The following is a 144,179-nucleotide window of genomic DNA, read 5'->3' as shown; positions in this document are numbered from 1 at the left end:
CGTATCCCCGGTAGAGTCCGTGGATCGTGTCTCCGGCCGGCGCACGATGCAGGAAAAGGTATGTTGTTGCGTGGAGGTAGTGTCCAGGGGTCGACGATGACACCGAACTGGAGAGGCGTCTTGTTCCCGCAGAGTTGGTCCGTGCTTTGCAGGCGTTGAGTTTTTCCGGACAACACACGAGGCAGGTCCAGGTACATCAGGACGCTGAGCGAGGGGTCGACGATGGCACCGCACCGGAGAGGCGTCTGGTCCCTGTGGGAGCTGGTTCGTGCTTTCGAAGGTGTGGAGCCTCACATCAAGATGCCTGGGCAACGGAAGGGAAGGCGAACCCAGAAACTTCACAAACAGCGGCCAAGCGAAGGCAGGCCCGCCCCCTGGTATGAGAGTGCTTTAAATCGAGCAATGCTACGTACAAGAACCTATGGCGACCAGAAAGGGAACCCCTATCGGCACTGGCATAAATGTATTGTTTAAAAAAAAAATATTTGCCCATGCCATTCCTCGCCTAGGCAGAGAAAGCCCTGCTCAAGCTGTCTGCATTAGTGTGCAGGGATCCTTTTTTGTGCTTAACAGTGAACACGTACGGTTGCAGACTTAGACTCCAACGGAGCAATCTACCATTCTTGTTCGACATCTGTTGGAGCCACATTAGCGGTCGGTGGTCTGCGATGAAAACAAATGGCGACCCCGACAAGTGACATGAAAGTTTTTCTACCGCCCACACAAGGCAAGCGCACTCTTTCAATTGTGCTGTACGCCTGCTCTCGAGCGCTTAATTTCCTGCTCACGAACAGGATCGGGTGCTCTCCCCCGTCTGCGCTTTCTTGGCGCAGGACTACCCCCAGCCCCTTTTCGCTGGCGCCACACTGCACGAGGAAAGGTTTCGAGTGGTCCGTGCTTGCCGAGACGGGCTTACTCATCAAGATGCTTTTAAGGGCGTCAAAAGATGCCTGCTTCTCTTCGTCCCTGTTTACGCGAAAAAGGCGCATTCTTTTTCAACGGATCAGTAAGTGGACTAGCCAGCTTGGAGAACCCCTTGATGTAGTGTTGGTAATACCCGATTAAGCCCTAAAACGTACGAATCTGCTTTTTTTTTTTTTTCTGGACGTGTAAACTCCTTGATCGCCAGTACCTTTGCTTCCAACGGGCTTCGGTGTCCTTGGCCTACGGTTTGTCCGAGGTAATCTACCTGTGAGCGACCAAACTTGCACTTCTGTGCTTTCAGAGTTAGTCCCGCCTGGCGATGTCTCGAAAATACTTCTCGTAGATGGTCCAAGTGTTCGGACCATGTGTCAAAAAAGATTGCAATGTTGTCTAAATATGGTAGAGCAAAACTTTCCAACCCTGCAAGGGCTTCGTTCATCAACCTAGAGAATTCGAAAGGAGAATTTTTAAGGCCAAAGCTAAGGACCGAAGGCCGAAAAGCGCCAAAAGGGGTCACGAAAGCGGCAAGACTACTTGCACGCTCGGTGAGCGATACTTGCCAATATCCACGAACAAGATCTAGAGTGGATATGGCCTTTGCCTGGCACACTTTTTCGAGGCACACTTTTCAACGTGCGGAATGGGAAAAACCCTCGTGGCGGTCACTCCGTTCAACTTACGGTAGTCAACGCAAGGCCGTGGTTCCTTGCCGTTAGCTTCCACGATTATCATCGGAGATGCAAAGTCACCCTCGCCTGGCTCAATTAGCTTAAGAGCGAGCACCTGTTCAACAGCTTCCTTCATCAGTTTTTCTTGTCGAGGCGGGTACCGGTAAGCTTTGCACGTCTTGGTGTCACTCGAAGTCAACCCTATGTCATGGGTCATTAAACTAGTTCGACCTGGGACTTTCGAAAACAATTCCTGATACTCGGTTATTAAGGCTAGCAAGTCTTTACTCTGATTTTCGCTTAAGGTGGGTGGCTGAACCACGGTTGCCAGGCTCTCCTCTTTAGGGAAGGAGGTTAAATCTCGTGGGATCTCTGGAAGGCTGAGTGCTACTCCCTCAGGTTCGCTAATAATTGGGACCGCTGTCAGATGCGTTTTTCCGTAAGTCGACCCGTCCGCTGACAGATGTCACAGCTCCGAACGAAATGTTCGTCATCTTTAAAACAACTTGGCCAGTAGTACTCGCTTAGGAGCCTTGCCTTGGTCTTGTTGTTACCTAGGTGGCCCTACCAACCCACCCGGTGAGACAATCCCAAAAGGTTTTCTCGGTACTGAGGAACGACTATTTGGTCGACGTTCATCCCTTCCTTTCCACAAAACTCGCGGTACAGTATTCCGTTCTTTTCAAAGAACCTTGAGCTGCTCGAAGTAGGGTTTTGAATGCTCTCCCAACATTTTATCAATATGTTATCACTCTTCTGCTCTACAATCAAGGTAGCCCTATCTATTGCAGCGAGCGCCTTAAAATCACTGCTCGTCGGAGGGATGAACGTCAATTCATCGTCAACTTTTTCCTCGTCACGGTCTGGCTCATCTAGAGCGCGACGCTCGTCATTTTCGACGGGACGGTGCGAGTCACCTGCTGCACTGGCTTCCGCAGCTACAGCCTGCTCTACACCTTTTTCGCAGCTTTTCTTTTTCATCGATCTCGTGAAAACCATGACCGGGTTCATGTCATGCGTTATCCCTGACTTAAGCAGTTCCTTTACGGTTCTGTTAGACAAAAGGTACGGGCATCTCGGCAAGACGTTGTCCGAGACTGCGGCCTCGGTTTCCACCTCCCCAAAGGTGCCTCTCAGGATTACTTTTGCAACAGGTAGGCTGACAGTACCTCCTTCCAGAGCCTACCTCAGGCGCACGAAGTCGCCTGTGAAGTCGTTCTCGTTCACGAAAGAAGAGTGTGCACGACGCCGTACGTCGCACCGGTGTCCCGTAAGACCTTGCAAGTCTTACCGTTAACGTCCATGTCGTAAAGGTATGGACCTAACACGTCTTCGTCCTTTTCGAGAACGAGCTGGACTGGGGAGACCTTTGGGACACGACATCCAGCAGCCACGTGTCCTGGCTTTTGGCACCGGAAGCATCCAATTTGTTTCCGTGCTTCGAACGACTTCTTCATGCGTGTTTCGGGGGACTCGTCTTTAGGAACTGGCTTGTTCGCGTTCTTTTCCAACGTGCGGAATCTTTTACTTCCCCCAGACGAAGCCCCCGGAGGCCGGTCAGTCTTCCCTAGGTCGCAACTTGATCCCCTCTTTGCACAGTACTCATCTGTATATTCTGCTGCTTTGCGCACTGTTCCTACGTCTGGTCGATCCTGAAACCATTCTCTGAGCTTTTCAGGCAACGTACGATAGAACTGCTCTAAGCAAAACTGCTCAAACATCTTCGCTTTGTCCTCATACGCCCGAGCTCCTTTGAGCCAGTTTTCCAGAAAACTACCTAGCTTATATCCGAACTCCGAGTAGCTCTCTTGTGGGCCTTTCGTGGCTTCTCGAAATTTCAAACGGAAAGCTTCGGGTGACAACTTATATTTTCTCAACAAAGCACCCTTCACTACCGTGTAATTTTCGGCCTCTTCTGGCAGTAACCTGGCCAGTACATCAACTGCTTCGGCCGGCAACACGCTCAGAAGCCTCTGACGCCAACACGACTCTTCGAAACCCATCCTGACACATGTGCGCTCGAAGTTGGTTAAGAAGAATCAACTCGCTCCAAACAGAAAAGGGCTGAAGAAAACTTCTCATGTCATAGTTAACTGCTTTCGCGACTCCAACAGCGGTCATTTCCAAAGTCAGCTTTAGCTGTTCAAGTTGCTGTTGTTTTAGTTGCTCGTCTCTTTCTTCCTCTAGGCGTCGTTTCTTTGCCTCATCGACAGCTTCGGCAATTTCGTCATCCCCGGCTCCGCAGTCCAAAATTGTTTTCACTATGTCTGGCTTTCGCATTGCCTTGCTTTAATCTAAACCGAGCTCTTGAGCTACGGCTAACAGCTCTACTTTAAGCAGGCTATCCAAATCCATTTCTGCCAGGTACAATGTCAAAGTCCCGTTTCTGTCGCCTTTCCTATTTTCGCTTCAACACGAAAATTACAACATTCGGCGTACTAGAAAAAGCAAGAGCCAAAGCCTCTCCGACCGCTGCCGTAGCGCTCCCGTAGATCCGCCATCCCACCGCTGCCACCAGCTGTTATGTTTGGCCGAGCAGGACTCCAGGCCACGGCGAGAAGACGACAGGGCAGACGGACTTTTTAATCCAGGCAAGCTTGCCGACAGACGAAAACCGAAGAACAAAACCGGCGGCGGCGCGACCGACTTTTATCGGCTGCTGCCAAGAACATATGAAAGAAAAAGTGCGATGCCGAAGATATCGCTGTTGGCGCGGCGGCTATCAACAATCGCGCGTTCCTGCTGCGCTCATGCATGACAACCCAACAACGTGCAACGTGTTCGACACGATCTAAACAGTGCCTATAAGTTCATGTTCCTGCGTAAAAAAAAAAAAAAAACTGGATCACGCCGAAGACGAGGGCGACGTGATATGTGCTGCACGCACTTTAAACAAACCTTGTCAGTTTCATTTCCGGCATAGCACAGAAACAGCCAATCAAGGCGAAAAATAGAAGGAGGTGATTTGTCCTGCACCGTAGTCTCCTCTATACTGGCAAAACCTGGCAGATCGCCACAAGACGGAGCCGCTGAAAGTGAAAAAGTAGAGCGTCAGACAAAGGACAAGAGGAGAGGCATGTAGCGGGCTCCCCGCTGCGGCGAGACGCCGGAACACACTTGCCCAAGAGATGGAATTTCCGCTCGTGCTCTTCGCGTTCCTCGGGCTAACGCTTCCTTTCTCGTCGGGTTTGACAACCATGTGTCGGGTCCTCGCCACTGCAAAGCTACCGCTTTTTTTCTCGTCCGGTTTCGAAACCATGTTTCGGGTCCTGGCTGCTGCAAAAGCTGTGCGCTGACAACAAATTCACCGAGAAATACTTTGTGCTACCATATCCTTGAGCTCCAAATCTGCGGTTGAGCGTTCTATGGCTCCCTCGTCGAACTGCCGTGCTTTGTGAGTATAGAGGACGCAATGGCTGCACACACTCTATACATAAAGGCTTTGAGCTTTCTTTTTTGCTTAACAAAGAAACAGCCGATAATGGTGAACAATAAAAAGACGTGCAATGTGCTGCATACACTCTAAACAAAGTTCTTGAGTTTACTTTTCTGCACAACACAGAACAGTCAATCATGGCGAACAATAGAACGACGTGCAATGTGGCGCACACTCTAAACAAAAACTTAAAACACGAACAGCCGACCAGGGCCAGAAAAAAAACGATGTGCAGTGTGCTGCACATAATCTATACAAAGGCTGTGGGTTCCCTTTCCTGCATATAACAAAAAACAGCCGATCATGGCGAATAATAGAACGACATGAAATGTGCTGCACACACTCTAAACACAGCCTGTAAGTTACCTTACCTCCATAAAGCATAAGCTGCAGATCACGACGTACAAAAAAACGACGTGCAACTAGGTGCACGCACACTAAACAAAGTCTTTGAGTGTGCCTTTCTGCATAACACAAAACAGTCAATAACGACGTACAATAGAACGACGTGCAATATGCCGCATAGACTCTGCGCAAAGCCTGTGGGAGCTTTTTCTGCGTAGTACAGAAGCAGCCGACCACTGAGAACAATAAAACGACATGGAACGCGCTGCACACATTCTAAGCAAACCCCGTGAATACCCTTTCTTCCATAGCACAAAAACAGGCAATGATGCGAACAACAGAACCACGTCCAGTGTGCTGCTCACACATTAAACAAGGGCTAAGAGTAACCTTCCCTGCATAACAGAAGAACCGCCGACAACGGCGAACAATAAAACGACGTGCAATGTGCTCCTCACACTCTAAACAAAGTATATGGGTTCACTTTTCTTCATGATACAAAGACAGCCAATCACGGTGAACAATAAGACAACAGTGAATGGCGAAGCTGAGGCTACAACTGAAATTGAAACAGTGCGATGTCCGCGGGGACGCTCGGCCAGTGAAACGCCATCGCCTTTGCCCTTGAGCACTTCACATATATTGGAGCGCAATATTTTAATGTTTGCTGCGATTGTTTGCATGACGTTTCCAATTTAGTTAAACAGTGTAAAGATGCGTATAAAGAGTATTAGAGAGTGCCCCGAGTCAGCACGTTTGAACCAACTTGTAGTTTCTATTACAAAATTTAAATTGTAGAAGAAAAAAAAATCAAAATCGTCGATTGCTTCGCCGTCCCGATGGTGTCTCGCTCTCTTGAGTAATACCAGGTGTAAAATCGGGCCGCTCCCCATGTCAAGGCTGAACCACGTGTGCGACAAATAATTGGAATATAGGGAAATAATCTGAAAGTATGAAAACTGTATATGCTATTTTAGAGGCACGAGTGTATCCATTGCATGGAAACCGGAAATAAGGACTTACAGAAGCACATTCAAAATTTTTATGCAAAATAATAATGTATTTTTAATTCAGTCTTTCTCTTTCTTCTTATGTGTGAAATAATGCTTTTATGTATCAGTTTTGGTGCGTTTATATGTTGGTTTCTCGCGTATTGGCCATTCCAGCTAAATCGACGGCACCTAGCTGCTAGAACGGAGAGCTCTGGCGGCAGGTTCGCCCGCCAGCCTCCTCGAGAAAATGAAACATCCACAGCGCCTGGCGGTCTACACACGGGGGTTAAATTTCGCAACCTGCTCAAGTGTTAATGTACAGCTCGATCTGTGACGTTATCTTCCAGTTCAATAACTTAAATCGGGGTATATCACAATACAGCTCAATTCCGGCTTCAAATAGGATGTGATTAAGAGCATTAATCTGCTCATTTTACCTGAGAACCCATGAGGGGTGCAAAGTAGAGCAGTTGTCATAGGTCTTCGTAAAGGCGTCCTTTCTCGAGAGCTCTCCGCAGAGAGAACTCCAAGTGACATCTCGCAGAGCGAACCACCCAGAGGGCAATCGCGGACAACCACTTCGCTGGAAGCGAACTGGTGGCTTGCTCCTCTTCGATGATTGTGTTGTCCATTCGCGCTCCGGGCGCAATTCTGCGGAGGAATGATGAGATCAATGATTGTGAGCGTATGTCGCTGACAATTTGAAGGCCGCAGGGCGTGCGGCGAGTTCCCTTAAAAATATTATTAATGTGTTTCAATTGAGTTTTATTTTGCATTTACAGACTACATAAGAAACTTAATTAAAACTCATTGATTATTTTTATAAAGGTTCCGACCATCTAACCGCTCCTCAACTAATAAAATGGCGCCATTACTCGATAAAAAAGAGGTGTACAAGTCCCGATGCAAAGAGCTTGAAGATAAAAACGCGCGTATTGCGTTCCTTAAGTTTGCATTCACGATAATAAAATAATATACAATTCATCAGATTAACGGCGTTGACCACCAGAAGAAAGACAACAGGGTGATTAAGCCAGATGATGATGACCGAGCAAAAAAAAAGTTTAAAAAATTTGAATGTCATTCTGAACAAAGGAACTGAACAATGTAAATCAAGCCACCTTTTCAGGACTCATTTTTCGAAACTATGAGCGCTTCAGCTTATTCTTTAAACGCAATTAAGTATTCTAATCGGTCCCACAACACTGCGAGATGTTGTGTAGTTCTAAAGCATAAACTCCAAGACTTCAGGGCGAAAAATATCCAAGGCCGTGCAGCGAATACACGTCTTCGGTAGCGCCGATATGCATTTTCACACACTCATTTTAGAAGATAGCTTTGAAATGGACGAACGAAAGCAGCAGATATTATGAATGCAAGAAACTTCACAGGACATCGATTTACCACATGGTGCTTCTGGCGTTGTGTCCTTGGAATCATGGAGTTTTACAAACGTCTTTACTTCTATTGATCTCAACGTGGACTGAGGGGAAAGCTGCTGCTCAGATCTCATAACTGTTGGATGTGTATACTTTCTGCGCTATTGCTAGCCTAGGTCTTGGAACTATTATATTCAGCGGCAGGAGGAATATGTCTCGGAGGTTTTTCGGCGGGTTGTCCTGCCTCCAGTGCTAGCTTCCTGTTGCCTTCGACAACACATCGTTGTCTCGTGAGCTCCGAGCGCGCACGCGCAACCAAAGCACGAAGTAAGGCCACCTGGTAGTGGCGGCGGCCCGGTCTCCAAAATAGACTCCCTGCCGTTCTTTCAGGAAAAGGAGGGCAGAAAAATCTTTCAGTATTCCGCCTGCAGCAAGAGTAACCTTCATGCGATAACATGCTGGTGTCTCGTGAACTTCTACCATGCACGCGCGGTCAAACGTAGCGGAATGCAATGAATCCGTGCCTCAGGATTGTATTTAGATGGGACGCCCTGTCGTTCTTGCCCTGTCAGAGACTATAGAGCTACGAGCTGGTGTATCCGGCAGTTTTGCTGCAGTTCACGTTAAGATTAGATTAGAAAACATGTAGGAGAATCTAAAGTTTCACTATGGCACGCTCCGTAACGAGCTCTGTAGCATTCCTGGAGCTGTCGGCTATTCGTACGACGGGTTGGTTGGTAGCTAAAGAACCCAAAACATGAGTTAAACAAATGAAATATTCTTGATTAAAGCATGCATAAATTCAAGTCTAGAAGCCTCGATTACGAACATGCATAAATTTAAGCCGATAAGTCTAGAAAGACTAAACCTCAAACGAAATATTAAAAAAAAACTTATCTAGAGACTAAATGTGGGGCAGCGGTTCGCTTCGTCGTGAAAACAGCTGAAACACCTTGACCGGGAAATAAGCTTTTTGGTGGTAGCGTTCATAACAATCTTGTAAACAGTAACTAGCGTTGCAGAGTTCTGAACATGACTCGTTAGAATATACCTTCTAATGAAGTCTCTAAAATCAGCGACTGTGGCATTTGGATTGTTGCGAAAGAAAGAGTCTGAAGCACGTCGTGGACCCGGAGGAATCCGTGCCGGACAGCTTGCTCCCTCAGTCAAGTCACTGAAAGAGAGCCAAATGATGTGTCCTGGAGCAATTATCCAATACTGCTGTTTGTAGAAGTATAAAATTGGGAAAAATTACCCTATCTATTCCAAAATATGTCAACCTCTTCATGAAGAATGCCTGCGCGTGTATTTTTCTGCAGCACTCAAGTAGAGCCATGCGAATTATGGAAGAGCTCAGGGCGAATGTCGAGGCACCGATATCGTTGAAGCGCAGAAATAAAATTTGCATTGGTCACTTATTTAAAAAGTTTTAGACGTTATTTTTGCTTTGCGATTCGCCGAATTATTTCGTAAATATTTTATTGGACTCTGCATGTTCCACGGGTAAGTAGACACACACACAGCTTCGTTCATAAAAAGGTAGGCCGTTTTTTTAATAAATAATGGTTGCTTCGCATTATTCTCATTCCTGTACTCAAAGAAGCTCCTCTTGGGCCATTACCCAAGAGGGAACAACCTCACTTGTTGCCCCCACGACCGCCCTGCTCATCAAGTATGCCGACATACTAGCCCACTACCGTCACGACCGAAGAAAATACCCGGCACCGCACCCAAGACTATCAAGAGATGAAGCCAGCACCCTCCGAAGACTGTAGACCAACACAAATCCCCGCAGCACCCTTCTTCACGCCATCTATCCCGCTCAATACCCCGCCACCTGTAATTTTTGTCCTTCTCCCGCAACCTTTATCATCAGGTATGGGAATGCCAACGAACCCCGGACCAAACTCCCAAACCCACCCCATCCTTCGAGCAGTGGATGGCCTGCCTGACCAGCCCGTACCCTGGGATCCAGCAAGACCTGGTGACAAGGGCCCGGATAGCCAGCCGCAGCCAGGGTAACCCGGACTAAGGATGCCCTCCACCGGGAGGGTGCCCTAACATCTGCACCTCATGCTCGATAAATAAAGGTTTATTCATCATCATCATCATCATCATTCTGTGTGTTAACTTTCTTACAGAGCACAGAGATAACCGATCCCGGTAAAACCAATGACGACGTTTAGAATGCGATCGGAGACCTAAAAAAGGCGATGTGCACAGAGTTAAACGGTATGTTCTTTGCACATGCGTACATTAATTTTCGTCTAATTATTATCTTTGGTACATCACTCGCCCACATCTTTCTGTTGCAAGCTTGGGTTGGGTTCATTCGTGTTGTGCAGAAAAGTGAACTTACAGACTTCTTGAGAGTTTATGTAGGACATGCATCGACGCCACACCAGAGGCCCTTGCGGAAGCCTCGGTTTTGAGCGCGTACTTTATGCATCACACATTTGGCAGCACTAAATACAATTTTCTTGGCAGGAACCAACACAGATTAGCACAAATATTGTGCAATGACCTCGCGTGCAAGTCACGTAAAACGTCAAACAATTTATATTATGAACTTCAGAGAAACTCGGCGAACACTTACCCAGACGAAAGAACGCGCTTCATTCAATCTACACTCCCTAATATATTGACCCTGAGTTTGCAGAAAACCAGGGCCGGCTTTCTAGAAACAGCGTCTGAGCTGAGACTGGAAGAAAACACTGCCAGAGTCAGCGCATGAGCTGAGCGGGATTCAAACCGCGTCTCAAGACGCCCGAGCGCCCTCTTTACAATGCTTCCTTTCATTCAAACTCAGCTGAGACGCTGTTCTGAAAAAAACCGGCCCTTGGCTACGGGAAAAAAAAAAGTTACCTTCTCTTTTAGCGTTGCATTATAGCCTCCTCTATACTGACAAAGCCTGGCAGATCGCAACGAGGCGTGGCCACCGAAAGTGAAAAGGTAGAGCGGCAGACAACGGATCAGAGGAGAGTCATGTAACGTGTGCCCCGCTGCGGCGAAACGCTGAAACACAGCTCTCCCGAGCGATGGAATGTCCGCTTTTGCTACCACTTTGTTTCTCGTCGGGTTTGAAAACCATGTTTCGGGTCACCACCGCTCAAAATCTGTGCGCTCACGACCAGGTTCCCTGAAATTGCTCTGTGCTACCAGATCCTCGCTCTCCAAATCTGCGACCGGGCGCTCTATGGCTCCGTCGTCGAACTGCCAGGTTTTGTGATTATAGAGGAGGCTATGGTTGCATAAATAATGCGCGCCAAGGCAGAGAGCTGAATATCGTTACTGCGTTACAGCCGGTTGAAGCTAACTGATTACTGTTCGTTTTCTGTTTTCTTCTCGAGAAGAGTTTGGGTGTTGGTTCTGAAATAAAATTATTATTAGTGTAAAGGGAGCGTCATGTTCTACTTGTAGTCGTAACTGTGAATTAAGACAGTTTTGTTTTCGTTATAGTTCGCGACACTCTTTGTTCATATTATATTCTAGCATAAATCACGTATGCGGCACATTGCCAGGCTTCCGTGTTTTCGGCAACTAGTTGACATCCTTGGCAGATCGGCAAAATAAAAAAGGCCTTAAACTGAAGCTATCCTTGAATATCGAGAACCCAAGCTACACAGGAAAAAAAAACATTTTATCCACAGTTTTATTTTTTGTGAACCTGAATCTGCCCAGATGGAACTTTCCGCGTTGCTGCTCCTTACTTCGCCACCCCTCACATCGCTTCCGTTGTTTTGTCGGTGCCTTGGGACATTTTTTTTTAAGCATGAGGGTTACACGCACTTTTCCGGGAGGTCGGGGAATCCCATTCCTGTGTCCCATTTTCTTCAACATAATTACCGGAAAACATATAAGTTTCTTATTACACCGAACGTGGTAACCTGGAACCCCAAGTCGGCAGGAACAAATATAAATCTCAAGGAAACACTTCGAACTTGAATAAAAACACAAAATCTTAAGCATAAAAATTAAGATATGTGATTGTGAAATTCGTACATCACAGCGGACGGTTCGAAATGTACGGCTGTGCCGTTGATGCAGTGGTTAAAGAGCGAGATGTGGGCCAATGGTTCGCCGTCCCTGGACCCAGCGAGGTGCGGGGCCATGGCGCGCATCGGCCTGGAGACGCCGTCCTGGTACAGAGATCTTTGACGGTCGCTGCAGACGTAGCCGTAAAAGTCGTCGCACGGGGAAGGCGCCCTCGCGTTAGCACGGAAATAGGTCGCTAACCAGCGACACCCCGTGGTTCTGCATGGTCGGCTGCTTCGGTTCTGCTCTGGGGTGAGGTCCTCGTATTCGTCCTGCATAAATGTCGTGGGGCATTTTATATACCCTTTTTTTAAGCGCTGGAAGGACTTGCCCTTGCCAAATTACGTACCCGCGAACTTTTGGTCAAACGAGAGGAAAAACAATCGCAACAATAGCATAGCTTCTTGTCATTTTCACGACATATTTTATGACCAGTTCCTCAGGTGATTAGCTAAAGGACCGGTTAGCGCCAAATCTGGTTGGATAAAACTTTTTTTTGTTCCGGTAAGACGAACGAACCCTTTTTATATCTTAAATTATGCAACAAAAGGTCCTTCCAAAATCCTCAACCTCAAGATTTTCGTAGAACTTTACCGTCCCAGAAATTTTGGCGTCAGCATCAACAGGCTGAGAAGTACTGTTGAAACGGGGTGACCGGTAGTCCGTCGACAACCAAGAGACGGCTTGTGTTTGCAAGCAGTTATAGGGTCTATTGGCGACGTGCGCGATCGAAAGCGTCGCTGTGGTCGGCATTCCAGGATTGGCCGAATGCTGACTATGACGTCAGCAAAGGTTTTCCCGTTGACAGAAATAAAAGGCATGTGAGAACTTTAATTTTGACGGTGTTGGCAGTGTTGCTTTGAGAGCGCAATGATTTCAAGCCTCCGCCATGCTTATTGCAAACACCATCAAATTTGCTGTCCGCAAGGTAATGACGTCACGAAAGGAAACCATAGAGGGCGCCACTAGAACATCTCCCCGCTAATAGCTTCTGGATGTCTGAGAAATGCAGGGCGTGTCTCCAGAGTATCTCATTATCGCTCCACAGCGAAACAGATTACCAGGTGAGCCGATACGAACACCGAACAGCCAATCACGAGGCAGTAAATGTGAGTGTTATGTTATTAGCCCTGCGTTTCGTACACTCTAAAAAATGTCTGTGCGTCTACTTTCACGCACACGACACGGAGAGCAAATCGCCGCAACTTACGGAGGCAGCTCAGCGAATGACGATGCGGAAACATCTGTTTGGACAAAACACGCAGACTGAGTTGTGATATTACGCAATGCAAAACGTCACGCTTGCATTGCTTAATGTCACAACTCAGACTGCGTTTTTTGGTCTAAACATATGTTTTGCCATCGTCATTCGCTGAGCTTCCTCCGTAAGTTGCGGCGATTGGCTCTCCGAGTTGTGTGCGTGAAAGTAGACGCACAGACATTTTTTAGAGTGTAGGCAATTGGTGAACGTAGTGACCATCAGCCTAAAAAAAAAGAAAAAGGCAGGGCTTGGCTCACCATGTCAAGGCTTCGTGACTGCTTTGTCGCCGCTTTTATCCGCTCATATTACAATATCATTGGCTGGTTTGCAGCGAGAATAATATAATCGCGGTGGAGCTGACAGTGACTACACTCTCTAACAAGATTAAGGAGACCCTAAAATAAGAAAAAAAGTTTTTTTAGGCAGTTTGGTCGGGACACGCGTGCCAAAGAATTAATTTTACGCGATTTTTTTTTTATTGGAGCGAAATTGACGGCGCGAGACGGGACTTAAACTGGTTCAGACAGTAGCGTTTGACTGCGTTCGACTGCGTTTGGACTGCGAGAAACCAGGACATCCCTGCTGCTTATATCGCGTGCCAAGATGATTCCTTGATTTGGATTCCACGCTTCATACGAAGCACAGATGTGCCGGTGACTCGCTTTCGCTTCTCGACGCACCGCAGTCAAACGCACTCAAACGCAAGTGTCTGAACCGGCCTTTAGTCGGCAGTCACCTCCTTTCCTTTTGTTCTTTCTATCGTCATTCCGGGCTCGTGGAAGAGAGGTGAATCGACATGGCCATCACGTTGAGGTCGAGAGAGCGAAGGACCATTTCGTGATGTCAAGGACTTCGCGCACAAAATTTAAAATAAATCACGCACCGTCGATATTGCTCTAAACAAATTTTTTAAGAAATTCGAGGTGTCGCTTACTCTTTTTACGCTTCCGACTTCGGGACTCGTTCTTCGATGTTCGTATCGATAGAGACCCGTATTTAATTGGCCGCGCAGCCATAATGAGAAGCTCACGAGCACTCACAGGGATTCTGAGATCGTCTATTTATTGTGATAACTGAACCTATGAACTCTAAACGTCATAAAAAATCAAAAAGAAATCTCGAAAATACTTTTAAGGGTGGCCGATTTGTCTATAAATATATATTTGAAGATGGTGACGCGCCACTCTTTTTGCGCCTAGGAGCAGGCACCAGGGGGCCGCCGTCAGGCGTCATTTTGAAACCGTAATTGCTGCATTGCGTTCCTATGCACTCAAAGGTGTGATGTTCTTGCCGAAGTATACGGTACAACGCGCCTAAAAAGAGCAATCATGGTAATGTTCGCAATCCCCATGCGATCAACTATTTTCATCGGTAAAAAATTAACAAATTTTCAAGAACCCGGGGATGTCCCCCACCCCCCTCGCCCCCCCCCCCCCCACACACACACACACAGAAATAGAAAATAGTGTCCGACTATTTCTATTGTGAATTTACTCCAAGATCTTGCCATTTAGGAGTGGTCATTTTTATCGAAGAATACCCAGCAAGCAATATTCCATCAAAAACATGTTCCACAAAAGCACGTGCGGGCCTTTTTTGTTTCCCTTGCTGTCTACAGTAATGTTTGGTTATACTCTTATAAAAATATCAATGAGTTTCAATTGAGTTTGTAATGTACTCTTGTGAAATGCATTAGAAATTTAACTGACTCATTCATAGTTTTTGAAAAGATAACATATTCACGTTACTTCAGGTATTCATAAATTCACATAAATTTTAAATAAAATCGCGGTATAGATCTTTAACGTTTTTATCATGTCTGAAACGCTATACTTCATTTCAGCTTACGTCCAAGCGCGGCCGATATTAAGAGCCGAAGTGTCAATCAAACAGCCAAAGAGGGACAACGTCATGGCGTACTCTCTCCAGTTGATAGGGCCAGCCGGTATGCGCCGTCTCTCTGTGCGTGCTCCTCTGCCGGCTAGTCCTATCAAGCGCAGAGAGCACGCCATGACGTTTCGCTTTTTGCGCTGTTTGATTGGCCCTTCGGCTCATAACATCGTCCGCGCTCGGATATAAGGTGAAACGAAGTATAGTGCAACATTTAGGCGGAAACTCAACGTTGAACGATTGAACGATGCGTGGTGTTTTTGTTTTTTACTTTCATGGTTAAAAAAGAAGGATTGAAGTTTTTGTTTGTAGTTTGTAGTGTGCATAAAATCTTTCGTTTGTACTTCTGTTGTTACAACTTAACGTTCCTGTTCCTCATTACGTCTCTGCTGTAGATATTACACAGAGAAAAACTGCAATAAGCTCCCCAAAGTCAATCAGTAATGAAAGCCATTTCCATGCATGTATTTAAAGGCTCTCGTGTGGCGGCAAACAAATGAGATTCGGGGCAAATGTTCCTCCGTGAAAAAGACAAAACAAAAAAAAAATCACTCTCTTGGAATGTTTCAGAGGCATAACTCGATCAAGTGCCACTTTTTTTTTTTTTTTACAAAACATCGTGACGTTATTTTGTTTCTAAATGATCTGAACCTTTGCAATATTCGAGTTGTTTCAGTTGGCCTAGTCAACATCACCTAATATAATCAAGGCCTGCGAACGACCTCCTCTTTCTGCGTGAAACGTCATGACGGTCGGATGGCGCCAACTCGGCACTTGAACCCGAGTTCTATGCCGAGCGTCGTTCGACTTGTTGATTTGACACGAGGCTCGGCCGAACGCTCTCACAGCACTCGCTTCCTACCAGCCTATTCCTCCTTCGATCTTATTCTGAGGAGGTGAAAGGTCTAGTGAACAGGCTTTTATTATTAAGGGTGGTGATGGTATAACTCAATAGGTACAAGTTTTCTTTAATTGTGACATTAGAACCACTACGATATTTATAAATGTTTTGTCCCTCGTAGCTCTATTCACGCCATGCATTGGCATCACATCAGTGACAATTGTAGTGTCCTGGCTGCTGAGTCTCTACCTTGTGTAATATACATATTGCAAGGACAAGTGACATACAAAACAGCGCATAAAAAATCGAGGAAAGAGTAAAGGAACAAGCACGTCACACAAGCGCTGTCTCGCATCTGAATTTATATGTATAAATTCAGCGGCGAGTCAGCGCTTGTGTGTCGTGCATGTTCTTTTTCTCTGTCTTAGTCATTTTGAGCGCTGTTCTCTTCACTACATTTCGTCATACCAAATGGCCCCGCTTACCGCGCTTCCGCAAGGAGAAGAACATGCACCAGAATAGTTCAATGGCGTCACGTCTAGGTCATGGTACGGAAGCCTAGAGCTCCAGACAGGAGACGGGTCGATCTTACGAGAGAGGCACACTCGCGTCACTGGAGAATTAAGTTGGTCCCTAAGATTGTGTTTTTATGGACGCTGACTAAATCTGTACGGCCTAAGGAACCTAAAAAAACTAGAGATTACAACCATGCGTCGCCTTTTTGGTATTGAAACTAAAGTGCAGCTAAGGTAGCGCAATTTCCTTCCCGGTATTCAAGGAAGACACTAACATACGCTAACATACATATAACCAAAACAAGCCAAGGCAATTGGCTGGTCGGTCTTTTTTGCCATGGAAATTACCATTTTGATGTTTTTAGGATAAAAGCTTCAAAAGGAAAACGTTCCTAGAAAGTAACGCGTTCGTCACCAATAAAGCGCTCCTCGCCAAGAATGCGTTCCTCGGCAATAAGGCGTGCTTGGCACTGTGTATGAAATCAGCATATCGGTCGCGCTTATCTTCACATAGCACATAAAACGCTATAATAACCTTGCGCATTTCAAGACAGGAAATTTCTTCTTTATTGCTGCCTGGCACCGACGCCGGATGTAGTGGCGGCGCGATGTGCGCTTGTGTCGCCGATTTGTAGATTAAAAATCACAGCATAAAAGATTTTCTTTTTTTTCTTAAAAACAAGTTTTTATTGAGAAATGTGATCGACTTAGAAGGCATGGAAAGAGAAGCGAGAAACTCTTCATTTCATGAAACAAAATGACAGCCATACGGCAGCTCGGCGTTATCTTTTTAAGAATCCAGTGACATTAATTAAAACGAAATCCAAAACATCACGACCAGCCCTTTGTCTGAGACACGTTAAAGTAAATACACGTATCGCGATGTTAAATCGTGCTTTTTAAGAACAAAAGAAAAAGGGTCATCAATGTTAATAGCTTTAAAGTTTTGAACATTTTAGGGCTTATTGAATAGGTTATCACCATAACATGTCGAACACATAGTCCACCTTATCGCCCCTTTAAGACACCCTGCTTCCTTTAGTGGACCAGTTGTAACAGGAGCGAGAATCTTCTTTTTTTTAAATTTTAAGCTGATTCTTGCGACTTCCATTTTTTTTTTATGAGCGAGTATTTTCGTCCTATGAGATATTTTTTATTTGTTCAAGATTCTACATTTGGGCTGTATTTTAGTGAAAACTTTGCACTCACGCACGAAGAGTGAGAAAGGCCTGGAAGCCACAGACCTTTTTCAGCGTGCTACTTTATCCACCGGAGTCCTTCAGATTGCGTACGTCAGCTGACTAATTCGTGGCTTTTGAAGCAAGTGCAAGTTGTGGATTGTTTCGAACATGATATAGCATATGATTGCAGTAGCTACACACAGAATACACTGCAAAAGGGAGAACCATGGACGTGATATCACCGTACAGTACAAATGGCCATTTCTACGCTTCTTGCCGAAAAAAAAAAAAACAAGTTCGGTGACGCGAAATACACGCCGCCGAGGGTACGCGCTTGTGGCAAGCTCGTTCACATTGACGTCTAACGTTACTTTGTTGCAAGCCATGCGTAGCCGGCGGAAGGTTGAGAATGCGGTACAAGCTCCACCTCCACCTCGAGCACGATGCCTTCTGCCAGACCTTCGCTGAGCATGCCTCGATGATATCATCGAAGGTAGAAATCTCAGCAGTTGAGGAGGGTTTATGTGCTTCCTTCCTCACCTACTACCAACTACAACAATGCAGAGAACCGTCTAGAAGTGGGATTGGTAACCGAGTGTGTTAGTGCACCGCGCCTCGGAGCACATGGAACGAAAGCTCGAGCTCTTCCAAAACTTAATCATTAGTGGATCCACACAATACCGAGTAGGCCTCATCAGCGTCGGCGCACATCCATCTTGCATCGTTTCAGAAGGAGCGCGAAGCTAGCACATGGAAACCTCGAGACGCATACATGTATGCCACTTTGCGGCGACTTTTGCCAAGCGCCGGCCTGTATGCTGCTTTGAGCGGGTTGGGAATCTACAAAGAATTACCTGATGCGAGGCTTTCTTCCTTGCTTGGTGCAGGGATGGGGGTCGAGCCAGTACGTGGTACTGGCTCGACCCCCACCCCTGACCGGTTCAACCTTAATCTGCAACGTACCAGTGTGCGGTCATATACTTTTCTCTGTCATTCCCTGTCAAATGTCTTGGGAGTGACGCTTGGCCTTAGCCGATTGAGTTCCAAAACAAAACGCACGAAGGTTCATACGAAGCTGAGTAGTCAATTTTGTAAATATTTCTAGAGAATTTGTTGGTCCTTACTTCAACGCTGTTGTTCCTAAAAAAAAAAAGAAAAACGCTAGACTCGGTAGATGTAAAAAGTAAAAACAGCAAATGATTGGCTAGTAATGCCCAGTTTTTTTCTTTATTTTACTCGCTTTGGGCGTAATATCAGGCCAACTGTGAATTAATAACTTGGATTTGGTATAGTTGTAACTCGATAAAAAAACTAAACTTTTGCCGTTTTCGAGATCGTTTTGTTAAAATATATGCTTCTGTATAACGGTAATATTAGTGTTTTAGCCTGTATTTCAGGTATGTTTTATGTATGCATCACCCTTATACCTTTAGAAGAAAAGCTTTCTCCAATATTAAAGCGTAAATTAGTGGAAACCGGCAATTTGGCTACAATTCAACTGCAAATTTTGCCTCGAGGTGCTTCGAGTGAAATATATAACAGACCATTGAAACAAGAGTACGCCTTGATAAATTGTTAAATACAAACTTTAATCAAAGAAACCTCTTTAAACACCACACCCACCCCAAAAGGTTATCTTTCCGTTGGTCCGTGCATTTTCCACTACATTTAGGGCGAAAGGTAGCGTTACGTGATGTCACTTGAGGATAGAACACGTAGACAAGAAAAATCAGCACCAACAAACCATTGAAGTACAGGTGGGAATCTTTGTACGCGAGAAGCTCCACCATCTCGAGATCGACACCGAAAAATGGTGCACTCAACCCAGGAAGTGATTGCTGTTAGGATTTCAATATCCACGTAACAAACGAGACTGACACTCATATCGGTGTACGCCAGACTAGCCAACCCTATTGAAAGAACCAGCTTAAGCCGGTGCCAGCTTCAAGCTCGGTTATTGCTCCAGCACGCCCAGTTTGGCATGCTGGTCATACTGGTTGATCTGGCCCCCAGCTTCAAGCTGGGTTATTGCCCCAGAATTCCCAGTTTGACATGCTGGTCATGCCTTTGGACTTCCCTACCAGTTTAACCGGTTTGAATTAATGCACAGGGTAAACAAGGCAAGTTCTTCAGAAAAGCGAACTCGGCATTCGATTTATTATTTTCGTATTCGAGGCCTGCTCACAAGAGATCAGATGCTACACATCCTCGGCGCTGACACAGAACATTCCCGACGCACAGGCAGTAGTTTTCGGTGCAAAACAAACAATTTTATCAAAACTAGATTGCTTATCTCTCAATAAGAAAAATACTAAGCACACGCTAAAAACAGGCAAGAACAATAAAAATGCTAATCGGATAAGAGAAGCGAACCTGTTTTCCGCCAGTGTTTGGGCCAAAGCAGCCTCTTGCGTAGTGGGTAGAGGCGAGGAAATTGATGTGGCTTGGATTATATTGACGATGCTCCTAGGCACCACCGTCATTCACGAGCACGCACACGTTCGAAGACACGAAGCGACGCCTCAGTTGGGGCGTCTGACTTGTTCCCGCGCTGAACGGACTGCCGCTCGCTGTCTCCTGAAATCCCGCGACGCTTGCACCGCCGTTCAAGTAGTCTCCAAACAACGCGCGCACAGTCGTCCCTTCGAAAATCTGCCACAGATAGCCAAACGTCTCTCACATTTTTCCAAGATAGCCAAACACCTCTCAAATTCAAACTATTCCCTTTTCTCGCACGCTAAGGAAGCTCGCAGCGCACTGAAGAGCCCGGTTGCCACCGAAAACGAGAGGACAAAGGACAGGACGTGGCCTCGTCCCCGCCCCAGCCGACCTTGGCGTGCGTGCTCCCAGCAAAGACCAGCATGACCAGCTCGAACCAGCTTAGGCCAGATTCAGAACCATCTCGAACCAGCTTGACAAGCTTGAACCAGCTTCAGTACTAGCTCGAACCAGCTTAGATACCAGCTTGCCCAACTGCAGTGCCGGCTCGAACTAGCATAACCAGCTTGACAAGCTTGACCCAGCTTTAGTATCAGCTCGAACCAGCTCAAATACCAGCTTACCCAGCAGCAGTGCCAGCTCGAACCAGCTTGTACCAGCTTAACCAGCTTGAACTAGCTTGATTACCACGTAGACCAGCTCGAACCAGCTTAAAAACCAGCCAAACCAGCTTGACAAGCTTGATTTTCTTTATGTTTTTTTTCAATAGGGAAGGCATACGACTTTACATGAATCTTTCACATTAGAGAAATATACCCGGAAGACCACATTATCCTCAGGGGAAACCTCAGTACTTAACTGGAAGACTGGGCCTCGGTCAGAGAAGCGATATGAAGATGGAACCTCGTGGGTGACGCACCCAGGCCCACGAAATACAAGTTCAGAAAGCAACAAGGCTCCATTATCTACGTTTTCCTAGTATCTGTAAAGGCAGCAGACAACTTATAACGGAGTATCCTGGATGATGCTTGGGACAGTGACCAGATCCCGATGGTCATCGAACTAGAGGGCGGCGGAGCAGCCGTTAAGACAGATAAAGCAACCCAACACCATCATATATCAGAAGTTCATAGAACACCTCGAAGTGCAAGGGGAAGACTAAAAGCCCGACAACATCTCGACCAGGCTCACCATTGCAACCAGGGTGGCCACGGACACCGGGAAGATATCTGAAGACTGCCATCCACCGGACAAGCATGCGTTGCCGCTGTGGGAAAAGCGCAGTGAGGCGCTGACAAAATACGAAGAAAGGACTTAACGAGGTGAACTGCATCACGAACGAAGCCTAAACTTACGCGAATAAGATAGGCTCCCAAAAGTGAATGGACTAATACGAGTCTTTCGATAAGAACACCAACATGGGAGGCAATGTGGAGAACCTTCAACTACATGTTCGGTAACAAAACGGGGGATGTCTGGTCCCGGTTATATTGCTCTCCTTTAGAAGGAGCAGACAGAAGATAACGTGAACAATATCTGATACACCTTCTTCACGCAATTCAAAGACAAACCTACGACATACACCTACAAGACAGATACCCCCATAGACGCTGCTTGTAATCCTGAAGCATTTCACCGAGTGGCCATCGAGCAGTGCCAAACCAAGAGTGCGCCGGGCGGAGGTAGGGCGATCGTTCCCATGCTCCGCACGCACCGGCCGCTAACCGAAGAGCAATATTGAAATGGTTGAACTAGATCTGGAAGTCGGACGAAATGCCGGACGAATGGCGGATGGCTATCGTCACACTCATTCCCAACCCCGGCAAACCATCCACCGACCCGAAGAAGTTTTGACCTATATCACTCCTGTCCATTATGGAAAAACTTATAGAAAGAATGGTGGTGGCGAGAATTCAACACAACGCTAAAGGAAATGGCTTCTTCAATCCACAGCGGACAGGCTTCAGAGCGAACCTAAGCACTCACGATAGCCTGCTGATGGTCTGAAAACATTAGGTAGACAAGAAACGAACAAGGAAACAGGTGAGAATTATCTTGACGGTCGATATGAAAAGAGCCATTCGACAGCATATCTCCCGAAACAATATCCGCAAAATGGAGGACCGCAGCCGGACGTGGAGGCAACGGAACTTCGTCTAGACCTTTCTCGCATAAAGTACAAGATCAAGGCAGGCTACGTCAGCGACAACAAGGAGGGCCAGGAGCAGGAAAACCACATTGGCGTTCTACAAGGGGCGGCTCTATCACCCACGCTTTTCAATATTATGGTGCGGCCACTCCTGTGGAAGCTGCTCAAGATACCGGATATGAAAGCAACCACCTACGAAGAAGACACTGCGCTATAGACATGCAAAGGCGACAAGCACTACCGGAGAAGTCTTTTTTCTAGGCACCGAACTTCTTCAGTGCTCTTTTGGGCCAGGCGGGTGACAACACGCGCTTCGCGTGGACAAAAAACGGCAAAGTGTTCGTACGAAAAACAGAAACATCCCGCGCAATCCAAATTACTTGTGAAACCGACCTGGCGAAAATGAGTGACACAGCTGCAGGCCCTAACGAGGCTTAGTCCGCATTTTCTGCATGCTTATCTGTTTCTTTTTTTGATGGCTGCACTTATAGATATCGCGCGCCCTCGTAGCAGTGATTGTTTAGCCTTTCTGCATTGTAATGCACAGTCTGCACGAAATAAGGATGATGAACTGACCATGTTTCTTGGTGAATTTCGCTTTAAGTTTCAAGTTATTATGATTACCGAAACATGGTACTCATGCGAAGGCGATGTACTAAGCCTACCTGGATACAAGAGTTTTTTCTTAAACAGACATGATCGACGTGGTGGTGGTGTGCTGCAGTTTGTGTCTGAGCAATTGTCATGCAGCCTGCTATCAGATTTTTCAGAAATTAACATAGATTATGAAGCTCTGACACTTCAATACAAAACATATGTATTTGCTGTCATCTATCGCCCTCCTAACGGAAATCTAAAATTTTTTTTTTGATTTTCTGAATAGGTTGTTAGACTTTGTGAGTACAAATGGTTTGCGCGTTATTATAGGCGGCGACTGCAACATAAATCTATTGCAGAATACGGCAGCCACACGTGAATTTCAGGTACTTATTGAATCCTTCTCCTGTAGGAATGTTATATCTGAGCCCACGCGAATTAGCTGTCACTCTGAAAGCCTTCTGGACTTGTTTTTGACAAATAACATGAATGACGATGTAACGTCGGGTAGGGTTATAACATGTCTAAGTGATCATTTTCCAATTTACATGTCTTTTAAAGATAGTGAATTTTTCAAGGGAAAGGCACGACATACTGAGTCGTATATAATGCGAGAAATTAATGCCAAAACTTTGGAAATTTTTCGAGGTGAAATCACAAACATAGACTGGAGTATAGTGCTTGAATCTACAAATGCTGAGGAAGCTTATGAACATTTCATAGCCATCATTAAGCAGGTTTATTATACTTGCTTTAAACTAAAGGAAGTAAGGAAATCTAAAAAATTACGGAAGCCTTGGATGTCAGATGATTGCTTTAGAATGGTCAAGAAAAGAGATGTTTTATATTCGAAATTTGTCAAAACGAGAAACTTGAATGATCTTTCCAAATTCAAAAAATATAGAAATTTTGTGACGAAAGTTTTGCGTAGCGCTAAAAAGGCATATTACGAGAATGTATTCTCAAGTACTCAGAGTGAGGTGGTGTGGAGCGAAATCAACAAACTTTTAAACTGTGGTTTTCACCATAATGAAGAACTACGCTTAACAGTAAATAATAAAACAGTAGTGGGCAATGAGCTTGCAGATGCGTTTAACAAATATTTTACGAACTTAGTCTCAGTGGTGTCTGGAACTGATAGCAGTGGAGTAAAACGATTTCTAGGAACGCCTAACTCAAATACGGCATTTTTTGCGCCGACAACCTGTGAGGAAATCTGCTCTACTTTTATGACACTCAAAAATAGCAAGGCCCGTGACATTGATGATTTAGAAATTAAACCTATAAAGTTTGTATTAGACATCTTAGCGCCTGTGCTTTGTTATATTTTCAACACTTGTTTACTCACGGGGACTTTTCCAGAAAGCATGCAGCGCGCTAGAGTGAGTGTCTTGTTTAAATCTGGCGATAAAAATGATTTTTCGAATTATCGTCCGGTTTCAGTACTGCCTGTTATTTCGAAGGGTTTAGAAAAGATTATATGCAAAAGAGTCTCTTCCTTCTGCGACAAGCACTCAATACTTACGGAGCGGCAATTCGGTTTCCGTCGAGGCATGTCGACTGAATTAGCTTTACTGACACAAAAAGAATTCATACTAAACGGATTTGAGAACAATAAATTGACATTAGGTATTTTTATTGATTTCTCAAAAGCATTTGATAGAGTTAATCACGTAATACTATCCACTAAACTAGATCATTACGGTTTCCGAGGAATCCCTGGCGACCTTCTAAAATCATACTTAACCCATAGAAAACAATGTGTTGTAATTAACGAAAAACGCTCTCCTCTTCTAAGTGTCCATTCGGGAGTCCCACAAGGAAGTGTATTGGGACCAGTGTTGTTTAATATTTACATCAACGATATAATAAATTCCATTGAGTGCACAAATTGCTTAATTTACGCAGATGATACCAGTCTTTTTTTCCAGTCAAATAACATTAATGATCTCGTTAGTATAATAAACTGCTTGAGTGGACAAGGGTAAACGTCTTAGAAATTAATGTTTCAAAAACAAAAGCCGTACTATTTGCGCCAGTGCAAAAATTAATAACTCGCGATATTAATATACAGCTTGGATCAGAAATGATAAAAGTTACAAATGAAGTCAAAACACTGGGAATAACTTTTAATCAACATTTAAGCTGGAATGCACACGTGGACCGTGTTGCTGGGACCTTGGCAAAGGCTTGCGGTATACTTTGTAGATTCAGACAAATACTAACAACTAAAGTCAAGCTAATGCTCTACAACTCTCTTTTTGCATCCCATATAAACTACTGCAACCTTGTCTGGGGAGTGACGTCGCAAGCTAACAAAACTAAGTTGCATTTATTACAAAAAAAAGCTATTCGTCATATAGTAAATGCCCCATACGATGCCCACACAAAAGAATTATTTGCTTCACTCAATGTGCTTCCCTTCCAGCACTTATACAATTTTAATCTAATAATGAAATATAAACTTAGCATTAAAAATAACAATTCCACTTTTATCAAGTTGTGTAACCTTAAAAGGCCTCATGATGCATCGTATAATATTAGAAAAAAGGATTCCTGGCTCGTACCCTTTTCCCGTACTAATCATGGGTTAGACAGGCTGCAACACCGCATGCCTAGTTGTCTAAACTCTTTAGAGAAAAGGAACCTTGATATACACACCATTTGTAAAAAAACATTGAAAGAACACTTTTTCACACAGTGAATAATTGTGTAAAAATTTTGTTGTATTTGCTTTATATCTTTCCTGTATAGAACTGTCGGAAGACATGTTTTAGTGTGCACGATGTCAGTATTAGTTTATATTTGATGTAAATTGATTACATGTATATTTTTCATAGTTTGAATTTCTGTGTATATGTCTTGTCAATTTTAAACTGTCGGTTTGGTTGTTTCTTATGCCAAGGTAGGGGCAGGAACCCCGTCAAGCTACTCTATTGTAGCTTTTTGTTCCTGCCCTGGCATTTTTTGTTCGACAAGGAATGTCAAATAAAGAATTTGAATTTGAATTTGAATTTGAACACTACCCAGACTAGAGGGAAGTTCATATAAAGTGTGGCAGACCTGAGCGAAGTAAACCGGAGCCTCCACACATTGTGTTCTAGACGCTCGCCGGATCAAAATTCCACCGTATCTATCCATTCCGTGTGTGCTTTTGTGAAGACGTATACATCCTTCGTGGCTTCTAAATGGTGTCCCAAACATTTTCTTCGCTATGTGAAGAACCGCCGGTGGCCATTCGTTGTAACACCTGATACCTGCAGAAATACTCCCTACCCTCGGTCTAATTTCAAGAAAAACTTCTGCCAATGTGCAGAAGGCTTCTGTATCTACCTGGAACGTCCGGAAAGTATAATCAAGGTCAGGAAGTAGCTCAAAGATGTTTTGTTCAATCCTATAAAAGGGACTCGGAACTACCAGTGTCTGCTAAGACCGATAAAGCCTTGGCAGCCGTTCGTGAGAGCCCGTAGACGACTGCAAGCGAAATGGAGACAAGAATATTACGTGAAAAACAAACCATCCAGGCAGAAGACGTCACGTCTTTTATCGGGAAGTTTTTCAAGCCCAACTCAGTCTCTTGGTGCCTCCCAGGTAAAAAAGGGTTGCTGCGCAGCCGCCAAAACCGGCTACTTTTGATGAGCCTAAAGGAAAGTGCTTCACCAAAAATGGAAGAAAGACTCGAACCTAAAATATGTTTCAACTTTTGCCAGCATACTCCCTCCAAACTTATTTTAGCCGCGGCAAGTGGTAGGCACACTGTTTGCTTGTGGATGCAGCAGCTTGAAGGTGACGATACAGGCTAGTGGACTCGTCATACCACTGAAGAATGGACTACTTCGATAAACTCCTGCGGACAACACTGTGCACGTTGCACTCTGGGAACTAGTTGGCCAGGGAGGAGAGTGGCATGGTTTCGGTTTCCATCGACACGTCGACAAGAGAATATACACGGAGCGTTTCTCATGTTTCCTGGTCCCAAGAGCGTTATTTTTGGTCTCTAAATTAACCCAAATGGCCAGACCTCGAAGCTTTAGTACAAGCCCGAGACGTGTGGCTTGTCTTAACACAGGCTTGTTGTATGTTTGTACTCGAGATTTTCAGTTAGCGTTTCGAGGTGTATGAATGAGCCAGTGCTGTAAATCCCGACGCTGGGAAGCTCGGGGACCTTACTTGTGTACGAGTCAACAAGCTGTAAGAACCAGTAAGTATCCACACATCGAGCTCGCACCTTTACATTAGTGTTGCTGGTCAGGACGTTTGTTTGTTTGGTGCGTCTATAGACGAAATATAACTTTTTGCAATTACCGTTTTTCTTAATACGCCTGGCATGCAAGGTAAAACTCGAAGGCGCCATTGGAAAGCTCAAATCGAACACACGTATATCTCTGATCTGTATTGGCTCGCAGCACTGTAAGAAGTCCTGACCCGCTTGCATTCCAGTAATATTAAAATCGTGTTTGCGCATAATGTTATCGAGCAATCATATAGGCACATTCGCACATGCGAACCGTTATAAGAAAACAAAAGTAGAGCACTTGAGTGAAGAATGTCGCACTGTTCGCCGGAAATGCGCCAGACGGGCGTGAACGTTCTCTATGCGGTGCGCCAAACGAACGAAATTATTCAAGGCGCATTTGACGGTTTCAAATGTCCATAATATTTTTTACGTGTTTGCTTTCTTCCTGATTGAGTATGCCGAGATAATTTCAGACACACTGCTCACACACAGATCTTGGGCGTTAGTAAAAGCTCGTCCAAAAAGGCTTAGCTAGGAGTAGGAGACGCTTGCTAGGGCCTCCGTCGTAGCTAGCCGATTTCAGCGTTTGCCAAATTTTAATCTCCTATCAACATAAAAGTTGAGTGGGAGATATTTGATGACACGGGGAAGACATCATAGTAACTTTTGTGCAGTAGTGAAGTCAAATTTATTACATTTCCTTAAAAGATCACGTGTCAACGCTGGGCTCAATTTTGATAGTCCTGTGAGGATGCGGCTTGCTTTTAGCCCGATGAAATAACAAGAAGCGGACGTTTCGCAAATGAAATACGTATAAGGCTCAAGGTGACCAAATTTCAGTTGTAGTTCACTGGTACTAGACGGGATTAATGAAATTAAGCTCAAAGATGCACTCGTGGGGTGAGGTAACTAAGCCACCTCTTACTACGTTTGGATACGCACGCACAATGGTCGGTGTTTTGGGAACCAAGGAAAGTGCACCGGTCTTTGTTTTGTATCGCTCGAGAATGAGTGTATTGTACATTCATGAAAAGTCAGATAATCGAAAACGCAAGCAGCGTATTCGGTCACGGCGTGATGACATGAAATGAAGCTATTCAATCGAAACCGAAACTGAGTGGCCAACTAGTTCCCAGAGTGCAGTGCGTGGTATTGCGCCGCGATGGGGCGCTTCGATTTTGTAAGAAGTCTATTATTAGCGACCGCGCTGTGTTAAGTTGATGAAGCGGATTGTATATTTAGAAAATCCGACATCTTCCCCGGCACTGGAAACATAGCGTCCTCGCTTCAAAAAATTCCTGGCATTGACACCTATGAGGTCAACCATGTTACGTTCAGCAGTGGATGAGTGGCGTGCGTTGCAAGCTCAAAAAAACAAATCTGTTCACATCACAAGAATTCGTCGAAAAATTTGCCACCCCCGAAGCGCGACAGGGGAAATGGAGGAATAATGAATTACGGTTTATTTTCATCACCTTTGTGGTAACTTATTACATCGCCAAACTGAGGCTCGTAGCCCATATGAAGCACCCCAGCTTCCACTGCGTGTCAGATGGAACCCGTTGCCTACGTGCTGTGCAGAGAAGTAGGCGAATGGAACGATTCCGCGCGATGTCGCGGATGATAAATTTAAAGAGTATTTTCACGCCAAAATATATTATTACTTCATTTAAACTTTGCAGATCATAATTAATTAAAGCGACTTCTCGTTTGAGTGGGCTGGTATAGTTTTACTTGAAAAACCTCGATGCGAACTTTGCAACTGAAATTTAACCAAAACGCCATTTTCCTGTATGTTCTAATATCAGAGAAAACTTTTCTGCTAAAGATATGAAGGCATTGCATGCATAAAATATGCCTGCAATAAAGTCTACAAACACCTAGTGTTGTCATTCCTAACAGTAAATTTAAACAACACTATCTCGAAAACTGCACAATCTTACTGTTTTATCGAATGAAAACAATAAACAAACATCTATTCATATGAATAAGACCTGATGTTACAGAGGAATCCAAGTAAATTTAAGAAAACAATGGTCATTTCTAGCTAATCATTTGTATTATTTTTTCAATTGTTTACTTGTACTATGTCTAACACTTTTTGTGGAAACTACAAACAGTGCTGACGCAAAGAAAAAATTAAATGCTCCAAGATATTTGCGAAATTACTACTCAGATTTGTGTAAACCACTGTGATCTTTTTTTTCAAAAATATGTGAGTGTCAAGCATCACACCTGGACCATTTGGCAGGGAACGACCCTACCACGTGACACAAGTTGAAAACTCCTGGCTACCAGCGATACTGCACTGAAACCCCCGACGCCTACATATGGTATTCACTGGGCGCCGTAATGAGCGTGGTGTTTAAAGCGCAGGCTCAGAACGAATACATTTTTAATTTCCAAAGTTAACTACTATATTGTATTTCTAAAATGACCGTTACAAAAACGCGTTGAGGAAGCTGACTGCGATCTTGTTCTCAGCAGCGACGGACTCCACTATGGCTCCCAGCAAAAACACAAGTAACTCGATCCTGGGAAAGTAGCACCAAGCTCTCCGTATGACAGCCATTTTGGTTCGTGGCATAAGCAATCTCTCTTTGTCCTCTCTATTATTGGTTAGCTGACCTAACTTCTCAGTCTACAGGTAGCATTATAGAGACGTTTCCTGTATACCGACATATTGCTATCCACACAACAGCGAAAGAAGTGTACATATTCGTACCGCCACCACATGCGATGTCGGTGCTTGGAGGCATTGAGAAATAACTTTCCTCTTTTGAAATAAGCAAGGAGAGCAATTTCATTTTAAGACATCTGCGAATAAAATCATAATAGACCCTTTCACGAATTCAGTGCCAGTCAGTGGCTCAAATATCAGACTGAGGTTGCGTATCCTAATAGAGGTTAAAATCAAGCACCCATTAGTGCACGGCTGACGTACGGAAGTTACGGTGTTCTTCGGTGTAGTCATTTCTCTATTTGTTCCAATTTCGACGGTGTGAAGGAACTACCACTTTGTCATAGCCTCCTATACTCTGTTTCATACTTAGCGTGCAACGCTGTCGAAGCTACTGGCGCGAGCGCGTGGCTTCATCTATGGTTTTGTTTGCGCGAGATCGCGTGCAAATGATCAGCGATATTAAGCCCCACGCTCGCGCCAGTAGCTTTGAAAGCGTTGCACGCTAAGTACGAAACAGATTATATATAATTAAAAGGTTAAAACAGAGCGAAACACGACGGACAGGGTAAAGAAGAACACAGCAGCGCTCTGTCTGTGTCCTCCTTTACTCTGTCCGTCGTTTTTTGCGGCGTTTTAACCATTTAAGTATGTCATACCAACTCGCCCAGGCTTCCAACTTTAGCAACATTTATTCCTATATACTGCCAAAGTCTGGCAGATTGCCACGACAAGCGGCCGCCGAAATAGGAAAGGTGGAGCGGCAGACAACGAATGAGAAGCGAGCCACGTAACTCGCGCCCCCCTGCGGTGAGACGTTGATACACACCTCTCCCGAGCGATCAAGTGTGTTTCGGGTACTCGTCGCTGCAAAAACTGTACGCTGACGTCCAGGTTCCCCGAGATATGGCTCTTCGATGCTCTGTGCCAGTACCACATACAAGACAAGGCCTGCGCATGACGTTTCGCTAGTTGATCCCCGACCAACCCCAAGCGGCAAACAGGTTGAAGCTTGACGAGAGTAGGGGCTGCGTCCCAACTACGCCGCATTCACTCGCGGCAACAGCTGTGTGCGCGACTGCTGAGGGTGAGCTGATAGCGAGCTTCCAGTTCATTTGCAACGTCCATGCAAACACTCCCTCAGCCTGGAGCGCGAGCTAGCACGCGCTCCTGGATTGGAGACGTGCATTTCTAGCGCGCACTCTCGTTCTGCGGAAGAAGGCTTCCAAGCAGCGACATCGAGCTCTCGTGCTTGTAGCGTTGGCTGCATTCTGTGCTTAAGAGTGAACGGAGTATAAACAGCGCCCTCAAAAATGGCCTCCAGTGCCAGGGTCCAGAATCCAGCGAAGGTCTTTGCAGCCCTTCGCACAGCTGTAAGACAATTTCACTCATGCATTTGGCGCTCCACGTGAACGTCTAACTCTATCGTATGATATATCAACAGACACTCGGTGTGAGCATCTGTGTCATTATCTGTTACATAAACCATTAAAGCAGGCGATAAAGTAGATGACGTCGCAGACGACGTAGCAGACGATGGTGTTAATCCGGGCTAGTTCGGTTGCTCAAGAGATCTACTACTGCAGACGTTTAGAGGAGGAAACGCGCAGGCCTTGTCTTCAAGGTGGAATTGCCTGTGCTACCATATCCGCGAGCTCCAAATCTGCGACCGGGCACTCTGTGGCTCCGTGGTCGAACTGCCAGGCTTTGTCAGTATAAAGGAGGCTGACTCTGGTCAAGGCGCTTAGCTAAGTAGAACTATCGTTAAAATTCTTTACATATCTTTGTCATGAGCTGTCTGGTGCGTGTCGAAGCTGAATATTTTAAGGTTTTACATGTCGCCCTCAAAAGCGTAGCTCATGGAAACTTACAACACTCGTTAGGGCGACATCGGACAACAATACAGCAAACTAACGTCTCAGGTACGTTCAGGCTCCACGTCATTGCCCGACTTTAAATTTTTGCTTCACCAGCCATCAAAGGCTGCCATTAGCATGTAAAGGTACACTTCCATGATGATAGTTATGGAAGTTGCCAGAGTGAATTTCGGAAAAGGCTTATTGATAAGTTGATTGCATAGGGCCAATATTCGCGAGGAACGCTTTCAGTACAATGCCGCTCCATACCGATCTTGCCCCGACTATAGTCGGTTGCAAGCTAAGAAAAAACCGGAAATGCCTCTCAGAGGAAAATGTAATCCTACGCCGAGAAACGCCAGCCAATCGTTTTCATAACGTCACGATTCCGTGGACCAATCGCGATCCTTTTCAAAAAAAAAAAAAAAAAAAAAAGCTCAAAATGGCTGCTGGCCTTAGCAACGCGACGCTGGTTTCTCGTGACAATTATTCTGCTTTTTTGCAGCGTGTTTTACGTGCCCGAGGTTACGCCAGGAAGTCCTAATGGTATCGGCTTGCGTTTGCAGCAGTTTTTGCGCGACAACGTGAGAATCCAGCGACGCTATCGCCAACGAAAATTTCGAAGCGGGCGCGAGGCTTAGCACTGCTGAGAGGTATGTTAGACGGTATGTTAGACAGTATCTTGGACTGAAAATGAATTGGGAAGACGGTACATTGGACATGACTTTCTTTCTTTACTGAACAGCTATTTTGTTGACAAAAACGTATTCTAACTTATTTAAATGTCCTGAATGAATTAAGTAAATATTGTGCATTTCGACAAAAACCCCGAGACTGGGGCAAAAAGGGACGGGCAAACACAAAGTCACAAAGTCTCTTTTTGAGACTTTGTGTTTGTCCGTCCCTTTTTGCCCCAGTCTCGGGGTTTTTGTCGAAATGTTTAACCACCACCAGCTCGTTTGCGCCCTTACCTTTTGTTCACTGAATATTGTAGTAGTTTAAGACACGTTTCCTGGAGGAAGAAAGAGCAACGTTGCTAGCGAACTACTTTATCGACGGCGGAGGCACTTCAGATGGGCTCAGTGCGCTTGTGGGTGGAGCTAAAAGATTGTTCTCAGGTTGCATCCGACTATAGTTTAGAACGACTCTTTTGAAGCTCCGAAGATTGAAAATACAAAAATTGGGATTTTCAAAGCAACAAAGCCCGATCAGCCAATCGCATTCCGAGGCTTTGGTTGTCTCTCAATCAGTATCCGTTTGTGATCTGCAAGCAGGCAGGGAAGGCAATGGCGGCACTTTTCAAATACGCAACAGCTTCAGTAAAAAAAAAAAAAAAAAAAAAGCGGCGATGGAGGCCGATTAACTCTCCGCTGTCGAAATACACACAGAACAAAATGATTGCGAACTCCCCCGCATTTTGGTCGTGTATTTAGGATTAGACGTGCTGGGTTTCTGGTGTAATCATCTTCCTCACAGCAGCAAATGTTGAGCCGCAAAAAAACTACCATAAAATCTCCGAAGCGAGTAGAAAACTCACCTGGCCTTTGTGTTCGAGGCGGGCGTGGGCAACAGGAACTATATTTTCCTTCCTGGTTTGTTCCTTGGTGACAACGTAGGTGCGGTTTCCGGATAAATAAAGGTATAGCAGAATGCAGTCGATGATCACAAGGACGACGATGACCACGACGCCGATATTCACAATCACCTCCTTCCTCTTTCTGAGAGCCTGGCGTTCCTCGGCGCTCAACCCGGGCGTCGAGGGCCCCACTGACTGCTGCGACATTTCACTCTCGTCGGACATATTTTCATCCGTCGTAGGCTTCCCCGATTACCGAGAGATGTTCGTCGTGATGGCGGTCGGGAAGGACTCGAATTCAATTGCACGGATGGCACAAAGTCGCGAGCGAGCTCATGGCGCGTGGAAACGCGCGATCTCCAATTCTGCCGTGATACTGTTGCTGACGCATGGGTGCCTCACACGTTACGCAACACCCGATGCACGAAAGACGTTTAGCAAATTCTTACCGTGTTCTTCGCACCGCATTACCGGAGCATTTGGAGCCTGCTTTTAAGCGCGCGTCCCGAGGTTGTGCGGTAGGCAGAACAGAAGGACGGTTCACTAAAAGTCCCTGAAAGCAGATTCAAGGGAAAGGGCCCCTCTAGCCTCAAATGGGGGTCGTTAGTATAATATAAAAAAGACTCGTGGCAAGTAACAAAACCTCGTTTTGGAAGTGTCCAAGAAATTTCTGCTCGCGATTTGGAGAGTGAAGCGTGTAAAACGCCCCTGTAAATTTCCGTATTGCAACTCACTTGATAAACAATCAGTGACGTAACAAGAGGAGGATGTATTCTCCCTGGGCTCTCCTTTCTCCGCCCTCTTCGGTCGCGCTTGTTGTCATCGCGTCGGTCGCGTCGCGCCACTCATATCATCTCGATATCTTATTAGCAGCAACAGCGCGTTAAAAACAGGGACGAAATGAGAGGGCACTTAGACGGACAAACACAGCGATGACTTCCAACCAATTTTACTAGAGGCAAATGTTTTACAAGTGGCATATAGGACTCTTCTAATTTGCAATAGACAAAGCGACGGCCGAGTCATAAACCACATCTGAGCCCACTTGTTTGAAACTTGTTAACTTTAACCGCAGCAGAAAGTTAACCGCATTTCTCTACAAGGGGGAATTTTGGGTCACGTGACCGGCAAAGGAGGGATGGCGGGGAAACATGGCAGTACCCCTCCCAGTGAAGGTCGCTTGCTTTGGAAATAATGTCGTAGTCACTGCACTATCGGGCACGCGTGTCAGCAATAAATAATGCAGGAGGCTTTTGCTTTGGATTACATCACTTAAATCGCAAAGTATGAAAATGATATCGCCACATTTTTATATTGTCTTTCAATTCTGGTCATTCCTAAGCCTAAAAGGACAAGTAGTTGTCGACTTGGCAATGCATATAGAATCCTAGTGAATTGTCTTGAGTCGATGTCTCAGGTATTGATTGCACGCAGAAAGAGAACTCGAACCACTTTTGATTCGAGCCGAAATACGCAATTTTTTTTTTATGAAGAAGGTTTTATGTGCAGTTCAATCATATCGGCCAGTGCCGCTAAATAAGCTACGCTTCAGAATACCAAAGCCTACCAATTGTTTGGCTTGCCGGTCCGGTCATCCGGTATTCCGGTCCATCCTTTTGTTAAAAAAAGGTCTTGATCACCTTCAACCAATAAACAAAAGCAAGCATCCTCAGCATTCAGACAAGGTAGGTGGCACAGGGTGATTACTTGTTGTGTAGTATGTAGTATAGAAATAAACCAGAGAAAAGCAAACGGTGACCTGTGAGCTTAGAAATAATGTGTCACTTGTCTTTTTTTCTGTTTTTGGGGGAATTAAATTATTTACAATCTTTCTTACCTGTGCCACTTATATATAATTGAAAATGGAGGGAACCAGATTTGTGAACATATGAAGAAAAACTATTTTCCTTGTACCGAACGACACTCCAAGTACAACTCTTATCCTACCGTAGAATACCATGCATCCGCCCATTCCACATTAAGCGCCGATATCCAAATTTTTAAGATCTGAGAAAATATGCACAGTACATTTATATGTAAAACTGATGACCAGGCAAGCGCCCATTCCCCATTTTTTTGCGATTATCTCTAAATTTTGAGTGGGCGCTTGCCTGGTATTTTACGGTAATACAGTGGCCTACAATTTAAATAAAGTAGTGTTGTATCCTGCATGCCAAAAATACGCACAAAGGCTTGCCCAGTCTGATGCAGATGGACACTGCCGGAAGCTCCTTGAGTTGAACACTGGAGATGCGTTTTACATTCTAAAAGTAAACAATGAAGCCGCCCCCCCCCCCCCCCCCCCCAGTTCAACTTCAAACCATATAAATATCTGAGCATGTTTCAAAGGCAAGAAAGCACAAGTGGCTAATGTTTCCATGCATTAACAGACAAAATGTAATCATCAGTGGTGAATCTTACAAAAGAACTGCTTGTAGCAGCTTCTTAAGCAAAAACATGGCTTTTGTAGCACCATATTTCATTTAATTTATTTCACACTGCAAACTTAAGGACATGACGTCCCGAAACCAAGACCACACGCAACGAAAACAGCACAACCAAGCACCGGGGCAGGATACCACAAGCATACAATAGTTGCTTGAACGACGGCAAGTTAAAGTATTCAAATAACGAACCTGCAGCAAAAAGATGTCCGAGCGTTCCTTCATGGCTGTGGTAGCGTGCCTCGAATGACTGGCGTGGGATAGCGGCTTCTGTAGAGGCATCGTAGCTGAAGACCAGTGCTGGCAGGCTCCTAATGCTCCCAACTTGAAATCCACCAAGATGGGTCCCAGGAACCACTGTTTTCCCGAGGTTGGCTCGAGAACAATCAATTTCGTGGCGTCCTGTGGTTCGTCCAGCATATGGGCCCCGTCATTGCTGGCGATGCTCATAAGTATAATCTGCAGCAAAAAACTGTGTGAGTGCTTCATCACGGCTGTGGTAGCGTGTCCCCCACATTTGAGCTTTTGGAGCAGGCGATTCAGGTTTATCATATTGTAAAAAGCGATGCAAGTACTATAGAAATTCCCGCAGTTCCTCTCAGTGTCATAAAAAACTATTAAACTGCAATTATGACACCCAATTATTCACAGCAAAAAGATTGCTGCTGGAAAAGGGGAAAGAAAGCAAAAACACAGAACTTTGGCAATGACCTCATTGCCTTTAAAGCTTGATGCAGTAACGAAATCAGTCCCACCTTCGACAACCGCAAAGCAACAAAACTATTTAAACATAGCGAATCAACCACACGTCACAACAAGCATTTTTCCCTAAAATGCAAATAATGGGAGGAAGATTCATACGAGTGTTCCTCAAGTAATCGGTGCCACCGAAACAATGATTGACTCCGCTCTTCCTCCCACGCAAGGCATCAATAATCGTTCCAGCCAAGGAGAAGCTACTACAAAAGGGAAGGGGTAGGACACTCTTCTCTGAAAGTGGCCCCTTTTTGCTTGAGCATATATTTTAATAGTCCCTTTTACGTAGGCAAATATAAGCGAGTAACATGTGTGAATTTTTACGCAAGCGCAGTGCCGCAAGAAAAAGGCACAACTCGTCGAAAGCAAGTTTCGACGGTCTTGCGGCATGATCAAAGCTTCTTTGACATACCGAAGCGCTGAGTCTCTGTGCCTTCGCACGCTAGGATAGCGATCAAGAATTGGTGCCGCGAAAATGTTTTGAAGGTGTGTCGTGCATAGATGTCTTTGCATCTTATATCGGCTAAAGAGTTCTGGAGCATCCAGATGTTCAGGCGAGTTGCTATCAATTAAGGGGGGAAAGCAATCTGTACAGTTGCTCTTATGCACTATTAACCATGGCTGTGTTCCAAATCTACTCTAATAGATCAGATAGCAGCACAAATAGAGCAACGCTGTAGAGCAAGGAGGGTTTTTGAAGGCAAAAGTACAAGACGGCGAGAATGAAGATCTTTGAAGCGCGGTCCATATGGTCGTGTGCAGTCTGTTGACCAATCACAATTAGGCGAGCCGTGCTCAAACGTCAACTGAAATTAAATAGGTTGATAATGAGACACCGCTGATCACTGATGAGGAGCTGTTGTGCGCATATTCTCTGAACCGTCTAACAACAAAAACAAAAAAAAAGAAGTACCTTCCCCCCTCTTCCGTCGCCACTTAGTTACAAATACAGTCATCAGAGTAAAGTAAACCGCTGCTCCGGAGGCACATACGGCTACAGGCACATTGCACTCGCAAAACACATTCACACGGTATCGATTCTTGACCGGCATCCAAGCGTGTGAAGGCATAGAGACGCAGCGCTTCGGGGTGCCAACGAAGCTTTGAACATGCCGCGAGACCGGCGAAACTTGCTTTCGACGAGTTGTGCCTTGTTTCTGCTGCACTGCGCTTCCGTAAAAATTGCCACGTGTTCTCGGCGGCAAGTCTCACGTCTTACATAGCGTTTTAAAAAATTTCCTCGGTGAATGACGAGGAACGAGCAGAAACTGTGTCTTCAGCACGCTGCCGCCAGCCTCCGCGACGCTCCAAAACCGAGCTTTCTCAACGTGCAAGATTGCCGTCCGGTGGCCGCACTCGGGCTGCAGCGATCAAGCGGGGGTACGCGATCTAGCAATTGTCCTAAACATCAGTGTATAAACTAGAGAAAACACGACATGCTCTTAAATTCAGTACGCTACAGCGCTCATTATGATAATTCAACGAGCGCGGTTCAGCCTTTTATGTTAAATCTGATTTCTCCGGTTCTTACGCGCCCGAAAGCGAAAGGGTGACGGCGCCCGAGAGCAAAAAAGGTACGAACAGAAGGAGTTCGGGAGAGCCCACTCAGCCCAGAGCAAACCAAACACTCATGGCGATGAGCCCCGCGCCTGCACACGTCCATCGAGTCGAGTCTGATGCGTGAATAGGTTTCCCTCGCGCAACTGAGTCGGGAAGCTAAAGCAAAAAATATGGCGCGTTTTCTGACTCAGCCCGCGCTATTGCGTTAAGTTACGCGTCTTTGATTCCTTCTGCACTTCGGTTATCTCGCAAGGCGCATGCGAAAATGAGCTAGCTTACCTTCTTAGTCCAGTTGAATGGTGAAAGATGATCGCGGCGACGACGAAGAGTGCTGCCGCCGTAACCGCCCGTGCTGGTTCACGCGCAAGCGAGCGTGCGGACCGGGAAGTAAACATCACGTGATGGACGGCGCCCCTCGCTCGGTTGTCGCCGTCCGCGAGCTGAGTGCGCCGGCCTTTGGGTGGGTCTCCCTCCGCCGTTCGAAAGAGATTTTAGCATTTGCACGAATGGCACGTAACATGAGACATCTGCCAACAAGAAAGCTATCTCTAGAGCAAACGTGGCGTGTGTTATGTGTTTTTACTTGAAAGAAAAGGGAACACAGACCTGAACTAACAAATATGTGAAGCCGTACATTTACGGACTCGTGCCGTCATGTCGCCTCTACGGCGTTTTGCCCGTGCGCGCCTCTCACGGCGCTTTCCAGTTTTGAAAAAGGCTGTTAACTTACGTTTTTTTTTTGTTTTTTTTTGCAGTGCACAGACAGAACTATAAAATCGTGGTCGGCTTACGGCCGATTCACACGACGGACTGAACCGCGATTTTTGTCTGCGGACCGTGTACCACATGACCGGCCTGTCACCGATTCCTGCGATCCGCAGCTCGTCCGCGGACGCGGGGACTGATAAAGTCGAGCGCCTTTTTCACTCGCGGATTTTTGGCGGTAGATTGACCAGAAAAGCGTTTAGTCTGGCAACGGTACATTGTTTTCTTTGTTATTTGGTTCTGGACGATTAAAACAAAAATGGCGCATGGTTGTGTGTTGTGCGTTCGCTGGTTCATTTTGCCGCGCGATTCTTGGTTTCACGCGAGAAAAAAACTACAGAAACTTTGGCTGACGCGACGCAGGTTCCCGTACTCCTCCGGGTTCGTGTCAAGAAGCACCCTTCAAATCTCGTCTAGCACGCCGCGATAATTCTTGCACGTCCAATCAGGATTTCACCGAGCATGACCTTTCTTGTGGTTGCGGTGCACTTGAGCGTTGTGCACGAGTGCGGAGTGCATGAAGGCATCTCCACACGCCCCTCCGCGAGTCCAGAAATTCGTCGCGTCTGCGCCCAACCCTTCTCGAGCAGGGGTGCTATGTTGCGCTTTTTGCACTCCCAGGAGACTTGGAAGAAGGAAGTGACGTCAACGACTAGAGCAAACGCAGATTGGATGTTGACAGAAGAAAACAAACTCAACATCCAATCTGCAGTTGCTGCGTTGTTGACGTCACTTCCTTCTCCCTAGTCTCCCGGGAGTGCAAAAAGCGCAACATAGCCCCCCAGGACCATTCCTGTGTCACTGTCATGCCTTGGGTTAGTAAAGCTAGTGGCGCTTCGCGCGAAGCCTATCACCGTGTTTAGTCTCGATCTGTACGTAACAATGGCGTACGATTCTTTATCGCGGTAGCAAACGTAGATTTCTCCATTGGAAAATGGTGCCACAGTGCGATGTTACAGTTTCGCGGCACTGTGGGGTGGCGAACAGGTTCGGTCCGTCCTCGCTGGTGTCTGCTCGTTGTCCCCCTCGTGTGGATGCGTTTGGGAGACGGACGAATCGCGGACATGTTGTCGCGTGATCAATCCGTCCGCGGATCAGTCCGTCGTGTGAATCGGCCATTACCGACGCGCGCACCGCTCAAAGTGAAAAAAAGCAAAAAAATAACAAAAAACAATAGCGTCGTCGACTTCAAACGCATTTCTCGCCAAACGTGCTCGACTGCGCATTCTTTCCCAGTAACTTGACTACAGCGCCGCCATAAACTGTCAATACACGCGCCCTCACGAACTCCCGTTGCCGAGCCGCTCCTGTCCCAACACTGCCCCAAGTATTCTAGTACACTGTAACCATACTGACCCTACTGCCGATTCTCCGGTGTCGGCACCTATCGCGATCTACATAGAACGCCTCACACGAGCCGCTGCGGTTTCAACATTACCCCGCATTGGAGTACACTGTAGTCGAACTTTGACTGGCTGAAGTCCGCCCCAACACCAAGTTCGGCTTAAAAACGCCCAAGCTGGTTTTTACGTTTTATAGACGCTCCCGGGAACTTCCTTTGTCAAGTCCCTTTCAGAGAGTGTTTATTTGCCATATCCTAAGGGATGAGGAATGAAGGAATGTGTTGGTGAGAACTAGGTCTAGACGCTGGTACTAACATTTCAGCAATGTGACTTAAGCTAAGCTAAATAGATATCACTAACTTGACCTCAAAGATGACATCTAGGAGACGTTGCAGGATGCTTCTCTTGTTATCTTCGCCAGGTCGGTGAGACCAGCCATCTACGAAAGCACTATTTTTAGGTCGGTACTCGGCTCTGATGTTCTTGTATTTGGAGAATTCCCACATCAGGTGGAAGGTATCTTATTTGATGCCCATGTCGTACCTTGAGCTGGAGCCGGATATTTCCCCCCGGCTCCACGATGCGATGCGCGCAAGTGTTATAGCTGCGATTGTCCTCACAATGGTCAGGAGTACCTTGGCTCTTCTGCCGAAATCTCTTGAGGGAGGAAGGCTCGGTATTGGGGGACGTTTCTCCCAGAGTGCTGCTTGGCAGTCTTTCTTGAATTGGGCACGATCCAATCCTGGATTGTAGCCTTGATTACTGCAGTTTTCTTCTTTTGCTCGGCTTCCATTGTTCGTTCGCAGATTTCTGCATATCCGTGGTCGTTGTCTTGTAAAGATGGTGCATCATCATGGGCACGGGTCCAAGCGGTGTACATTTCATTGCCGGGGATTCCCTCATGCGCGGGTACGCAGGCTTTTCTTGGAGTTGTGCCTCTTGATAGCAGCTGAGAGGCAAGTTTTTTTATGTTCTGTACTTCCACACTGGCGTTTCTTGATGTCTGGCATTCCCTGTTCACTTGCTGAAAATTTGTTAAGACCCAGAGATGTACAGGTTGTGGTCCTGGTAGTGTAAGGGCCGTCTCGAGGGCGAGGCGGACTGCTGCGAGTTCTCCCGCTTTTACCGAGGTGCGAGCAGGAGGTTCTTCAATGCGCTTATGCCTAGGGTTGGAAAGATGACCGTCGCTGTTTTGAGAATAATCGGTCTATCTCACGAGGCGGTGTCTTTGTATGCAGCCACAATTTTGCTCGCTTCTTTTTTTCACGCTTTCGTCGCTTTGATGTGTGCCTTGACAAGACGCTCGTTTCGATCTTGCCGTCCTTACTGGTGCTAGGTGTATTTTCAGTAATTTCTGTGTGATCTTCGCGTGGTGGGAGTAGCTCAAGTAATTTGGGAAGGTCTCTGTAGATGTTCCTACGAGTTCTAAGATCCCTTTCCCTGGCTGCGTGCGCGACCGTGCGGCCCCCGACGATTTTGTGTAGCGAGTTAATCTGAGAGCATTCCCTAAGGTTTGCCAGGTGACAAAACTTGTTTAGGAGCGTGAGTATTATTCTAGCTTGGTTGTTTAGGGCCTCGAGCTTCTGCCATTGTGCATTAGTGAGCCATTGGTGCCAAGCCCTGTAGCAGAAGCGCTATACTACTAGGGCTTTGAATATTCTTCTGGTAAACTATTCTGCTGCTCCACCCTTGGCGCTACAAATACACCGGATGGCATTAAGGACGGAGTTATTGATTTTGTATGTCCTGAAGCCAGACGTCTACCTTTACCGTTTCTTCAATCGCAATCCCTGTGATCTTGATTGACAGGGAGAGTTGGATCCTTGTGACCACTAGAATGAGCATCCCCAGAAATCTGTGCCATCGCATGCTAGCGCCATCTCTTGGCGGATTATGGCAACGCTCCCATAGAAGCAATGTATTAAATATAGAAATACGGCAATATTTGCTCAACATCACATTTTTTCAGATTTGCCATGCTACCCGTCCAATCTCTGACACGATCCAATCCTTCCGCAAAAAAGTCAAAATTACAGCGCATAAACTGCAGGTTCCTCATTCGAGTAAATTATTTGATGCATACCACTATGGGTGGTATCAGGTTTGATCGGTTTTTAAAATATATTATTAGGTGAGTGAAATAAATTTTAATTTTCTATTATAAATACAACCCTCCCCCAATCATATGACAAAGTTTCGTGATTTGTATGATATTTTGTAATGCGTAGAAAAAACATCCTTCTGGGGCACCTCTCCCAAACGTGCCACACAAAGTGATTTTCAAACCTCCCTAATTTAAAAATACAGAAAGATACGAGATTTGCCATATAACTGCGACAAGGCAAAAACATCCAGGAAGCGTAGTGTACGCTCTGTCTTCTCTCAAACTTATTTGCTCGGGTTCCTGAGACCAGTTTGTCGAACCAGGCGCATAATCGATCAGCCAGCTGTTCAGAATCGTTTCCTGCATTCTGCTGCGGGGATCACTAAACTACCAAACAAAGAAAGCAACTATTTGTTTTTTCATTTAGAAATTTTATCATGGCTAAGAAAAGGTATAGAAATATTGTTATTAATCATTAAGAAATTATTGACCTTGGCGAAGCTACATTTAGGGCGAATAAAGTGGGAATATTGAGTGATTATTTGGCAAGGAAGCTGACTGTACTTGATGGTCTCTTCATGACACGTCAAGCTCATAAATTCAAAATATCAAGTAAAAAACATGTCGGTCGATCCAGCGAGGAGAACATTGGAAAATGAGAACTACGTAACGTCCTCGCTCGACCGCCTTTTCCCATCGAGGAGGTTTATTTTCAAGGATATGCAGTTGTACCATGATTGATTTGATGGACTTAAATTTTATCATTTTTCCCAGTTAAAGACCCGAATGTTCTAAACAAGTTCCTTGTGGATGAGCGGAGGCCCAAATTTGAAAAGTTGGACGAAGCCGTCAAAACGGAAAAACCAGGTCTAGTTTGAAGAGGTTTTTCTCAAGACAGATTTATTTCCAAGTATTTGCCATGGCACTAGCATGTAGTAGAGGGATGAAAATTATGTATTTCGCCCAGAATGGGCGCATGAGCCGTGCTCCAAAAGTTCCATGTGAAGGCGCGGGTGCTCAAACTTTAAAAATGGGACGAAACCGTCGAAACGGAAAAACCAGGTCCACTTCGGAGCGGTTTTTCTCAAGACAGATTTATTTCCAAGTATTTGCCATGGCACTAGCATGTAGTAGAGGGATGAAAGTTATATATTTCGCCCAGAATGGGTGCATGAGCCGTGCTCCAGAAGTTCCCTGTGAAGGCGCGGGTGCTCAAACTTTAAAAATAGGACGAAACCGTCGAAATGGAAAAACCAGGTCCACTTCGGAGCGGTTTTTCTCAAGACAGACTTATTTCCGAGTATTTGCCATGGCACTAGCATGTTGTAGAGGGATGAAAATTATATATTTCGCCCAGAATGGGTGCATGAGCCGTGCTCCAAAAGTTTCATGTGAAGGCGCGGGTGCTCAAACTTTAAAAATGGGACGAAACCGTCGAAACGGAAAAACCAGGTCCACTTCGGAGCGGTTTTTCTCAAGACAGACTTATTTCCGAGTATTTGCCATGGCACTAGCATGTTGTAGAGGGATGAAAATTATATATTTCGCCCAGAATGGGTGCATGAGCTGTGCTCCAAAAGTTCCATGTGAAGGCGCGGGTGCTCAAACTTTAAAAATGGGACGAAACCGTCGAAACGGAAAAACCAGGTCCACTTCGGAGCGGTTTTTCTCAAGACAGATTTATTTCCAAGTATTTGCCATGGCACTAGCATGTAGTAGAGGGATGAAAGTTATATATTTCGCCCAGAATGGGTGCATGAGCCGTGCTCCAAAAGTTCCCTGTGAAGGCGCGGGTGCTCAAACTTTAAAAATGGGACGAAACCGTCGAAATGGAAAAACCAGGTCCACTTCGGAGCGGTTTTTCTCAAGACAGACTTATTTCCGAGTATTTGCCATGGCACTAGCATGTTGTAGAGGGATGAAAATTATGTATTTCGCCCAGAATGGGTGCATGAGCCGTGCTCCAAAAGTTCCATGTGAAGGCGCGGGTGCTCAAACTTTAAAAATGGGACGAAACCGTCGAAACGGAAAAACCAGGTCCACTTCGGAGCGGTTTTTCTCAAGACAGATTTATTTCCAAGTATTTGCCATGGCACTAGCATGTAGTAGAGGGATGAAAGTTATATATTTCGCCCAGAATGGGTGCATGAGCCGTGCTCCAAAACTTCCCTGTGAAGGCGCGGGTGCTCAAACTTTAAAAATGGGACGAAACCGTCGAAATGGAAAAACCAGGTCCACTTCGGAGCGGTTTTTCTCAAGACAGACTTATTTCCGAGTATTTGCCATGGCACTAGCATGTTGTAGAGGGATGAAAATTATATATTTCGCCCAGAATGGGTGCATGAGCCGTGCTCCAAAAGTTCCCTGTGAAGGCGCGGGTGCTCAAACTTTAAAAATGGGACGAAACCGTCGAAATGGAAAAACCAGGTCCACTTCGGAGCGGTTTTTCTCAAGACAGACTTATTTCCGAGTATTTGCCATGGCACTAGCATGTTGTAGAGGGATGAAAATTATATATTTCGCCCAGAATGGGTGCATGAGCCGTGCTCCAAAAGTTCCATGTGAAGGCGCGGGTGCTCAAACTTTAAAAATGGGACGAAACCGTCGAAACGGAAAAACCAGGTCCACTTCGGAGCGGTTTTTCTCAAGACAGATTTAATTCCAAGTATTTGCCATGGCACTAGCATGTAGTAGAGGGATGAAAGTTATATATTTCGCCCAGAATGGGTGCATGAGCCGTGCTCCAAAAGTTCCCTGTGAAGGCGCGGGTGCTCAAACTTTAAAAATGGGACGAAACCGTCGAAATGGAAAAACCAGGTCCACTTCGGAGCGGTTTTTCTCAAGACAGATTTATTTCCAAGTATTTGCCATGGCACTAGCATGTAGTAGAGGGATGAAAATTATATATTTCGCCCAGAATGGGTGCATGAGCTGTGCTCCAAAAGTTCCCTGTGAAGGCGCGGGTGCTCAAACATTAAAATTGGGACGAAACCGTCGAAATGGAAAAACCAGGTCCACTTCGGAGCGGTTTTTCTCAAGACAGATTTATTTCCAAGTATTTGCCATGGCACTAGCATGTAGTAGAGGGATGAAAATTATATATTTCGCCCAGAATGGGTGCATGAGCTGTGCTCCAAAAGTTCCCTGTGAAGGCGCGGGTGCTCAAACTTTAAAAATGGGACGAAACCGTCGAAATGGAAAAACCAGGTCCACTTCGGAGCGGTTTTTCTCAAGACAGATTTATTTCCAAGTATTTGCCATGGCACTAGCATGTAGTAGAGGGATGAAAGTTATATATTTCGCCCAGAATGGGTGCATGAGCCGTGCTCCAAAAGTTCCCTGTGAAGGCGCGGGTGCTCAAACTTTAAAAATGGGACGAAACCGTCGAAATGGAAAAACCAGGTCCACTTCGGAGCGGTTTTTCTCAAGACAGATTTATTTCCAAGTATTTGCCATGGCACTAGCATGTAGTAGAGGGATGAAAGTTATATATTTCGCCCAGAATGGGTGCATGAGCCGTGCTCCAAAAGTTCCCTGTGAAGGCGCGGGTGCTCAAACTTTAAAAATGGGACGAAACCGTCGAAATGGAAAAACCAGGTCCACTTCGGAGCGGTTTTTCTCAAGACAGACTTATTTCCGAGTATTTGCCATGGCACTAGCATGTAGTAGAGGGATGAAAGTTATATATTTCGCCCAGAATGGGTGCATAAGCCGTGCTCCAGAAGTTCCCTGTGAAGGCGCGGGTGCTCAAACTTTAAAAATAGGACGAAACCGTCGAAATGGAAAAACCAGGTCCACTTCGGAGCGGTTTTTCTCAAGACAGACTTATTTCCGAGTATTTGCCATGGCACTAGCATGTTGTAGAGGGATGAAAATTATATATTTCGCCCAGAATGGGTGCATGAGCCGTGCTCCAAAAGTTCCATGTGAAGGCGCGGGTGCTCAAACTTTAAAAATGTGACGAAACCGTCGAAACGGAAAAACCAGGTCCAATTCGGAGCGGTTTTTCTCAAGACAGACTTATTTCCGAGTATTTGCCATGGCACTAGCATGTTGTAGAGGGATGAAAATTATATATTTCGCCCAGAATGGGTGCATGAGCTGTGCTCCAAAAGTTCCATGTGAAGGCGCGGGTGCTCAAACTTTAAAAATGGGACGAAACCGTCGAAACGGAAAAACCAGGTCCACTTCGGAGCGGTTTTTCTCAAGACAGATTTATTTCCAAGTATTTGCCATGGCACTAGCATGTAGTAGAGGGATGAAAGTTATATATTTCGCCCAGAATGGGTGCATGAGCCGTGCTCCAAAAGTTCCCTGTGAAGGCGCGGGTGCTCAAACTTTAAAAATGGGACGAAACCGTCGAAATGGAAAAACCAGGTCCACTTCGGAGCGGTTTTTCTCAAGACAGATTTATTTCCAAGTATTTGCCATGGCACTAGCATGTAGTAGAGGGATGAAAGTTATATATTTCGCCCAGAATGGGTGCATGAGCCGTGCTCCAAAAGTTCCCTGTGAAGGCGCGGGTGCTCAAACTTTAAAAATGGGACGAAACCGTCGAAATGGAAAAACCAGGTCCACTTCGGAGCGGTTTTTCTCAAGACAGACTTATTTCCGAGTATTTGCCATGGCACTAGCATGTTGTAGAGGGATGAAAATTATATATTTCGCCCAGAATGGGTGCATGAGCCGTGCTTCAAAAGTTCCATGTGAAGGCGCGGGTGCTCAAACTTTAAAAATGGGACGAAACCGTCGAAACGGAAAAACCAGGTCCACTTCGGAGTGGTTTTTCTCAAGACAGATTTAATTCCAAGTATTTGCCATGGCACTAGCATGTAGTAGAGGGATGAAAGTTATATATTTCGCCCAGAATGGGTGCATGAGCCGTGCTCCAAAAGTTCCCTGTGAAGGCGCGGGTGCTCAAACTTTAAAAATGGGACGAAACCGTCGAAATGGAAAAACCAGGTCCACTTCGGAGCGGTTTTTCTCAAGACAGATTTATTTCCAAGTATTTGCCATGGCACTAGCATGTAGTAGAGGGATGAAAATTATATATTTCGCCCAGAATGGGTGCATGAGCTGTGCTCCAAAAGTTCCCTGTGAAGGCGCGGGTGCTCAAACTTTAAAATTGGGACGAAACCGTCGAAATGGAAAAACCAGGTCCACTTCGGAGCGGTTTTTCTCAAGACAGACTTATTTCCGAGTATTTGCCATGGCACTAGCATGTAGTAGAGGGATGAAAATTATATATTTCGCCCAGAATGTGTGCATGAGCCGTGCTCCAAAAGTTCCATGTGAAGGCGCGGGTGCTCAAACTTTAAAAATGGGACGAAACCGTCGAAACGGAAAAACCAGGTCCACTTCGGAGCGGTTTTTCTCAAGACAGACTTATTTCCAAGTATTTGCCATGGCACTAGCGTGTAGTAGACGGATGAAAATTATATATTTCGCCAAGAATGGGTGCATGAGCCGTGCTCCAAAAGTTCCATGTGAAGGCGCGGGTGCTCAAACTTTAAAAATGGGACGAAACCGTCGAAACGGAAAAACCAGGTCCACTTCGGAGCGGTTTTTCTCAAGACAGATTTATTTCCAAGTATTTGCCATGGCACTAGCATGTAGTAGAGGGATGAAAATTATATATTTCGCCCAGAATGGGTGCATGAGCCGTGCTCCAAAAGTTCCCTGTGAAGGCGCGGGTGCTCAAACTTTAAAAATGGGACGAAACCGTCGAAACGGAAAAACCAGGTCCACTTCGGAGCGGTTTTTCTCAAGACAGATTTATTTCCAAGTATTTGTCATGGCCCTAGCATGTAGTAGAGGGATGAAAATTATATATTTCGCCCAGAATGGGTGCATGAGCCGTGCTCCAAAAGTTCCCTGTGAAGGCGCGGGTGCTCAAACTTAAAAAATGGGACGAAACCGTCGAAACGGAAAAACCAGGTCCACTTCGGAGCGGTTTTTCTCAAGACAGATTTATTTCCAAGTATTTGCCATGGCACTAGCATGTAGTAGAGGGATGAAAAATATATTTCGCCCAGAATGGGTGCATGAGCCGTGCTCCAAAAGTTCCCTGTGAAGGCGCGGGTGCTCAAACTTTAAAAATGGGACGAAACCGTCGAAACGGAAAAACCAGGTCCACTTCGGAGCGGTTTTTCTCAAGACAGATTTATTTCCAAGTATTTGCCATGGCACTAGCATGTAGTAGAGGGATGAAAATTATATATTTCGCCCAGTATGGGTGCATGAGCCGTGCTCCAAAAGTTCCCTGTGAAGGCGCGGGTGCTCAAACTTTAAAAATGGGACGAAACCGTCGAAACGGAAAAACCAGGTCCACTTCGGAGCGGTTTTTCTCAAGACAGATTTATTTCCAAGTATTTGCCATGGCACTAGCATGTAGTAGAGGGATGAAAATTATATATTGCGCCCAGAATGGGTGCATGAGCCGTGCTCCAAAAGTTCCCTGTGAAGGCGCGTGTGCTCAAATTTGAAAAGTAGGGCGAAACCGTCAGTACTGAAAAACCAGGTCCACTTTGAAGCGTTTTTTTTTTTCAAAATAGAGTTATTTTCAAGTATTTGCCATGATACCAGCATGTAGTAGAGGGATGAAAATTATATATTTCGCGTCGTCTACCACTTGAGTATAGAGAGACCAAGGTTCGAGGAGATATCATAGAAACAACATCTGAGCGGATGAACACTGAAACCTTTCAGACTCGCCAAACTGCTTGGCCCATGGACAACACGACAACGCCCAACGAGCCTTCAAAGCAATTCTAAAAGCGCAACGTGCGCGCGTGCGTGCATCGTGTATGCGGACGCGAAGTGATAAGCTAAGCTATGTTTTTTCTTTAACACTAACTTTGATCTCCCCTTTCCTAATAAAGTAGCCAGACCCTCAGTCTTTGTTCAATAAAACGGTGGCCGGAAGCGTACTGCTGTAGAAAATTATGTTAGCCCTGGAATAAAGAGCATTGAGAAAGAAACGGGTATTACTCTGTCTCAGTCACAAATGAACAGAAAGGTACTTCACGAACCCCGGAACCAAACCAACACAGAGAGTGCGCCACGTGATCAGACGGTATTGCGCAGCAGTGCGAAAAATGTAAAGTCATGTGGCACGCTCACCGGGCTGGGTTGGCTGGGATGAATCGTAACGTTTGCTGCGGTTCATTGAAGAGATAAATTAGATATAGCTATAAATAAGAAATTATAAACCAAATCGTGTAGGAGATTCTCATGGAACTCGCAGCATTTTGCACCGTCTTTTATGGCGTAAACGCTTCTTCGTTAAAGGGGTCTGGAACTGTTATGGAACCTCCATGAATCTTTGTCGACTTCCGTGAGGTCCTTTATATGGCTTCTTCCGCGAGTGCTTTTTTGGAATTCTGAAGATGCTCCGGAAGGGTACTGCGGGGGGATCACGTAGTGGTCGACGGTCGCGCGTGACCCCACGGATCATGGGCACTTGACCGTGCGACCAGCAGGTTCGTTATTTCTAGTGTGGCTACGTGGTGGACAAAACCCGATGGGCCATGGTCACGTGACCCCCACCCACAAACAAACGACGCTTACGCATGAACATGTCGCCAGCAAAAGTGCGCTATTATCAGTATTGTCAGGTTACTTCCGACTCAGTCACGCGACCATGTGTGGCCATCAAAGGTGCGCTATTTCTTATGTGGTCACGTGGTGGACGGGACCTAACGGACTATGGTCACGTGACCTCAGTGACGATGGACAGGTGATCCCTTATGATCATGATCACGTGTCCGTGCGACCACCGAAGGTGCGATATCTTATGTGGTTGCAACCACCACCCCCTCGACAGACCGACCGACGTGAAAACTGAGAAGGTTTTTTAACTTTATGATGTGTGAGGGCAGACATTAACATAAGCTCACGACGTTTTTGTTAGAGTATTTGAAGGCCTTGAGGAACACAGGCTCTAATCATTGTAGTGAGGTCATGCTATATGATCAAATTTTAACGACTGTGTCTGTTTAAAGCAATTAACGGAATAGGACCAAAGAATTGCATACTTCAGGAATATATCGCGTATTTACTCGAATTAGTTTTTATACTAGACCTCGGCGTTTGGACAAAATCAAAGATTCGGGAGTTCCGCTCGTTTCAGTTGAATTTACTGTGGAGTTATAAAGTCGTTCCTAAATCCTCCGATTTCCTCTTCTTAAGGGGTATCCACACGAAGGAGAAATCCGCTCCTTTCCTCCGCGGAGCGCGCATCACGTGAGACATACGTCATCCCTTTTTGACGCCTCGCTGGCCTCGCGCCGCCGTTCTCCTCCGTGGCGGAGGCGCGGAGGTTTCGTGCTGTCAGCGCGAAAGCTCCGCCGGTGCACGTGGCGGAGCCGGGGACGGAGTTTCCCGGGCTGTTGACGTCACGACATCCGTCCGCGGAGTTCTCCTTCGTGTGGATACCCTCTTACTAGCAGGAACCAATCTCGCTCGGTGGCCGCTGTGTCAGCGGAGTAGTACTCACGCATTAGAATAAGAACGGCGTTGCATTGCACTTTTGGAACTACCTTTCTGATAGGAGTATCAGAAAGTTACGCTGGAATTATGCGGAAGTGAAAAAGGCAATATCATTCATGTTGTTGACAGAACAACATTTGTATTTTTCCACACGTACGTGTTTTTGATTATATACAACGCACATGCGCAGCAGCCTGTTTCTTGAAATGTGAATAATCTTCACAATCTCGGTGCAGCAGTCCTCACTACTGCTCTTATGTCATGCTACAAAAACGTGGTGGCGTGTGCAAATTTCTGATAAGTACTAAGAACTCCTGATATGGTCATAACGCCGTTTTGAGCTGAATTGTGGGAGTTTGTCACGTGGGCCTGAAAGCTGAGGTGAGGTATTACATAGCGAGCGAACGTCAAAACAAACGAAGTGTCTGGTTACTCGAAAAGGCAATCTCGAGTCCTCGGCCACATATTTGTGCGAACTTCTCCCCGCTATTTAAATATGAATACCCCAAGGCGAACTGTAGGTAATAAATAAACAAAAATAATAATGCCCCAAGGGCGAACTGTAGGTAATAAATAAACAAAAATGAACAATAAACAAATGTATTTCATGCATTTCCTGACTTTCTCATGGAAAGCGTAGCCACAACTTTATTTATTCTTGAGCGCTGAAAACGTCTGCCGCGGAAGAGGTATGTAGCACTAATGTAAAAAGTCATGACATGTGAATAAGCCCAATAGTGACATACAAAAAAACAAAGATACAGTTTAGAATATTCCTTCGACGGCAGACGAACGTTTTGTGATAATCGGAATAAACGTGCTTTGATAAGTAAGCCCTTGGGAGCAAGAACACAATGTAAGGGTTACAATAGCTTAACAACAGAAGAAAAAACTCAGTTTGTTGAGTGCCAGCCTGGTGGAAAGAAACTGTTAACCAGTGCACCGCGCAACTTTTTGCGATCTGATATGGTGTCAATTATTGTCGGAAAGATCGTTTGAGTTCTGGATGGCACGAGGAAGTGCTGAGGTTTTAAAAGGATGGATGCTGAACGAAATATTCGCTGGAAGCTTTCGCTGCTTTTTACGAAAAGAATCCGGTGGTTCTTAATAAAATAGAAAGAAAGAGAGGCAGAGAGAGAGAGAGACAGACAGAGAGAGGGGGGGGGGGGAGAAACGCTATAAAAAATATCAGGACGGACTTAGCCTTGTCGTTGGAGCTGGCATTGCCCCGCTTGGCAGTGGTTCCAAAAGAGGTGAACTGGACTGACCGAAGTTTTGAAGGAACCGATGAAGTAAGCAAAAGAGCGAGATTAGTCGACGAGTCTGGAGAGGATGAATGAACTTACATTGCCTAAGATCTGACACGCTAATAAATCGAGAATGAGACTATATGAATAGCGCGGTACAGTTTTAGACGGGTTCTGAATGCGTAATTCTGTACGTTTGGTGATATCATTAAGTATTGTAGACTAAGAAAAAGAAAGTGCAAGCTTCCGGAGACTAAATAGACACGGAAGAAACTAAGAAAGAGGAAGGAGAGAGCGCTCGCACTGAAAGGATCGAGATTACGGTCGGGTACAGTTCAACGATACCTCCAAAATAAATAATTCATTATTTCCTTCTATTTTAACACAGTTCGCATAATTAAACCGGCTTTTTATTTTTATCGTCACCGTGGAGATCCTTCCTCCATTTACTTAATAAAGGCTTCTAAATATATTAGGCGTATTCCGGTTTTTGGGGCGGACGTGAGTACTATAAGTATGCTTCTGTGTTTTCGGACAAATTCGATAAAATCGAAAAAATACTTCCGGTAAAATATTTTAATATTTATATTTACCCAAAAAACTCAGATTTTTCAGGACCGCCAACTGCTATGAATCCTACTGGTCTTAATATTTTCCAGGGATCTTCGAACAAGTTTTGCTCTACTTCTCTATATCTAATATTTATTTATTTATTTGAAAAACTGCAGGCCTTTTTCAGGCACTCGCAGTATCAACTTTCGTTTGTATGATCACAAAGAACTTCCGTTTAGCTTCTATTTTAAAAAAGGGGAATCGTCGAACACGTTTCTCATTGAAAAGGATACTTTTACTAAATTCACAAACTGCTGTTTTCAACCTTTCGTTCACTTCACCGAAAAAGTCGAAAAACTCTGTACGATGAAAGAAAGCTCCAAAGAACTCCGAATTTATGGTAAAAAATAAGCACTAAACAACACTCCGCGATTTTAAGCAGAAATAAACTCCGAAAACGCAGAATCCTAATTATAAGCTGGATTTCGTATATGTTGGTGCAGCTTTTAGATTTCGTTATAACTTATAGGTAGGGTTCCGTATTTTTGTGCATTCTTTTTTTAAATTTAAGGGTGTCTTTGGGTGTTCATTTTTTCAAAGTTCGCTGTTTTCGGTATCTATTTCTGGTGTCGACCAGAAATCAGGGTTTATCAGGGCTTACGTCGTAAAAGCTATTGCACATCTATCGCGTTTTTACAACACACAATGCTATTCGCGCCAGTTATCACTAAGCGGCCCATGCAGAAACAATAATTGCAGCAGAAGGAAGCAGCCTCGCGGAAAAGGACGGTTTGTTTTCGGGGTCAACAGAAATAAAGCAATTTTTCCAGTTAACCTGGGGTTTCATTTAATTCAAAAATTTCAGTTCGGAGTTTTTCAGTTTTACCAATTTCAAGAAAAATCCCAAGAAAAAGGAAGCCAGACATCAGCACAGCGAGTGGTCATACCAAAGAGAATATTTCGCTCCTGATGACTTCAGCGGAGGCAGTGTAGCGATACGATGGTTGTGGAGTTCATGAAAGCCTAATTTAGGCAACACAAAATATGGATCCTTTTTGTTGTAGTTTACTCGACACACGCCAATCTGCAAACAACTTTCCAGAAATATCGCATATGTATTGTCGGGTAGTTTTTCGAATACTTGTTCGGAATTCTTCCGCAGATCCGACTTTTTTGCTTCCATATCGCTAGATATGAAAACGCGGAATAATAGTGTTATCGACTTCTTGCAACCGGGAGGCGCTGATACGGCGTGCTCGTCCGCTCTTTGCGCCCGTCTTGCGTTTGTTTGCCTCAAAATGCGCTCACAGGCTGCTTTTACACTCTCTCCCACCACACGCACACACACACGCGCGCGCGTTCACACGCACACGCGCACGCACGGACGCACGCATACACTGACACACACAAACAACCCGTCTCGTCGAATTAACCATCAACACTGGCGCGGGTTTTTTGTGCCGCGTCAGCACGCTCTCTGCGTGTTCTTTGTGCTGTCCATCAATTGATCTTCCCCCTTTCTGTAGTACTGTTTGAGAAGCTCTGATAACGTAGCTCTATTTTCTATTTTTCACAATTTTATTCATTGCACGCGAAACGCATTTCGGTTTGGCGGGAATTTGCACACGACGTAAAAGTTAAAGGTGAATACGCCACGTGTCGGTAAATAAGTGAACTAGAACAGCTTGTCACAAATTTCTGGCCATGAAACAGCGAATGCGGTATGGGCTGGACACGATTTCCAGGCAAGCAAATGAGCATGGTTATTTTGTTCCAAAAAATCAGATGTGCCCTCTGTCCGCAGAGAGTCAGTAGTCTGCTGCTGCAGCCAATGGTGGAGTGGTAGGAAGAAGAACAATCTGTTGAGCAGGAGCGAGGCGAAGCGACGAGGACATGAGAAAAGCGCTCAATCTATTTAATGCAGCTCCATATTATGGTGGCATAAAATGGCACACTAAGGTATAGGCGACTCCTGTCAAATGTCTATCGAGCACTACAGGTCAGTACCCCGGGTCTTCTTATAAATGAGTGATTGTGATGCCTGGGAGCACCACATCAATGTAAGCAACGCTGAAAACAAGCGGACTAACAGCAGAAATCATTTCTTCCAGGTGACGTGACTGCACATCTTTGCTTTTTTGGTCCACCGGAGTCTGGATGGCGAAAACCGTTCATCGCTTTCCGCCTCCGCGACTATGTTAAAGAGCTGCAGTTTCCACACTCTTTGGAATGTTGTGTCTGCCCAATTCTGCATGCGACACACTGTTCTAGAGAACGGTATGACGTGTTTCGGTACGACCGTACATACTATCTGTTCATAACAAAGGCAAATGCCAGACTGTGTCTAGACAACTGTGACACCCTGATTGCTTGTCAAGTACAGCGACGACCATCAGCTCGTCACTGTACTCTTCAGTGCCGCGTTCATCTGGCTACTCGAACATATTTGACTATGGGAGTAAATGCTGGCTCCACTGTATTATTCTAATAAGAAGTCATTTATGACACGAGCTGTTTTCGTTACGACCATGGACCTCCTCTCATGTCGTTGTAACATTGTCTTTCTTCTGCACCACGCGGCCATGAAGCTTGTGACACATTTGTTTGCATTCACAAGCTTACGACTCGCACGACGTGTAAGCTCGGAAATACATAAGCGGCATAAGAAGGCTCTTTAGCGACTGAAAAAACTTTGCATGAGCTTTAAATCCAGATGACCAAAATATAATTCAATGTAGACCACTGGGAGATAATTTATTCGCCAGCTCATTTACTTCCTGGATGTTAGCGCAAAATTCCACTCCTTCCACTTTCCTCAACCGCCAAATGTATGTGCAGCATTTGCTATAGGCTATACGAGGTTGGTGAAAATAGTTTCTATATTTTTGCTCATGAACTATACGTAAAGAGCACGCGTAGTGTTTCAGGGTCTCTACGCGTGCAGTGCCACCCCTAAAATTATTTTGTTTTGGCCCATCAGAGCCGCTTGTTAGTCTACGTTCCCAAACAAGCAGCTATGGTCATTATGTCTGTGATTTCAACAGCTTGAGCTATTTCCGTTCTGCAGGATTTCTGTTGGCAGTGTTTCGTGATGACAGGACAAACAAAGAGGCAAATGCACAGGTTTGAGTCATTAAAATTTGTTTATTGCGCAAGTGCGACAGAGCAATATTGCTCCTCATGCAATTCCAAAGGCGCAATGAGTAATGCGACAGAAACGAAAGAAGCAACCCTTAGCGAAAAACCGCATATTTCGAATATATTTATGAGGAACTTAATATAAATATTTTTCACAAATTTTGTTGAAATTTAATTGGCCGCACTTGAGTATACTACATATGTACTTTTACCGCATTCTTGACGAAATATTGTCATATTTCGCTGAATTCTGTTTGTCCAGCGTGGGGCTCTTCGTGGACGCGAAGCTTCTGGTGGCCCGGGAAGCCCAAGGCAAGCATCCCGTCGCGAGGTACGCGGCCGAAGACCGCCTCGCTAGGCAGCGGCAGGCCGTCATCCACCGCCTCCTAACAAGCAGTGCCTCGTCCCCAGTGATGCTGCAGTGGCTCAGGCCCAGCGCTGACCCGGAATGCGGGACCTGTGGAGAATGGGCGGGCACCAGCCGCCTGCCTGAGTTCGCGGATCGCACCAACCGAGGAGGCACTACACCGACGATCGCGGAGAGTCAATGGCGGCGCTCGGGCTCGGCGTGACTCACAGGCCACGCCAGCGGCAAACAAGCGGCATCAATGCCGGCCTTTCCTGCACAAGAGAACAGATCATCCGTCCGCATGAGACGGCGCAAACAAAATGAAAGGCCTCAAGGCGCTACTCACCTTCTTCGACAACAGTGGACTGCCACTATCCATGTGAGAGACCTGAAATCGCAAATTTCCGAACAAAGAATCCAGGACTCCCGCGCGCGGCTACATAACGAAGCAGGAGGCGGAAAATGGCGCGGCCGTCGTCCCCAGCCGTTGGATGGATAGATGGATATTGGCTGTTCCATTTATACCGGAGGGTAGCTTGCGCCACCTAGCCTGGAAATATTTAATTCTAAACATTCTTTCCCTTTTTTTGTCTTTTTTTCTCTCCCATGGTCAATATTCTTCTCCGTTTACCTCCCTACAACTATCACCGGGCAGGTAGAGCACTTTCCAAGAAAAGCTTTGCGGGATCGGGAAAAAAAAAAAATGAACACCGCCGCCCGCCTCCTTCCCCGGGCGAGGGATTCGCCGATTTTCCTCTGGTCAACCTCGTTCGTCTTCGGGACGAGGAGTGTCGCCTACGGCGTGTTGCCTACCGCTTTGAAAAGAGCACCCGGGTTCGACTTTGATCCACAGTGTCGGCTTGCTTTTATTTATTTTTTTCCCGATCATTTTGTTTTGTCCAGGGATTTAGCGATATTTAGGACATTTCTTTTTTACGATTAACTAAGAAAAAAAACAAAAAAAACACGAATGTTGTTTACGAAACTTCGCTGAACGAAATGGGCTGGAATGTTTGGCTCATACCCAAGCCGACGCGGGTTCGATCCCCAATGTATTTTCGTTTTTTTTTTGTTTTTTTTTTTTTTTACTTTTTGTTTTGTCGAGGCATTTGGCGATATTTACGACATTTCGTCGACGAACGAAAGTTGTCGACGAAACGCGCTAGAAATCCACCTCCCACACGGAGCCATCCTCCAATCAGAGCACGGCGAAGTGACGTCATGGCACCGACCTGCGCGGAAGAGCAGACGGCCCCCCTCCCCCCCCCCCCCCCCCCCCGCGGTATTAATTATTTTATGGTGCCTTAACTCGCCTGCAAGGTTGTTCGTTTTTTATTTTTATCACACCTCAAGCGTGACGGTATTCGCGTAAAAGCCAGCCCATAAACAGAGTATGTGCGAAAATAAACTCGTACAATGGTTTTCTTGTGTTAAAGTTAGCATTCAAGACGCCAATTTCCTGCCATAACTCAACCGATGAAACACTCGATCATACATGCGTTGCGCCAAAAACCCCAGCGGTTGAATCAACTAGCACGTCCAGTCACCTTGCCAGTTTAAAACACAGATTACGACACCTCCATGGCTGCGCGTTCACAGTGCGGTCGTCATGAAAACCGAGCACTTTCACAAAAAGCTGGCGGCCCAAACAAAACGCGCCGACCAAGGAGCTTCAGCACACCGAGCGCGGCCATGGACGATATAGGCCCATCTGCACGGCTAGAACTCTAGTCGAACGTCGAACTGGTCAAATTGATGGGCTAATGGCTGTACACTTTATAATGGGTGGTAGCTTCCGCCATCCATCCGAGAAACTATAAACCACAATTATGATTTCTTCCTTCGCCCGTCTAACCCTATTTCTTTTCCGCCCAAGGTTAACCTTGGTGTATCCTTAAAAGCATCGAGTGCACTCTGAGTAGAGGCTCCGCGCTCTTCATATATATTCGTGAGGCACTTCCGTCGCATACTTAAAGTGCCCAATATATGCATTCCTGATTACTGCTAACAACGTACTTTAAATACTCTAAAACTATGTACACATAATTTGAGTGCAAATAATATACCTAATAGCGAACATACTTCAAGCGTATTCCCAAAATATATTCCGATTAAGAAGGAGCTGATATTATTATTGAACTTTTGTGAAATTTCGATTAATCTTGCTTGCTTATAGTGCACTAAAATATACGAAGTATATTTTTAATATGCTGTTTTTCGCTAAGGGAATACTTTCCATCATACGTTTAGCACAGGGTTCACACCGGTTTGAAACACAATAAGAATTAAAGAGTGTGGAGAACTTGCAGCTCTTCTCCGCCCTGACCCTCGGTGCTCGACATTCCAGCTCCTCGGACCGCGCCGTTGGCCCAGCTGAAGCTTAACGCGCTCAATGCCTCCGAGATGTGTCATTCCTCCGGGGAGCTTCGATGGCCTCGCGCACCAGAAGATCCGGCTGCACCAAATCCCTAAGTCAACTGACGTCACGCTACTTGCTTGACAGCGGAGCTTCCCCATTGGTCTCAAGACAGACTCGCAACAAAGGGGCCAAGGTGTGTAAAGGAGACGCGGAACAAAGGAGGGCTCTCTCGAGCGGTGGACGGCTGACGGGAAGGGGCGCACAGCGGTGACCAAAGGAAAGGAAGACGCTGGCGCGGGAATCGGCGTGAGACGGACGTGCGCGGGAAGGTGCGTGCGCGACGTCGAGCAGTGGACTCGATGGACGGGCCGGACAGCGACCCTGGTCGACGACGTCCCAATGACGCCGTGGGAATGACCACCGCTGGATTAGAAGGAGCTGTCGTGGCAGCAAACCTGCCCAAGACCTCGCTAATGACACTTCCCCGATCCCGAAACCCCCAGGCAATAAGTGAGTCAATGAACCCTGTTGCCGAGGGCGAAGTGGTGCAGTGTAATGTTCATTCGGAGACGGGTGCTCTGCATACACACCTTGTAAAAACTTCGCCAGTTTGGAAATTCAAACCCATGCTACGGATAAAAAAAAAAACATGTCGCGGGATGGGAAAAAAAAAACGTTTTTCGTGTAACGTTTATTAAATAATGAGACGGGGGTAAAAGCAAACTTCTGCATTAATCCTTATTTCGCACTCATTTTGTTCGCGTTCCGCCTATTGAAAAGCATGCGGGAAAGGCCTCAGTACGGACATCGTATAGCTGCGTCGCAGTGCTCTTCCGCAAACATAAAGGCCGTCTGCTTTCATCGCCGTCACCAAGGCAACGAACGCCGAATGAATGGAAGCACGCACGGTACCGCCGCGTGAAGCCAGCAACAGCTGACGCCATTTTACGAACGCCGTCTGCTAGCCATAGCCGAACTTGGCGTGTCAGATCGGCCGCGTTGGCAGGTGCGCCGCTGGCAAAGACGACGAAGCTGAGACACGACGACGGCGATTGAGCAAGCAAGAGCACAGCGGGACGACTGTAACGGGGGCATTTATTGGGATCACAGGCGCAAAATAAGCAAGATAAATATTTATTTGTTTCATAACGTGCGAAATCGTAGTTGGGGATTACATACCTTTGCTGGGTCTTTCCTGTGAACTTTTTACGGAGACCCGGGTTGCCGCCTCGAGAGAACAGCTCCGTGTGCAAAATAGAAGGGCCCTTAAAAGAGCCGTTTAGGCCACTACCAGAACCTAACTGAGGTAGCGAGCACTTGACAAGTGGTTGGAGCATAAGTCGCCTTTACGCTCGCAAGCGGGCGACGGGCTCAGCCCAGCGGATCACACGAAATCACCACGGCCGTCAGAATCCTCATCCTCCGCACTGTAGGCAAGGTCCCTGTCTGCGTCAGGGCTGTAGATTTTGGCTTCCGCGGTGACGAAGGACTCGAATCTATTAGTGTTTTCGCGCGCCTTCTTTTTCCTTCAAAACATGAACTTTGCAAGGTGACCAGTGAAATGGTGGTTCTCGCGCCGTTTAGATGAAATATAGTTTTTGGACGTGAGCCCAAGTGCCCTCCACCGCGTTGGTGTTCGCACCAGCGCCAGGGTCGACAAAGTGGAGCTTGCGGTTGACGGTGAAGTGCGTGAAGCGAGTGTCATCTGCAAGGGCTTGCGATAGCCAGCCCAATAGTCAGGTATTATTCTTGTTCCAGGGCGGACCCACTCAGCTATTAGCCCTTGCAGCATTTTTGCGTCACGGGCCTCCATGGGTACAAGAAAGCAGCACCCGCTGCCACGCTTTACACCGAACCCACTGGCCAGGCCTTAAATACCCTCGACGGTACTTTCGTCGCACGAAAATACTCTGGTCTAGTTCTACAGTCACGCCTCCGCCGCCAATCATTTCTGAATGCGTAAAGGCGGCATTTAACACAACCTTCCGACAAAGGCTTCTTCAATCAGTTATTGTCTTGGAGACGTCAGTCTCTCTGTAAATGACGGCGCACTGCAGGTTCTGGCACCCGAGGTAGATGATTTCCATAAGTTGGGGTAGCGTCAGGTGCGATCCGTGAAAAAAGAACCCCTCCGTATAGAGACGTTGCCCCGGCACTGAACCTTGCTTGAACGACTTCCTCTTGGTCGCCTCACGAGTCATCTACACACTCATCTCCACGCGTAGCAACCCGGAGATCTAGCGCGGACTTGCAGCGTCATCGCAGCTTCGCACTCTGGACATGCACGAGAACCCAGGAGCAGACCCATGCCCTGTAAAAAAGTAATTGCTTCAAGAGGCTCTTTCATGGCGTCATGAAGATGGTCCAGGTATAACGCCATGGCACTGCGATGCTCGCCATCGAAAGAATAAAGCGCCGATCGAGGGGGCTGAACGAGCAGAGCTGCGCGCTCCTCTGCATTTATTATTTTGTTTGTTTCGCCGTTGTATACATCGTGACACCATTCTGACAGACTCATTGGTTAGTCGGTCGGGCCACAACATTACGTGACAAAACAAACACCAGTCGTATGACCACAACGGCTGCAAAGGCATCGTTGCAAAGAAGAGAGCAGTCGAACAAAATGAAGTAAAAAAGTTAATAAAATAAAAACGAAGAAGGAAACCGTTGGATGTTGCGACGTCGTTCGCGTAAAACTTACATTGAATGCTGTTATCGACAGTATGGTCGTTTATATAAGCTGAAAGAAACGCAGGCCCGAGGACTGATCCATGTTTTTTGATAGCCTTATTTTCTGAATATCTAGAAGGTTTCAATCAACACCTAGATGTCCAGGGAGGTTGGTGTATTGCATCGAACATTCAAAATTGGACCGGGCTCCTTTGCGTTGACAGTGATGCCATTGAAAGTCCTCTTGACTCCTTAATTTTGTTTTTACTTTTTAATACACTTCACTGAAATGTATTCACGTCCAGCACGTGATTTGAAAGCATGAACTTGCTTTCCGGGAAAGAGGTGGTCCCCTGTCCCCACGCCGGACCCGGAAGATGGGTCACCTAACCTTGGTGGATTCGAAAGAGCCACGGCTTCGCGTGAATCACGTGCAACGGGGTGGATTTGGGCGGCGCACAACCAGTCCAGCGCGCCGTGGCCCGACCGGACCGACCACTTGTTTCGGGCATCCCGTGTTTTATGTACAATCGGCAGGGATTTATGCCGCGGAATTAAGCAATGACATTGCGAAATGAGTCGACGAAAGTTTTACATGTCACAAACCAAAAAACGTTACAAAAGCTGACAGCAAAAAAAGAAAAAAAGAACATCTCTAGTCTGCATTTTCGCAGAAAAAAAACATCGTGGCTAACCTAGCTTCATCAGTTCTTTTGATTTTGTATATCACAGATTTGCAGGGGAAGTTTTCCTGTATCCTTCAAAAGACTGGAAATATCTGCTTCCGATAAAGTTGCGCTGAGCTTTCCTTCGATGAGTTTTTAACTGACACTTTTTTAGTGGTGAGCTCTCTTTATTATGGACATGGACGCCATAATACCATATATAATCATGCGAGGGACGTTTAAATAGCCACCAACTAGATCGGAGCCCGAATGCCTGTCGAGGATAGACCGAATAAACTATTTATAGTGTACCCAAGAGGCGCACCGCAGCACTGTGAAGAAATCTTAGACTCGCTGCTCCACTCAACTGTAAACTTTCCCGGTACCTATATGTTCCAGCCCACTCCTCTGACCCTTTTCCCTCCGATGTCAGTAAACAATTAGTTAAAACAAGTCGTACACGTTTTATTTTTATTTTTATTAGACGTATATTCAATCAGTCAAAAATCAGCAATGCTGGAATCCGATGAGTCGCACAATTTCGTTCTGTCTGTGGAGCCGTGGGTACATCACACATTTTGCGGTGTTCGCTCAACTGGGGTGCTCTCTCGTGTCGCGTGCTCAACTGGTCATGCGCTCTCGTGTCGTGCGCTCTAGGAAAAGTATTTGGCTCTAGTGTCAAGCGCGCTACTGTAACCGCTCATTCACACTGGAAGCGGATCCGCGTTCGCAAAGCGGTTGCGAACGCGGATCCGCTTCCAGTGTGAATGAGCGGCAACAGCGCCCTCGTGTCGCGCGCTCTAACGTCGGCGCTCTAGTGCCGCTCACTCTAAAGGCGCTCTCCCGATATGGGCCACTGCCCTGAAACGAGGAGTGGAAATCGGCATTAATCATGTTGATATACAAATTTGACCAATGGAATGGGAAATACGGTATATTATTTCCGTGTCCACCGTACCCTAGTTACACAATTGCTAACCAAATGGTAAACAAAAACTTTAATTGTATTCAGTTTCTGAAAATAAATATACAGAACATGAAGCATGATTTTAATTTACAATTGACATCCAATACTTTTAGCACAAGTCATTGTATCCAGGGGGACCATGTTCCATTCAGGTTTTCAGGGAACCCCCTCGGATCGATCTGCTTATTTGATGGTGCAATTGAAGTTTGCTCGTAGATATGTAATCTAAGAGTTAGGATGGACACCCACTGAAATAAAAAAAAAAGATCAAGGTATTAGTCGACTCATCGAGCTGGATGTTCAAAAGAAAAATACAAATATCATCAATTTAACAAATTTTGTCACCAGCAGTTACTGTTATATAAGGAAGACTGGCTTTTATGTTTTTGAAAGAAACGTTAAATTAGTCATCAAATCCAAATATTTAGAACACGCACATCTGAAAAAAAAGTGGTTGTTTTTTAGTAATATTTATAACATGCCTAATTTCGTTTCTTTTTTTTTTTTTTTTTAGGAAAAAAAATAGAAACTTTTTAGAAATGGCCGTTACGTTACCACGTTTTGATAACAATATCATCGAAACAAATTTGTGTTCTTTAGTAATATATTTTGCATGTATGGTCTTATGTAGACAAGGCAAATTTTTGTTTAGAAGAAAGCAAATAAGTCATGAAAAAGTTGAGCAGAAAAAAAAAAAAAACATTTAACTAGTTTAGATAGTGAAGTAGGGCGCGCTCAATCAGCAAATGCGCGATGTACTACATGGTGTTTTGTTTGGGCTTTGCTGATTGATTTAATAAATGCCGTGAAAGCTACCATACATCGGTGTGTGCAAGTGCCATTAATGGTCAAGAGCACATGATATAGAGAGATACTCGTCACAAAAAGTCGGTTAATAACTACAGCTTGTTCATAAACTTCTTAAGTAGGTAATACAAACATGTTTCAAATTAGAAACTGGCCGAGCGTAAACCAAAAGCCACTAAATCAGTAAATTAGAAAAAAAGTATTTGAGAACGTTTGAATTGCGGTGATATACTTATCATTGGCGTAACAGGCGCAAAGCTAGCGTTGCGACACTAATACCCAGGTGCTAAATTCAGAGCACTAGCGCACCTCTCGCGCGCTTCAAATGTTTGCAACATGTACTGATTCAGTAGTTTTTGATGACTCTCGGCATGTTTCTAATTGGAACTACATGTTTATTGTCGCTAATTAAAGACTTAATGAGCGAATTTGGTCACTTCTCCGACTTATCGCTATGATTATCCTCTAGTATTGGTCCCTGTGGTCGTATACTCACGTGCACCGACCACGATGGTGTCTCTTTCGAGGATTTCTTAAAACATATCTCTAAAGCCATGAAAAAAAGAAAGAAATACCCTGTATATGTTGTCTTTCTCCTGGTGTTTGTAGTGTGAAGAAATCACTCTAGACGCTTTCCAGCAGCTGTACGTGAGTACCGCTTTTGCTGATCGAGCTTGAGCTTTTGATTCCTCTTATTTCTTTTATTTCACTTCATTACGATAGCAGGCCCAGGTTATTGTCCCCTTAGATTCTACGGCGTCCTTCTCCCTAGCATTAGCCTTTGTGAGGATTCGCAAACGTCCATTTTAGTGAATCGGTATTGGGTGAGACAACAAAAGCTCGCCAGTGGCGGCACAATCTTGCACGTGTGCAAAACGTCTATCTAAAGCTGCATCTGCCAGCACGTAAAATTGAAAACAAATCATTGATTAGACGCGATTTTCAATTATATGATTTGGAATATCCCGGCAGCAACAACGTATGCACCTATGGTGAGTTCGCGTGGTCCATTCAGCGCGCTCTAGGCCTCTCTTTCGAGAACGCGCCAGATTGAGGGCTGGGAAAAATAGCGCGGCGGACGTGATCGCTAGGTTCATTCCGAGGGATCCCTCCCTCTGAGAGCGCCATCAAGCAGCGTGAAACTTGCGTCGTCACGGCGCTCATCACCACTGCGCGTTGCTCTCACCTACTAAACCCATCACGCATATTAAACGTTAAACGTATTAAAGAAAAGAACGATACTGCGTTCTTTTCTTTAGTGTGTGTGAAAGTTCTAGGCAGTGATGCGTACCCACAAAGAGACCGAGTGCTATGACTATACAGTTTTGGTACTGCTAAATTACCGTCTTGTCGTAGCATCGGCTGCGGCGGGACCTAAGGTGAAACGTGAAACCTAAGCTTAGCTTACTGAAGGCAAAGGCTGCTAGCTTTAGGTCTACCCACTTAACATTCCAACCAGAGCTCGAAGTTCTGACGTTCCTTCTTATCTCCTCCTCTCCCTCACTTTTTTGCCGCCTAGGGGGCTGAACGGCGCATAACTGCTCTCTCAACCTAGCGCAGGTGACGCCACTAGAAGTTCGAATATTGTGCCGGACGTCGGACGTCTGCTGGGCTTCTTATCATTCTGTGGATGTTTTGGTCAATGCTTTCTTGTGTCCTTGAGTTGGTTCTAATAATCCCGTTTTGAATCAAACCTTAAAAAGTGATATTTCAACATGGGGAATGTCCATTCTTGACCCACTAGAATCCCGAAACCTTCACATCGAATGACTTCCCTAGAGAGTTCTCGGGTTTGTATACGCTGTTACTGTGCAACAGTCAGGATCACTCCCGGTGGGTTCCTACCTGTTTGCTCAATGTGCCATCCAGCTCTTTTACGGTACTTATAAAGATAAGTTCTCAACACTTACATGCTCGTCGATTCCGAAAGCGGGCGAGGCACGCGGTCTACGTGCAAGCGCTAAAAAAGGCACCACGGTCAGCTTTTTTCTACTTACGACCGTGACTCGTCCATGATCTGATGCTGCTCACTACAGGCTCAACACCATTGGCAAGAATAATGTTCACAAAATGTGTTTCTATGGTTCAAACTTTGGAGGCAGTCGGAAATGAGAGTCAGATCTTTTACTGCGCCCTGCACCGGCCGGTTGGCCCAACGATAACTATAGTCTATCTCTCTAAAATCGTGCATTGGACGCAAAGTAAGCGATAGGTAAGGGGACAAAGGGCAAGCACTAGGAGCGTTGAGTGAAACAGGAGGTTTCGGCTTTTCAGCAGCCGCACTGGTGCTTGCCCTTTCTTCCCTCACCAAGCGCTGCCTTAGCGTCCACTCTTACCTTTCTCTACTCCTTTCTAGTTTTTCTTTGTTTTTCCGTTCATTACACGGTGTAGCAAACCAGCACATGGCGCTGGATGACATCACTGTTTTAATAAACGCCAATTTCTCTCTCACTGCACGGTTTTTGTGAGGCAGAGTATAGATAGCGCTATGAGAGGTAGCGACGAGTTCTCCTTTTCTGCCTTCCTCCCATTGTTCCTGTCGTCTGCTAGCGCACGGTCTGCCTTGTTCTTCATAACTCGCCTACCATAGCAGTGTCCGAATTCTTCCGAACTATTCCGGCAGGTCATGTCACGTGACAATCCAGCTAGAACAAGGCAGAGCGCGGGTAGGTTTTCGAACGCCAAGGTACCAAACTGCTACTCGAGAGTGAGGTCGAAAAAATTGGGGTGTGTGTATGTTTATACAGCCCAGAACTCAGTCTGCCTCAACGGGCGACGAGTCTCCCAGCTGTAGATGAGAAATTTAGCCAGTGCAGTACAAGCGCTAGCCTGGGGTATTTAACGTGCATCACGCAGTAGTGATACACGACCGCACGCTGGTACGATGCCCATCAAGATCGAAATGGGCAGGGGCGGGGATTGAACGCAGGATCCTGGGTTCTGCAGCGCCAGCTTTCGCTCTACGTGCTCCGAGCTGGTGTGTGATAGTCCCATCGGCCATCGATCCTCCTCACGTTGACTCAAATTTGCCATGTTGTTTTTACCCGGAAACGAAACGCGCGCACGGACCAGTGGGAGAGCGCGTCGGTACATCCGTCGCTACCGCTACTTAGCGAATCCAGGGCGAAAAAAGTATAGATCACCTTAGTCGGTGGCGAATAGCTCGTCGCCAGAGTTCATCCCGAGCACTCCAGCTACATGTGCCGCTGGAAGCAACTAGGTTGTCCCGGAAAAAATTCTGCGCCATCTATGAGAAATAGTCTACAAATAAATCGCAGGTGAATCCCTCTAAAAGTGTCATTTCAAGATATCGGGTAGGAATGTTCATAACTTTAAAAGACGTACTGGTCCTAGTCTGGCCCAAGTACACCGCACAGACCAATACTGATTCAGACGCATCTTTCTCCCAATTAAATTGCGAGAATAGAAAGGGACTATTTGTTTTAGTCTGGTTTTCGCAAATCTTGATGATTCAATTGTGTGATATAAACCACCCGCCTAATGACAGTGAAGCGCGGCTCATGAATCGGTCACGAGAGCTGCGTGAACCCTCGACTACGGCTCGTAACAATCAGTGCCTCGGCGGACACTCGGGTAGTGGTTACTGTCTAACCACTCTGTTGATGAGAATAGCTGAACTCTAACAACGCCTGGAGCTTAGCACGCGTTTTCTACTTTGCCAACCTAAGCGCGTGGCTGTGATTAACGTTGGCGGCATGGAATTGGCACCAGTCCACGTGGTCGTTTCTTCGGGCTCCATGCTGTGGGGATCAACGATGCTCATATTTCTCGAATTGTTTTGGCGACTGCCATTGCCTAGAATAAAAATCTAAAGCAAATTTACTGAATTAATAACGTTAGAAATTGATTATACGTAGAATTCAGCGAAAGTAGGCTCTTTTCAGTAGTATTCGCAGGTGGCAAAAATTTCGCGGATTTTTCACCGGCTCAGGTATGGCCGCCAGGGAATACGCCTTTGTAGCAGCCGAGCACCGACCTTGCTGGCATGTACTGGAGCTGGTCGCACTTTAACAGCGCCGTGGGAGAAAGTGAGAGAAATCAAGTGCAGCTTTGTTTCGCGTCACGGAGCGCGGGGTGGGGGGGGGGGGGGGGGGGGGGAGGTATTGGGGGAGGGGGGGGGGGGGTATGTGCTAATCAAATACTCTTTGAAGCAGAATAAATTTTACTCCACTCATTTTCACTTGAGAGCGTGCATTCAAAAGGCAATGAACCGATTTTTTCCACTTTCGCTACACACTGCTTAGAAAACCTACCTAACGTTTATAACCGAATAATGGTGTTGTAGTTTTATTTTCTAGTAAGGGACAGTCGCGATATAAATTCAAGAGCTAAGAAAAAAAAACATCATTCACCCCCTCCACTCGGAGACAAGCGGCTGCGTAGCCTGGTGCCTATCCTATGCTGACAATGTTAATCATAGCCACGGGCTGAGGTTGGCTAAGTAGCAATTGCAGGAGGAGGCTTAAGGTTCGCCTTTAAGAATAGAAGCCGATAGCTAAACATATAAACCCCCTCTTGTTCCCAAGACATACAAGCGTGTCTGCGTGACCGACATTTCGAAAAGAAACGCCGTTCCAAACGGTCATGTCGAACATGCTCTATCCGAGAAAAAAAAAGGCGCATGGGCCATTGGCGGGTGAGCTTTTTCAACGGTACCGACGCTATTAACGGCTACCGCATCATCACGCCTCGTCTTCCCTCAAGTAACACCATTTTCAACTCCGTTTTCTTTTACACCAACTTCAACGCCCGTGCCTACCGTGCCCCCAACTTCCGAGACGCTCTGCGAGAAGTCGTTGATCTGAAAGAACTAAGGGGCTGAGGCTAATACCAAATGAGAAACGTAGAGGCGGCTACTTTAGTCACCACCTTTGCCAAGGAAAATCTCGTGTCCAAAGGCGAACGCATAATGAAACAGCGAATGTGTCTCGTCATCGATCCCAACACGAAGGACATCAAAATAAACCTGCGGTGGCTAGCACAACATCTCGAAAAACGCGTCGTGATGGACGCTCTCGAGCCTTACGTAACCTTAAAGTCCGTAGCCCGAAAGAGATGGAGGTGCCCGGGTATGAAGCACACTCCATCGGGAGGTTGTCTTGAAACTCCACGATCACATTCCGGTTAGCCGAGTGACCCACCGGCCAATTGTGTACGGGAGTCAGAGCCTGGTTCAAATAACGGGACGCCCTTCACTCTGCCTGCGTTGCAGAAAAGTGGGCCACGTTCGTCGTCAGTGCCACACGCCTCGGTTTGCTTACTTTCTACGTTTCAAACCCTCGTAGGGGGAATGCGTCTCCATCACCGCAGATAATTTGCACTAGAGAACGAGAAACGTCGACGAGGCTGCCACAGACCACCTTATGGACGTCAGCGGGATGGTCGACGCTGCAGGTGAATTGCGTTCTCCAGATCCTCCTCAGGAGGCACCGCCAGACACCGCTTTGCAACCGCCTGATGAAGCCGACCATGCAGCAGACGGAGAAGGCTTGGGAGAAGTAACTCCCTCAACACAGTTGATTGAGAAGATGCAAACTACACCGCAGCACGAGTCATGACCGGAGCTTCTGTCCTCGCAGGTCTTGAAGACGCTTGTTGTGCCTACACCCACCAAGCACCCACCGAACCACGGCCCATCGCGCTGTTCAATCGAGCGGAACCCATACCAAGCCCCGGCGTCACCAAGTTCCGACTCGTCGGGCGTATCCACCACTACATCTGTGGCCAAGACTCGCGAGGCAGACGTTGGCGGTGGTAAAAGGAAACCTTCTGCTATACAAGTGGCACCCTTCGCCAAGCAGCATGGCATCAGAAGGCGCCCAACAAGAATTCAAACGACGATGAGTTCTGCTAAAGATCGCCATATTAATAGTGCTCCTTTTGAGTTTCTCAACACTTAATGCTGGGGGTTTACGGTCGAGGTTGAATAATTACAGCTGAAACGGCTTTTGTTGCGTCAGCAACTTGAGTCTGGAGCCATCTAGGAAACAAAACTATCCACCGATGAGGAAGCTGCACGCGCTCTGGACCCCTTTCTTGATTTTTACTAAGTTTGTGTAACTCATGCAGTAAGTGTCTCGGCGGGTTGTTGTGTTTTGTTCCTGAAGTGCCTAGATTACGCTTCCATTTCATGCGGCGTTTTCGACCTGGGCAGATTGAATTGTTTCGATTTTCTTTAAAAGGAGTTTAGTGGTTGGTGATTTGTGTATATCCGGTTAGTATCTTCAAAATACATTCATCTTTTTCAACGACCTAGCCCCTTTCCTTGGCACTGATAGATGTTTTGCTTGTTTGGGTATTTCCATTGTATATGCCATGGAAACGATGGGGTCTCACCTTTCTCTCCCCAGCATAGCGGCGTTAAAGCCCAAACTGTTTTCGTAAACAATTCTAACCACAGAGACGTTGGATTGAGCCGAGGCAGTAGAGTACATTATATACACTTTAAAGACTCTTCTCACGCCCAACCTGGCAAAATCTATGTCTCTAGTTTTCTCAACAACCAAATCGCAGTCTACAGCGTTTCCCTCATTCTTTTTCCGATCACTGCCTATTTACTTACGTTTTGAAACTCCTAAGTCACCCCATCACTGGCGCGTCTGGAAATTGTGGGAGATGAGCCCTTCTCTCTTGAGCAATAAAACCCGTTGAGATAAGGTCAATCAATCTGCTGATTCCATATGTAAATACCCGGAATTATGAATTTTTGCGAAATGGGACCTGCTGAAGCAGGTGTTAAATTATAAAGCAATCGAAGGCTTGCTTGTTTTGTAGACGATTCAAGGAACGAGACCTTTGGCAGGAATTGTACATCCTACATAAACTTGACAGCACAAGACCGGGTTTATACTCAGAAGAAATATTCGAACTGAAAGCTTTGCTTCTCCGTTTTGAAATATGGTGTGATCGCGCTGTATGCACTTCCTTGCGAGCGAGCAACTAATGCGACAGGCTTTGACCGAGGAGCGCAACTTTTCCCCTTCTAAAGAGATAACCGAAATACAATCTGGAGGTGGAGTCGCCGGTGACCCTATCGAATTTTTACACGCTTTGGACGATATTATGAGAAACTTTTCGGTTCACTCGGAGCTGCGCAAGAAAAATAGTGTGTGCATGATCTCGTATCTCTAATGCCAAGTCTAGGAGATGAGGACTGTGCCTTGCATGAAGGAAGAATCAGGTTGATAAATGTTCGCCACGCTGTGGGCATTCTAAAAGCGTCGAAAACTCCAGGTCCAGATGGTCTTCACGCGGAATTTTATAAACGCACAGAGAATTACTATGCCCCTTGCTGCTTGCCGTATATTGCGAAGACCTTGAAGCCCAGCTTTTGCCTCGATCTTTCTCGCAGGGCCACACAGCTATCATTCCAAAGCCGAAGACCTAGACATATTGAAAACCATCAAGGGCTACCGTCCAATTGCCCTTTGTACAAGAGACTATAAAATTTTTGCTTAACTCCTGTCCAGGCGCTTACAGTATGCTGCCTACCGTTTGGTCGGGGGCTATCAGACGTCTGGAGTTACGGGGCACAGCATAATGACTAATATTCCTGTTACCAACTCTGCGCTTCAGGATTGTTCGCAAAGAAGCGGTCGGGTAGCATTATTCTTGAATTGACCTCGCTAAAACCTTTGCCCGTATGAGCCATTCGTTTTTGTTTTGTTTTTTTATATCTTGAGCACGTTAAAATTGAATCGGCATTTTTCTATTGCATGGGATCGTGCTACCAAGAGAGCTCAACGAGGCATATTGTAAACTGCGCTCTTTCATCAGCAATAAGCCTTGAGGCTTCAGTAAAACAAGGCTGCCCTTTCACACCCCTGTTATTCGCAATAAACTTGGAACCTTTGCTCTTGATTGTTTTAAGCATCATGGAAATTCGCGGAGGCAAACACCAATTAACACTTGTCGAACCATTGTGTCGAACCACTTTGTTTAAAGCATCCTTTTTTTCCTAGAACCACGTGTGAGTGGAATAAGCTTCCTGAAAGTGTTGTAAATTTGAGATCAATAGATACTTTTAGTGAAGCCGTACTCTCGCACTTGGTTGAGTAGTGGCTCTTTCTGTTTGTTTGTTCTGCTTCCGCTGGTTCTTGAATATTGTTTTTGTACACCTCCTGCCTGGGCGTTCTACAGAATGCTGGCAGTATCACCAAATAAATAATGAAAAAAAAATTATCTCCTTGACAGTGAGGTGAAAGTGTTAGCACATGCCGTCGATGTCGTCTATGTTTGCCCTGGAAGACAAATCATCAAACAAAGTTTCAAAGTAACGGAATGTTTTTGTGCTGTAACTGGTGTGGCCACCAACAAAAATAAGAGCAGTAACTTCTGGTTTAGGCCCTGGGCTACGATTTCCGCGCAGTTCGCCGACATGTGGTGGTTACACAACATTATCGAGTATTTCGGATCTCCTTTGATGAACATTCTAAGCAGTAATACCTATTAGAGCTATGTTGAAAAAAAAAATTAAAATGTTAAGCTAAGCTCATCAACCGACGCAATTAGTCTATATTTGGAAGGGCTGCAGCCTGCAACGTTTTCTTCGTTGCCAAGCTTCGTTATGTCCTCCTAGTGCTACTTTGAGCCCAACGTCACCTACATGTGCTTCACCGTATTTTTTTCCTTATACATATGAAGCTAGTTCTGGGACAGCATGCAACACGACAATTTGTTCCGATCCTAAGAAAGGAGAGCCCTCGGGGTCGCCCATATTTTTGTACATTTGGTATCAAGATTTACCTTCTTCAGAGTAGGCAGCATTTTTTTCTATGGGCATGTTTTAAGTTCATGTTTCTACGGATTTGCAACATTCAGTTGTTTCACAATTTCCCAAACATCTTTGTGTGCGGGACATTTAAAAGAAGTTGTGGATGCAGCCAATTTCCTAGCCAAACCTTTATTTTTCGAATACCTGTTCGAAACCGGGCAGAAACCTTTATACAATGACCTAAACAAATGCTTGTTACCACTACCAAAGTAACGTACATTTACAACCACTCAACCAGGAGCAGACGTATTCAGATCTGCTGCAGGAACGCGAACATCAACAGCTGCCAAAAACCTTTTTTGTACAATTGCATACATCCACGCTGCCTGTTGAAACCTGGCTAAACGACAGGGGGATATTTCTTCCTTTAACCGTAAACTGTAGGCTCTGTAACCAGCCTGAAACTATTGAACATTATTGTTTGTTGTAACCTTTGCCTACCTTTTCTGGGACGTCTTTCAAAAGACAATTAAGAAAGACCTCCACTTTAGCCCGTATGGAATTCGCTTTCTTCCAGTTGCTCCCAAAAACGCTATGCCGTTTGACCTTCTATGTTCGTTGGTATTACAGAGCCTTTGGCGGCATAGGATAATCGACCGTAATACTGAATACCGCCGAGCTAGCAAATCTCTATTTATTAAGGAGGTTCAGAAAGTTAGAAACGTTTACGAGTACATGAACGATCCTCCTGACTGAGTGGCACTCCTTACCCTGTGCCTTAATTGCCATATTATTTAAATGTCCGTTTTGTGTCTGTGTGTGTTTTATTTAAAAATTCAGATTTTTGAAATGTCCCCAGCAACATGCTCGCCTGAGTTCTTGTAAATTTGTTTAAGGTTTAAAACTTCTATGTAACAAAGACATACAAAAACGTCGGCGTTGTCTAGTTGGTCGCGTGTCCGGTTCGCAATCGAAGGGTAGTGGGCTCAAATCCCGCCTCCGCCTAAATTTCTCTGAAGTTTGCTGTTCAAAGCTAATGGTTAACTTTATAAAGTAAAATCATACGGCGACCTTTAATTCACATTAACATGTCATGCTTTAATCACTTTCATTTCACGCGTGACGTCACCTTTGCCGTGATCGTTGTGAGTTGTTTGAAATTCCGGTGTGAAGTCGTTTGGGTATGACGTCAGGACCCTATTCACAAATCAGGATTTTTTGTCCTACCGACACCGACGCCGACGCCGGCTTTTCCGACGTAACTCGACCAACTTAGTTGGCAAACTCCCACGGAGAGCGTGATCCCTTCTAAGACATGCGCTGACACACATCAGTTTCTGCTGATAACCCTTAGATTCGGAAATAGTGTTTGAAGCTTCATTTGTCTTGCCCTCTGCGGCCGTATTTTGAACTGCTATTGCAAGACGCGCCGCAGAGAGCAAGAATGTTGGCGCTTCGAACAGCGTTAGCCCGGCTGAGGGGTACGAGAAGAAATCACGCTCTCCGCGGTAAATTACCACCTGAGTTGATTGAGTAACGTTGGGATTTTCCGCGGCATGAGCTCCTAAACGCTATCACTTTAAAAACGCGCGCTCAGCCCCAGGCATTGTGAAAGTTTGACAATTTTCATCACCGCAGTGGCTGCACATGATCCACTAAGCGAGTGCCTTTGAGGCATTGATTGTTAATTGCCGAAGTCGAGTACTCACGCAGTTCTCGTGTCCAATCCATCAGACCCGCTCGCTTGTCGTCGGGCGGGTGTTTGCAATCCCACAATTCCGTCATCAAGCTTTGCGAAGGCAAGACTAAAAGAAATGGTCCCTTTTATCCTGGCAATTTCACCGCGAAAAATAATCTTCTAAATCAGTAGTAGTGTGTGTGAGTATTCATGGGACAGACTAGGACCAGTACGCATCTGCAGAATCAAGAATATTTTACCCCATATAGTTTTATGACCCCTTGATGCCTTAAATCCTACCCGCGCGGTTGGGAATCTCCGCATCCAAGACAGCAGAGGCGGACTTGCAAAGACAGCAGAGACTTCTGTCTGCTTTGTGTTGACGGGTTGACTCGATGATAGGTGGCGGCAGCCGCCATTTCCAATTGAAAGGGGGAGACCCCGACGCTGATCGGGTTTAGCCATTCCTACTCTCTGCACCAAGGCTATTGGAATTTTGCGAAGAAAGATGTATTCACTATTTGCGCTCGCACTCCTCTCTTTCCTCCTTGCGTTCCACTGCGTGGGAACGGGAGCTGCTTAGTAGGGATGGAGCTGCACATTACTGCCATCGCACCTTCATTGCGCGTGAGGAATGTGAAAGCCAGGCTAGTTTTTTTTTTGTTGTTGTTAAATAAGAATTAGGCAAAGAAGAAAATCGTCAAAGAGAGGACCACTGCCGTAAACTCACTCCGGGTTCTATGAGTACAATATTGCGCATTTCACACGGATCCTTCGCCAGGTCAAATAGGTACGGAGGAGCTCCCGGCACAAAGTTTTCCCTCTCATCGTCGCCGCAGTTGAGTGCAGCTTTCTGTCTCCAATTACTGTCCATGAAAAGGATTCCTCTGTTGTGAAAGTTTCTGAGCACCCTCGCGGCCTTAGACTGCGCCATGGCGATGTCCAGGTCCCGATAGGGGCGAGAATTGCCTGGCGTTTTAAGGCGGTGGTCGTTTTCTTCAGAGCCGGAAGATTCTCCCAGAACCAGTTTGTAGTTCAAGAAACGAATGGCCGACGTTTGGTCAATGGGATCGATATTGTACAATAATTCGTAGCGTGGAGATGGCAAGTTGTAAGAAAGATGGTTCCACAAGTTTTGGCCATCCAGTGTACCTAAATTGAAAGGGTTGCCTTCTGAAAAGAAAGAAAAAAAATACATCATGGTCTTGCCGGATCTCGGAAGAATGTTTAGGCTGGTTCAGACATCCACATAAGAGTGTAAACGACTTAGTTACGAAGACTTATGACTCTGTACGAACAGAAGATATTATGGTCGGTGACAGGCAAAAACATCAGTAGAAGCTCCGCCTTCAGCACAGCGCTCATTGACTTCCGCGGCCTTTGGCGTCACATACGAAGAAGCACTAAGAACGTCAGAATGATACCACTGGAGGCAGTCATCTCCGCAATCCTTAACATGTCATCGACAATGAGCACCGTACTGGTACACTGGCACGATTACAAAATTACCCGAAAAAAAAGTTCAAATAAAGCAACAGAATATCGTTTGCGGTCAAAGCGAAAAGGCGATTCCAGTTGATGATTGATTGGGGTTTATAAGAGCATTACAAAAAAATGATATCTTAAAAATGATGTCTTTTGAATGTGCTTTGATCGTTGTGATAAAGTTGAGGATCGCGAAATGTAAGGTGGAATTGCGATAGGATTGTGAGTAGAATATGGTCCTTATTCCAAAGCGATTATATGTCCCTCCTGTAGTCTCCATTAAAAGGTACAAGATTTCTCGCTAACTTTCGTGCCAAGGAAACTCGTCCTGCTAAATAGAGCGAGAATGGATCCACTTTGTGTCAAACCATCTTTTGTTTATTTTAAAATGACAGGTGTTATAGGCTCTACCTCCCCCTCCTCTCCACTTGAAATAATGTAAATGTAGGGCGTCGTAAAAAGACCGTTGTCGATATCGCAAAATGAAAGTATAAGGAAAACTCAAACTCCCTGTGTGGTTTTTTCCACGATTGGTTTCTTGTTCAGTTGATTGTGAAATGAGCGCCGCACCATATAACCGTGCCAGCTTGTTTTAGGTATTTTCTATTGCGAAGCTACGCCAGCTATCACGCGCGCCATCTAATGAGCCGCATGCGCTGAGGACAACTGTGGCATATGAGCCTCGAACACCGCCTGCTAGATAGCCGAAGTGGCGGTGGCGCAGCGTCACCCGACCTGAGCCTCGCGCCGCTTACGTTAGAGGTCTTCTAGCAGGCACTTGTGATGGCTCCACCACGTAAAGTACAAGATACGTAGGTGAAACATGTATAAATATACATTAGGGTTAGAATGGTTGTCGGAGCAATTGCTGTGGCTTTAAAGCATTGGATGGGTTTTATCAAGTTTCAAAGTACCGCCGCCAGCTGCATGATGAGACGCAAGATGGTGCATGCTGGGACGCATTCGAAGCGCGGTGGCACGGCGCCGGCATTTATCTGTCGACCAATAGGAACGTGCCCTCAAATTACGGTACGTAACCAGCATCCACAACTGACCTATAGGAGCGTGCGCGTCCTGATGTGAGATACGCGATGAGTCAAAAATGGCGACGGATCACCGGCATTCAATAGGAGCGCCCGCGGCAAGATCAAGCAATGAAGAGACTTGTACAAGTCAGGATATTCAGTGCTTTATGTGACTGCACTCTGGACTCACACAGGACTGTACAATTTTTGTGAGCACATCCGTGTAGAAATTTTACATAAACACCTCGAGTGTCAGCCATCCTGAAGCAACGAGCTTAAGTAGTATGTTTATAATGTTTCTTCTATTCTCCCCTCCTGTTTTACACTACTTAAAATCTGTACCTGGAAGTTGATTTTAGAAGCAACATACGGGCAGCGGCGTAAAGCGTGGGGAGCCAATCGGTGATGTGCATCATCTGGTCGGACACCCTGTTCTTCTGATATAGCAGGGGACTCCAGATGAAGGCGCTGGCTCTGGTGCCCCCTTCCCAGAGGGCTCCTTTGCCTCCACGCAGCGGAAAGTTGCTGCCCGCATTGGACTCGACTCCGGAGGAGAGGCCACCGTTGGCGCTACTCATCACAATGATGGTGTTTGCCAGCATGCCAGCTTCATACAGGGCCTCAAGCACATCCCCTGCTGACTCGTCAAGGGCGTCTACCATGCCTGAAAAAAAAGCAATAGGTCGGACGACTATTGGCGGCGTGCGCTCAAAAGTGTCGTTGCTGTGGGCCTTACAGAAATGGCCAGATACACTCAGTATGACGTCTTGAAAGAGATTAATTCTGCTTTCATCGTTGGAAGTAATAGTATTATCACACTGTTCAAGTTGGCATATTTTACTTACGAATACGATGATTCCAAGCTTTAACTGCGCGTTTCACACACACGACCAAGTTCGTCCATGGCCATTAATGGGAAAAGGCCAGGACCACGATTTGTGAAGTCACGGCGTGGCAACTGTTGGTAGTGACGCCACGTAAAGAAACCGGAAAGGCTGGTTCACACTGCACAATTTTCTTCCGTTTTCTTACGTTACGTATATGTAACCGAAAAATTGGTGTCTCAACTATCGCATGCCAAGCTATCTGTTTGAACTGGTAGCCATGCTTAATATGAAGCGCAGGTGTCTTGGTGATTTTTTGTTGGTACACAAAAACTTCTGTACCGTAAGAAGACAACGCCTTCGGAAGCAGCCTTAAAGGGATTGTTCTGTGATACCCGGAAGTTACCAAGGTTTTGAGCTTATCATATGACGTAGATAGGGCTAAAATATTGCCAGATGTGATATTTCTTTCAGTAAAGGATGTTATATATTGGTTAAATCACTTATAAGTACTAATACGAAACCACTCCAAATGTCGCAAGTGTGCATGGTTGGTTGTGTCGTGACATCACATCAGGCATAGCAACGTCAGAGTCGCGGGTGTTGACTTATTCCTTGTGTTGCTCAACATAGTTTATGGTGCGTAGAAAAATCCTTGTCATAGAACTGAGCTTCTCTCAATAGCGTAAATATTGTCTCTTCTATATCAATGCTATTTTACCGAGGAAGCAGTAAACATCTGATGTGGAACTCTTTGCCCAATGTTATGTCAAAGCTTCCGCTGTTGCGAGCGAAAACGCTGTATGTTTTGCTGGTGCAATCTGAGCAGTCGAGCTCCGCTTGAAACTAATCACTTGTGCGGCGGAGGATTAAAAATTCGGATATTGAGCGAATGAGATTCCTAAAAGCAATGACGATATAATTCAATTGTTTAATAGAATACTATATATTCCCGGAGAATTCCTCTAAGGCTGTGCCGCCGAAACGTATTTCCCAGACCGCGACATTTATAGTCGTCAACACGAATAGAGCAGCAGCTTGTCTCGGAGAACCTGGAGCGGAAGCTCGCGCTGCGGAACCCAAGGATCCTGGGCTCAATCCCTACCCCTGCCCGTTTTGATTTGGATGAGCATCGTACCGGCTGGCGGTCGTGTACCACTACTGCGTGTGCACGCTAACGACCCCAAGTAGCGGTGGTACTGCAGTGGCTAAATTTCTCATCTACAGCTAGGAGACTCGTCACCCGTTGAGGTAGACCAAGGTCAAGGTTCTATAAACCTACACACCAATTTTCTTTGTATCCAACAAAGGCCCCTTGTCCCTTAGCATTAGTGTGCCTACATCTCTGTCTGTCTCAGGTTGAAAAAATCCTTTGTGTGACTGAGTGGGCCGGCGCGTGACGCGATGGTGCACTCAGTGCCTGAGTTGTGCGGTAAAATTGGCGTCTAAGCAGTATCCAAGGCTACTAGCTCTAGCTGAGTCACACAAGCTTGCGTAACAAAACAAAAAACGATTTGGATGAAAAATGGCTGAGATGCCGTCAGTCAAGCAATAGCGCGTTTGAATGTACAGTGCTAATCACACTTGTCTATAACGCGCGAGCGTGCGACTTTCTCCGGGGAGCGCTAGACTGGTGGCATTCGCGAAAACTAAGCTAGTCACGTGGTGCAACATGGAACGGCCCGCTCGAGGGGTGTCGTCCTGCCCACTCTATCAGCTGGCGGCGAACGCGGAAGGCTGCTCGCACGCTTTTTACAAACATCATTCATTGCTCGAACAATAAACACACTAAAACATGAAGGCGTATCAACGATTTCGTGATCAAAAAACAAAAAACAAAAATATATCCTAAAGCACTTTACTTTTATCGCTTATCAAGCTGATAGAGTGGGCAGGACACCCACACGTGACTAGCTTAGTTCCGCGAATGCCACCAGTCTAGCGCTCCCCGGAGAAAGCCGCTCGCTCGCGCGTTATGGACAAGTGTGATTAGCACTGTACACAGCGTGTATCGGCTGCTCGCGCCATAGAGTTATTATAATGTACGCTAGAGGTTCAGCTGGCGCAAGAGTGCTCTAACGAATAGATTACAAATTATTATAACGTAGCAGAAGATTGGACATTCCCCAATTTCATGCCATTTGCGTCAAATTCATGTCATCGTACAGAGTGCTAAAACACCTTCATATATTGATTGATGTGCAGTGTCGGGTGTTATTAACGCAAACTCGGCGTCGGCGTTGTTGTTTTTTTTGTTTGTTTTTTTTGCTGTGCAATGTAAGTACCGAGGGAATAAAAGCCATCTGGAAAACCAAGCAAGAGGCAACGTTACTAAATCCACTCAGTTGGGAAACTGCCATACAGACTGCTCTGAAAAAAGTGGCATCGGCCCGTCCTCCAGAACCGAGCTAATGGCGAACACAACGCCGCCATTTCTCTCACAGCGGCCACTCCAGGAAAAACAGATGACTTTTATTTTGGCCTTAATCGGCCATTATGGTGCCGAAACAGATACGGTGGTGCGCCACCCCCGTCTCCCCAGCGGGCGCGCCGCGAATTACGACCGAAGCTAAGATGCACCTAGGTCGGGACGCGCTACCTGAAATCACCGCTGAGGCATGGTTGTATAAAAACAATATTCATTGTGCCGCAAAACCTTGCAAACTAAAGATTTTAGAAAACATCACGCGCCCTCGATTTGTACTAAACTCCCAATAAGAGTTACTACAATTTTTTTTTCAGTTGGGTTTTACACAAAAAAACATGCGTCTGAAAGTTCAAGGTGACCAAGTAAAGACAAATGATAAAGGGTGGCGCTGTTGTCGTAGTTAGCTCGATCTCGGTGGACGCCAGCGGCCCATGTTTCAACAGTGAGTTTCCCAACTGAGGGTTCTAGTAACGTTGGCAAGACGAGAAGAAATACGCAGTAACACTGGATCCCTTACTCCCTGTGTACGGAGACGACCAAAATAAAGGAAGGCCAAGTTAAATACTCCGAATTGGAATAGGTAACTATTGCTTTATTCTCCCTACTCGTGCATGTGTGCGAAAATGCTCTTTCTTTGTTCGAAATATCACCTGCACGCTCGAAATATCTTACAATACGAAGAAGTCAGAAAGCAGTGCCCGATAAAAGATTCCCAGAATAGGAAATAACAAAGAGGTGCCTTTCATGACAACGTACTTCATTATCTACGATTTGCATGTTTTTTACCCCTCGTAAAGATGCACGACAGGGTCATTTTCATATATGTGGCAGGACTGGCATATTAGCAATATATATTAGTGCCACCAGAATTCTGCGAACCTTGAACACACTTTACATTCCTTTCGATTGTTCTTTTGCTTATATTCGTCGCTTGTGTTTACACACCTTCAGTAGAACACAGGTTTGGGTCTGATATATAGCGAAGGTTAATATCGTTCACTGATGAAGACAAATGGCGTAACTAAAGCAATTACACAGTTACAACGTAAATAAAGGTATACATACGGTTCGGTACCACGAAAATAACAAAAGTGATTCTTGTCATTTTCGGACGACGAGACAAAATGTTCTGGCGTTTTCCCATAGGAATGCACAGGAGAACCGCAAAAGCAGTCTGGTTGCTGTCTAGTTAAATTTGCATCCCGGAAGTTGCATAGTGTAATGACTTGAGCCGAACATATCGCTGTCTTGGTTACGACTGGTAGGTTTTACTTTGCTGATCCGATAACAAACAGATAACAAGGTTGCCAACCAAAGCACGAAGTCCGCTAAACATAGCGAAAACAGTGAAACTTGTCACTACCCATTACATCCCTCCCCTCTTAGTACGCTGCACAGTCTCGTTAGTTAATACACATAAGGTTCCAATCTGGAGACTGGTCGACGCTGTCTTGACGATCTTCAAGGAGGAGGACTTGTCGGCTGGTCATGGACCTCTGCATTTGCTGAAGGCCCTTGTTTCGTTGGCTCTTGCCGACAGGTGATGGGTGGCCGTTGAACAGCATTGTCCCGGCTCGTTGGCTTGATGCTCACGTCCAGCCAAGCCTTGCGCAGCTGGTCACGGTGGCGTCGATGAATCTTGCCGTTCTCCTGCTGCACTCTGTACGAGACCGGGCCAATTATGGCAACCACCTTTGCTGCTTTCCATCGCGGGCCAGGGATGAAACTTCTCGTGTAGACCGCATCCCATAGTTGGAACTTCTTCACCTTCGGGTCTGGTCTCTCCCGTTCTCCAATCCGATCTGGATGAAGCCTGTCCAGTGGGGAACGCCACTTCCGTCTTATCATGAGCTTAGCTGGTGTCTTGCCGGTCACTCAGTGGGGGGTGGTGTGCTGTTTGAACAGAAATCACGAGATTCTGCACTGAGTATCTCCTTCCGACTGCTTCTTGAGCGTCGCCTTCACCTCCCTCACTATCCGCTCTGCCCTGCCATTGCTTGCAGGGTGGAATTGAGCTGTGTACATAAAGCGGACAGCATTGAGCCTGAGGAAGTCTTGCATCTCTTGGCTGGTGAATGCAGTTCCATCATCAGACACAGTGACGTCCGGCAACCCATGTGTTGCAAAACACTTGCGCAGGCTCCTGATTACGGTAGTAGAAGTCATCGATGGCATGATCTATACTTCCACTCAGCTGGAATATGCATCGACGATCACCAAGAAAACCTCGCCCTTGACTGGGCCTGCGAAGTCGACGTGCAACCTGCTCCAGGGCTGCTCTGGTTTAATCCAGAAGTGTACTGGTGCCTTGGGGTCGCTCTGAATGTTGGTTTGGCACTTGTCGCAGTAGCGCACAAGCTCCTCTCTCTCTTGATCGAGTTTTGGCCACCAGATTAGGCTACGAGCCATTGATTTCATCGCCGTCTTTCCAGGATGATTTGCGTCCAAAAGCTGTAGGACTTGGCTCCTTGCCGACTTAGGGATCACCACATGGTTACCCCATAACAAACATTCTCGATGCACTGACAAAACGTTTCCCTCACTTCGAATCGTGCAAAGTCTCCACCAGAACTGTCATCGGGACATCCGCTGAGCACCCACTGCTTTACACTTGAGAGCACGGTGTCCTTTCCGGTCAAGCCAGCAATGCCAGTAGCCAGAAGTGGGCGGTACTGGACGGCTTCAAGCAACAGGATGTCACCGGGTGCTGCTGGTTTGTCAACATCTCCAGGCAGTGGCAGCCGGCTTAGACCATCCGCGTTAGAGTTGTCTTGACCCTTCCGGTACTTGATCTGGTAGTTGTAGGCCCTCAACAGGAGTATCCACCGAAGCATTCGAGGTGAAAGGACCTCAGGCATGCGCTTGTCTGTGCCGAATAATCCCAGTAGCGGCTTATGGTCTGTTATGACCGTAAAACTTCTTCCTGCCAGATACTGGTGAAAAGGTCTAACCCCGTAGACAACGGCAAGACCTTCTCGATCGATTTGTGCATACTTCCGCTCGCTCTTGCCAAGAATACGTGAGGCATATGCGATAAGAAGCTCATTCCCGTCGTCGCCTTGGTGTGCCAACACTGCTCCAACCCCCACGGGTGAGGCGTCACAGCATAGCACCAGAGGACGGCTGGTGTCGTACTTCACCAGAAGCGATTCAGAAGTCAGCAGTTTTTTGAGGCTCTCAAAAGCGTTCTGGTGTTCCCTTGTCCAGGTCCACTTACACCCGTCGTCTAGCAGGCGATGCAAAACCTCTGCAACCTCTGCCTTCCCTTCCAGGAATCGACTGTAGAAGTTCACCATGCCCAAGAAGGCCTGTAGTTCTTTTTTGTTAGTTGGAGCTGGAGCGCTGTGGATTGCTGCCACCTTGCTGGCACTTGGGTGAATCCCCGAAACATCGATCTTGTGTCGAAGGTACTCTATGCTTCTCTTGCCAAACTGGCACTTGTCCTTGTTGACCCTCAGTCTGGCGTCTTCTAACCGTCGCAACACAGCCTCCACACGCTCGTCGTGCTCTTGTTTCGTTTTTCCCGAGATTATGATATCATCCAGGTACGCCACAACACCAGAAATTTCAGAGATCAGACTGTCGACGACACGCTGAAACAGTCCCGGCGCTGCCGAAACACCGAAAGGCAGTAGACGGACTCTGTACAGTCCTTTCAAGGTGTTGATTGTGAGGAGCTCTGCAGACTCATCGTCCAGCGTCAGCTGATGGTAGGCCTGCGCGAGGTCGAGTTTTGTGAAGATGCAGCTGGTGCATATTGCTGCAAACACTTCGGTGGTGGTCGGTAGAGGGTAAACAGTGCTTTTCACTGCCTTGTTCACCGTACTTCGATAATCCCCACACAGTCTCAGGGACCCGTCTTTTTTGCTTACCACTATCAGTGGCGTCGCCCAGCTGGCATACTGGGTAGGCTTCAAGATGCCCTGCTTCTGGAGGTGGTCCAGTTCGTTGTTGACGTCTTCACGAAGGGCAAATGGCAGCGGACGACACTGAGGAAATTCGGCTCCGCGGAGTCTTTCAGTTCAATGTGAAGGGGTGCTCCTGTGAATCCTGGCAAGTCGCTGTCGAAAATCTCCTGAAAACCTTCCGTTAGGTCCTCTTCGGAGCCGCTCAGCTTTTGGATGCCTTGCACTCCAATCCCCAAAGCTGGAAACTAGTTCCTGCCCAGCAAACTGTTGCCTTGCCTCCCGACCACTAGCAATGGCAATATTGCAACGTGATCTCTGAACATGACGTCCACCATCGCTTTACCGAGGGTCGGCAGCGTTTCACTGGACCATGAGAGCAGCTTGGTGCTTGATTCCACGATAGGGATTTTTTTTTTGAGCTTGCTTCAATTTTCCTGAACGTGTCTTCGCTGACTATCGAACAGGATGCACCAGAGTCCACTTCCATGGTGACTTGCTCATTTGCAATGGAAACCTCGACCATGTACTTCTTTGGTGCCTCGGTTAGCTCGCAGATATAGAATAACTCATCCACTTCGTGTACCTGTTTTGCGTTTCCACGCTTGCTTCCCATCGCTGGCTTCACCGCCTGTTTTTTCGAACAACACGCTGCCGCGATGTGCCCTAGCTTCTGACACTTATAACATGTCGAAGTCTTGAACTTGAATGAAGTTGGAAGATGCTTACCGTTACAACGGTAGCAACTCTCTTTCTTTTCGCGAGGCGAGCTCTTCTCTGCGGTTGCATGCACGCTGGTGTCCCCGTCCGCGACCGTCTTTTGATCCTCGTTGATGTCCTTCAGTTGCCTGGCTGCGGCTTCCGCCGTGAGCGCCAAGTCATACGCCGCGTCGAACGTCAACTTGTGTTCGGCAAGCAGCCTCTGTGGTATCTCCTCGCTGCGAATTCCACACACAAAACGATCACGGAGCATTACATCGAGCGGCAACTGTTTGTCCCCGAACTCACAGTCGCCCGCTAGCTTGAGGAGAGCTGTCACGTAGTCAGCGATGCTTTCCCCCGCCGCTTGATTCCGTTTGTAAAACTTGAATCTTGCGTAGAGCTCGGAAGGCCGCGGGTGCATGTGCGACTTCACTGCTGCCACAATGTCTGCATATTTTGCTGTCGTCGGACGACTAGGCTTTACCAGCGTAACTATGAGCGAGTACGTTTCGGCGCCGCAGCAACTGAGCAAAACCGTGCGCTATAGTTCCGCGCTAGCCAGCTTGTGACCTTACACAGTACATCTCCAACCTTTCGACATACTCTTCCCATGCGCTCCCTGCTCCGAGCTGGTATTCTCCGATGCCGTTGGTTGTCATACTGCCGCTGTGACCGCTTCTGCCGCCGTGGGTCTTTGTTCTCTAACTGACGTCGCCGTTTAGGCTTAGTTTCTCGTCGCCAATTCTAATGACTTGAGCCGAACACATCACTGTCTTGGTTACGACCTGGTAGGTTTTACATTGCTGATCCGATAACAAACAGATAACAAGGTTGTCAACCAAAACACGAAGTCCGCTAAACATAGCGAAAACAGTGAAACTTGTCACTACATGACACATAGAAACTAGCAGCTGTTGAAACTCTTGCGTACACTATAATAACTCTTTGGCTCGCGCATTGTCGAAGCTCGAGAGACGCCGAAGTGTTAACGTAGCAACGAAACTAGCGCTGGAGGCGACGCTACACGACAGTCTACATGGCGTTCTCATTCTATCGCTGACTGGAGATTCAACTAGTGTTATGTCGTTCTATGCATTCAGGCGCGAAATTGAAACAATAAATGCGTAAATCGTAACTAAATGATGTATTTGTGAGGCAGAAAATATATTGCGTTTTTCGGTCTTCGATAGAGGCTTATTTAGAACATTTTCTGCGCCTTGCAGCCAAGTTAATTCCCGCTAAATCTAGACTTACGTTTTCCAGCGAAATGTAGAGATAAGTGCTTTTTTGCTTTTTTTTTTTTGCCATTGCCGCGCGCATGGTTGAGAAGAAACGCTACTACGTACTTCTAGAACATTCGTGTTCACTCTTACCCCGAATGGAATAGAAAAGTAGGGTTGTGAGTTTCTGGATAAATAAAAAAAAAAAAAATCACAAAAACACTTGCCGGTGAAGTTTCCGCCAATTCGGATTTATACGAAAAACTCGTATTTTGAGGTCACAATAAAAAAATAAAAAGCGAAAGATACGATGTTTTACGAATAAACTTTATAAGAGCACTAGATCAGTGGAGCAGAGGAGATGCCACTTCAGTTTCCTTTGAAATCTCAAAATACTTATCGAACGTCTTATGTACATTATCGTATTCAAACAGTCCATATCGATGATCATTTCTCCGATTCACCTCCTGCTTTTTGCGGCGTACCATAGAGGAGTGTTCTGGGTCCGGTTGTTTTCAATACCTATATAAATGACATCGTCTCCGTCGGATTAGACGTTAATATAATTATCCACGCCTACGATACCATCGTATTTAAATCCAGTGCGTTATCTAATGAAATAAACGATAAAGCAATATTGACGCTACGAAAACTAGAAGAATGGACCTGCGAAAAATATCTTTAAAATAATTAAAAACAAAACAATAATTTTCTTTTTTGTAGCAAAAATAAAAATGTCCTGTTAAATCAGCCAATAGTGCTAAATTCGACTCCCATTGCAGTTGTATTAAGTTTCAAGGTACCAGGGGTTGTTTTTCAAGAAACTATTTCGTGGGGCAAATATGTTGATTCTGTGGCCACTAAGCTGTCTCAAATAGTCGGACTTGTATATCGTAATCGACATATACTGTCACGAATTTTTTTATTCAATTTATAAGTGTTTGTTTTCATCTAGGCTTAGCCATACTCTCATTTAGCCAGGGCATCCACAACTCAAGCAAATCTACATAAAATGTATGTCTTACAAAAACGGTTCCTGAGTTGTTGCTCTTACAATGTAATTCAACAGCTTATGCAACTTGCCATAGTGAGCCTTGGAAAGTTAGAACTCGATGAACAATCAAGATTACTAAATGGTCTTGCTACCCCTATTGAAAAAGGCCAATATGAGCTCGGCTTATTGGAAATATTGTATTCCAATGAAGTTGATGGAAACCAATAAAAACTTATTGTTATCCGATTAACCCAATACGCACGATGGGAATTCATATCGGAGCACAATGTCCCGATATTGTGTGCGGTTATTGGTATACAACAGGATATTGGAGCACAATATCCCGATATAACTTGCGGTTATTAGAGAGTTTTAGTAGATCGTTCCCATGACTCCGATAACGATATCCCGATACTTCGCCGCCGCCTCCCTTGTGCATGCATAGTATCGTTATCGGGGCTATCGGAGGTATCGGAACGATCTACTAAAACTCCCTATTGTTATACAACACGATATCGAAGCACAATATCCCGACAGAACTTACGGTTATTGGAATAGAATACGACACCGCATACATATTGGTGACCGACATGGACATACTGTGCGGCCACACGATATATAAATATCGGTCGTCGATCACGGGCCCAAAGGAGAATACAATATCGCGTGGATAAATCTCAGAACGAATTCCAAGTTACCAACATGAATTACGTCGGCATATACCGCGGACTAAGAGGATACGTAACACAGTATTGATCGCCCGTGAAGCAACATGTGGATATCGGTACGCCCACAATACGACATCGCGTGAATGATATTGTAGAACAGCAGGCGTTACCATACGGCAATACGAGAGAGAACGATATTGGAGGTGGATACACACAGAACGCAAACGTTCCGCGTTGCAAACACATTCACATTGATCGAAAGCGCAAGTGTACGTACGGCACACAGTACACACAGCCTCGAGCGCTTGAAATGCTAGACAACCACCAAACCATTCAGAATAACTAGCTGAGACACCCGCGACCTACTTTTCAATGAGAAAGCCCAATAATGACGTGCTCATTGGAGTGATCGTTTTCAAACAAATGTTTATGGCAGTTTTAATGCAACAAAAGTTAGGTTACCGATGTTGGAACCCAAATCGAACGCGATACGTGACAATGTCAGTTCGCACGATAAAATAATGAGGATTAATGGGCTCGACAGGTCACGTGCTTCTTACCCGCACATTTATCGATATTGACCCACCTTTCTGGGTAATCCTACGTCGTACACAAAATCCACAACTACACGCGAGCACATTTCACCCATCACTCTGCGTCGCCTGTTTCGCAAGATTCACACACTGTAAAAAACGACGGGAAAAATACGTGCATTTGCGCCATCAAACGATACGTTACAGACTCGTTTTATGAGAAAAGTTTCCATCGTCAACCCGCGCGCGCGAAAGCTCGAGCGCTCGAGCTTCGGAGGCAGTTCGAACGGTTCGAACTCCGAAGGGAGGCGAGCCCAGCGAGCCGGCGCGCCTGCGCGCATGCGCTGCCAGACAAGCGGCTGAGCGAGCCGCCGAGATTGCGCCGCCATTGCGCAACGACCGCGACCGCGCCAACCCGGCGGAACCGACGGATAACAGCTCGTCAAGTTCGTCGCGCACTTTGCTTGTGAGTTCCAAGTGAAACCAACGCACTTTCAATCGCTTCGAAAGGTACGTATAGACGACTTTATTACTTGCAGCATTGAGTGCTTTGGTGTACGCGGATCAAAGTAAACACCGAAGGACAGAAGGGAGACATGATGTTTTGAAATCGCAGCTTATTTGAACGCATGCGTCCCCTGCTGAAAGCGTCTGGCTGTGCTCTGTTGCAGACGTCATTTCGACTGCGTGTACTCTGATGTAACGTCAGTCAGTGTTTACACTCGGCTAGCTATCACTCGGCTTGTTATCTCATGTGCGAAATAGACGTAGAAACCAGCGCCTCGTCTCTTTCGGATATTCAACCTCCAGCCCCCTGGCTCCCAGCGTGCTTACCGGCGCAAACCGTTCGACGTGTTGGATTCGTGGGCTCGTTCGAAGAGGCGTTGTTTAACGCTCACGAGTCGCCGAAGTGTTACCGGAGCTTCTCTTTACGAAAGTCGCGATCGACGCTGGGCTCTGAGCTCGTACTTTTTTCTTCCCTGGTAGACTAAGAGTGCCGACCATTCATCTGTGGTGCCGACTGGCGCCGTACGAAGTTGAGAAAAGCTTGCGAGTCTGTCAGATTTTCGTGACGCCGCCCAACTGCTCTGCTACCGGCTGCGCTCAACAAATAAAGTAAAAAGAAAAAAAACGCGTTTTTTTATTTTCAATTTTTTTTTGCCATGTTTCATTTTAGTCGCTGCAAAGTAAATCGCGGCCGTACGTCGGTTGACTCCCGATTACTGTCTCTACATCGTAGATTGTCTCACCACACTAGTGCCTCGTTGGTGTGATCTTATTCTGATATCGTTACATCTTGCTTTTTCATCTTGGCACACTTCTAGACGACCTTCTACACGTTGCACTCCTTGTCGACATGTCGCTAATGTTAGAGACAAATCTGAAGTCGCTGTTTGCTCACTCCTTGGTGCACATATTTCATGTTCAACATCAGGTATCTGAAGGAGGCGCCATGAAACCCTGGAGTTTGTTTAGAGGCACCTCAACATACTGTATACAAGTGTCATTTTGTGTGTTATAGTTTCCTGCAAAACCAAATTGCACTTTGTTCGTAATATACCCTATAACTGTTCACAACAACTAAAGTTGCTATGAAACATTGGCCACGAGAGGTGACTCGGCCAACGCAGCCTGAAAATTCCTCGCATAATTTTCTTCATGGGTCATTTTGGACATTGACAAATTTTCTTGCGAATAATGAGTGTTATGCACATGTGTTCTACTTTTCGTACAGGTACTTCAGTTAGATAAACCCCAGGAAAGGCAGCAAGACCGTCTCATGGGGTCACACCAAGGATGACTGCATTCCTGCTCGAGTCCCGAGTCTTGTCACCAAACTTCACTGAACATAATGGTACATTCCGTTTCCTTAACTTTTTCTTCTGAAATGTGTTATTTTTTTTATTGTTGCTTTTTTCTATTGAAAAAAGGGTAGTACAACGTTTAAACTCCCAATTTTTTTTTTCTTTTTGTAAAATGTGTAGTACATCGTTTAAACACCCAAGCGTTCATAAATGGTCTCTGTACCAGACAATAGGGTGTCTTATACTCTGTTTCATACTTAGCGTGCAACGCTGTCAAAGGTACTAAAGTGGTGCGCATGAAAAAATAGAAAAAGTGTTACTCCGCGGGTTTCGTGGACGAGTGGTAGAAGGCGCTGCTCTGGCGATATTGACGTCTCGGTGGCCGTGGTTCAAACCCATTTTACACGCAAAGTTTTTTTTTTTTTTTTTCTTTCTTTTTTTAGACATTTTTTTTTCTGCAAGATTGTGCGCATTGACGAAGTGCATATTTCAGTTCCTCCTTCTTGATTTTTATCTATAAGTCGCCGAGAGGCCAGATTTCTACCATCTGGTCTGCCGCTTTGCAAGTGTTATTTGCCTCCAGCACCGAGTTATATTTTTCTTTCGTGCAGCGTGGAATGAGGAATCGCCCTGATAGCGGCCTTGTCCCAAAATTTATAATAAAACATTAACGACAATAGTTGTGGCCTGTACAGTTTATTTTGAAATAGCTGTCAAGGGTAGGAGTCTCCCTCTCGGAGCACTTGCAATGCACCTTCAGGCGAATGGCGTTCTGTGTGAACTCGTCATGCTTGACGGTCCCCGTGCTCGAAACTTTCTTGTTGCGAGGTCTTTGCTTCGGGGACGCCTCCTTGCCAGATAGGCACTGCGAATTGCACTTCGCGACAGTACAGGGCACACTCCAGTGTCGTTACTGGCCGTCTCCAGGACTTCACGACCGAATTCTCCGGGGAATGTGTTCTTATACTCCCGTACACATTGGCGATCATCTGCTTGCACCCTTTCAAGATTTTCGCACAACGAATCTTCGAAAACATCCGAGCAGGAAAGGTACTTGAGCTTGCTGCGTAAGACGCCATCTTCTCAAAACCAGCCGCTGCCACATGGATGAACACGGAAACAATTTAAGGTGGTTTACATTATATTTTCCTTTTTCTTGAAAAACATTTGTGCTCCGTTGAAATCATAACGCCAATATCAGTTACTAGCCCCGAGGAGGCACATTTTCCGACTTTTTAAAATTTTTCTGCAGGGGACGCACTATCTTATGGGGCGATCATAGGCACGGTCAGCAATGCAAACCGGTGCGCTAGCTTTGACTGCGTTGCACTCTATGTATGAAACAGAGTATAGGATCGCTTCAGACGGGGCAACCTTTCCAGCAATTTTGGGGCTGCTGGCTGGTTGTTCTCTAGTTTTCCCTAGATCGACACGAATTGCTGAGATCGGGTCCGGCTCGAAGCGGACGAGCAACTCTGACTACTCGGGGATGTTTGAAGCGGCAGCAGCCAATCAGGAATGCAATATTTTCACGTGACACCCCTGTGGTCGTGATGATGAGAACTGAGGACTTAGTTCTGGTTTGAAATGGATCATTTTTGAAAATAAACTGTTTCAAAAAGACGAGTTAGTATTCTCAGCCCAATTTAAAGATATAAAAACATGTTTCTAGGACATAACTGTGTGTCTAAATACTGTAAGAAAAATAAAATTTCATGATGATGATGGCAAGTCGTAGCAATTCGGTTGCTGCATGTGAACGCGGGCGGCCCGTGTTGCTGGTGTTGCGACATGAAGTTGCTGGGCGAAATTGTTCCGTCTGAAGCGGGCTTTAGGGAACTGAATTCAAGGGCCATGGAGCTCTGGGGGCAAGCCCACCTGGAAACATTTTTTTTCTTTTTTGCCTTTTTTAGTATTTAAATAGATATATATATACATATATACTTTTTTTAAGTTTTAACATATAGATGCATAATTTACACACTAATTCATTTTCAGAAGCGCTTTTATTCACACTCTGTGGCTTTCTAGTGCTTGCAATAGCTTCTCGGTGAGCTAATGCCAGCTCTGCAAAGGGAGAGGGATCTTCCCACGCTTTGCAGGCTGTAAAGCTGTGGCTTGCACAGCTCTAGTGTGTCACACCTCGCTCACTGGCTCCATCGCGAAGCATAAGTGCTCCATGAGTCGTGCCACACCGCAAGCCCAAAAAACGGTTGGGTGGCAAACCTGGGACCATTTGTCACTGCACTCAGCTATGGTATGGTGGCATGGTCGGGGCATGAAGCAGGGGTACAGCTTGGAAATGCTGATCTTCATGAAAATTTAAACACATTTTTCATTACTTTTGTGTTGAGTTGTCAGCATTCTAAAGGTGAGAAAGCAAGCAGCAGCGACAGCAAGAAAAGAAAAAATTTAAGACCGCTTTCACCAAGAATCAATTACGAGCACTAGAAAGGCATGGAGTGTAATTAAAACGCTACTAAAGGTGAATTAGCGCATAAATTAAGTACTTGTGCCTCAAAAATACGAAAAAAAACAATGTAAATATAGTTATAAGGATAAAAATATACACCAGGAGGACTTAAACCAAAACTACAGTCTGTAAGTTTGAAATTCGACACCTTAAACCACTTGGCCACCACCCAATTTTATTTCCAGGTCGCTCATTGAGGTATATGAATTTTGTTTGCAGCTGTCGGCTGCAAGAGAGATTGCCTTATTTTCATTTACTTTACTATTCCCACCAAATATGACAAGTGATAAAGAATAGAACCTCATTTGGTTGGCCGAGGCACTGTGCTTGCATGAAGGCAAAATAGCCTGTCTTGCTGTGTTCATATTTGTTTCATTATCTGTTTAGGATTCTGTTGTCGCTCATCAAAAGAAGAAAAGAAACAAAAAACTGACTAATTCTGACTTATTCTGGTGTGCAGGTACCCTTGGCAGTAAACTCGGCTAAATGGGGCAAAATATAGATACTTTTTTTAGCAAATAAGCATCGTTTTAGCAAAATGAGCTACACTATTTGACTAACGTGAAACAGAACGAGCCTCTCCACTTGGGTCTTTTTTCATCTCTCGCAGACACTATTTCCTGCTTTTTGTGGTTTGTACCAGACTTTTGTATTCTGTCCGGCCAAAGCATGTGTTACACTAAGACTGGGTTCTTTAGGATATCTACAGGTATTCTTCGGAGCAAATGGCTTCCAATCAGGAACACGAGTTCGTTCTCGGCTACCGAGAGCAAGTATTTTCAAGGTGAGCTATTGATCGCCTATGAGTTTTGTATTTCATTCCTCTTGAATGCCATAACTTATGTGTAGTGGTCTTGCATTAGTATTTTGTTGTCTCTCTTCTGCAAAAACACCCAAGTTTGACTAAGACCACGTTCTTTCTTATACATGCAGGTCTTGGTGGCAAGCACCAGCCAATCAAGGCCAGAAGTTTGCTCTTTGCCGCGCATGGCAAGTGTTTTCAAGGTGAGCGATTCACGCCTATCTGAGTTGTGCGTTTCATTCCTCACAGACACTCTATTTCCTGTCTGTATAGTGGCCTTGTTTCAGGCTTTTGTGTCTCTGTTCGGCCAAAGCATCTGTGTTAGACTAATCTTTAGGATATGTGCAGCAATTCTTGGCAGCAAGTGGCTGCCAATCAGGAACACGAGTTTGTTCTCGGCCATCAAAAGCAAGTATTTTCAAGGCGAGCTATTGCCCGCCTATATGAGTTTCAGCATTTATCAAGGAGCGCAAAATCAAAGCCCGGGGGTTGGCCATTGCAAAAATGTTGACTCGGAAGCGCATATCGAGGAAGCTTTATACAAGTATCCACCTGCTTCTACAAGACAAACCAAAACTAAGAATGTAGGTTCCATTTGAAAAACAAAACAAAATAACATTGTCAGCCCGAATTAACTCGGGGGCGGCACTGAGCAAACAAGCCACGGTACGAGTATGCTTGGTTCAGGCGTTTGTAGGGGTGGTAGATAATTCGGTGTTTTCTAAAAAAAATATTTTTTTTCTAAAAGTGTGGTGGTCGAATATTCAGGGATGGGCATTGAGTCGAGATGTTAAGGTAAAAATTTCATCCACATGCCGGGATTCATGTGCCTTGTCCCCCTAGCGAGGGGGACAAGGCCTTCAAAATTTTGGGTTCGCAAAAGGGGTGCGTCAGTATTGACGTCTCATTTTACATCATTCGTCTCAATTTAAAACGCACTATAAATGACATGCCTGAGATTCGTTTGGGTGCACTTCCTCTCAGCAAGTATATGGTTCTGTCTCAAAAAGGTCTAATCTGATGTTGACCGCTCCTCAGGTCTCCACCGACGATTCATCAGGACGAGACCCGACCGGGACACTAGGGAGGAACGGCTTAAGCAAGGGAGGCTACATATACGACAGCTTCTTGCGGACAAGAAACGAAAATAGATAGATGGTGTGTGTTTCATTTGCTATGCCTTTTGGCGTGCACATTATGTTTGTTATGTTTCAAGATTCCTGCAGAGTTCGGTTTCAACTATTCTAAAATACCGAGCATGTGCCCAGGTCGCAGAAGCGCCTACCCTCTGATTCGGAACGATCCGCAAATAAGCAAAGGGCATACCAGACACCCATCCACCTGTTTTGAGCAATGCTCAAAATATTGAAAGAGCACATCAAGCGTCAGGTGCTGTGGCGCCTTTGCCACAATAGCGCCAGTCGCAGGGCTGACAGATCCGTGACTGGCGCAAGCCATGGCATGGCCTTTGGGAACCAGGGAATTGAGATTAAAGAAGTAGCGCAGAAATTGGAGGCGAGTGGTGAAGGTGAGCAGAGTTAACAGAAAACAAGGATGAAGGGAGTTCCGTCGCATGAGGCATCTGTGTCCCGTGCATGTAATTTTGAGTGTGCTGTAGGTGGCTACCCAAAAAAATTGTTACTTGGACGTAACTAATCGCAAACCTCTCTTGCAGTTTCGATGGCCCACAAGCCAGCCGGCGCCAGTTCGTTCTCGTTCAAAGGTGAGGATTCTACATTTTCTAGATTGCTCTGAAGCAGCAATACTGAAGCCAGAGAAGCGGTACGGCATATTTAATTGACGGAACGACTGGGGACGCTTTCACTGAAGCTTGTTTTGCTGCAATACATGTGTGTATTGCAGCAAAACAAGCTTCAGTGAAAGCGTCCCTACTCGTTCTGAGCTCCGTCATATAAAGGTGCCGTACCTGTTGTCTGTCTGGCTTCAGTGTTGCTGTAGGCGACAAAACGTGTGCCCAGTTTTGTCACAAGAGGCATATTATGTCACGCACATGTAATTTTGAATTTATCGGGCTTAGTGTGCTGTAGGTGGCTGGTCAAAGAAATTTATACTTGGCGCAGCTAATCGCAAATCTTTCTGGCAGTTTCCACAGCCTAAGAGCCAGCAGGTCCCAGTTTGCTTTTCTTCAAAGGTGAGAATTCCAGATTCCCGAAGGAGGAATACTGAAGCCATATGACCGGTACAGCATTTTTAATTGATGGAGCTCAGAACGACTGGGAGCTCCTGCATTGAAGCTTATTTTTCTGTAATACAAGCGGGCGACATTGACACGTGCCCAGTTACGTCGCAAGAGGATATCTATGTCCCGCGCATGTAATTTTGAATCTTTCAGACTTGGTGTACTTTACGTGGCTACTCAAAGTAACTGCTACTTGGACGCAACTAACCGCAAATCTCTCTTCCAGTTTCCACGGCCTACAAGCAAGCAAGCACCAGTTCGTTTTTCCTCAAAGGTGAGCATTCCAGATACTCTAGTTAGGTGCGAAGCAGGAATAGTGAAGCCAGAAGAGAGGATACGTATATTTAATTGACTGAGCTCAGAATGACCTGTGGCAGTGGCATTGAAGCTTATTTTTCCACAATCAAACGCAGACATAATTTTGAATCTACCCGCTTGGTGAAGGATTGCTACTTGTCGCGAACTAATCACAAATTTTTATTTTGCAGTTTCTATATAACTACAGCTAGCAGGTGCTGTTTTCATTAAGGTGAGGATTTCACATTCTGTTTTCAAACATCAAGTTTTTGAATGAGAGTCCTAAACATTAACTTTCTTTTGTGTATGGCAGATCCTCCAGTTCAGGAATATGTTAAATATATTTGGTATGGATAAGTCCAGTGTTTTGCTTCTTTATTCACAATTTCACAACAGCAACATTTTTTAAATATATCACTCAGAAATACACACAAGGAGAGACTGCGTTGCAGAGAAATGTTGCGCTGAACGTGATATTCCAACTCGTATATAGTTTTATTGGTAGCCGATATAATATATTGGATTCCAATATCCATAATAGGCTGAGTATATTGGAATCGTAAACCCTTATTGGATCCCCATACGACACATGGGGATCCAATAAGGGTTAATACGGTATTGGATTCCAATATTTTCAGCGTATTATGGATTTTGGAATCCCATAACAAATCCTTATTGTAATACAATACAATAAATGCAATGTTTTCCAATACACTGTCTATATTGTATTGCAATACAACAAAAAGATATTGTTTACCAATATCCATAATACGCTGTTTATATTGGGGTTTTTTAATAGGGACCGCAAATGTCTATCATTAAGATAGTACGTTTAAAGGAATGCGTTTTCATTTCAGCCCCCAGCTGACATTTCTTATATAAAAAATGCTGTGCAATATTATTCAACCTTGAGAGTTGTTGTGCATGTATCCGATCTTGTCTTCCCTTGTTAGTGTTTTTCCAGATATCCTTGGTTTGCGTGGTTGTGATGTCATTTGACTGAGTCTGTTGTTGCTTCTCTTTTTGTTTTCCTGTTAATGATGTAAACTGTATGGCATGTTGCTTAGATTTTAGTATCGCAGAAATGACAATGTAGAGGCCTGTGGCTTTGTCAAGCTCGCCTTGTGACATCGTTTTTCGACTAGCCTCAGTATCCTGTACGTTGTACTAGATGCCGACAGACATCAACCTCTACATCAACGTACTGATAAATAGGGTTTGCCTTTTAGCTCGTCAAGGTTTCTTCATGAAAAGGGGTCATGACACCCGGACTTCATTTTAGAGCACAGCTCTTAGGCGCCCGTTTCCGGCTTGTGTGGCGTCGGCGTCGCCGTCGCCGTCACCGTCGGCGTAACCGCGCGGTGCATTATCAGACGCGTGACGTCACTGATGATGTCATCAGTGACGTCACTGATGACGTCATCGTCATCCGCATCGTCATCGTCATCGTCGCTGATGACGTCATCGGCATCAGCATCGTCACTAATAACGTCATCAATGACGTCACTGCTGACGTCATCGTCACGTGACCTCGGTGACGTCCCGCGATCCCCGTGAAGTCACGTGACCGTCGTGAGTGATGGCGACGCCGATCGGAGGGAGGAGTAGCAGACAGGATGAGGAGGTGAGGAGAAGAAAGGAAGGGTATACCTTCCCCTCATTACCCTTCGCCTTCTCCTCCTCAAGAGCAGCGCTCTATTCCTTCGTTACAGGGAGTTGTAAACGGTTTTAATTTTCTTGTTTAATTTTGAAAAGCCGAAAATAAGTAAATTGAACTTTGAATTTCAGAGAATTGGGTGTTATCAAAGAGAAGTTAACTCCTACAAAGACCGAATTTAAATAAAAAATAAACTGAATATCCAGAGAAATCAACTCCAAAAATACAAAATTCTATAGATACGGAAGCCAACAGTACCTTACCAAGTCAGTGTCGCGAGTCGTACTAGACCGACTGTTCGAGAAACCGAATGTTGTAGATAAGAAGCCCACTATGGTATTGGCGACTTATTCTGGCATTCGCACGTCAGCCAGCTGTCACGCCAACCTGCCGACGATCACTTCAACGTTTGCTCCCGTTTTATATGCGGTCACTTTTGCTTTTGTTTTGGGCACAAGTTCGCCGGTTAAGCCTTTGTTGTCAACGTACGCTTCCCGATCCTATTCAATCCGTGACACTATATTTTCTCAAATGATAAATTTAGTAAGGGCGTAAATACGCACGAACTCTATTGTACCGACGACTATGTCAGGGAGAAGATTCCTGTAAATTTGATGATACCTTAGTCCACTATATTTGGCATGTAACACTGTCACGTTACGCGTTTTCTGAACATTGTTTTCTGTTTACCCGTTACAAAGTTTTTCTTTTCTAAAAATAAATTGACATAATAACTTCTATGTAATAGTATATTTATTAGTTTGTTCTCGCGATAGTTTTCTTTTTTTAAGCGCGTGCTGAGTGACACTAGTCAGGAAGTGCACTAGGAGCATCTGTCACGAATGTAAACGCTCGACACGTTTGGTGTGCAACCAGAATACAATATAAAACGTAAAATACAAAAAATAAAGGCTACAAAACACGAACGCCAAAAAATTACTACGAAAATAACAAAAAAGAAATACCTACCAACAATGTAAATCTTTACAGATTTTATGTTTTAGCATTTTTAGGCAACGGGTAAGTCTTGTGAGTTCAAAATGAAGTTCGACTTATTCTGCATGCTCGAAAATTTTCTTTAAAACGTCAATCCCTCTCTAAAACGGGAGAGAGAACATTTTCAAAAGTGATTTAAATATAAATTCTTTAAATGAACCCTTAATATAACCAGGCTTGCCACATTTAAAGTCACAAGGTGTTCTAGAGTAGGTATATAGTTTATATTCGTGACTATGATGCCTATGTTCTATAATGTCTTCAACCTAGAAGAAACCTGACAGGTTGTGTTATACCAAAGTACAACAATACGGAGTACCCAAAAAAATGAAATTCTTCCCACAAACCGTGGGAAGAATTACATTGTCACTGTAATATCGCCTACAGTAGACGTATATTTTGGGCAGTTAAAACAAACGGGTTCCTTATGCACTGCATGGGTTTCATTTCAAAGAAAACTAAATTTTGAAACTTTTAGTCATATGGTTATCGCACGCGTTCATTGTTTATTACCCGTGCGTTTTTACGAAGTGTCTTGTTGTGTGATTGTTTTTGGCGACGAAAAAAAAGATAGCGTCGTTCTTGTCTAGGAAGCACAACAACAACAACAACAAACTGATTTGCCTCGTAATGCATTATGCTATACTTTACCTGCGTATTTGGTTCTCCTTTCGTCTCCTATGTAAGGAAACTTGGCGATGTTCTCCTCTGGCGCTTGAAGTGGATCGTTCCCGCTTGCACCATGTACTGACTGATGCGACAGGTACAAGAAGAATGGCTGCGCAGGTATCGAACAATCAGCGTCTATTGCAGAGGTGATCGAACCGTCACGCCGCTAGCGGCCAAGTTGAGAACCATATTCATGGGGACGAAAACGGCATGAATTGTTTGTTTGCATTTCCAACGCAGCGTTCCGTCGACTAAGCCATCAGTTCCTTCTACAGAAGTTTGCGCCATCTAGCAGGCTCTACGTCAAATACCCGTGTCCGCCATTGTCTGGTCACGCACTACGAAGATGCACTGGGCACGAGCGCTGCGTTAGAGTTCGGCGTGAACTCGGCACGGCTTGTGTCGAGAACGAGCGCGGCGTCAGCGCTCGGTGAGGACTCGGATCCAGTCACCTGCTTCGTCCCCGATAAATGGCGACAGCCGCGGGTTGCTCGATCGTATTTTTTTTTCTAAGAGGGTCCATTGGCTAGGAGCCTGAAAGGAACGCTAACGCCGCACTCGTGACGAAGAAACGTACCCCGCGCTCGATCGACGCAGATAATAAATCAAAACCTGTATCCGGGCTTAGTGTTAGATAAACACAGAAAGACGACGGACGCCATACCATTGCATTTGACTGGTCTCAAGAGCTCAAAATGTCAGCTACGCACTGACTCAATTTAAAAGGAAGTATGAGGGACAACAGATTGAGCTAATAAATGCTACACCCCGTTTACCTTGGCTCCGTTCACCCCAGACAACAATCATTGTTTTTTATGTGATCACCCTCTTTATGGGCATAACCTCGCGCAGAAAGCACGGTCAGGCGATAGAAGGCAGGTGATTGATTTCTCTGACGAACATGCAGCTTCCACTGCCCTGTCAGCTTATGGGTTAACCAAGTACAGTAAATATTACATTGGAAGAAAACATAGGATTACGTGTGAATACTGAGAGATAGATGCCTCAGGCTGGTGGTGTGAAAGATTTCAAAACAGTTGGCGCGTCCAAACCACCAAGGACGTTGCGAAGGTGAGTACACGAATGAATGTCATCGTCCTTGGAACGAGATGGTGTTTTCGTACCGCTTCGTTCCCCTAATTGTAAAAAAGCCAGACCACTTTAGTCTATATTTAACTTCCGGCTTTTGTGCACGACTCATTTCTTCTCTCGGACTTTGCGCCTGGTCGCCTGGTCCACTGAGATCCTTGAACGCACGTGAGGAGACATGTAAAGGGCACTATTCAATGCGAGTTGGGCTGTAAGAGAGCGAGCATTTTCACATCAGCCCAGCCGCGGTCGAATACAGAAAGCTGGTGCTGGATGCGGAGCAACTGAACCTCAAGCTTGCTATTGACACCTCGCCATTGACTGCACCATCATCGCATCAAAAGAGAGACCAACGAACCCAATGGAGGGACAATCCGTTTTCTGTTTGGACTGCTGATATAGTCACTGAAAAAATGAGAACGGCGAGTAAGAGTTTTAGTCGCCCCGTCTCCAGTGCGCGCTTCCTACCTTCGACAACGCTTTGGTGAGTCGTGAACCTGGAGCGTGCACGGGAGGTACCAACATGGGCGAAAGCTGCAAGCGCGTGCTGTGTCACTTACAAAGACGGCCTGCCTTTCTCCGCGTGTAAGCGAATGTAGTAAAGACAGGAATCGTCCATTAAAATATACGTTACCTTCGAAACGTCGCGATTGGCTATGAGGAATTTGGCTCGCTCTGTGTACAGATGGGTAGAGTAGTTTCCATTTTCGCCGAGCACCGGCTCGGTGTTAAGCCAGAAGTCAAGTCCAATGTGACCCTCCTGTGTTCAACAACACGTTACGCTTAATCTGCAGACAACCGTCAAGTTACTCCTCGCGAATTTGACGATTCAACTTACAAATTCCAAATTATGTGTGAAGTAGTCTTCTTCATAATTGTAGAAACCATAAAAGCTGTCGAATCCTCTGTACGTGGGCGTGTACTTTTTCATGTAATAGCCGAGATTCCACTGAAAACAAAAAAACAAAACATGTTTTGTTGTTTTAGTTTTAAATAACAATAGTCACGTATGATTTGAGTAACTCTATATGCGAAAATAGCGAAGCAGTATATCGCGACTGTCTATCGCCGAGGAGAGCGACAAACGCCTATCTTGCAGGAGACATTGAGGCATGCAGCGTGCTCCCTTGTCCAAGTAGAATTCGGAGAAATGCATTCAACAAAAAATAGACAATGTTGGCTTCAGCCAAAGCCCACTTTGCTGAATCCAACACAAAAGAGAAAGGGCGGAACGATTTGAGCTGGGAAAGGACAGGTATGGGAACAAGAGAGAGACGAAAGGTGCGACTTTCGTCAAGGTTGGTGCGGTGGTGCGCCGTGAGTCAGCCTCTTCTTCTGAAGAGCGCGCACGTGAGCTGCCTAGCAATTCCTTCTGGATAAGAAGGTGGTAGTGCTGAATTATTTGCGTCAAGGTTCAAGTAAAGGTGTTTCTTGGCTAAACATTGATCATATAGCCGAGAGCCTGAGGTAAACGAAAGGCAGAAGCCCGTGCAGCAGTGTGCTCGTTACCTTCTCGACCGCTTCACCTGCCGGGAGCCAATGCCAACAGAGATTGCGTGCTGCCTCAAAGAGAGCAGTGACGCAGCAAAACTCTGGTTCCAAAGGAACGCTGACGCAGCTCTGGTGTTCACTCAGGGTCACGTGCATGTCTCTGTTAAGTATATAGAAATATTGCTTATTATTTAAGGTGTCTTTTTTGTTAGAAAAGTCTTTCCAGAGTTGGCGTCGGCATGGCGTCGGCATTCTTTTTTTTTTTTTAACTCTCTATGTTGGTGTCGGCGTTTTGGAGGGGTCGTTTGCGGGGGCATCGCGGCCGAGGCGGGAAAGCTCCTTCTTCGGTCGTTAAGAAACGTCTCGAGTTTCGAGAGGCGGTGCGGGGAGAACCCGTGCTTGGAGCTGCTTGCGGCTTTTAACCGAGTGTGCCTGTATATTGAGGGCTTCGCCGCTTAGTGTAAAAATGTCGCTTTTTGCTCGACGTAATAATGCAGCGGTTGGCGCCAGCCAGACTGGGAAAATGCAGGGGACGACTCTACAAGGAATTTGGATTTGGCGGTTGGAGTGCCAAGCTGACAGCTCGCCGACCATTGGGCAACAGTGTACCACGTGAGAGTGGTGGAATTTGAAGGGATTGGTTGGTCCCTGAGGGGAAAGGAGGCTCCTACGAGCATAAAAAAGGAATGCCGCGAGGATTCTCGGGAATTCGGCTTTTGAGTTCTGAAAGATTCGGCTGTTGAGACTGGGGACTAAAGTATAGGTTTTAATTTTGGGAGTTTTGTTATGTAAATTACTCTTGACTTGTCGTTTTGTTTTGAAATAAACGTGGCCACACTGGCCATTATAAACCAACCAACGTCGTCGTAATGTGTCCAGCGGGATTGAACAACTTTTAGTTGTTTTTCTTATTCGACCTCCGGGGGACTTCCATCGGGCGAACATCACCATCGGTCGTCACCATCGTGACCGGCCCCCTCCCCTCGGAAAGTTGACTCTCTCCTACGTAACTTAGGGATTGTAACCCTACGGCGTTATTACCTAGGACGAACCGTGCGTCTCTTGCTTGTACAAAATAACACACTGTTTATATAAAACATACAGAGTTCGAACGTTTAAAAAGCTTCCTACTTGCCAATCATCAGGGGGTGCGATCGAGGAAATGAAACCGGGTTTTTCACCCCGCATCAACTAAATACGCAATGCAGGAAGCTGAAACTCCGTGAGAATGGGACGCTAGCGGCGGTGATAAACTCGGGAAGTTTGCGCACACGACATTACCTGGATCGAAAAAGACAAGAGAAAAGAAAAAAATGATGTACGAGCCGATGACTAGCTAAGCCTAATTGTGGGTGCGTGTCGCAATTATGTATATGAAATAACATGTCAGCAAGAAAGAAACCAATATTGTGTTTCTAACCGACAGGCTTTTCCACTGAAATAAATGCTACAGGCACACACAATAATAAATATCGGTAAGTTGTAAATGAGGTTTAGCAAGCAAGCAGGCACGCAAATAATTTGCTTTTGTATTTTTTTTTTTATCTAGGTAATCTCATGCGCTCAAACTTTCGTATTTTATGGTTACTGCCAGCGTCGCATTTTTACGAAGTTTTAGCATTCGACAATCCGTAGTTGATTTGTGCGGAACGAAAAAGCCGGTTTTATTTTCCTGATCGCACCCAGTATATTTTGAGAACGCTAAACTCAAATTATGTTCACCCAAAGCTCGCCGCTCTGCAAACGACACTTTCCAGCAAGTGCTCTAAAAAATATTTGTGCATGTGACTCTTCTGCCAATGAGCAGTTGAGGGCAAAAAGTAAAGGAGCATGGTATTCTGTCTTCGCCGTTTAGTTCGTCTTGGATATGACCAGAGGGAGATTCTCTTTTCTTTCAGTGTTTCTTATTTTTGTGTATATATGTGCGCTCTAGTTTATTCCAGATACCATGGTGTGTTACAGTAAGTATAATTAAGACTCCGACTGGGCAGAAAGCATCTTACCGAACCAAATATGGTTTGTTTTGTAGGCTGTGTATGTATTGGTGACACCCTCTTTTCAATCTCAATTATGGTATCAACCAATCTCCTCCATAAAAAGTGTTGTTCTAACTATGGCAATTTAGCCCTTCTAAATGTATAATTGTTTTGTATTTCAGTATTTGTCTAAGCCAAATATACGTGGCAATTTCTTGTTTTTTTTTTGTTTTTTGCTCTAAACATTAGGCGGCTACCATATAAGCTAGATGTTTGGCCATTCCGTTTCTTTTTTTTTTTTTTTCGGAGGACGTAAATATTTTATAAATATTGTAATGATTTTGACTGTTATATTAGTCGGACTCTATTGCAATTCTCAGGAATATTTCGGTTCTTCATTATGCTGGTAAGATAATCTGAGATATCACAAGTGCTATTCGTACGACCCAATGCAAAACTATATACGTCTGGCCTGGGATTAAGAGATTTACCTTGCTAAGGATATAATTACTAATAAATATTCTTGTATTATTGCTGAGCATAATTATCCCGTGAAATATAAAATGGCTGCAGTTGTTCGATTTAAGTGATTTTTTTACGGCGTTTTACCGAGGGGTGGACGTTTATTACTCATAGGAATATATACAAGGATAGGAAATAAAGGGGAAAAAAGTACACCGACTACCCTCCGCTCCAGAGAGTATAAACTAACCCAGCCATAAAATGGTAACAAAAAGCGAGTATTAACTTAGTGGAGTTGAGGATGCGCGGAAAAATAAAAGCAGTTACCAAATAAAACAGAGCTGCTTTTTATCAATACAAACATTCTTCATATTTAATCCGCTATCGATGTAGAATCTGTTTAAATTGGTACTAAATTGGTAATCGCAGAGGAATGAAAATGTGATATTTAAGATACTTCGTCACATTTGAGTATGCTTACAATGTCTTTGAAGATAACAAAAAAAAAAATATCATAAATTGTAGAATCAACATGCTATAGGTTGGCGGACTGAATTATTTTGGTGTTGATCGAGTAATTACAAAATTATTTTTGTTTATTCTTTTAACGGTGTTGCTATAACATCAATTAATGATACATTACACGTAATTTAAACCGGGGGCAAATGGACGACCTGTAAGATATGGAAATAAATTATGTGTAAGCTAAACCAGCTTAGTGTTTGAACAGCGCAAAGACGACAGGAAGATAGAAGAGAAGAGGACAGGACGCGCGCTGACTATCAACTGATGCTATTTATTCAGAAGAGGATGAAGTGCGCGAGACTCGAGAGTGCCAAAATGCACTTTTTTCATCAGACACACGCGCGGCAGCTTTTTGCACGGGAATGGCCTGTGCCAGCAGGCGACACCTTTTCTTCAACCGAAAGCGCAACCAGAAAACAAAAGAAAGAAAAGAAAAGAAAAGAAACACTAAGTATGAACCAACTAGCCCACCGCAGTACCTTGTTGCAGTTTAAACCAGCTTGCCTGTGTCATTTTTTATATTTACATAGATATACAAAACGAGGAAGTGAAAAACCGGGCACAAAGAATGGTCGCTCGGTTTTGGCATGCCTTCAACAAAAACATGCGTATCAATTCGCAAAAAAAAAAAAATTACATCATCCTTGAACCAGCGAACAAAAAGGCCAGGGTTTTCACCCGCTAATGATGCGCATCCCCCCGATTCTCCTCTTTCTTACTGCCGGCGGCCAAATTTACAATATGAGGACTACGGCTTCGTCTGTGTGACCCAGATGCTGGTTGCCAAGTCACCACAACCTAGAAAAATCAAAGCAATTCACCAACCTCTTTCTACCCCAGACATATACACGTTACTGTAATAGGGGAACTAAATACTGTTACCCCTCATTCCCTCCAAAAGTAACTGAGCGCGTCACTGGTTACTGCGATTCAAAAAGAACGCTTTACATCAATCTGAACCTGACGGGTTATTTTCTCGTTACGTCGAATATGTCAAGTTTAAAAAGCAGTAGCAGCTTTCATTGTTTTTTTGTAATTCAAAATTCCTCGCTTTCAGACACGTCCGTTCAAGGTTAACTAAATCGATATTGAGGTACATCATGCCCACTTGTTTATGGTCTATCTAACGGGTTTTCTTCGTGCGAATTAAGCGCAGCTTGGATATTTTTGTTGTGCAGGTTCTTCTCCAGAAGCAAATGCCATTAACTCGTTACATCAACAAAAATTAACAAAGGTACGTTACTTGTTCCCTCTCTTAAAAAGTAACTAGGTACAAGTAACGCATTACGCACAAGGCTGGTCCACCCCTCCATAACCTCACCGCACATCTACGGCGCCAACTCAGCAACACCCGACGCCGACCGTCCTACGACGGATAGATTGACCACGAGACCGAGCCAAACACGGATGCACCACTCGCGTCCACTCTGTGCCTGCGCTCCATATTACTGCATTGAAGCCGAAATGCGAGGGCACGAGTTTTTAATATTCTAGATAGAGTTGACCGAGAGCATGAAGGCAGGCATTCCTGCCATTAGCTGCCTCCAGCATACAGCCATCCCGACGGCGACAGCGCCGCTGACGAGACAAGACCAGTACCTCCTTGATACGTATATAAGAAGAAGGCCAAAGTGCGAAACGTTCTGCCTCATCTATTATAGTACGGTGACTGAAACGAGTCTCCAACTGGTATGTTTGCCACATCCAAGAAAGTGATCGCACGACTTCCGCCTGATGACGGCATAAATGTGTCATGCTGTTGCCAGTCGCGATCCTGGCGTCGTTCCACCAACTGGGGTGAATGTGGCAGACGGCTGTCTGCTGCAGGGCTCACTCCAGTGTGGCAGTCCACGTACGTTTCGGCGTCCAGAAGTTAGGACACCGCAACGACTGCGGCACTCGCGTTTCCTCGAGCTTTTCGCCACAAGTTCTGCAACCAACCGCCAGGATTGAGACGTCCTTCAGCAGGGCGCTCCGGGTTCTGTGACGTCATTTGTTGCCACTTCCGAAACACGTTCGGTGTATGGGCGGGATAGGACGCTAAACACTCTGGTCAGCTACGCGCTCCAGGCACCATAGTTGTAGGCCAGCGCGGAGGCAGTGATTTAGGATGAATACCGCGTTCGCGTTCGGCTTCAAGTCGTGTTCTCCAACGACCACTACGACATAGTTATAGAGAAGGTGTTGTCAAGACCCTGGACCGCCCCGGGAGACGTGAACATATACCGTCCCGATCCCCCGTACCCTACCACGAAAGAGTCGGTATTAGATCCCGTAACAACTGGCGCGCTACTTAATTTTCTCATCTAAATCAACGATCTTCCGCTTCAGGTAACTTTGTCAGTGGGGTTATTGGCAGACGACTGCGTCGTTTATCCTAAAATAACACCCTGCCCGATCGCATAACACACTTTAATGACATTGACTTCATTATTGGCTGCTGTAATATTTGGTAAATGTCAATAAATATTGATAAGTATAAATACACGCTTTTCTCTCGTTCCGCCCTTCAAGCCTCCGCTTCTTTTACTCTTAATAGTGTTCTTCTAGCGAGAGCTAACGAACAAATATATATCAGTGTTCTCGTAATTACAAACCTTCCTTGGGATTGTTATATTTATTCAGTAGTACGTTCTGCCAATCGCAGTTTAGGTTACCTTCGCCGTAACTTCAGATGCTCCCCTTCTAAATTAAAACGACTATTTTACATTTATTTGGTTCGATCTAAATTAGAAAATGTATCTTCAAATGGTAACCGTCACCTCTCTTCATTAACGGACAGAATGGAGTCAGTTCAAAGCCGTGCTGTTCGATTCATTTATTACGCTTAGTCACGCTTCGCTGGTGTTTCCCTGCTGAAGCCATTTTTCTCTACCCCTACTTTCAACCCGGCGAAACACTGTCTGTCTTTGGATTCTGCACATTGTACTGTTTGCACCAGTGCAAAATGACTATATTCTTTTATTACCAAGAGTAAACCATTGGCAGCCGCGACGGCAGTCCACGCATCATTCTAAAACTGCGCTACTTTGCAGACTGCTTCAATCGCCTGTTCCGGTTGATAACGCTACCCCTGCAATCGTCGACAGCCTACGATCCTGTGCCTGGCTGGATACGCTCCGTCACTGCTGCTGCCTTCCCCTCGGACGTCTACGATACCAACTGACGCCTGCATGAGGCCGCTGCTCTTGTCTGCACTATAAGAAGAGGATCCTTGCATCGCTCATCACTTGGCAGCCGCGACGGCAGTCCACGCATCATTCTAAAACTGCGCTACTTTGCAGACTGCTTCAATCGCCTGTTCCGGTTGATAACGCTACCCCTGCAATCGTCGACAGCCTACGATCCTGTGCCTGGCTGGATACGCTCCGTCACTGCTGCTGCCTTCCCCTCGGACGTCTACGATACCAACTGACCGCTGTATGAGGCCGCTGCTGTCGTCTGCACTATAAGAAGAGGGTCCTTGCATCGCTCATCACTTGGCAGCCGCGACGGCAGTCCACGCATCATTCTAAAACTGCGCTACTTTGCAGGTTGGTGTTTTACTATATAATATTACCCGAACATTTAGAAAACTTGCCGTCGCTGCTGCCAATTGTGTTGTTGTTCACGATAAGGTGTAACCCACCCAATGGCGAAGGACCTTACGCGCCTTTTCGCAGAATTGCGGGATGAGATGAGGACCGAGTGGAAATCCTTGAGGGAAACGATAGAGAGGGACTTTCGCAATGAAATTCGTGACCTCGGTTCAGATATACGGGAAGTGAAGTCTAGTATGGATTTTATAAATGCTGAATTTGAGAACATGAAGAAGAATCTTGCAAGCGAAGTCGAGACAGTTTCTGCGTTAAAAAAAGAAAATGATGAGCTTCGAGCGAGGTATCACGCCCTTGAGGGGGATGTGAAAGCAAACCGGATGAGCATTGTCCAATGCGAACAGCACTCTCGCGCCTACAACCTAGAGATAAAAGGAATGGCTGTTATTGAAAACGAGGATCTTCATGCAACTTTGTGCAAGCTTGGTGAACTAATTGGCGAACCGATTGATATACAAGATGTTGAAATCTGTCACCGAGTCCGCAAACGAGAATTAAACAAGCAAAATATTGTCGTGCAGTTCGTACGAAGAGAGAAACGCGAAAAGGTGCTTGCAAAAGCCAGGAAAAAGCGACTCACGAACAAAGACCGGATTATCGACTGACACCGCGGTCTTTGTAAACGAGCATTTGTGCCCTACCTTGAAGAAACTACTTGGAAAGGCAGCTGCAAAAAAGCGAGACGCGGGATGGAAATACGTGTGGGTGCGAAACAGCAAGATTTGGGCCCGTAGATCTGAAACCGCAGATATCGTATCGATAGAACACGACGGTGATCTCGACAAGATTTGTTAAGCCAAAATTGTAGGATAAGCGTTTTCCTTTTTATTGTTTTTTTCTGCTAGGTAATGGCAGACAACGATCTGTTTCTTCCGCAAGATATTTGTAACGAAACAAATAAAACAAGTAAACTCTTGAAACTTTTTCACCTGAATGTTAGGTCAGCTAGATCTAAGATAGACGACCTTATGTTTCTTTTTGAGTCATGTAAATGCTCGTTCGATGTCATAATGTTCACGGAAACGTGGTACAGAGATGAAACAGATTTTTTTATTCTCCCCCAGTATAATCATTTTTATCAAAATCGTGTTTCCGGGTGGGGGGGTGGTGTCGCTATGCTTGGCGCGAGTGATAATTTCGAAAATATTCCTGAATACACATCTGTTACGGATGACTATGAAATACTGTGTATAAAACGGGACTTTTATATTTTTGCTCTTATATATCGTCCGCCCAGCGGGAATGTGGCACGATTTTTGACATTTCTAGATAAACTGCTGTGTCACGCAAACGAAAGCAAATATGTTCTTTTTATTGGTGGCGATCTAAATATTAATTTGTTAGAAACTAGCCCCAACGCGGCCGACTTGTTATTATTGTTAACGGCGAACAATTTTGTTAATGTAATTACTCATCCCACACGCACTACACTTTCTACATCAACATTAATTGATCTTTTATTACAAACCATGAGAAGGAAAAGATCAAAGCTGGCGTAATAAGCTCAGATATTAGCGACCATCTGCCCATATTTATGCTAGCTGACACAACACGAGAGGTACATAAGCGTGACACAAATTCTATGACTTTCCAAAACATTACACCACTTACACTAGATGCATTTAGGCAGAAATTATTGGCGCATTGATTGGACCGATGTACTGAACTCAAAAGACGTGGATAGTGCATACAACGCGTTTTTGGAAAAATTTAAACAGGTTTATTTTTCTTGTTTTCCAAATAAAACTATTAAACTTGCTCGAAAAGGACGAAAGCCTTGGATGACCACTGCACTCCTTAAGAAGACGCGTATAAAATATAAACTTTATAAAACATTTCTTGTGACACGTGAGGCAGTGGCATTTGTCAATTTCAAAGAATACAGAAACCAACTAACAGCGGAAATTAGAAAATCTAAAAGAATTTATTATTCTAGTCTGTTTGATGCTGAGTGTCTAAAAAAGGCCGATATATTGTGGAAACGTATAAATAGTGTTTTCATTTCGTCTTACAAGCCAGAAAGTTTTGAAAATTTTAAACATAATGGAGAGGTCTTAGGTGCCTCAAACCTGGCAAACGTATTTAACAACCATTTTGTGAATATCGGGAACAACTCTTATTATCATGAAGCGTCAGAAAATATTAAGCCTATCTCGGAATCGCTCTTTATGTACCCCACATATGAGACTGAGGTGTGTTCCTCTATTATATGTCTGAGTAACAGTGGCAGTCGTGATGCGGATGATTTACAAATTAAACCTGTAAAATATGTAGCAGATATTATTGCCCCATATATAACATACATATACAACCTCGCAATATCTTCCGGTATCTTTCCTAAAAAAATGCAAATCGCGAAGGTTGTAGCTTTATTCAAATCAGGAAACAAAAATGAGTTAGGAAATTACCGTCCTATATCCATTCTTCCAGTATTTTCAAAAGGGTTAGAAAAGATTATTCACTCCCGCATTATTAATTTCTGTGATAAGCACTCGCTCATTACTGACTGTCAATTTGGATTCCGAAAACATAGATCAACAGAAACAGCCTTATTAGTTCAAAAAGAACATATACTTAGAAATTTCGAAGACAAAATTTTGACGCTTGGGTTGCTTTTAGATTTCAGCAAAGCATTTGATTGCATAAATCATTTAATCCTGCTAGATAAATTATTTTCTTATGGCATTCGCGACCTTCCACTCACACTAATTAAGTCATATTTACAGCATCGCTCCCAATTTGTGCAAATTAAAAATCAGAGATCAAAACCTTTAAATATATTATCAGGAGTTCCCCAGGGAAGTATCCTCGGGCCGCTTCTTTTTTTGTTATATATAAATGACATAGTGAAACTCGATTCAAGTTGCAAATATATTATCTATGCAGACGACACCAGTGTATTTTTTTCAGATTCATCCGAGGAGGGTCTTGTAAATAAAGCAAATGCGTTTCTTATAAAATTAAAAACATGGGCTGAAGTAAATTGTTTAACTATTAATGTCTCAAAAACAAAAGCAATAATATTTCGCCCACGTGGTTCGAGCGATAGATTATACAATCCTCTCAACTTTGGATCCTTGCACATTGAATTTGTAAATAGTGTTAAAACACTGGGAGTTATTTTTTGTGATAATATGCTTTGGACTAACCATATAAGAAAGCTCTGCTCTAAACTGGGTAAATCTGTAGGAATTATAAGCAAACATAGACATGTTCTACCGAAAAGCGTAAAAAGGGTTTTATATAACTCAATATTTTATTCCGATTTGTGTTATTGCAATCTCGTCTGGGGAAATACGTCTGATTCAAATTTAAATATGATACATTTATTGCAAAAAAAGGTGATACGAATAATAGCAGATGTTTCTTACATTCATCACACCGAATCATTGTTTCAATTATATAGGATCCTTAACATACAGCAAATTTATAACTACCGTTTAACAATAGCTTACAGAAATGCTACTTACGGCCGTTCCAGTACAATTCTTCAATTATCTTAATTAAAAGAAACAGAGAATCATTACCCGTCTAGACATCACCAACCTTGGAAAATTCCGAAATGCAGGACCAATTATGGAAAACAAACAATACGTTATGCTTTACCTTTTTTGTTGAATGAATATTGTGATCAAAATATAGATGTAGTGAAAATGTCAAACAGCAGTATATTCAATTTGTATTTTAATACTTAAAAATGTATTCCTTATGTGCGCACTATATTTGCATTGTTTATTTCTGAACGCATTTTTGTTTTTGTGCTCCGTCATAGCTGCTGAGTGGGGGGTCCGGAGCTCGTCAAGCTGCATTTCTGCAGCTTTTTCTCCGGCCTCCCATTCACCACATGTATCTGTGGTGAGAATAAAGTTTGTACTGTATTGTATTGTAACAAAATAGCCCTGCCGCGATGTTTTTTTCACAGCACATCAAAGCGCTCTTCTCCCCAACGCAATTGTGGACAGGAATGACCTCGCTGCAGACATCGCTACCATTCAGGACACCATCAGACTTCGTGAAGCCATTTTCAACATTGTGTTTCAACACCCACTCTCCTCTCTTATGCCTCGTTGCCCGGAGGATAATGTAAATAAGTAAATAGATGTCTCAATTTGATGATTTTGTGTGTCCCATCAATTTTGTTATTCAAAGTTCGGAGCAGAAATCCGAGTCTTAAATTAGGAGAAGTTTTCTAACGCCGGATGGTTGCAACCTCCACATAAGCACTAGTGATAGTAACGATTGAAAATATAAATACTCTGCCTGTTGCAAACTGAGAAGTGAACGTCCGGTCGTCATAAACTTGGCTCAAAAATAGTGTTCTGTTTGCGATCAGATTGGCCGACAACGTGTATGTACAACAGTAACTTATTTTAAAAGAAAACTTTTCTCGAGTATCCTCTCAGCACTGGCATCAAGTCACCTCTCGGAGAATTGGCACTGTTGTCGCCTTCGCTTGCTGGTGCACCCTCCGCCTGATGACCGATGCCTCAGATGCCGCTATCGGCGGTGTTTTGCAAACACGTGCTGGTGGACACTCGCAGCCACTTGTATTATATTACGAGAAGGTGGCGGAAGCGAAGTGCCGATACTGTACCTTTGGACGTGAACTTCTAGGCCTCTACCTCACCATCATGCAACTTTTGAGACTGCTTGGAGGTTTGTCGATTTCATAAGCTAACCGACCCCAAACGGATAACTTACAGTAATCGAAAAAAAAAGCCGTTTTTTCTCCAGCAAAAGTCGGCATCTTTCATTCATCACGTCGTTTACGAGTGACATCCGCTACGCCAAGTACACCGAGACCTCTGCCGCTGACGCACATTTTCTGATAGCCTGCAACACTGTCATTCCTACCGCTGTTCATTTTTTGGCTCTAAGAGCAACTCACCAAAGCGACCAAGACATCAGAAGATTAAGATCTACATCAAGAAACCTGCAGCAACGCGACGTTTCACTGCCGGGCTGGGATGCAACAATCATGTGTGACATGTCCGCTGAATCACCCCGACCAGTAGTGCCTTCAGTGAGTCTAGGTTTCGGCGACCCATTTTCAACTCGCTTCAGTCATTCGCACCCCGGCATTTTTGCGACCCAACACCTCATCACGCAACGCTTTGTTTGGCGCAGGATGAAAAAGATGTGCGCCTGTGGGCCCGAACCTGTGTCCGTTCTGAACGATCCAAGGTCCGTAGACACAACTTTGCACCTACCGGTACCATGCAGACCCCACGCTCGCTTTGAGAAAATCCACGTGTGCATCCTCGGACTTTTCCTGGGACCTGCTACATGCTTACTTCCATAAACAGGTAATATCCGTTGGCTACAGGGTTTTGCCACCACGGACATCTGCGCGACAGCCAATGAGAACACGCTCGTCTTGTTGGATAACGAGCTTCGGCGTCCGGTCATCCATTTCCAACGAAAGGGTCGCTCAGTTCCAATCCCCGTTATTCAAAATTAGTATGAAGCTCATAGTCCGATGACCTTCATAATTCGGGAATCTCCTGAGGTTCCAGGATCCTAACCACCGTGTACCATCCTGCGGCCAGCGACCTGGTGGAAGGATTCCACCGAACGCTGAAGGCTGAACTCAAAGCGTGCAACAGCCCGAACACCTCACGCGCACTGCAGCCCATTAAGTCACTAGGCCTGCGCACCGCCCGTAAGCAAGGCTTAGGATGTGCTGCCGCGGATTTATTATACAGACACACCCTTCGCCTTTCACAAGAAATGTTCGGAGGAAATTCTACTTCCACCATGGCCGATCCTCTCAGCTACTCCACCCAGCCTAAAGACGTCATGCGACACATTCGTGCTGCGACTTAAAGTCGGAACCACATGTCTTTGTTCGCCGAGATGCAGTCAAGAACCCGTTACAGCCGTATGGTGGCCGATTCGAAGTGCTAAAAAGCGCGACAAGTTTTTTTTTTTGTTTTTGTTTTGTTTTTATTCTTTTGAACTCGAACGGACGGCGGGATACCATTTGCATCGACCGCCCCTGCCCATCTTGATCCAGCACCAGTATCCAAAGTACAACCTCTTTTTTGTTTGGCCGTTCCCATTCCCACCACCGGCACCCCACTTACAAACCAAAGAGCGCAAGGATCATCGGTCGGTATGTTGGGCACATCGCCCTTGTGGCTCCTCTAGGGGACGGGGTGGTATTGTACTGCAGGCAGACATGTACGTAACGCATTACTATACGAGTTACTGCTACCTAGATCCTTCTTCTCGGTAATGAGTTACCTATTTGGTTTATTTTGTAGAAAAGAAACGACTGACGTACTTAGTTTTAAGGCAAATAACATGTCACGATAATCGTTACTCTTGAGGAGTGAAATGTACAACGCCTTGTAAGCAGCCTTGTTTTAATTCTAACCTGAGTATTCGTCTCTTACGACAATGGCACATGGAAAAAAACTGAAAAACAACTAAGCAGTATGACACTATAGCAACGTTTATCGCTGAACGCGTATGTCGAACTCTAGAGCTGAGAATGTATTTCACCGAGCGAACAGGATATGGATCGTTGGTCGAGCCCTGTAGAATCCTGTACGAACCGAATGCAAACCCGGAGGTTACCAACACGGGAGGCCACATAACACATTGTTATCTTCAAATTTTAGAAGCAGAGAGAACAAAAGAGAGAGAAGAATCCGAGATTCCCCAGCTCTTCCTGAAGCACAACACTGCCGTTGCTTTGAACGCGTCAGTAGAACGAATATTCACCGTCGCCGGACATGTATTATCATGGAGGCAGGTAAACATCGCTGATAAAAACTTGGAGAAGCGGCTAGTGCCTATGTGAAACGACTACTTAAAAGAAAAAAATAAACAATGAAGCAAAAACAGCTGTGAATTTGGTTGTCAAAGTAACAAGAAAATTAAATAGTTACTTTTGAGATCATGCAATGCATTCCTTTTCAGAATCGGTAAGGACTAGCGTATCTAGTTACATTTTTGAGCGAGTAACAAGTAAAAACATTAAGTGAATTTCTACGTAACGTGTACATCACTGACTGTAGCGTACAAGCGCTGGCTCAATACCAGCTAGAACACAAAACCTGCGCGTTTCCTCCTCTAAACGTCATCACGAGTAGATCCCCTGACCGCCCCTAGCTAGCCCGGATGAGCACCATCGTCTGCTACATCATCTGCGACATCTTCTGCTCCATCGCGTGCTTCAGTGGTCATGCTCAGGACAAGCTCACATTAATAGGCTGCTAAGACCGGCAGTCTTGATGGTGTCGCATGCACATTGCAAATGAACTGTGGTAGCTCGCCATCAGCTGGTGCTCAGCAGTCGCGCAGGCAGCTATGACCGCCAGTGAATGCGGCGAAGTTGTGACGTGTCCCCTACTCTCGTCAAGCTTCGGGGTGTTTGCCGCTTGGGGAGTGACGGGGATCTAGAAACTAAAGCCCCTCGATGTGTTTGCGTTTGTCTTGCAAGTAGCGTCAAATGCGCGAGTGCACAAGACCCGCGTCTCGAGCGGCCCTTGGAAGCGAATGGCGGGGCAGCACTGAAATGAGCGGCCCTAGGAAGCGAATGGCGGCGGAGCACCCGCTCGTGGCACGTGTCTCGCGCGGTTTCACAACAATGGTTGGCGGTACTTGTAAAAAACGCCTTTATCAAGGGGCTTTACTAGAAACGAAACGTCATGCGCTTGCTCTTCGTGTTCTAGGAGATATTGGCTGACGACGCCACACCTGTCGCGATATGTTGTATTTCGCCCCTGACACACCAGACCAGACTTGTACGTAATCCGTTACAACCCGAAGGAAAAATCCATCAATGTAACCCTGTTTGGCAGTCAATGTTTTCTAGTGGACCGCTGAATGTGCCTGACTGTACGTCAAGCATGTCTGATTGGCCAACAAGTTACTCTGACCGACAGTCAAACTCCAGTCAGACCCCGCTTGTCAGCTTTCTGATGGTTTCCTGGTGGCAGTCGGCCGCCGCGAAATGCCATCAGGATGTCTTGGTGGCGATTCTGATTGTACATCGATTGTCTCTGACTGTACGTCAGAAAGCTTTTACGTGCAGACACACGTACGGTCAAAGGACGTAAAGTTCGTTCGGATACCACTATTTCGTCAAATCTATGAATACGAAAAGTAATCTATGCACGAGAAAACGATTTCGGGACGTGAGCCCATAAAACCGCTGACGCTAGAGATATGAAACGTAACCGACCGACAACCTTGATCAGAAGCCCGCCGAGGCGCCGAACACGACACTTCGCACTTCGCTTCGCCCATAGAGGCTTCGCCGAGCTTTCATGAACGATCGCTCTCGACTCGTTTTGTTTGCCCCCTCGCTCCAACCTGTCGATCCTGCCCGGGCTCTACAATGTCTTGTGTTTTAGTAGAATTTCTACTCGACAAGACCCAGCCTGTTGTGAGTTCCGACGATGTAAGGGACTTTAGCGGTGTAGTTGAAGACGACAGGGTGTACCAGGTCTACTGGGCCGGTGATGCGCGAACAAAAGGATCGTTCTACGACGCGAAAATACTCTACATGGCAGGTGAGTAGAACTGAAGTACGGCGAGTGATGTACGAGTGCGTTGCATAACATGCTGACGGCTTAACTGCATTTGCAGCCAAAACATTTCGTATAAAACGAATAGTCAACTCGAGTTTCTCTAACGGTGGCGTAGCATAGCGGTTACGGTGTCCGATTTGTACCCATGTGGTCGCGGGTTCGATGCGCGGTGGTGCTGCTTTATTTAGTTTATTTTTTTTTTCGAACATTTTGTTTTATCGAGGAATTTGGCGATATTTATGAGTGCTTATAGCTTTACTTTTATATAAATGCTGCCCTTGTTGATAAAATTCTCTTGGCAGTGGCAGTCAGACGTCATCTGATGGACCATCAGATGACGTCTGATGGTCCATCACGTTCCACCAAGGCTGCTGACTGGCAGTCAGTGTCCCAAATTACGTAGCTTGATGGAATTTTCAATAGGGAAGTAACGAAATTACTTGTAATCCCTTACATTTATCAGTAATTTTGTAACGGAATAATTGCATATTTTCTGGAGTAATTTTAAAGTAATTCCTTTACGTTTGTGACGTAACGGATTCCTTGTAATCCGTTACATTTTTTTTGTCAGAACCAACCCCCCCCCCCCCCGCCTCCATTCCAAATAAAGATTTTTTTTTTTTGTAAAGTCGAACGCAGTGGCATTGTCACGCGAATCGACTAGCGTAAAGGGAGGCTTAGCACTTTTCAGTTCCTCAAAGCCTTTTTTTGCAACACCAAGCCCCTGAATCTACCCTTTTTTTAGACCCTAACATCAATGTAAAAAAAATCTAAATAACAATTCACGAAAAGAAAAAAAAAAGGGGGGGGGGGGCGGGGCAGGTTATTTCCGTTTTTTTTTTTTTAATCCCTTTGTCTTTGCGATCGAAGACGGGGAGAGGAGGACACCAAGCGATTGTGCGCCTCTTCGAGAAGCTCGAGGCGGTAAGTGCACTGAAAAGAATTAACAATGTCTTTCTCGGACATAGTGACTACGACCATTTTCATAATGTCACAACAGGAGACAACGCTCCGTCTACCCTACCCTTTCTGTGAGTCAGCTTTTTGCGAGCATTTAGAATATGGTAACAGTCTTCCTTTCTTCTTCTTCCTGTTTTGCCCCAGCTGGACGCATCTTATCTCAAGCAGATATTTTTACAAATGAAACATGATGGTAGCTGACGTAGACTTGATATTCTGGGCTTGAGGAGAGGGTGAAATTTGTGAGTGGGGCCATAGCGCTACTCTTTGCTGCTCGTGGCATCAGCGGACATCTATCTGGGGAACACCGGAGTAAACTGCAGTCGGTTCGTGCTCCGTGCGTTTTTGAACAGCACCAAGAAAGATACACAGGGTGAACGAGCGTTTACATTTCCCTGTTTTAACCGATGTTCTAATTAATTGTTGTTATGAGTGTCCTTCTTTTTCTTTTATAACTGATATTTATATACTGGAAACTTTTTTTTATTCACCAACGTCTCAAGTGAGGCTTGAACTGTTCAGAACCAAAGGAAGAAGAATATCGAGCCAAACCTTATTTATTATTTAATTATCACCTTACTGTTACAACTGTGTTTTGCTATTGATGACTTCTATGGCTTCGCGATTTAGAGAATGGAGAATTTTAGTAGATCGGTCCGATGACTCCGATAACGATATCCGATACTTCGGCGCCGTCTTTGCATATGCATCATATCGTTATCGGGTACCGTTATCGCGAATATGGGAGGTATCGGAAGGATCTACTAAATCTCTCAAATAGCAGGCAACGGCTGCAACGACGACGCTTTGCTCTACATTCGCGAGGAAAATAGTACTTCCCTTGCTTCGCTGAAAAAGCTCAATGCAGAGCATGAAGCATTCGTGAGGAACAATATGACACTCCCATCCAGTGCCTCAGCTCAAATTGTGTTCAGCGTAGCAGTCGACATATTGAGTAAGAGATAATGCAAAATGTCTGACGAGACATATAAGAGCCAGCTGTTGCTCAAAATACTCAAGGTCATTAAAAGGAACAGGTGGCAAGAATAAGAACTTGAATAACCCTCTTGCTTTTGTTTCTTACTTGATAACAATAATGTTAAAAGTAACGCCACGAAAGTAACGGATTACTTTTTCGGGTAACGGTCAGTTACTTTCATGGGAGGGTAATTGTAATCGTAATAAATTACAATTTAGCCTTGAGTAATTGTAAATGTAGCTCCTTACTATTTTTCAGTAACGTGTACAAGTCTGCACCAGACTCGCGTGGCAGTGACGAACATCACAAGCGGCACGGGACTGGCCCGAGCTACGGGCTTAGGCAGAAAAGCTAGAAACATGAGGACGCTTGGACAGACACTGGCACTGGAGGTTGAGCATCGACATTTGGTGCTCTCTGCTAGCTTCCATTTTTTTGTTCGATTATTTTTGCGGCGATAAAAATGTGTTATTTTACACGTCTTTCTGTCACCACATTGTCAACGCTTCATTTAGGGCTAGGTCAACTTCACCCACATACCTATTGTGGCATGCCCACTCTACAACTCGCAAAACCGCCACCTTCATGTCACAGGATATAAAAACGAAAGCAAGGAAATTCCAAAGAAAATCTAAAGACAAGTTTCATTAATTAATCGCTCACCTTGCCGATCAAGTGTGTTTCGTAGCCCAGGTCTTTAAAATACTCTGGCATAATTTTAAACTCCAGCGGCAGTCCATTTGGCTCGGCAGCAAGTAGCACTCCATGCTGTAGTCCTGTAACAAATGTCTATTTGTGACAAGGTTCAGACTCGGTTTTTGAGGACGTTAGTTGTTGTCGGCCGTCTAATGTTACCTCCCGAGGCTAACTAAGATATGTCAATTTGTTTGGACCGACGAAATACTTAGTGTCCACGTATGTCTACCTCAGGAGTCTCAAACTCCTTTGAGTTCGGGGGTCGGATAGCCTAAACCCTCCGGATCCTGGGAAAGAAGCGTCAAGCTCCCCGCATGGTCACTGTTTTGGTCTATGAAATGAGCGATTTCTACATTACTCTTCCGATCTTGGTGAGGCAATTCAAATTCGTTGTTGACTGGCAGCTTTATGAAGACGTTTCTTGTATGCCGAGATTCTGCTACCCACACACCCGTCGAAACAAGCGTACATCTTCGTACCAACACCATTTGTTGTGCCAGTGCTTTGAGGCACTGAAAAATAATATTACTGTTTTGAAATAAAGGTGCTCAGTGCGTCAAGGTGTGTGTGTTTGTGTTCGTTTCTAATGTGTAGTTGTGGGATGTACTTAGTACATGGTTGAAAAAATTCCGAGACTGCGGGTAAACGACACAACACTAGTAAGTCTCTACCGGGACTGTGAGTCTTCTATGTGACCGGCTATGGACTGCCCTTCTAGATGGGAACTTTCGCACTTCTTCCATGTTCACTCAGTGGCTTGCGCTAAAGAAGATGGACTATGACGTAGCTCTTAGAACTTTAAGACTTTGGATATTGCCGCGCCCAGGGCTGAGAAAGCAACGCTCGGTCACGGACCTCCAGAAAGTTCTCGTTTATTCATGTACCGCATGTAACTTCTATCATTTATTCCTGCTTTTGTTTTCTAGAAAGTGCGTGTTCATTCTCGCCCGATCACGCGACGCTCGAGCCGCTTTCGCCGAATCTTCGAGATAGCGACGCACTCTAGATAAGAGGCCGCCCGCGACCTTGTCGAGTCAGTCTCGCCCTAGCGCTCGATTCTGCTGACACGCCGACTTCGACGCCCGCGACGGTCTGCTTTCTTCTGTTTCCTTCTTTATTTTTGGCACAAGTTCGCCACATTAAACGTTTATTTATTTCTCTTTATTTCTTGTTTATTGGTCACGACTCACCACCCGTGACATTCTGGTGGAGGTGCGGGGTACCGCATGTTCGTGCAGCGCAGCCCTCCGAGTTCCCGCAGTACAAGTCCGAATCCAAGCTCCCGAGGACCCAACGAAGACCAGAACGAGACTCGATCAAGTCGCCGCACCCAAGGGCTGAACCCGGAATACGGACTTCTACCACCCAGGACCAGGCAGCCGACGATGGCCAACCAGGCGCAGACCCCGGCCGCTTCTGCCGTTGTGTACCTGCCGATCGCACCCAGGACTCCAACGCCTTTCCACGGAGACGTCCACGAGGACGTTGAAGACTGGCTGCAACACTACGAACGTGTAGCCCGCCACAACGGATGGACGACTGAACAATACCTCCACAATATCTACTTCGCGCTTGAAGGAACTGCGAGGCATTGGTTTGAAAACCACGAAGCGTCCTTCACTACGTGGGAGTCCTGCGCCGCGGAGTTGAAGCGAACGTTCCTCAACCACCACCGTCGGCAGCGAGCGGAGGACCTTCTCCAAACAAGGGTGCAGGGCCCCAACGAAAGCGTGACCAGCTTCGTAGAGGATGTCATGCGCCTATGTGCCCGAGCCGATCCGGAGGCAGCCGATGAGAAGAAGCTCCGCGTCCTCATGCGTGGCGTGAAGGCTGAAATTTTTGGAGGCCTTGTCCGCCATCCCCCGACAACCGTCGACGGTTTTGTGGCGGAAGCCACTAACATCGAGCGAGCGCTGTCGGCCCGAGCAAGCCATTATCATCGACTCGCCGGCGTGCCTGCTCCTCGAACCGCCGCATCTTGCCGACCAGACCTGAACGCCACCGGTGTCGACGGCCTTCGGGAAATCGTCCGCGACATCGTCCGGGAGGAGCTCCGGAAGCTGCTGCCTGCTGCCAACCAGCCGGCTGAGCTGTCGATCGCCGAAGTGGTGCGCGAAGAAGTCCAGCGGGCAATTCAACCGGAGGCTCCTGCCTGCGTAGCACCACCCGAAGAGCCCGCCCTGACCTACGCCGCAGTGGCCCGACGGCCACCGCCTCCTCGCCGCACCTATGTCACGCCGCCCCGACGTCAGCCTCCTGCGCCGCAGCACGACCGACGCCACGACGACCAGGTCCAGTACGCCTGCCCGGAGCCTCGCGCACCCCGCAAGACCGACGTGTGGCGAACGCCCGACCGACGCCCTCTGTGCTTCCATTGCGGGGAAGCGGACCACACCTACCGCCGATGCCCATACCGACGACTCGGGCTACGCGGGTTCCACCCGAACGACCCGCGCCCCCGTCATGGTGAACGCCCTATCGAGATCGACGAGTACCTGCGACGACCTCAGTCCCCCGAGCCTGCGTCCCCCCGAGAGTTCCGGTCGCCGTCACCGCGACGTCCAGCTTCGCCGATGCACCGACCGCGACGTGAAAGCCTGTCCCCCCTCGCTCCTCGCCGGGGAAACTAGGCGCGGCAACCCCTGGAGGTGGAGTTGCCGAAGACGACCGACGCCAAGATCCTCCACGAACGTCGGGGGGCCCCCACTCGAACGCCACCAGAGACCAAAACGACGCCGCTGCAGTGGTGTCCAATACCCTAAACGTCGTCATCGACGGCCACGACGCATCCGCACTCGTGGACACCGGAGCAGACTACTCAGTCTTGAGTGGGAGGCTCTCTCGCCGCCTTCGAAAAGTCATGACGCCGTGGGATGGACCACGAATAAGAACCGCCGGAGGACACCTCATTACACCAGTCGGGAGATGCACCGCTCGCGTCGAGATTCACGGCGAAACATGCCCTGTGAAGTTCGTCGTTCTGCAAGACTGTTCGAGGGACGTCATTCTCGGAATGGACTTCCTGTGTGAATACGGCGCCATCATCGACCTTGCGGAGAACAAGCTGACGCTTCGGAAGCCTGCCCCATCGGTGGAAAATACCAAACCGACGTTAGCTGCAGTGCGAGTCCTCGCCAGCCACGTAAACCTGCCACCGCTGTCGAGTGTATTTGTGCCCGTCGGGACCGAAGGAGCCACCTGCGGTGTAGCACTGCTGGAAGGAAGCGTCCAACTTCTCTCGGACGAGGGATTGGCATTGCAAGAGCCGTAACCGAGCTCCAGGACGGGCGTACAGTAGCCCTTGTCACCAATTTCCGGCAAGAGTCGCAGCACCTTACAAAGGGTACAACTGTGGGCTACGTCGAGGAAATCGAAGACTCAGCCGCGATCGCCGTGATCTCAGAAGACGCCTCTCCGACGCAGAACAAGACAATCACGTCCTCAGAGCCACATTAAACGTTTATTTATTTCTCTTTATTTCTTGTTTATTGGTCACGACTCACCACCCGTGACAATATATTCCCGGAGGAGGTCGAATCCAGTTTTGTCTTCCGCATTGTCTGTGCTAAAGAAGGTCGTCAACCCATGTGATGTTCATCTATAAAAACCGACGGAACGCATTCTTGCTAACGGCCCCAAAATTTTGTGTAAATATAAAACCGTCCAGGATGGATATTGTATTTCCGATTCATACTCTGTCAAGTGCCGTCTCCGACCCGGCGGTAAAAACTGCATTGATAACGTCTTCTTTAAAAAAGATGTCGGATTTGGTTGACGATTCGTACAAAAGCGACCGTAGGGACTTCAGCAAGATCGTATCAGTCAAGAGGGAATTAGATGAGAAAGAAGTAGTACTTTTTAGAAACCGATAAGTCGGGTTTGTTTTCAGTGTTACCAGTGTTGGAGTTCCGAAGGAAATCAGACGAAGCCATGGCGGGGTTGTTTAGACCTTTTGACGGTTGTTTGAAAAAGTCCAAAAGGGAAATTGTGAGGGTTTTAAGGACGACGATCTAGCAGCTTTGACCACCAGAATTAATAACGTTTCTAATGACACGTTTGTCATTAAATTTTTCCTTTAAGGGCAACTCCGCTCAATTCCGAAAAATTTAGGCTTCCATGTGATTCACATTCACAAAGCACTACTAAACAACTCTACGTCTTCGGATTTGCGAAATGTGGAATAGTATTTGTGTAATCCTAATTTAAACATCAGCAGATACCGAAACCGAAACTTCGGTTGCGTCAGGCAACATTGGTCTCGGGTCGTCAGAGTCATGGCACGTCACGTCGAACCACGTGGTCTTATGACGTTCGGGAGGGAGCGAGAAACAGGACACGCGACGCGAACAGGTCTTTTTTTTTTTTTTTTTTTTATTGGACGCGGGTTATTACCGTTTACGCCATGCGAAGCGTCGCATGGCGTGGACGGTGATGGCCCGGGGGAGAGGGGGAAGGGGAGAAGACGAAAGAGGAGAAGGGGAGCGGAGAAACCGACCGATAAGCGCGCAGGGCAGCGCAAACTAGCGCATCCGTGTTACGGTGATCACGTGAACGCCCGGTCAGCCAACACCGGGAGGACAAACTCATGACGTCATCGTTCAATTTCGCTCTGAGAAGTAAAAACAAGCAAAACGTGCGAATGACGTATCATGCCTCTGTCGTAGTGGTTCAACGTTGGCCGCTCCAAGTCCGTGGCATTGAGTGCGCTGACGATTGCGCCTCGCGCCGCACGCTAGAGTTGGCAGATTTCGCCGACTTGGCTCGCTTGAAGGTTTGCTGGCCAGTTTATTAAATATATAAACGGAATTAGATTGTAATATTTGACATGGGGTCTTCCTATATGATACTGAAGAGGGCTACATAGTTTTCTAAATATCAAAAATGAAGCGGAGTCGCCCTTTGAAGATCATAAGGTAGATCTTCCTCTAAGAGTAGTCATAAACGAGAATGGCACATGGCAGAAAATAGTGTCCTCATTTCTTCAGAAGACTCTCACGATCCTGGATACTAGATCCCCGTTGTCACTGCGGTGTTCTGATGGTTTAGTGGCTGAATTGCAGCCTTTCCACGGAAAGAAGTGCACGATATTTTCACTTGACATAAAATATCTGTACTATTCTTTAGAACCTAAGATGTTATTGGCTAGGGTCAGCAGCTTTTTGGAAGATCATTAGGTCAGTTTCCAGTCGCAATCGGGGATATCTGTTCAGGATGTTCTCAGGATTTTAGAAGTGCATCTAGGTTCTACGGTGGTGCAACATAACGGTCAAAGTTACATTCAGAAACAGGGTGTGTGTATTGGATCGGCGGTAGCCCCAACTCTTTCGGATATTTATCTAAGAGACCTAGTTCTGCGTCTTCTAGGGTCTTTTAGACATAGATCCCCTAAGGAAATTCTGGTGAGGAGGTACGCAGACGATATCTTGGTTTGTTCAACAGATGGCTCCTTAGCGGATTCTTTGGAGAAAGTAGTGTTCGAAGCAGCGCCCGAATTAAAGTTTTCGCTGGAACGACCGAGTGACGACCGTTTACAGTATCTCGATATTCAACTTAGGAATTGTTCGGGCCTTTGTTGGGAGTACGGAAAGTTCGCAGCAAAACCTCTTCTTCCTTTCAATAGCTGCCATTCTAAACATGTCAAACTGGGAATAATTCGGGATCTCGTCAATTGAACAGTACAGAAATCTTGCTCACATTTTATTGGCTCTTCTCCTCGTCGACTGACAGAACGTTTCGAGGTTGCTGGATATCCTCAGGAACATATTTTAAGGCAGTTGATGTATATGATATGTCCAAAGAAGTCAATTCAGAAAAATCATAGACCTTCAAAGCCAGTAGACCTTCCATATTTTCATAAAACTTCGCACAACATCAAAGCGTTAGCCAGCAGGTTTAATATTCGCACTGCCTTTTCTACAGATTATAGATTGAGCCGTTTGACCCCTTTTGCCTCGATGTTTCAGGTTGCATGATAAAACACAGAGAAAGGAATGTAGAAAATTCGTCGGGTGTCGTTTACAAGATACCCTTTGACTGTGGCCTCTGTTATATTGGACATACTAAACGCTGTATAAATGAGCGCTTTTTGGAACACAAACGTTGTATAATGGAAAAAGACCCGTACTCCGAAGTGTCAAAGCATGTTATCGAATGTAGGAACTGTGCACCGTTGTGGCATTTAACTTCAGAAGTGTTGCGGGAAAAAGAGGACCATAAGCGATTGATAAAAGAGTCATTAACAATACTAGGTCACAGGAACGTAGTTAATAAGCCGTCGTTTGGGTTGGACAACGAACTTCGGGGTTTTCTTAGGCTGCGAAAAGTTCTGACCTTCAAGGTTTATCTTTGTAGGTTTTCTGGTAGAAGAAACGTTAATTTTCTTTTTTTTGTGTGTGATAATGGGTTAATGTAGGTTTTCGGGTAGAAAAAACGCTAAGTCGTCTTTTGTGTGTGTGTGTGTGTTAATGGGCTTGGGCTTTCCAGTGTGTTTGGCGGTCGGGTAGCGAGGGGTCAAAGATAAGAGAGGTGCATGACGCAGAGTTCGTTGTCCTTGTATTTAGTCAATGGTTACATTAGTGGAAAGTGGCATTCTTTGGAGTTCTCACCCTCTCCCCCTTTTTTTCTTTTGTATCGAAGTGCCTATATAACCAGATTTCGGAAAATAAAAATTTCAGCTGTGTTAGAGACTTTTTAGTGTTGTGTCGTCTACCCGCAGTCTCGGGTTTTTTTCAACCATGTGCAATGTACACCAGCTCGTTTGCGCCCTAACTTTTTGTACTTAGTAGTTCAAATACCACAGGTACAGCATATACTAACAAAATGTGAATAAACGAAATTAGATATATAGTGAGCCGGTTTCTAATGCGCAAATGGTATCTTGAGGGGCAAGAAATTATACTTTTGGCGTATCGACAATTTTTTCTTTTTAATATTTATGGTGCATTTTGAATCCCTTACCTGCGTATTTTGAATGTGGGCAAAATAATATAGAATAAATACAAAATTATTCAATATATTTCAACTTTGTTTCAAGTACGGCCTCTTTTTGCCAAGGGTAGGTCGTAATACCGGGGAAACGCCACAGTTTAATTTCACTTCCTCTGGGTTAGTTTTCTACTTAATGTATTAATCTAATCTGCCGGTTAGTATATATCTGACTATTACAATGCAGGAAGGTGAAGAGACTTGGCTTGCTTCTAGTTTACCAGCTCGCAGAAGAACCAACGTTCACCAGCTACGTCCTTCTGCTCGAGCTTCGCCCGCGACGACCGCCCATTGCAGTCATAACCCCAGGCATCTTCGGGACTCTAACCCCGACTGTACAAGCGTCAAGCGCCGGCTAAAACAATCACACTCATTAAAAGCGCTGCGATCACGCATTCGATTCTATGCGTGCCGTGTTTATCACATGATAGCAAACTCACAAATACAACGACCAACGGGACATTGCAAGTTTTGCGCCCCTCAATTGTTCCCATCGATTCGCAGTGTCGGTAGAGCTTGAATTAAGTCTGAAAGGGAGCGTAACAACATATTCAACAATGAACCGAAGTTGCAGACATACCAGTGTGTATGGGGTACATCCCGGTCATGAGCGCGGCCCTGGATTGTGTGCATACCGGTTGAACGTAGTAGTTGTTCAGGATGATTCCGTCGGCAGCAAGAGCGTCCATGTTTGGAGTCGGGATCTGGGGAGACCCGTGAAAGCTGACGTCGTCCCAGCCCTGAAAGAACGCCGCCCTCACCGTTGTCAGAGGCGAAAAAGACTTTTCACGTACATTTATCAAATTGTGGCGAGGGTGAATGACGTGCTGTTGGGAATTCAGGACCGTTTAACACACAAAAGGCTCCAAAAGGGCATGTTCTATTGGAAAAAAAAAGACGTTGAGGTGAGTTCCATTTTTTATTTCGCTTAGAAATGCGGGGGTCGTAAGTGTATTTGAACACTCTAGCAAATCCTGCGGATCAAATGACGAAGGAACGCATAAAGAGCAACATTTGACATACATACGGTTTTGAATGTAAAGACGTCAAAACATTAAGGCTTAGGCGCACATTCGCGTTGGAGCGCGTTTAAGTGCGTTGCGGCGTCCTTGCGGCCAGGAGCGGTCGCTTGCGGTGCGACGAATGCCGTCCCGGAACGCTCGGTAGCGCGACGCGAGAGAGTAGAGACACTCCCTCAACACTCTCAACTTTCCAAGGCGTTGCGGTGAGTTCGACCAATCAGAGGCCGAGCAAGGAGAGGAAGGTCACGTGGTCTCTCGCGCCATTCGACTGTGCGTTTCTGGTACTCCGTTCGCGGAACCAGATTTTTTTTTTCTTTTTTCGTTTTGGGGGGTGGTGAGGAATGCGGGAGGACATTTTTTCAAAGACTGATGGCTCGAGCCGGACGGAATGTCGTGGAAGCCAGCAGGATTTTTTCATGATCGACCGCTTCGTCGACCCTGGCGCTGGGTCCCGCCTTGTTGCCGTGAATTTCGCTTGTTATTGGTGAGTCGCTAGCGACGATATGGTGTTCTTATAATCTCTTGATTACGAATGACTGCGCGTATATGTAACTGTATGTACAGTCGGGGACAAAAGTCCCCAGGACGCGCGCGCTGCGCCTGAAATGCATTGCTCTGCCATCTGCCGGCGGGTCGCCTGGTTTCGAGATCACACAAAAGCGCATGCGCGCTCTACTGTGCCTGCAAACATGTCTGTTTTCCCGCTCTTCTGCGGCGGGGAGCCTAACTCGGAATCGGGCGCGTGGTACCGCCTCGGAGATAGCGCTTACTGACATGGCATCTGTAATGCAAGGAGTCACGGCAGCTCGACCGAGCGATAAGCTCAACTAGTTATAAAGCAAGATGCGCTGACACGGCGAAATGCGGCGCAATGCCGCAGGTGGTATCTCTAGTTTCGGGATGTGTAGCAGACGCTCGTCAGCCGCAAGCGCTATCTCCGAGGCGGTACCACGCGCCCGATTCCGAGCTAAGCGCCGCAGAAGAGCGGGAAAACAGACATGTTTGCAGGAACAGTGGGACGCGCATGCGCATTTGTGTGATCTCGAAACCAGGGGACCCGCCGGCAGATGGCAGAGCAATGTGTTTCAGTCGCAGCTCGCACGTCCTGGGGACTTTTGTCCCCGACTGTATAAACTTGGTGCAAGCGCTCTTTGCAGCGCTACGCGTTCGTTTCCCGCTATGGAACACACGACGCTGAAACGCAGATGTTCGTATGGGCTTTTCCTCCGGATCGAGATTGAGGACCACGTCCGCGAAAAGGCGCAGATTCGGCCAAGGCGTCGCGTGTCGAAGCCTGACCGGGCACAGGTAACGCGGAGGCTGTTTTGTGTGCCAAGGCAGATCGGCGCCCCCCCTGTTTAGGCGTCCCGCGCTTTCTATGCCGATACTTCAACCGTCTTCTCTAAAGCCATTGGACGCCAGTTATCTGCAGCTTTACCTAAATTACACAAACCGCTTTTACGTCCTTCAACAATGTTCATCATGTCCGCGACAGAGCGATAGAACATCGCTTGAGCTTCCCGAGATCGCTAGAAAGGCTCACGGTGGTCGCATTTTCGAATTGTTACCGTCGCCAATTGAGCTTGCTCTGCACCCTGCTAGATAAGGATCACGCAAATAAGACAATCAAGGAGTGAAGAACCTATACTCCAAGTGTGGCTGAGAACGATATCCTAGCTCTCGGGCAAGGTGGATAATAAAAGTTATACGATTTAAATCGTGATTCATATAGCGATTTAGGTGAGACCAGTACGTTACTCTGATAATTTCACGTCATACCTTGTCCACACAAATAATCCAGACATTATTAATATTTACCGTTCGTTTGTCATTTGATGCTGTCTATATGTCTAAACCAGAATGTAAAGGAAAAAAAAATGGGAAAGTAGTGTTTCATTGCAATTAAGTCAGACCTCAAAAGAAAAGTAAGGTCTAGTTTCTTTTAGTAGCTAAAAAAATCGAACTGTTTTAGTTCTAGTGTAGCATGTATTACAAGAACAAAACTTGTTAATTAAACTGCACTTTAAATTTACTGTTTATTTTATCGCAATATTATTGCAATTTTAGAATTAATCAGTGAATCTGCCCTCCCGATAAAAATTCATCTAGCGGAAAGGAATCACCATTTTAGATGTACAGAGAGTAAAATCAAATTATTCTATATAGGTAAATACAATTTGACTAATTAAAACGCTATATAATTAAAAACAAAAATCACCTTGTCTTAGGTGTTACATATATACGTTTTATATTGTTCCCAGGTGTGCTGCCGTCAGTTTTGAAGCTGTGGCTGAGAGGTGAAAAGCCAAATAGCACTGATCTAGATGACAATCTGTTTTAATGGCAAAACCACTCTCAGGTAAAATAAATAAATAATAAACAGACACTTTGTTCTTCCTGCAGACGGAAGGCTCTGCGAGGGCAGGTCTCAATAGAATCATATCAGGTGTAGGCCGAGCCTTTAAACTCAGTTCAGCTTCAGGCCATAGGAAGAAGGAAGTATTTATGTTTAGACATCACACAAATACAACTATTGAGAACGCTACTTTTAGCGGAAAAAAAACTAGGACGTTCTTATCAACAGTAGTAACAGGGTATAATGCGTTCTATCGGGAAGAAACCAAACTAAGTTGTAAATTTTGCTGCTTTTTAATACCACCCCTGTGAAAACGCCAAGGAGCGCCAAATATGATGTTCACACTAAAAATGTATTTATTTTACAATTTCAATACTTTCAGCGCCCAGGTGCATTATAGAAGGGAGGGGCCAAAACAGAAACTAAGTAATAGGATAAAAGTAAGTCTAGTACAAACCTTTCAATGGAAACATGAGCAGGAATAGATTAACGAAAATTCACCGAAGACGCTTAAGACTTTCTACGTGTAGGAATGCGAAAGCATTATAGTTCTGCGGGTGAAATGTTTTCAAGTACTCTTTCTAAACGTATTAATGTTGTTTTTGCTGGTATTGTATTTGCGCTGGGTGTGTGTCGTCCTTTTGCAAATGGCGCTCCGGTGATGACGTCACGCTCGACCACTGCGCCGGCCCCCGCCGGCTCCACGGCTTCTGTGAAGAAACATCTGCTTTGCTGAGCTTTTCTTTGTGCTTTATTTCTGAGACGCGTCCGCTTTGACCTTGCGCCCCCCCCCCCCCCCCCCCCCCTGACTTCCGTCAAGAAGAATCTGTGGTGCTGTGCTTTTTTTGTGTTTTATTTCTGAGGCGCGTCCGCTTTAACCTTGAGTGGCGCGTGCTTGTCGGCATGTTTTTTTTATCTTCGGGCACAACGCCGCTGCCTTTTCGCCTAATGGAACAAGTAAAAGTTTCGCTTTAAACGTTATTGGTTATCGCAATTCTAAGTGAATCAACTCGTGAAATATACAGTAAAGGTGCGGGAAGGCGGTTGCATTGAGATGATGTTTTGCGAATGAAGAAGTTAATTTGACAACTGGTTGGGACAGAAATGAATTCCGACTTTGAACTGATGGTCAATGCTACGGGAAATGCACTGATGAGGAAGCATAACCTCATCTTTAAAGCGGGGTTAAAATAATACATTTGATAGTGCGAGTTAAAACGTATTTATTTAACGATCAATACATTTGATAAAAAAGACACAAACGAGAAATTTGGGCGACGCAACAAAAGACTAAGATATAGGTTAGCTTTCATGAATTGCTTGAGAAAATAAAACTCTCACTGCGATCTTGCAGAATCCTACGTTTAGACACGAGCGCGGTGTGACCGGTATCTCAGACTGGTCCAGCATATTCTATTTTAGAACGTGCTATGGTCTTAAATAATATAGTTTCAGGACACAGGGGTTAATGTAAAAACGAATAGTGTCACCTTGTATAGAAGGCATCATGTATAAACGCCGCATCAAAGCACGGTTTGTTTCAACTACTGATTCCTACCACTGGACTGATTTTTATTCTGTTTAATCATCAGTCTTAAGAGCAGCAAAGTGAGGGGATACTAGGCAAGCCTTCCCGTTCTACGCCCAACAAAAGTCAGGGTTTCACGATACAAATACGTATGTCGTGATAGCATTTCAGAAATATATTATGTATTTATATTTCATCCCCCACCTTAACGCCGAAGACCTCTTCGACGTTAAGGCGGGGGCTGCCTAGATAAAAACTCCGTTTTGCTTAAAAAAGACCTTCGGGGTGTCTGAGATCCATGCCTAAAAACCTATGCAAAGGCTTTGACCTGCCAGCCTCGAGAAACGCGATAGCCGCCCCCTCTAAAATGTACTTTATTATATTTTTCTCCCCCTAAACTAACAAACCCGATGTTCTGCTCCGCAGCATCATATCAGAAAACGGTTGGTGATAAAAGCGTCTGGCATCCTTCCTACTCAAGCAACTATCCTCTCTCATAGTCCCTCAACATTTCCGCATCACCAACTCCACTGACCTGATCTAACATCTAATCAGCCTCCGTGACCCGCCTCCTCCCCTCGGACTGTTCTTCTTAGACATGGAAGACATGTATTCTAATCTCGATATCGGTTTTCTGCTTGAGTCCGTCAAGAACGCCATAGATAAGCACGGGATGTGCAAGTTCCAAAACTCGTCGGGAGTCTTTGTTAAAGGTTGTTTTTTTTTTTAAATATACATTCAGTAGGCAGGCGTCTGCTTCGCGACATCTTCCTAATGCATTCTTAGTGACATCCTTCTAATGTATGTGGATGGGGCAATAAAGGCAAACTGGACTTCACGGTACCCGGGTGCCAGGTCTTCAGTTGAGGAAGATTACTATCTGGTAGTGCACCAGGAACAGACCCTACTTAATACCATCGTCAAAGCTCTCCCACCAAGCCCCTCCCTCCTTATGTTCAAAAGAGAGGACACTGAATGGTGTAACCTCCAATTCCTGAACCTACGCCTTAGTTATCGAGCCGGGAGATGTGCTGAGAGTCCAAACAGAGAGAAGAAAAACCAGTTTTGATTGTAAAGCAGTAAATGCAAAGGTGCAAGCGAGCTGGACAAGAATGACGATAATAAGTTCAGGAGAAGCGAACCAAAGGTCAAAGGACAAACACCAGTCCCCTAGCAGTGTTTGGAGCTTTGTGTTTCTCCTTTGTCCCCCTTGTTTCCTTCCTCCGAGGCTTATTATCGTAAAACCAGCATTCCCCTTCACCAGCGCCCACTAAAAAAACAGTCAAGCTACACTTGGTTAAATAACTCCTGACAACTGCGCGGGCCAAGTTCTGCCCTCATCTTGCCACACATCGCGTTAGCTTCCAGAATGATAGACTGAAGACAGGCTACCTAGAAGACCTTCTGGCAAATACTCTAAAGAGCCTTACCGCCTCCTCCAACACACCTTCCTCTACACCTCGACCCCACTGGAAACAATTCGCAGTCATTTCGTACATGCACAGCAGAGTACATCGCCTCAAGGCGCTCGCCTCACGTTTCGACGTAGGAGTCGTCTTCAAGTGTAAAATAAAACTCAAGGAAAAATGCTGGCAGGTTAATACTCCTTCCACTCCAAACCCCTGCCCCAAGAAACTTGAAAAATTCTTCATTCCCAGCCGGAGGGAGGGAATCTTTTCCATCTCTTTTTCTTGCGGAGGAGAATATATGGGATAAACGGGCCTATACCTAAATGATTGCCTGAGAGCGCACTTCCTAAAGGGGCGTCGGATCCAGCGAGAACTCGGTGCACCCGATAGCAGTACATCGTTGCTCATGCGGAGGATGCACGTCTAGGTTCACGAAAACGTGCGTTCTCGAGCGGCATCCTCAAAGATTCGGAAGGGAAGCAATGAAATTATTTGCGACAGAAAAAAACTCTGGCTTCAGTGTCGTTTACCCCTCGCTAGCCCTCTCTGATAGAGAAATGGATTTTCTGCGCCTGGAAATGTCCGTAATTACTAGACGACCTCGCTGAACGGCCCGCCCCCAAAGGGTAAACACCCCCCCTGACCTTCTCAGCCATTTTTCTTTCACCTGACTTCTCCCTCTGCCTCTTCCTTTTCCACTTTTTTCTAAGAAAGCGCGGGGGAACGAGCGATCACATTCCGTGGAATTAACTTTGTTCTGAATTTAAAGAATGTACTCGTCTGTGTGTTGTCCTCTTCATGTTCTATCATTCCTATTATCGAGTATACTTTACCACCAGGCTCGTTGGAGACATATTCTCTATTGTGTTAAGGGATTCGAGTGCAAAAGAAGTGAAGTGTAACATTTTCCTAGAAACTGATGAAACATGCAACTTTCGAGACTGCTGATTTGGTCAAACGACAGGTGGTCTATAGATATATAAAAAAAGGAATACCAAAGAAACCCAGCCTTCAACTACGTACAACGGACGGATTTTCCGTTCAGAATTCGTTCGACTAAATCGCTAATATCTTCAAGACGCGACACCAATAAAGCTTCGAGAATGGGACCACGATGTAGATATGTCACCTTGGATGCTTTCGCTGTTTCCACTGATGGCATGTGACAGCGACGAGGAGCAAACAATGTAAAGCCATCATTGTTTCTCAAGTTTTGACTTCATTTTCGTTCATTCGCTAGCTATGAACTCGAGATGTGCCACGGTATACCAGTTATGGCGACTCCGATGAGACTGTTTTATTGCGGTTGCCCCGCTATGCCTTCTAAAAGCTTGTTTCATCGCGCCGTAGGTTTCTGCGATAAGTGGCTCTTGTCTTCACTGCGATAACGACGCTGCAAGGGCATGTCGGGCTATAATCCTGTGCTAGGTGCACGTTCCAGAAAATGTTGACGAAGATTGGTCCACTCGGAATGGAGGCTGTGGTTGTCCGCCCTTTAACATTTAATCTCAGCGGTTAGAATATCCAATTCGAGCACGATCTTGTCTAGAACACTTGCAGTGTTTACAAGACGTCCGCAGGTTCTCTGTCGTTGTAGTATTCTGGAGATGAGTTCCTTTCAATCCAAGTATGAGATGCTCCAGATGATACCTGTGAGGTATTGTTGCCATCAAAAGCTGTGTGGTTTCGGTGGGAGCAGGCATTTCATCGGAATGTGATGGAACCTAATGTCATCAACGTATTTTATTTTTCGAGGCTACATTTCTGCTGTTGCATTGATTTTCGCGATTGCAACCACCAGAGCAATCTGAGACTTGATTGGTTGCAAACTATGCCGGGTGGTGCACGCTCACAAAGGACCTTTTGTGGTGACATCAGGAAATAAGATGTAATTTCAAATTGAAATAGTACTAAATTACATTACAAATAAAATGACATTGTCTTCGTCGTAGTCGTCATCGTACGACATTTTCGTTGTACCATAACCACGAGGACGACATTTTATTTTGAAAACGGCAGTTGATGACGATGGACTAATAGCTTTGGAGGATGGAAATGCGGATTTTCCCTTTGATATGGGACACGTGAACATAATATGCTGAATGTTCCGGCGAAGATAACTTGTTTGATAGTAAGGGACAGCATCTAATTATCTCTCGAATCCTAAATAAAATTACAGCATTTGACGATAAGAATAGGAAAGAACGAGCCACGACGCAAGGACCATGATTACAATACGGCATGTCTTGCGTTTGTTTTTAAAGACGTGGTTAACCATTGATTACATTCGGACGACCAATCCTATGATAAAATAAGCAAGCCTATGATAAAATAAAGTATAAGCAAAATTTAGCCGCAATGGCTATAAAAAAAACGAGCATTTTTTGTGTTCCATTCAGTATGTCCAAACATACGCTACACTAGGAACGATCTAAAAAATGAAACCCACCTTTTCGGCCCGATTAAATAATCTACGAAACGCAGACAGCTGGAACTCCATTAGAGTAACGCTGGCGATGGAGATACATTGTGAATGTTTGAGCGCGTAACGTTGCCTGATTCAAAGGACAGAAAACAAAAGTTATGAGTCGGCGCCCACCTAAGCCTAATATTTATGAACCCAAAATTTTAAATTATGTGCGCCTGCTAAATCCATTTCAGTAAAAGAGAGAAAAAAACTTGTTGACATGAAAAAAACAAAAACAATATTGCATCTTCTACTGGCATTTTTTCCCCACCCCCACTGAAATGAACGCCCCAGGTGCCCCCAAGGCAACTGAGACGTGGCCTCATAAAAAAAAAATTATTTATTTTCTATATTTTGGTTAATGCAACGTTATGTGCTCAACGATTCGCATATTATTTTCATAGCTAGCTTTAAATTCTAACCGATTTCCAGCTCTCTGCGATGCCTAGTTCATTTATGCGGGGGGGAAAAAGGGGTCATTTTCTCGACTGAGCCCGGCGCACAGGTTAACTAAGAGTATGAAAGAACGCTTTTACTTACCAGGCCATCCACAAGCATGAATATAATGTTGGGAGGTAACTTTGACGCCGATGAACCCAACACGAGGAAGACTAGCAGCAGTACCATTGGAAGTCGGGTCTTCTGGCAAAAAAAGCGAGTGGCAAAAATAAGTTAAAGTTCCGCCAGTTCCAGGTATCGTTTTGCTCGTTCAGAAGACAGTCACCTGCGTTGTCTTATTTTATTTTTCAAAAACAACATAGCGGGTTTTTACTAGAAAAGTGAGATAATCATTCAGATAGATAAAGCTCTTGGCAGAGCCATTAATATTCTGGGAGATTTAGATGAACGACTTTCGTCTCAGAAGCGATGGTTGATCATAAACATGAATGCTAACATTCGAATTCAGGAACTACTTCCTCATGATAATTGGCTTTTCGGAAGGAAATATGGCATATTTAAATTAAAAATACCAGGTTCGTGTTAAAGATATAGTCGGTTGTACATAATAATTGCCACACCCCTAACAGATTTGTGTTTACACCGACAGTAGAAAGATGAAATCGAGTGCTGATCAGAGTATAAAATATGCTGGAAAGAGTTGTGGTTTTACAAATAAATATCCGGCCTTACCAGAAGCAGCACTAATACGTGCATCGATTCTAAGCAGAACGCAAGTCCGTCTGATTCTTGCACACGGGTTGCGATGATGATGTTCAAACACCGAGCTGTAAGTGGCTAGCTAAAAAAAAAAATAGCGGGTAGACCTTAAGGTATCTAGCATTCAGGTCGACACTCTAAGAAATGCCTGCGCGTCTACTTACCCGCAAAGCACTCGAAGAGCTAATCTCTGCGAACTACGAAATCAGCTCAGAGAATGATGAGGCGGAACATCTGTTTAGACCTCGAAATTAAGTCTGCGCTGTGGCATAACGCAATGCAAGCACGACGCTTTCGCATTGCGTAATGCCACAGCGCTGACTTCATTTTGAGGTCTAAACGAATGCTGCGCTTCATCCTTCGCTGAGCGGAATTCGTAGTTCGCAGAGACTGACTTTTTGAGTGCTTTGTGGGTCAGTAGACCCCCAGGCATGTCTTAGAGCACACCCACTATCTTTCAAAGCCGAAGCCAATCAGAACTTGGCGTCGTTCTGAAGTCACCGCAACTCCTGCGCAAGACGCAAACGGCTTTCTCTCTGCACAGTCACTGGCATCAGCAAACGCAGAACGTGGTGAGTCACTAGAATCATAATGTCGCTTCGGGAACGATGGGATTTCTGTATTGTATTAGCTAATAAGAGTGTTGTTCAACGAATCAAAAGCATGGAGCATAAAGCAATCAGCCGCGCGCTGCTTTTCATCAAATATCTGTAAATATGGTGATCATTGGAGTCCTTTGGAAGTGAGTTCAAGAAATTCGCTAGAACTAACCATCAACCGATCGTTTCATCATGAACGCAAGTGCTAATAGTACAACATGTTTTGAAATCACTAAAAATTTGAGTTTTTTTTTAATTGATGCAGGAAAATAGGGACGTTAGAAGAAAGTAATTTTTTACCCTGTTCTATGCTTTCTCCGCAGCCAATCAAGCGCGACAAAAGTGGATCGTAACGATTCTCGTCGGCTTTGTTCGTTACCTGTTACCGTGTAAACCAGGGCCCGTAAACTCGTCGAACACAAAGTTGGAGCCGAAGATTCGCGGCGGTAGAACTTCAACTTGGCGGACCATACAGCATTTACTGTTAAAATTTGTGTTTTAAGTTACTTGTTTTGATCATGCACACATACATTGGTGGCGTAACAGCAAGCCGGATCGAGAATGACTCGACAAAATCGCGGACAGCTCCTTATCTACTGTGCATCACTATCTGGAAAGTTCGGCAAAAAAGATTTGAGCGTTGCGCGCACGGGGCAAGAATGAATTGGCAATTTCGAGAACAAGAAAGCAGGAATAAATGATAAAAGGTTACGTCCGGAGCAAGAATAAACGCCAATCTTCTGGAAGTTCGTGCCTGAACGTTGCTTTCTCGGCTCTGCAGGCGGCAATGTACCGTGTGAAACAATTTAAGAAAGAAATATATTTATATATATATATACACAAATATAGATCGCTCTCCTCACATACTGCTTGTGCACCCTCCTCCTCTTCCGTGTCTCCTTCCTCCTTCGTACCCTCCTTTTCCGTACCCTCCCTTCCTCCTCCTCCGTACCCTCCACTTCTCCTCCATACCTTCCCCTCCTCCCACAGTTTCCAAGATAAAGTTAGGTGGAAATTTAAAGCCACGTGACCTCAACACCAATTTAATTTCGCCGCTAAATTTAGGGCGGGGGGGAATTATGTCACTTAACTTCGTTTCACGTCAGCTGCAAACAAATTGAGTCTTCCGCTAAATGGAAGTCACGTGACCTCAACGCGAATTTAAATTCCATACTAAATTCAGCGGGGAAAATGAATTGGTGTTGAGGTGATGTGGCGTCAGTTTTACAGCAAACTTTAGCGGGGAAACTGAATGCGCAGTGTTGCATTATGACAGTAGTTCTCAAATCGGGATCGGCGGAGCCTTTGAGGTCCGCAAAGGCATTCTATGTGTCTGCAAAGCTTCCTCTTGTCAGTCAAGCCTCGGCAATAAAAGCTGTATTTCTTTATTTTTTTTTTCCAGATTGAGAAGAAACGTTTTAATTTTCGGGTGAGTTTTCCTGCCTGAATGCCAATGAGAAAAGTCTACCTCACGCAGCTCTCTTTTATATTCATTTATTAAATCATTATCATAATTAGCCCATACCTTTTCCCTCACCTCACCGTAAACAGGGTCCTCCATCATCTCCGCCGATCCACAAAGGGTCCGCGAAACATCGATGGTTGAGAACCACTGCATTATGAGATGACACAGACCTACACCCCAATTCAGTTTCTTTGTTAAATTCAGCGGAGAATTGAATTGGTGTAGTGGTCTGTGATGTCCCATAATGTAACAAGCGCGGTTACGCCCATGGCTGCGGCGACGACGACGTCGACGCCGCTATACGCGGAAACGGAAGGCTAAGAGCTGCGCTCTAAAAACATAATTTAATCAGGGCGATCACTCTCTTACCACCAGCGAGAGAAAATAAGAAATTAACGCAGTCACATCTTTACTGTAGCGTTCAGACAGCATTGTATATCACCCGTAAAACATAGACGACAACGGAAACTCTCCGGAAATTACTTTTTCCGCTAAAATAAATGCAATGAAATAGTATCTGACAAAACTATGTACACCCATCCGTCTCTTTTAGGACGTCGTGCAGTATATAGTATACGATTCTTGTCTTCAGGTTTCTGGTATAGCAATGCGCTATTTATAACTTACACGTAACTGCTCCAGTCAATACTTGCAGCACATTTGTCCACAACGTGATGCAATAAATAGATCAGTTCCACCGACTACAGTATTTTGTGCTTTTGGGTTATATTATGGTAGAGTAAAGGCAGTGTGTGCAGCAAGGAACGAATTTTTCAGATGATAAAAATCACCGAAAAAGTGACAAGGAGAAAAGAAGATAACACATAACAAAGACAGGCACGTACTCACAAATGTTGTATACCAGGTGAAAAAAGGAAAGATGAAGCAAGGTTCATTCATGACAAGTGACACCAGCACCAGGGGGAATATGCTAAACGTTTTCCAACTCTTCCAGCCCACCATCTTACTACAGTTTATTTCCTCTACATCGGGACCTTCTGCCATTTGTTCTCTTCCCCTGACTAGCCTCATTCTTCTGGTCAACCTGGCAGCCCAAAGTGTGTGCAGCGCCCGGGTGGCATCGTGCCACGTCAAACAAGCTACCTGTCCAACTGGTGGCTTCGAGTGAAAAAGAGGTGGCCTTTTTGTGATAATTTGGCTGCGATTGAACTGTATTCCCTCTAGAGCCGGTGTCCCCTGTCATGCATGAATGTCTATATTTTCAATTACTATTACAGCAAAGCTGAGTACGCGCTATACTATTATGCCAAAGCTGTGAGTACGCGCCTGTATGCGTTGTGTGTTCCTTTCTCTTTTGTCCTTGTCTCTTTGTGTGTGATTTTTCATTGTGTTCAAAGTTTATCAACTCGCCCAGCTTACCACCCTGCTAAAGAAATTTGAAAGTAAGGCTATGAGGATTACATCAGGCATAGTCAGGGGTAGCATACGAAACGAAGCCGGGTTTATTACACCGAAGTGTCTTGCCTCATGACTGATTCTCTGGCGTCCTTACCAGCCAACGCCGTATTATCATTGGCAGAAGAATGATAATAATATGCACGACACTCGAGATGCTGCGCGTTTCATAAGTTGTTTGTGATCATAGTATTCATTACCACATCGTGTGGTAACGAAATAATTTATATGCCATTTATCCTTTTTTGTTGATTTATAACGTAAATCAAAAGGGGTGACGATATCCGTTGCCCATAAGTGTGATTAATATTGTAAAGAACAAACTTTGGTTACAGTACCAAATCTGATTAAGTTGCACACTCTGATCCAGATATCGGCTTAACGAATGCCGCTTAACGAATAGAGAGCGTGAGAAATCCCAATTATCATATCATCGTGCCAGATTAATCATATTGCGTAATTAGCTGAGAATAACGCCAAACTACGAATAAGGAAAAAAACAGACGATTATGAGACACGCCTCAATTTTCTCAATATCGCAATAATTATAGGTACCGATTTCGGGAAGTAAATGCATAATGTCTTTAAAAATAAATATGGTATGTTAATAAACTTACATTTTCGGCAGTGTGATTCCGAAAAAGGCGTGGAGTCGAAAACTTGGATCTTGAGTGAGTATACCTCGAAAAATGTCAGGAAAATAACACCATTAACTACTACGAGTTTAAGTAGGAGTTTCAAAGCGAGTTCTACTTTTTTGTTGTTTCCAGTCTAGACACTTGTGGCAGAGGTGCTAAAAAAGATAGGCCTCAATTCAGCTGGGTGCACGTGGAAGAGCGTATGTCGTCACGGCCACATAAAAAATCCGCAATCGTAAGTGGGGTTCTTTTTTACGAACCTTGCTGCAGACGGTGTGCATGTCACTTTCGTCATGCTGCGCATAAGTTTTCACGTGTCATCTAGTGTCACTAAGTGTTAGAGTATTCAGCTGCAACTCATTCGCAAGCTTTTGCTTGTTACTCACTACGCCGAGCTTACATAAAACATAAAAAAAGATGGTTTAACTATCACCTTGTTTCCTGTAATAATGAAATCACAAGCTCATAAAACTCTGTATGGCGTCGGTCTCTCTGTCGACACAAAGGGATCTTAGTTGTCAGAAACCAGCTGCGGTAGTGTGATTAATGATATTGTACAGCTGAAATGCGAACAGCTATGTCTAAGTAATCTGTTTCTTTATTTTTTTTCTACCTGCGATCTCCCAACAAAACCTAAAAATGTAAATGGCCAGTGTGAATAAGCATTAGAAGAGATTTCGATACGGAACCCAATATAAAAAAATAGATGGATAAATTAGGAACAATATGCAAGCCGAAAGCACCCATATGAAAGGCTTTTGTTAGTTACATAAAAACACCATTTCAGCGTCTCACATGTCGGTTGCTATACACAATGAGCAGTTACTACATAAAACCAAATTCAAGAGTTTACGATTGAATTTACCATTGAGCATACAAAAAAAATTTTTTTGATGCATTATGCTTTATGCTAATTATCAGAAGCACATAGAGCATGTTTTCTCAACGCAATATGCTGCATCGCTCCATAAAAAAAAAAAAAAAAAAAAAAAAAAAAAAAATTCAATGTGGATTTTAACTTTGTGTGTCCAGAGTTTCGGTTCGGGTGTATGTCAATTATAATACTGTTAAAACGGCACCCAGAGTATACTGTAACTCCTCAAATTAGCGAAATTGACATTCTTGGTCACTCAAGAAAAGAAGTGTTTCGGATATTAACATAGTTATACATTTGCAAACCGCAACACGTGTTATTATGACAGTTCGCAAATAAAACCCATTTGATGGACCGCGAATACGCCCGCTGGTGACTTTCTAACTTGTTGGTTTGATCGTTTACAGGAAAATACATCTGGAATATTTAACAGATGCTTCCCGTCAATGCACATTCAGTGAAACTTCGAGCTTGTTATGTGCAGGGATAGATGTTTCCGGATCGTTTTACAAGGCAGGGTCCACTTAGCGCACCCTGAATTTTCTTAGCTGCGTGAGAGTGCACTGCAAAGGGAATATCAATTGCCAACGAGTAAAGCAATATTTAGTTTTATGGTACTGGTTAGTTTTCTCTTTTGCGTATATTTTCGAAGCAGTTATGTTTATTATTTTCCTGCACTTTCAAAGACCATAATATAATGTGAACAGGCTGCTCTATCTTGTTCTTAGCAAACAATAATTTACCTTGATGTTCCTAGCGCAGTAAACACGGATGGACTTAAAAAGGTACAAAAATTCGACATTCAAGGATCACCTTTTTTTGGCAACTAATACATTCATCATAAAAAAAACAAAAAAAAACAGGCAGCTGTCTCTGGTATTTTTATATATAATTTATATTTCTCTAAATATCGTCTTAAGGGCAATATTTAAAAAGGGAAGGCATAATGAACTTACGCTGCATTTTTGAGAAATATACAATATGTTACAGACGAATATAATATAAACATTCAATTATGTATGCAATTAAAACAATCAATCTTAAATTTAAATGCAATATTATGTTTTATCATCAAAGCATACCATTTATCAATTGTGCTAAGGGTTGGGGCATGCCGTAGCAGGCCACAAACAATGGAGGGAAAGTATTACTTGACTTTGTAGTAGTATTCGATCAGCTAGAAATAGGCCCTTTTCAAAACCCCAGCAAGTGACATTGGCGGTCGCCAATTATGGGTCACAAATCGTGCAATTAAATACGAGCACTCGCCTTCCGGTTAAGATTTGCAGAGTTTACGCCGAACGTTCACGTAAAAGAACACACACACACACACAAACCACACCACACCACACATTACACCACACAAACCACAACACAGCACAACATACCACACCACACAAAGCCAAATTTGCTCTCTTTGAAAAAAAAAAAAAAAAACGTGATTTGTTCTGAACTTGCGCAATACAGAGTGATTGGGACAGTGCCTTCAGATCCTCGTAAAGGACAAAGTCGGAGCAACTTACATTTTGTATATCGATCATTTCTCTGACGTTATATTAGGACCTCTGAGACCTTGGGGAGTACCGCTAATTCTATATTTATTTGAATTTCAACGCTGAAGCCTGTTCGGCCGAATCACATATGTATAGTCGACATTCACTTGACGTAACTCGCCAGGTGCGCTGGCTTCGGCCACCACGGTAGCCATCTTCGAGGTCCCTTTCTATCCCACGTACGTGTCAGGTGTCGTCTGGCCGGACCTTTCAGCGTCGGTTAGCAGCATTTTACAACTATAAAGGGTCTTTTTGGCCGAAACTAGGGGTTATTCTCAGACGTTGGTGCTTTTGAAGCGCCGTAGGAATATCTTTTTTGTGTGTTTTAGTTCGTTTTTGTCGCGATCAGACTTTTCCACCGCGGCCGCGTTGCTCCAGGCAGCGCTCCGTGTCACGGATGGCGCGAAGGTCATGTTGTCACGTGACTTTCAGACCAATCGGGCGAGGAGGCGCTACGTGGCTCGCGGAAGCGGATGTGGCGGTGCGTGGTGCGTCACGCGACGCGAGTCGTGGTTGTGAAGGAAACGGACGCCATCGGAGTTTTCCCGCGCGCACAAAACGAGCTGCTGATTTTGCGCGCCATAGCAAGCCGGCCTTCTGGGACCGATCGTGACGGTCGAAACCCGAATATACTCCGCTTCAACTTAAGATGGACACCAGCGGACGCTACGGGCCAGTCCAATGTCGTGAGTGTCACGTGAACCTCGGGAGAGGCGCAGCAATGTGCGGGGTAAGTAGTCACGTGATTTGCTTGCAGTGCTCGCTTCGCTGGGATGGGTCCTAAGGTCCGCTGCGGTCCATCGAGATTAAGTGATGTTGACCAGAAAAGTAACCTCACGTAAGATCTTCAGACATGCACACTTTAATAGAACGTAATAAAAATACTGTTTGTTTTAAAGTCACAAAAACCAAGAACGGCAAGTGAAGTATATTAGGTATTTAGGCTGGGGGGCGCGAGATACCGCCCGTTATAAAAAAAAAAAGAACACATCTCTCAGCATTCATCCATCCATTCGGTAGAGGGATACCCAGTGGGGAAACCCAACCGAAACTGGGCGGAGCTGAACGGAGTGACGCCACAATGCGTCGGAAGTCATGTGTCGAACCGTCTTGTGCGCGATTCGGAGCAGCCATCTTTCCGACTGTTTGCACGCCGGATCGGACAGTTTTGACGTGCATGTTTTTCGCGCTTTACGGTTACGCCGACGGGGACTCCGACGCCGCTCAGGGCGAGAACGGCCGCCTAAGAGTTGCGCTCTTAAAGAAAACTCCGAATATCAGTTGAAGCTTTTTAATTGGCAAATAACAATTTCTAAATCTTTTTATCAGAGAACATCAACCATTCTTTAAAATGAATGCATTGCTTTTTTTTTTTGAGGGTTTAATGGTTACCGCAATGGTTTCGTACATTTAGGTACACGTTTCGTCACTGATCAACGTAAACTCATTCCGGCTTCTTCGGGAATCAAACGCTGTATGTTTAGGCATCTCTTTTTACTGTGACGGGAAGTCATACTATCGGCATCAACTCTAATTTTCTTTATTTTGAAGGTGGCATTCAAAATATATAATTTTTTCCTTTTCTGAATCTTTTTTCTGCTGTTTAGTTTGAATACAAACTTGATCTATAAACCATTTAAGGACTGAATTTCCCAAAACACGTACCTATTAACATCAGAATTTCTCAGATGATCAAAGATTACGTTAAGAAAGCAGGCATAACATCCACATGGACACATTCATATGGCCCACAAGTACAATTTATTTATGTCCGGGGCCCTTACGCACCGACAAATAAGCTGCCATGGGATACTGGAGTACGAGAAGTTTCCGTTAATTTCTCCTGGTATCTCGCAAACCAATAAAAAAATACAATGATCAATTTCAACGCGGTATATTTTCGGATAGCACTGAATGTGGTGTGAACGGCATTGCTCAAACAAACGACAACTAAGACAATCGTTTATTTAGTTCTCAATTACGTTTACTTTTGTAAAAATACGATGCTGACCAACCGCCTGGCACAACAGAGGGTTACGTAAGAAAGAGCCAATTTGTGTAGTCAAAAACAAATACTAAGG

At 45.3% G+C, this 144,179-nt stretch overlaps 3 protein-coding genes across 3 annotated transcripts; all 3 read right to left on the bottom strand.

Annotated features, from left to right (window-relative positions):
* Positions 1–2,815: 2,815 nt before the first annotated feature.
* On the bottom strand, positions 2,816–3,595 carry LOC121837730. The gene has a single exon (XM_042293526.1). The coding sequence runs from the start codon at positions 3,593–3,595 to the stop codon at positions 2,816–2,818; it is 780 nt and encodes a 259-aa protein (XP_042149460.1).
* Positions 3,596–6,041: 2,446 nt separating this feature from the next.
* LOC115314665 lies at positions 6,042–35,672 on the bottom strand. Its single transcript, XM_042293325.1, has 5 exons — positions 35,638–35,672; positions 11,747–12,051; positions 8,796–8,918; positions 6,803–7,016; positions 6,042–6,317 (listed from the first exon to the last, which is right to left on the bottom strand). Exons 1-4 carry the CDS (start codon positions 35,668–35,670, stop codon positions 6,839–6,841), a joined length of 639 nt encoding a protein of 212 aa, XP_042149259.1. The 5' UTR covers positions 35,671–35,672; the 3' UTR covers positions 6,042–6,317; positions 6,803–6,838.
* Positions 35,673–74,329: 38,657 nt separating this feature from the next.
* LOC121837729 (arylsulfatase B-like) lies at positions 74,330–135,022 on the bottom strand. The gene is made up of 8 exons (XM_042293525.1): positions 134,936–135,022; positions 126,194–126,353; positions 118,597–118,709; positions 100,240–100,350; positions 100,036–100,161; positions 98,295–98,421; positions 76,510–76,803; positions 74,330–74,802 (listed from the first exon to the last, which is right to left on the bottom strand). Exons 1-8 carry the CDS (start codon positions 135,020–135,022, stop codon positions 74,330–74,332), a joined length of 1,491 nt encoding a protein of 496 aa, XP_042149459.1.
* Between the last annotated feature and the right edge of the window lie 9,157 nt (positions 135,023–144,179).

The sequence above is a fragment of the Ixodes scapularis genome, unplaced genomic scaffold (genome assembly GCF_016920785.2).
Source record: "Ixodes scapularis isolate PalLabHiFi unplaced genomic scaffold, ASM1692078v2 PGA_scaffold4__175_contigs__length_147842914, whole genome shotgun sequence".
Lineage (NCBI taxonomy): Eukaryota > Metazoa > Arthropoda > Arachnida > Ixodida > Ixodidae > Ixodes > Ixodes scapularis.
Note: the sequence above shows the minus strand (reverse complement) of the source record. Positions and strands in the feature narration are given on the sequence as shown.

What these genes read in the sequence shown, in the direction of transcription:
- LOC121837730 (XM_042293526.1), bottom strand. Translation starts at nt 3,595, where the DNA reads ATGGGTTTCGAAGAGTCGTGTTGGCGTCAGAGGCTTCTGAGCGTGTTG.
- LOC121837729 (XM_042293525.1), bottom strand. Translation starts at nt 135,022, where the DNA reads ATGGTACTGCTGCTAGTCTTCCTCGTGTTGGGTTCATCGGCGTCAAAG. An exon ending in TCATGCTTGTGGATGGCCTG is followed by an intron (nt 126,354 to 134,935) that starts GTAAGTAAAAGC and finishes GCGTTCTTTCAG; the next exon opens with GGCTGGGACGACGTCAGCTT. An exon ending in CACGCTTTACGCCGCTGCCC is followed by an intron (nt 74,803 to 76,509) that starts GTATGTTGCTTC and finishes CTTTCTTTTCAG; the next exon opens with AAGGCAACCCTTTCAATTTA.
- LOC115314665 (XM_042293325.1), bottom strand. Translation starts at nt 35,670, where the DNA reads ATGAAGGAACGCTCGGACATCTTTTTGCTGCAG. An exon ending in TTCGAACCGTCCGCTGTGAT is followed by an intron (nt 8,919 to 11,746) that starts GTACGAATTTCA and finishes GCTCTCTTTCAG; the next exon opens with TGACTTGACTGAGGGAGCAA. An exon ending in TTTAGAGACTTCATTAGAAG is followed by an intron (nt 7,017 to 8,795) that starts GTATATTCTAAC and finishes ATTCCTCCGCAG; the next exon opens with AATTGCGCCCGGAGCGCGAA.